Source organism: Thyridium curvatum (assembly GCF_004353045.1).
Source record: "Thyridium curvatum strain D216 chromosome Unknown NODE_85_length_178865_cov_78.098177, whole genome shotgun sequence".
NCBI classification, from domain to species: domain Eukaryota; kingdom Fungi; phylum Ascomycota; class Sordariomycetes; order Thyridiales; family Thyridiaceae; genus Thyridium; species Thyridium curvatum.
In genome coordinates, this window is record NW_022156840.1 from 1 (window position 1) to 134396 (window position 134396).

At 51.5% G+C, this 134396-nt stretch overlaps 39 protein-coding genes across 39 annotated transcripts in view; 21 read left to right on the plus strand and 18 right to left on the minus strand.

Moving 5' to 3' along the window:
* Nucleotides 1-3023, minus strand: E0L32_010473 (uncharacterized protein; the record flags this gene model as incomplete). Its single annotated transcript, XM_031133094.1, has 4 exons — nt 53-215; nt 379-465; nt 672-2618; nt 2688-3023. Coding segments are annotated over 4 exons (2533 nt in total), but the record flags the coding sequence as incomplete, so codon positions are not given.
* A 1553-nt stretch (nt 3024-4576) lies between these two features.
* Nucleotides 4577-4961, minus strand: E0L32_010474 (uncharacterized protein; the record flags this gene model as incomplete). Its single annotated transcript, XM_031133097.1, has 2 exons — nt 4577-4682; nt 4780-4961. The coding sequence occupies 2 exons, from the start codon at nt 4959-4961 to the stop codon at nt 4577-4579; spliced, it is 288 nt and encodes a 95-aa protein (XP_030989498.1).
* Nucleotides 4962-5487: 526 nt separating this feature from the next.
* E0L32_010475 (uncharacterized protein) lies at nt 5488-6393 on the minus strand (the record flags this gene model as incomplete). Its single annotated transcript, XM_031133098.1, has 1 exon — nt 5488-6393. One exon carries the CDS (start codon nt 6391-6393, stop codon nt 5488-5490), a length of 906 nt encoding a protein of 301 aa, XP_030989499.1.
* A 537-nt stretch (nt 6394-6930) lies between these two features.
* Nucleotides 6931-7499, plus strand: E0L32_010476 (uncharacterized protein; the record flags this gene model as incomplete). The annotated part of the gene is made up of 2 exons (XM_031133099.1): nt 6931-7189; nt 7321-7499. 2 exons carry the CDS (start codon nt 6931-6933, stop codon nt 7497-7499), a joined length of 438 nt encoding a protein of 145 aa, XP_030989500.1.
* A 385-nt stretch (nt 7500-7884) lies between these two features.
* On the minus strand, nt 7885-9105 carry E0L32_010477 (uncharacterized protein; the record flags this gene model as incomplete). The annotated part of the gene is made up of 1 exon (XM_031133100.1): nt 7885-9105. The coding sequence occupies one exon, from the start codon at nt 9103-9105 to the stop codon at nt 7885-7887; it is 1221 nt and encodes a 406-aa protein (XP_030989501.1).
* A 791-nt stretch (nt 9106-9896) lies between these two features.
* Nucleotides 9897-14012, plus strand: E0L32_010478 (uncharacterized protein; the record flags this gene model as incomplete). The annotated part of the gene is made up of 1 exon (XM_031133101.1): nt 9897-14012. The coding sequence occupies one exon, from the start codon at nt 9897-9899 to the stop codon at nt 14010-14012; it is 4116 nt and encodes a 1371-aa protein (XP_030989502.1).
* Nucleotides 14013-14747: 735 nt separating this feature from the next.
* E0L32_010479 (uncharacterized protein) lies at nt 14748-15356 on the minus strand (the record flags this gene model as incomplete). Its single annotated transcript, XM_031133102.1, has 2 exons — nt 14748-14998; nt 15224-15356. 2 exons carry the CDS (start codon nt 15354-15356, stop codon nt 14748-14750), a joined length of 384 nt encoding a protein of 127 aa, XP_030989503.1.
* Nucleotides 15357-16668: 1312 nt separating this feature from the next.
* On the minus strand, nt 16669-17338 carry E0L32_010480 (uncharacterized protein; the record flags this gene model as incomplete). The annotated part of the gene is made up of 3 exons (XM_031133103.1): nt 16669-16761; nt 16817-17171; nt 17265-17338. 3 exons carry the CDS (start codon nt 17336-17338, stop codon nt 16669-16671), a joined length of 522 nt encoding a protein of 173 aa, XP_030989504.1.
* A 6034-nt stretch (nt 17339-23372) lies between these two features.
* E0L32_010481 (uncharacterized protein) lies at nt 23373-24104 on the plus strand (the record flags this gene model as incomplete). Its single annotated transcript, XM_031133104.1, has 2 exons — nt 23373-23645; nt 23808-24104. The coding sequence occupies 2 exons, from the start codon at nt 23373-23375 to the stop codon at nt 24102-24104; spliced, it is 570 nt and encodes a 189-aa protein (XP_030989505.1).
* A 3543-nt stretch (nt 24105-27647) lies between these two features.
* On the plus strand, nt 27648-28808 carry E0L32_010482 (uncharacterized protein; the record flags this gene model as incomplete). Its single annotated transcript, XM_031133105.1, has 2 exons — nt 27648-27773; nt 27912-28808. 2 exons carry the CDS (start codon nt 27648-27650, stop codon nt 28806-28808), a joined length of 1023 nt encoding a protein of 340 aa, XP_030989506.1.
* Nucleotides 28809-29192: 384 nt separating this feature from the next.
* On the minus strand, nt 29193-30401 carry E0L32_010483 (uncharacterized protein; the record flags this gene model as incomplete). Its single annotated transcript, XM_031133106.1, has 3 exons — nt 29193-29863; nt 29940-30149; nt 30242-30401. 3 exons carry the CDS (start codon nt 30399-30401, stop codon nt 29193-29195), a joined length of 1041 nt encoding a protein of 346 aa, XP_030989507.1.
* Nucleotides 30402-31123: 722 nt separating this feature from the next.
* E0L32_010484 (uncharacterized protein) lies at nt 31124-33546 on the plus strand (the record flags this gene model as incomplete). The annotated part of the gene is made up of 5 exons (XM_031133108.1): nt 31124-31286; nt 31514-31721; nt 31902-32686; nt 32757-32803; nt 32875-33546. 5 exons carry the CDS (start codon nt 31124-31126, stop codon nt 33544-33546), a joined length of 1875 nt encoding a protein of 624 aa, XP_030989508.1.
* Nucleotides 33547-34794: 1248 nt separating this feature from the next.
* E0L32_010485 (uncharacterized protein) lies at nt 34795-37664 on the plus strand (the record flags this gene model as incomplete). Its single annotated transcript, XM_031133109.1, has 2 exons — nt 34795-35868; nt 36051-37664. 2 exons carry the CDS (start codon nt 34795-34797, stop codon nt 37662-37664), a joined length of 2688 nt encoding a protein of 895 aa, XP_030989509.1.
* Nucleotides 37665-39459: 1795 nt separating this feature from the next.
* On the plus strand, nt 39460-43144 carry E0L32_010486 (uncharacterized protein; the record flags this gene model as incomplete). The annotated part of the gene is made up of 6 exons (XM_031133110.1): nt 39460-39493; nt 39713-39794; nt 39896-41237; nt 41304-41514; nt 41585-42789; nt 42908-43144. 6 exons carry the CDS (start codon nt 39460-39462, stop codon nt 43142-43144), a joined length of 3111 nt encoding a protein of 1036 aa, XP_030989510.1.
* Nucleotides 43145-43518: 374 nt separating this feature from the next.
* On the minus strand, nt 43519-44415 carry E0L32_010487 (uncharacterized protein; the record flags this gene model as incomplete). The annotated part of the gene is made up of 1 exon (XM_031133111.1): nt 43519-44415. The coding sequence occupies one exon, from the start codon at nt 44413-44415 to the stop codon at nt 43519-43521; it is 897 nt and encodes a 298-aa protein (XP_030989511.1).
* Nucleotides 44416-44909: 494 nt separating this feature from the next.
* On the plus strand, nt 44910-49380 carry E0L32_010488 (uncharacterized protein; the record flags this gene model as incomplete). Its single annotated transcript, XM_031133112.1, has 4 exons — nt 44910-45039; nt 45112-47074; nt 47606-48044; nt 48124-49380. 4 exons carry the CDS (start codon nt 44910-44912, stop codon nt 49378-49380), a joined length of 3789 nt encoding a protein of 1262 aa, XP_030989512.1.
* A 122-nt stretch (nt 49381-49502) lies between these two features.
* Nucleotides 49503-50651, minus strand: E0L32_010489 (uncharacterized protein; the record flags this gene model as incomplete). The annotated part of the gene is made up of 3 exons (XM_031133113.1): nt 49503-49903; nt 49975-50414; nt 50464-50651. 3 exons carry the CDS (start codon nt 50649-50651, stop codon nt 49503-49505), a joined length of 1029 nt encoding a protein of 342 aa, XP_030989513.1.
* Nucleotides 50652-52209: 1558 nt separating this feature from the next.
* Nucleotides 52210-54752, plus strand: E0L32_010490 (uncharacterized protein; the record flags this gene model as incomplete). The annotated part of the gene is made up of 3 exons (XM_031133114.1): nt 52210-53209; nt 53266-53314; nt 53372-54752. The coding sequence occupies 3 exons, from the start codon at nt 52210-52212 to the stop codon at nt 54750-54752; spliced, it is 2430 nt and encodes an 809-aa protein (XP_030989514.1).
* Nucleotides 54753-55562: 810 nt separating this feature from the next.
* On the minus strand, nt 55563-56537 carry E0L32_010491 (uncharacterized protein; the record flags this gene model as incomplete). Its single annotated transcript, XM_031133115.1, has 2 exons — nt 55563-56283; nt 56341-56537. The coding sequence occupies 2 exons, from the start codon at nt 56535-56537 to the stop codon at nt 55563-55565; spliced, it is 918 nt and encodes a 305-aa protein (XP_030989515.1).
* Nucleotides 56538-57215: 678 nt separating this feature from the next.
* Nucleotides 57216-60486, minus strand: E0L32_010492 (uncharacterized protein; the record flags this gene model as incomplete). The annotated part of the gene is made up of 8 exons (XM_031133116.1): nt 57216-57398; nt 57496-57565; nt 57621-57668; nt 57731-57916; nt 57978-59129; nt 59194-59493; nt 59543-59650; nt 59702-60486. 8 exons carry the CDS (start codon nt 60484-60486, stop codon nt 57216-57218), a joined length of 2832 nt encoding a protein of 943 aa, XP_030989516.1.
* A 3728-nt stretch (nt 60487-64214) lies between these two features.
* On the plus strand, nt 64215-64652 carry E0L32_010493 (uncharacterized protein; the record flags this gene model as incomplete). Its single annotated transcript, XM_031133117.1, has 1 exon — nt 64215-64652. The coding sequence occupies one exon, from the start codon at nt 64215-64217 to the stop codon at nt 64650-64652; it is 438 nt and encodes a 145-aa protein (XP_030989517.1).
* A 1516-nt stretch (nt 64653-66168) lies between these two features.
* Nucleotides 66169-66597, plus strand: E0L32_010494 (uncharacterized protein; the record flags this gene model as incomplete). The annotated part of the gene is made up of 1 exon (XM_031133119.1): nt 66169-66597. One exon carries the CDS (start codon nt 66169-66171, stop codon nt 66595-66597), a length of 429 nt encoding a protein of 142 aa, XP_030989518.1.
* A 286-nt stretch (nt 66598-66883) lies between these two features.
* On the minus strand, nt 66884-67768 carry E0L32_010495 (uncharacterized protein; the record flags this gene model as incomplete). Its single annotated transcript, XM_031133120.1, has 1 exon — nt 66884-67768. One exon carries the CDS (start codon nt 67766-67768, stop codon nt 66884-66886), a length of 885 nt encoding a protein of 294 aa, XP_030989519.1.
* A 1814-nt stretch (nt 67769-69582) lies between these two features.
* E0L32_010496 (uncharacterized protein) lies at nt 69583-71089 on the plus strand (the record flags this gene model as incomplete). The annotated part of the gene is made up of 3 exons (XM_031133121.1): nt 69583-70494; nt 70549-70696; nt 70776-71089. 3 exons carry the CDS (start codon nt 69583-69585, stop codon nt 71087-71089), a joined length of 1374 nt encoding a protein of 457 aa, XP_030989520.1.
* Nucleotides 71090-73552: 2463 nt separating this feature from the next.
* Nucleotides 73553-75095, plus strand: E0L32_010497 (uncharacterized protein; the record flags this gene model as incomplete). The annotated part of the gene is made up of 4 exons (XM_031133122.1): nt 73553-73658; nt 73749-74338; nt 74402-74515; nt 74577-75095. The coding sequence occupies 4 exons, from the start codon at nt 73553-73555 to the stop codon at nt 75093-75095; spliced, it is 1329 nt and encodes a 442-aa protein (XP_030989521.1).
* A 2288-nt stretch (nt 75096-77383) lies between these two features.
* On the minus strand, nt 77384-78035 carry E0L32_010498 (uncharacterized protein; the record flags this gene model as incomplete). The annotated part of the gene is made up of 2 exons (XM_031133123.1): nt 77384-77692; nt 77859-78035. The coding sequence occupies 2 exons, from the start codon at nt 78033-78035 to the stop codon at nt 77384-77386; spliced, it is 486 nt and encodes a 161-aa protein (XP_030989522.1).
* A 2485-nt stretch (nt 78036-80520) lies between these two features.
* Nucleotides 80521-82468, plus strand: E0L32_010499 (uncharacterized protein; the record flags this gene model as incomplete). Its single annotated transcript, XM_031133124.1, has 4 exons — nt 80521-81140; nt 81197-81734; nt 81791-81892; nt 81959-82468. The coding sequence occupies 4 exons, from the start codon at nt 80521-80523 to the stop codon at nt 82466-82468; spliced, it is 1770 nt and encodes a 589-aa protein (XP_030989523.1).
* A 1142-nt stretch (nt 82469-83610) lies between these two features.
* On the minus strand, nt 83611-85421 carry E0L32_010500 (uncharacterized protein; the record flags this gene model as incomplete). Its single annotated transcript, XM_031133125.1, has 2 exons — nt 83611-83708; nt 83768-85421. The coding sequence occupies 2 exons, from the start codon at nt 85419-85421 to the stop codon at nt 83611-83613; spliced, it is 1752 nt and encodes a 583-aa protein (XP_030989524.1).
* A 902-nt stretch (nt 85422-86323) lies between these two features.
* Nucleotides 86324-87291, plus strand: E0L32_010501 (uncharacterized protein; the record flags this gene model as incomplete). The annotated part of the gene is made up of 2 exons (XM_031133126.1): nt 86324-86344; nt 86479-87291. The coding sequence occupies 2 exons, from the start codon at nt 86324-86326 to the stop codon at nt 87289-87291; spliced, it is 834 nt and encodes a 277-aa protein (XP_030989525.1).
* A 732-nt stretch (nt 87292-88023) lies between these two features.
* E0L32_010502 (uncharacterized protein) lies at nt 88024-89494 on the plus strand (the record flags this gene model as incomplete). The annotated part of the gene is made up of 3 exons (XM_031133127.1): nt 88024-88134; nt 88425-88857; nt 88929-89494. 3 exons carry the CDS (start codon nt 88024-88026, stop codon nt 89492-89494), a joined length of 1110 nt encoding a protein of 369 aa, XP_030989526.1.
* Nucleotides 89495-89677: 183 nt separating this feature from the next.
* Nucleotides 89678-90436, minus strand: E0L32_010503 (uncharacterized protein; the record flags this gene model as incomplete). Its single annotated transcript, XM_031133128.1, has 1 exon — nt 89678-90436. The coding sequence occupies one exon, from the start codon at nt 90434-90436 to the stop codon at nt 89678-89680; it is 759 nt and encodes a 252-aa protein (XP_030989527.1).
* Nucleotides 90437-90875: 439 nt separating this feature from the next.
* E0L32_010504 (uncharacterized protein) lies at nt 90876-94112 on the minus strand (the record flags this gene model as incomplete). The annotated part of the gene is made up of 4 exons (XM_031133130.1): nt 90876-90922; nt 91103-91549; nt 91860-92100; nt 92154-94112. The coding sequence occupies 4 exons, from the start codon at nt 94110-94112 to the stop codon at nt 90876-90878; spliced, it is 2694 nt and encodes an 897-aa protein (XP_030989528.1).
* Nucleotides 94113-94841: 729 nt separating this feature from the next.
* E0L32_010505 (uncharacterized protein) lies at nt 94842-95812 on the plus strand (the record flags this gene model as incomplete). Its single annotated transcript, XM_031133131.1, has 4 exons — nt 94842-94952; nt 95060-95289; nt 95349-95464; nt 95550-95812. The coding sequence occupies 4 exons, from the start codon at nt 94842-94844 to the stop codon at nt 95810-95812; spliced, it is 720 nt and encodes a 239-aa protein (XP_030989529.1).
* A 1066-nt stretch (nt 95813-96878) lies between these two features.
* On the minus strand, nt 96879-98456 carry E0L32_010506 (uncharacterized protein; the record flags this gene model as incomplete). Its single annotated transcript, XM_031133132.1, has 7 exons — nt 96879-97074; nt 97130-97219; nt 97276-97366; nt 97444-97789; nt 97856-97996; nt 98058-98166; nt 98224-98456. 7 exons carry the CDS (start codon nt 98454-98456, stop codon nt 96879-96881), a joined length of 1206 nt encoding a protein of 401 aa, XP_030989530.1.
* Nucleotides 98457-99944: 1488 nt separating this feature from the next.
* E0L32_010507 (uncharacterized protein) lies at nt 99945-100709 on the plus strand (the record flags this gene model as incomplete). Its single annotated transcript, XM_031133133.1, has 2 exons — nt 99945-100185; nt 100258-100709. 2 exons carry the CDS (start codon nt 99945-99947, stop codon nt 100707-100709), a joined length of 693 nt encoding a protein of 230 aa, XP_030989531.1.
* Nucleotides 100710-100930: 221 nt separating this feature from the next.
* On the minus strand, nt 100931-102289 carry E0L32_010508 (uncharacterized protein; the record flags this gene model as incomplete). Its single annotated transcript, XM_031133134.1, has 4 exons — nt 100931-101337; nt 101412-101756; nt 101821-102178; nt 102233-102289. 4 exons carry the CDS (start codon nt 102287-102289, stop codon nt 100931-100933), a joined length of 1167 nt encoding a protein of 388 aa, XP_030989532.1.
* Nucleotides 102290-103093: 804 nt separating this feature from the next.
* E0L32_010509 (uncharacterized protein) lies at nt 103094-106882 on the plus strand (the record flags this gene model as incomplete). Its single annotated transcript, XM_031133135.1, has 7 exons — nt 103094-103548; nt 103616-103701; nt 103766-104075; nt 104130-104167; nt 104232-104284; nt 104338-104883; nt 105629-106882. 7 exons carry the CDS (start codon nt 103094-103096, stop codon nt 106880-106882), a joined length of 2742 nt encoding a protein of 913 aa, XP_030989533.1.
* A 2229-nt stretch (nt 106883-109111) lies between these two features.
* Nucleotides 109112-111358, plus strand: E0L32_010510 (uncharacterized protein; the record flags this gene model as incomplete). The annotated part of the gene is made up of 1 exon (XM_031133136.1): nt 109112-111358. One exon carries the CDS (start codon nt 109112-109114, stop codon nt 111356-111358), a length of 2247 nt encoding a protein of 748 aa, XP_030989534.1.
* Nucleotides 111359-132768: 21410 nt separating this feature from the next.
* The window catches only part of E0L32_010511 (uncharacterized protein), a gene marked incomplete at both ends in the record, with an annotated part of 2437 nt that continues 809 nt past the window's right edge, over nt 132769-134396 (plus strand). Inside the window, 5 exons of the mRNA XM_031133137.1 lie at nt 132769-132816; nt 132913-133000; nt 133060-133130; nt 133201-133433; nt 133507-134396. The exon at nt 133507-134396 is cut by the window's right edge and continues 809 nt beyond it. Coding sequence (XP_030989535.1) covers nt 132769-132816; nt 132913-133000; nt 133060-133130; nt 133201-133433; nt 133507-134396 — 1330 coding nt within the window. The remainder of the gene's footprint in view (nt 132817-132912; nt 133001-133059; nt 133131-133200; nt 133434-133506) is intronic.

The window sequence follows — 134396 nt, forward strand, 5'->3', positions numbered from 1 at the left end:
AGCAGAGAGGAGGAGAGAGAAGAAAGAGGGAGGGAGGAGGGGGGGGACTAACCGTTCACGAGGTGCCTCTGCTTGTTGAGCCACGACTTGGGCATGTCCTGCCGCCGCTGTAGCACGACGTGGTTGCTCTGCAGCCGGCTCGTCAGGTCGTACCAGGCCGTGGCGATCATGGCGTTCTCCCGCTGCAGGTTCTTGATGATCTGGTCGCTGGCCGCCTGTTACGAGAGTGTGTTCACGTCAGTCTTAGATTTCTCGCAGATTATAGATAGGCGAACACATTCCGAGGGAGGGGACCGGGGATGTAGTCATAGCTGGTAATACACCAGAACTTTGCAATGTATATATATAAAAAGGGAAACCAAGGGAATGGGAACGGACCTTTTGTGCCGCCGCGCTTCCGGCATGTTCTGCCGCCTTGAGACGTCGCTGAAGATCGTACTTTTCTTGCTCGGCCTTCTCGAGTTGCTGGAGACGACGAGGGGGGCAGCAATTAGCAAACACTCGCTTTTCTACACGATTGCCTTGCCAAAGAGACGGGAAAAGAGACTACCCGACCTTCTCTCCTCAGGGAGGTGGGACGAGGGCATGTGGGGAGGACACCAAGCGTTGACGGATAGAGGCCGCCGCCGCCCACGAGCACGACTGCCTGCCGGCTCGACCCCGGCCAAGACCGAGTCGAGACCAGGCTCGTCGCCTCGCAGGCTGACGGCGCGCCGCGGCCTGATGGGCGGAGGGGAGCTGGGAGGCGTGAGGGGCAGAGCAGGACGACTCACCTCCTTGAGCTGCTTGGCTCTCGTGCCGACCTTCTCGAGCTTCTCGTCCTTCCTGCGAAGGGCCTCCTCCAGGCCGGCCGGGTCCCTGCCGGCGGCGCCGGCAGCAACCTCGTCGGGCTTGGGAGAGGCGACACGGGGCTCCCTGGTCGCGTCGTCGAGCTTCGTGCGGAGCTTCTCGTTGGTCAGCAGCGAGTCAAAGAGCTGCTTCTGCTGCGTGTCACTGGAGAGCTTCAGCTCGTCGAGCTGCTTGCGCAGAACCTCGACCTCGTCCTTGAGTGAGCCGGAGACCAGCTCGTCAGTAGCTTTGAGTTCCTGCAGGGCGTCGACGGAGCCCTTCTCGACCGCGCTGACTGTAGTGAGGAGCGCGTCATGGTCAGAACCGGCCAGCACCTTGTCTCGGGCAATGTGGTAGAGCAACATACGGTCAGTCCTGAGCGTCAAGAGCTCACGATCGCGGTCTGCGACCTGCCGCTCGAGCTTCTGTAGGTTCGAGTTCTTCTCCTCGAGCTCAAAGGTCCGGTCCTTGAGCAGGCTGGAGATTTTGCGGTAGATCTCGCTCCTGGACAGCTCCTTTGTGAGTACGTTGAGCGGGCCAATCGCGAGGGCGGCATCAATGCCGTTCACTAACCCTTCATCTGTGCTGTTGCTCATCAGAGCATTGATCTGGTCCTGCGCAAGAGCAAACTTCTTCAAGATATCCAGATTCTCACCCTGCAGTATCTTCTGCTGCTGTCGCGAGGTTTCCAACTCGCTGTGTAAGCGCTTGTTGTCGCCCGATGCAATATTGTGCTTCAAAAGATTGTTCTCGGCTCTCAGTCGAGAGATCTCGAGCTTCATTGCTGTGGAAGGGTCATTGCTGTGTTCCAGCTCCTCCTCCAGGTTGAAGTTCGTCTTGCTGCCGTCGGGTGTCATGCCTCCAGCAACGCCTCCGACCCCGTGAAGTACCTGCTCCTCCAGTTCGAGAATCCGCCTCTCGTCCATCAGCTTCTGCTCCCTTATTCTTTCCAATTGCGCCTGGACAGCATAGATCTCCTCCTCGAGAGCCAGCTTCTTTATGCGACTGTCCTCGAGCTGTTGCTCGAGAGCGGCAACCATATCCCTAAAGCGTGTAATGCTCGTTGCTTGCTGTTCGCACTGATCCTTCAGCCTATCGTACTCTCTCAGGTTGTCTCTTGCCGTGTCCAGCTCGTAGAGTGCGTTCTTCAGGTCAGTTTCCATGCCGCGCTGGCTCTCCAGCTTCTGCCGGTACCGCTCAGCTGTGTTGGCCTTCTTTGCGAGTTCTTCCTTCTCATGTTTGAGCTCCTGAACCTCGTCCTGCAGCCTCTGAAAGAGCTCGGCCTTTTGGTTCAGCTGGTTGTTCTCGTGCGTCAACCGTGTCTTGGTTTGCCGGTCATCCTCAATCTGGGCTTCCTGGGTCTCGATGATCTCTTCTTGTTCGCGATTTCTCCGCTGGAGCGAGAGGATTGTCTGCGACTCGTTGTCGCCATGCTTTTGCTGCTCGAGCTCCAAGTTGTCCTGTGCCCGTTGCAGCTCATCCTTGACTTCCTCATAGGCGATCTGCAAGTGCTCGAGGCGCGTATTGCTGTCGGCCAGTTTCTTCGTCAGAGTGTCGTATTCGGAAGCCAGTCTGGCAAGCTCAGCCTCGGTCTCCAGGCCGGCGTCCAGGGCGGGGGTTGCGCCGGTCGACTCCTCGGCCTTGGCAGCCTTCTCCATCTCTTTCTGCTTCTCTTCTAGTATCCCGGCGATGCTAGCTAGCTCGTCCTGCGAGAGGTTCTGGTACATGATGGGGATGTACTTTTCGTTCTTTTCGCCCATGAGGGTAGCCGCGGCAAACACGCATAGTAACTAGCAAAATCGCAAAGACGTTAGCAGAGGGTCAAGATCAAGGGAGCGGTGGACAGGGACAGGCCATACCTGAGAGATTCCCTCGGCGTCGAGGTCGTCTGACAATGACCGGAAGTCGACAGTCCTGGGCAAATACACTATCTTGTCGGACGTGTCGCGCTGGACGATGTACTTGGTGAGGGCCTTGAAGACGGACTGTATGTTGCGCTTCTTGGTCAGCCAGGTCGAAGAGCCGACGTTGAGCTCCAGCTCGGACGGGTCATATTCCGGGTCGAGGTCCTGGAGCATCTGGGAGAAGACTCGTCCATCGGAAAGGTCCTCGAGTCTCTCGACTTTGCGGTCTAGAGGGAAGGTGTTGACCCAGGTCAGGAGGGCGGCCTGCGCCGGCGGCTTCATCCCGGGCATGGCTACGGCGCCTCCGGAGCGGAGGGCGGATGGTCAGGCTATTGGATCGGAGCTCGCAGGTCGGGCGGTAGTTCGCCTGCAGAGTTGGCTGACACTGACAAGGCTAAGCTGGGTAAGTCGTCTGGAGAAAAGGCGTCGCTGCTACAATGTTTCAGAGGCAACGCGTAGGTGATGTTGCGAGTTGAGGAAGAAGGAAGTGACGGTCACTTGGAGCAAGAGGGAGACACGCTCGCAGCCTTTTCTGGTGTATGATTAGAAAGAAATGAGGGTTTGAGGTTGATCAGGAAGATGCTTGGAGATCCATTGTCGACAGCAGGCTAGAGCTTCTGGATCAAAAAACGCCACAGAGCAGTGAAAGACATTGTTCATGCCAAAGGGCTTTGTCCTGGGAGCTATCGCATTGCCCATTCCTTTGGGCGACGGCAGCCCCCGTGAAATGGAGCTCCTTGTTAGTGTGGGTTTGGCACGATTCCCGTATCTGCTAAGCTGGAGGTGACGTGGGTCCAGACAGGGGTGTCCCTGAAACCCCTAGACTTCTTCTGCCCATGCATGTCCCGCCGAAAGAAGAGGCAGAGGGCGGTCTGTCCAATTGATCCATCACTTCTTTGCTCTTTGTGCGTGCCTGGTGGTGCATTGCCGATCAAGTTGTCGTAAAGGTAGAAGGCATAAAAAACGCCCTCAGCCCTTTGTTTCAGCGCGCGCGCCGTTAGGCAGAACATGCTCTGACACTTGCAAGCGGCATGTCTGCATGCACTTGAATACACATACATATATCTTGTTGTTGCACCTCTTCTCAAAAGTCCTCAGCAACCACACCATTCTATGTAAATATTCTCCCTCGCAATCCTTCTGCAACCCAAGGTTGGATATGGGTATTCCGGGACTAGACTGGTCCAAGTGTTTCACATTGTTCCTGTTGCGACAATACAAGTACAAGATACGATCCCCATGTCAAGTCGCTCCACACAATGCGCATTGACCACGAGAACAAAGACGACAGGGAAACGAGATGAAGGGACCGCCTGGAAGGTCTGGTGCGTCTTGAAGTACTTGTACCTGCCTACTGCAAGAGTCAAAACACACCGACGATCCCGCCCATCTTTGGTCTGATCCCAAACAGAGATGATGGGATGGGTCTGACCATGAATACTTGTACTTTACGCAGACATATCATTTACACAGCCGACTCCATTCCCAACTTACACCGTAGATATGTTTGTCTGTAGTGAATGTGTTCGAATGATTAGACATCCGTACAAGAGTTTGCCCAGTCCTTTGTGGCTAGATTGCACGTTCCTGGAGACCCCAGATGCACAAGGAGAACATTGAGAAGGACCGCATCAATTCAAGCCTAACGAGTGGTGGTCTTTGCCAGCCGGATATCATCTACCACGCCCGTAATCCCATCTCCAGATGCCGTCGCATTACCAAAAAAGCGCCTATAAACATATTTCATCAAGCAAAGTGGTGACTTCTTGCAGCCAAGGTCCTCACGCAACCGGATACCCCACGTGGCTGGCACATGTGTCGTAATCCACCGTCTTCCCCATCGCTCACGAGCTCGAGACAACTTGGTCCTCCTCGATCAGGGCGTTGTATTGGCTTCCCATCGTCTGCACAGTGTCGAGGACCTTCTCTCCAGCCTTGACCGCGAAACCCCTGGAGCACCCAGGTTAGCATTGTGCAAAGATGGGCTTGATGCGGATTGTCACGCGCATCGTCGCTCGCGCCTATGACTCCGTATGACTCGACTTACTTGATCAATTTGTACTCGTGCAAGATAACACCGCCAGCGTCCAGGATAGCCCCCTTTGCCTCGTCGAGCACATGGTTGGGCGTGTTCTCGGGATAAGTGATGATGACCTGCTTCTGCACATCCACCGCCAGAGCAGCGGAGAAGACAGACAGGAAGGCGAGGAGGAAGGCGATCAGCTTCATTTTCGACGGTAAAAGTGACAGCAGAGCGGTTTAGAGTTGCTGAGTGTTCGAAATGGCACCGTGGAGGCGATGATCGATGTTGCGCAAACAGATGCAGTTGAGGTGGTGGAAGGTGGCAGAGTCGGGGGGACTTATGATGGTTGGGTGCCGCCTTGATTAGGAAGCTGGATGACTGGCAGCGGGTGGTGTGTCGACTGCCCAGCGCATGACATGCGGTGGCGTCGGTACTCCCTTTGAGTAACCCCGCCCCATCCGAACATTGCCCGCTTCGGTCATCTCCGCGCTAAATGCATGACCCCGGTTTTCGAGCCACATGGCCGATATGTCTTGACGAAACATCATGAACCAAATTTGGATCTCCATACAAACGGTGGTAGAAAGCTACTACCAGATATCATGAAACATAATGTTCGACTCTAGTAATTGACCTGTAGCTAAGGATATCGTAAACAATGCCACCAGCTTGTACAGCCCCCATTGAACGCCTAGCAATGCAATCAGTCTCCATCTTCGCGTGCCCAGTGCTTTATGTCTTCACACTGCTCGGCACGCTCTCGTTGTCTCCCCATATGTCTTTGCTCTCCTGCTCAACGGCTCTCATGGCAACGGCAACCTCCTCGAGTTTGGCCACAACGTCCAACACGCCCTGATTCACCCGCGAGAAATAACGGTCGTTGGCTTCTCTCCGCTTTCTTGCTAGCAGAATGTCCACCTCCGTTTCCTCTCCCATCTTCGCACCGAGCTTGTCAGCATCGTGACCGGCCACGCTGCTCCCGGGACGAGCACTACCGCCAGCCGTGCTGCCTCCCTCGGTCCTTCCTGCGCCGGTATCCCCACCGGCCGTGTCTTTGCCTCCGGACACTGTGGACTTGAGTTTCCTGGCCTCTGCCTCGGCCGCAGACAAGTTGGTCTCGATGGCCTCATCAGCCTCGCTTCGCGCCCAGGCCTGAGCCAGCGCGATCTGCGCCTGTCTCAGCTCCGCGAGCTTGTGGTCGTGATCGGGTCCGAAGACCCTGGTTCCGCCCGACGCGGACAGCTCGACCTCCTCCAGCGTCGCTTGCATCTCGGCCCACAGCGCGTCCGTCCTATCGGTAGTGCGCGTCGACTCCTGGCGCAGCGGATGCGGCATGGAGAAGGCCGCCCCGAGGTTGCCCAGCCCCGAGGGCCGCAAGAAGTTGGCACCGGGCCTCCGGGCCTCGGGCTGACTTGAGGGTGGCGCGCCTACATCTTGGCGCAGCAGGGAGCTAGTGCGGGACAGAGGAGGTGCCCCCGAGGAAGTCATGCCGGCAGCTGAGGTGCTCGTCGAGCCTAGGCCACCGGGAGGTGCCAGGATTCCGGGGAGGGAGACATGAGAGGCAGCGGGGGACGGATGAAGAAACAGGGTCGGAGGGGGGTCCCTTTGCTTGCCTTTGCCTTTATTAGCTTGAGACATGGCTACATTCTGGCCCGCACTCTGAGGGTGTCGACGATGATCTACAGCGAGGCTCCTGGTTGGCTCGAGTGCTGGTCTCGGAATGGGATGCAATTAAGCGGGAGTTTTGACTTAGCGCGCCTGGCCCGAATGACATAGAGATAAAGATAGATAAGGCGCACCGGCCGATGCTGATAAGGGAACTTTATTCTCGCGTCCTCCGTCTCCACTGCAATTTTAGTCTAGTCCCAGTCTGGTCGGGCGGGGCTCAAAGGACTAGCGCGAAAAGTGCTGAGAGAAAAACTCGTGACCAGCTAGGGCGAGAAAACCCTACCAAAAAAATCGCCTGCCGAGTGGTGCGAGAAAGTTGCCAATTCCAGCCCCAACCTTCAAGCACATCCAGAAGAACCCCATCACAGCGATCAATTCATAAGTCGGTACGTTTACTCTCCAGCAAGATCCCGGAGGAGAATAGGAAGGGAGTCATCACACTCGCTTCTTTCTTTGTCTTCTCACTCGACGTCGACTTGCTAACGTGCCGCCTCCCCGACAGCAATCATGGGTGCCGGAAAGCCTCGTGGTCTCAACGCCGCGCGCAAGCTGCGCAACAACCGTCGCGAGCAGCGATGGGCCGATCTCCAGTACAAGAAGCGTGCCCTGGGTACCGCCTTCAAGTCCTCTCCCTTCGGCGGTTCCTCCCACGCCAAGGGCATCGTCCTTGAGAAGGTCGGTGTCGAGGCCAAGCAGCCCAACTCCGCCATTCGAAAGTGTGTCAGGGTTCAGTTGATCAAGAACGGCAAGAAGGTCACCGCTTTCGGTACGAATTCCCCCACGATCTCTCCCGTCTGCAGCAAGAAATACACGATTGTGTTGGAAGCAGGAAATATTTCGAGGGCAGCAATGCTAGGATGATCAGACGGTTTGGCTAACAGCAGAATTTTTCTCTAGTCCCCAACGACGGTTGCCTCAACTTCGTCGACGAGAACGACGAGGTCCTCCTGGCCGGTTTCGGTCGCAAGGGCAAGGCCAAGGGTGATATCCCCGGTGTTCGGTTCAAGGTCGTCAAGGTCTCTGGTGTCGGTCTGCTCGCCCTGTGGAAGGAGAAGAAGGAGAAGCCCAGGTCTTAAGCGTGTGGAGGATATCATGGAAAAAATACGGAACGGTATCGGCATGCGGAGTCATCTTTGCTTGTTTGCATTGGGATCATTATAGGTTAAAGGGAGACCTGAAGATTCCCCGGTAGACATGATCAGTACCGAAATTCAGGATCATTGATCACCAAATCCTCTGGTTCCTTCGCCGTTTGACATGACTGATGGATTGTATGTGTTTTTGTGATCAGCTGAGCCAGGAGACCCAGGGCAATGCATAATTATGCGACATGCTGAGTGGGACAGCTTCAGTTCAAAATTATCGTACGGGGGTATTGCTTTCAGACCCTTCGGTGCCGGCGATATGGTTACATTTTTTTTAACAGATTGATTACAGAGTAGAGTACAGGTATTAGAGCGGCTACGCCTCCTCCTTTTTTCCCTTGCCCTCGTCGAGGTAGCGAATAGCATAGTCCGCCCCAAGGCCCAGACTGATGACGCCACCGGTGATCCAACATCCGTTGACGAACCACCACCAGCAGTCCTTGACGCTCTTGAGGTTCACACGCTTGATCATGATGCCCAGGGTCACCAGGGCTCCGCCACAGCTACCAATAAAGAACGCCGGGCCGGCTCCTGCGGCCATGCCGGCCCCAGCCAGAAGGCCGATCTGCACTACGGCCAGGCCGGTCAGAACCTTCTTCGTGTCGGCGTCGTGCTTCAGCGCAATGCTCTTGATGCCGGCCTTGGCGTCGTCCTTGATGTCCATGTGCGCGTAGATCATGTCGTACAGGACGGTCCACGCGATGTTGGACGTGTACAGCAGCGACGCCGCCGTCAGGGCGGCCTGGTTGGAGAGCAGGTCGACGCCCAGGGCCGGGAAGCCCATCATGGCGCCCCAGGAGAAGGTCAGGCCGAGCACGAACTGCGGGTAGTACGTGACGCGCTTGGCCAGCGGGTAGGAGGCCACGAAGAGCAGGCTCGGGACGGCGTAGTAGAGGCACGCCGTCGGGAACTGGAGGAGGATGGCGAGGCCGGCGAGCAGCTGGGCGCCGGTGAAGACGACGCCCCGGAAGGGGGTGATGGCCCCCCTGGCGATGGGCCGCAGGCGCGTGCGGGCGACGTGCGGGTCGAGGTTGCGGTCCCAGAGGTCGTTGATGGTGCACCCGGCGCCGCGCATGACGAGGGCGCCCGAGAAGAAGAGGAGGGAGTAGCCGGCGGCCGAGAGCGGGGAGGCCATGGGCACGGCCATGGGCGCGGCCATGAGCGTGGAGAAGAGGCAGGGGAAGAAGAGGTAGTAGGTGCCCGTGGGCTTGTCGAGGCGGATGAGCTCCGCGTACGGGACCCACGATGGCGGCAGCATGGAGAGGAGGCCGGTCTGGGGAGGGGAGTAAGGTGCTGGTGCCGAGGGGGCGGCAGGACCCGGGACGACGCCGGCCCCGTCTGGCTGGAGCGAGCCGGCGGCTGAGCTTGGCGAGCGCAGGGCTGCTGTGGCATGGTAGGCGATACGCGCTTGCAAGTGAGGCGTGCAGGGCCGGTGTAAACTGCCACGGTTCGGAAGACTGATCTGGCCTGCTGCGGATACCGCACTCCTCGGCACCCTGAGGAGCCGATGTCCCGGCTTCCGGAGTAGGATAGACATGGTTTCTTCTCTACGAGATTGTCTTGTTTGAAAGGAGTAGGGCTACTCAAGAGAAGTTAGTCTCCGTACATCTGCATATTTTCTCGTCAAAGACAGCCATGGAAGAGCTATAATGGGCCGCAGAGACCTCCCTTGTGAGACGTCTTTCGTGGAGAATTCTCGAGGGTGGATGGAAATGAAATTCACCTTAGTTGCTCTCGTTCACATGTCAACTACACTGAGCCAATTCAGCAGCTTGGACCAGAGACCGGGTGTCTGGTGCTTTTCCCATATGGCTTGTCACGAGTGGCCACGGCAATGACCCTCAAAGATGGATCATCTCCCATCAATCGGAGCTGGTCTCAGGTCAAGGTATTCAACCGTTGTTCAGCCTTGCAGCTGAGATCCGGGATTGCCTCCAGCAAAAGTGGGGCTGCCCCAGTCAAGCTGTGGTGCGCCAAACTTGGCTAGCCTCTGATTGGCACCACTACCACCACCGTCGCTCCTCCGCCCACCCTACCCAGGTACTGTACATACTTGTAGTAGATAGCCAGCCTTCCCTGATAATCAATCGCAATCGCGTTGATGTGCCTAACTTCCCCCTCACTTACCCTTGAAATCTTCAAACCTTTCGACCACAAGTTTCGTGGAAGGTATTTGGCGTACAGAGCCGTCTTCATCTTCTTGAGAGTCTGAAGGCGCTAGCTTGCAAGCATGCGTTTCAACGGAGACCCGTGATACTTCCTTCACTTGACTGAGCATCTCGAGCATCGCTTTCGCAGTCCCGGGGACTGCACCCGATCTCCGACACAATGCCGACCTCACTCCACCCGCAGGCCAAGTTCGACCCGATTCCGCCGGATCTCGACCTCAGCGCTCTGGTTGACTCAACCCCCAACTTCGAATGGGCCCTGCGCATCGGCGCAGAACATATCAAGGGTCTGTCGCCACTCGAGCTAGAGCGACTCATCAACATTCAGATCCTCCAGCGCGGTAAACCCTTGGTCATAGAGAGGTGGAATTCGGAGCTCGATTCTTCGCTGTTCAGTGCAGAATGGCTCGAGCAGACCTACGACAAGCAGCAAGAGTTTGTTCGCGACATCCCGGCCGAGACCAACATCAAATTCACCATGGGCCACTATCTGCGATCGATGAAAGCCCTGGCCAACCAATACACGCCCACCAACTTCCGTGACGAGATTAGACAGCGTCTGTACCTCAAGGATATTGATTGCCCTCCCGAGTGGCACGAGCGCTTGCAGAACGTCTTGCCGCGAAACTTCTTCTATCTAAATGACAAGATCGACACGAAACGTGCAGTACCAGCCGGTGATCTGATGAGTAGCCTGCCGGAAGAGATGAGAGCTCAGAATCTTATGTGCTACATTGGACACGAGGGCACCTACACCCCCGCGCACCGAGAGATGTGTGGAAGTTTGGGTCAGAATATCATGGTTGAGGTGTCGGGAAATGATGGTCAAGAGAAGCCAGGGACGTCCATCTGGTTCATGACGGAAACAAAAGACCGCGAGGTTGTCAGAGAGTACTTTTTGTCCATGCTCGGCCATGACGTTGAGATCGAGAAGCACTTTGCCCAGATCAACGCCTGGAAGAAGGCCACATTTCCGGTCTACATCGTGGAACAGAAGCTCGGGGACCTCATCCTTATTCCTCCCTTGGCTACTCACCAAGTGTGGAACCGCGGCACGAGGACCATGAAAGTCGCATGGAACCGGACCACTTGCGACACGCTCGAGTTGGCACTGCACGAGGCCCTGCCCAAAGCCCGGCTGGTGTGCCGTGATGAGCAATACAAGAACAAAGCCATCATATACTACACCCTGCGCAAGTATTACGACCTCCTACGTTATAACGATAAGTTCGACGGCCTAGGTCTGCTCGGTATCGAGCGCGGTGAGAGCCCGGAGAAAGACCGGCTCAAGACCGACTTCCGGAAACTTTTCAGCCTCTACACCGAGATACTCACTGACGAGATGTTCGGCCAAAAAGAACAGAACGTCGAGTTCATCGAGTTTGACTCCAACATTACTTGCGCCTACTGCAGAGCCAACATCTTCAACAGGTTCCTCACTTGCAAACACTGCGTCAGACAGCTCCTCGACGACAACAAGAACGTGATTGAAGATACATACGATATCTGCATGGAATGCTACGCGATGGGCCGCTCGTGTCTGTGCATCTCTGGCCTATCATGGTGTGAGCAGTGGGAGTGGTCTGAGCTGGTCAATACCTACGACGAGTGGCGGACGATGGTCACCGAGAACGACGGCTTCATCGACCTCGAATTGACCCCTCTTCCGCTTGAGATAGCTCGAAAGAAATCCGGAAAGAAGTCTGTTGCACAAATATGCCAAGAGCAGCTGCGGCGGCGTCCTTTCCGTGACATCACCAAGCCGGAAGAGAAGGAGGTTCTCGAACCATCAGAGCCTGAGGTCGACGAGAACGGCCTGGTGGTTAAGAAGAAGAAGAAGAAGAAGAAGGAGAAGAAGGGCGATGTCTATCGATGTCATGTCTGCTGTCGCAAAGATTTCACATACAGACTGGCCTTCTGCTCCACGCCAGGTTGCACGGAGGCCTACTGCTATGGAAATCTTTATCGGGGCTTTGACATGATGCCCCAGGACGTCATGCAGGAGGAGAGGTGGCAGTGTCCAAAGTGCAGGGGGATATGCAACTGCGGCGCTTGCCGGCGAGCGGGCAACACTACTCCCTATGTTCCAAAGAACACTCTACTCGGCCACGATACGCGGAGCATAGCTGACGATCGCAGTGTCGATGCTCTGGTCGACTTCCGATTGCACAACCTGCGCTGGCTTAGCAAGGTCGGAGAGGAGGGTCATAGTCAGGACACTGGTCGCATGCAACGCCTCAGACAGCAGGCAGACGCAGAGAAGGCGAAGGAGGGACATATGGGAGATGTAGTCGGTGCGGCGCTCGCTATTGCCGAAAGCCAACAATCTGCGTCGCAGGCCATGGGCGGAGACTCGCAGCCAGTCACTGATGGGCAAGCGCCGATGGCCGATATGTCCCCGGCTGACGCAATTGACCCAGCGTTGTATAACGAGCCTGCCGCCTATCCAGATCCATCAGCCTTTGGAGCAGAGCGAATGCTTGGCTTGGGCTACTATCAACAAGATGACAGCCCCGACAAGATTCTCTTCGACCCATACCAGGAACCAGCGGCCGACGAAATGGTTCTGGACGAAGAATCTGAATATGCCAAGAAGGCCCTGCGGGCCGCAAAGAGACGTGCGAAATTGGAGAAGCATGACGATCCCGACTTCATGGCGCCAAAGTCACATAAGAAGAAGATCAGGATCGAGAAGGAGGTCGACGTTGACGAGGCTATGGACGTTGACCCGGCTCTGCTCAGCGGGGAGGCAACAATCCCTAGTGAATCTCAGCAACCGGAAGGAGCAGCAGCGGATGGCGACACGGGCGAACGTGACGAAGCCAACGGCGAAGACGAATCCGAGCAGGAGGTGACTGGCCTCTTGCCATACGAGGCTAACATCCCGTCCCTGCGCCATGCCAAACCCAAAGTGTCGTATGCCGAGGCAGACGACGGCATCGAGGAGTTCAACGAGATCCTGGAGAAGAGACGGCCCAAGCCTCCTCCTACCGCGGAGCCTTCCGAGCCGCGCAGCAACGATCCTCTGGACCTAGCCTCGGAGGCGATTCGTGCGATTACCGGCCAGGCACGTAAGGCGACTGCCGCGGCCCAGAAGCGAGCGCCTGCGCCGAGCGCGGCGGGCCCGAAGAAACAGGTGTCCACGCCGAGTACGGGCCCGAAGAAGCGAGGACGGCCGCGCAAGTCCGACGTCGGACCGTCTACCGATACTGGACGCGAGAAGCCAGCCACGCCGCCGTTGAGCGAGCCGCCCAAGAAACGCGGCCGGCCCCGGAAATCGATGCTGGCCGGAGTTGAGTCGGGCCAGTCCTCGGTGACGGTGACGGAGGAAACACCTGGCACGGGAGTCGGTCGGCCCGAACTCGAGGATGATGACGATGATAGTATGATCGGAGCCCTCGAGGCACAGCTTGCCGCCGAGCTCGCAGAAGAGGACAGTCGCCCAGCTCATAATGAAAGGCAAGAGCCGGGAGCAGTGGATTTCCCACCTGCTGCTCCCGCTCCCAAGCGGAGGGGACGGCCCCCGAAGAACCCCGCGGCGGTGGCGGCGGCGGCGGCAGCTGCCAGCTCGGCCAGGGCTGCCTCGCCTGCCGACATGAGCGGCTTGACTATGGCTCAACGCGTCGCTCGGCGAGGAGGCAAGTTCAAGATGGTCGGGCGCAAGTCGCGCGGAGGCGCCAGGAGCGGAGAGAGCACGCCGAGGGCGTCGGGCGCCAACACGCCCCAGGTGGAAGAGACGCCCGCTGCACCTGCAGCAGCTGCAGCTCGGCCATCGCCCAGCCCCGCGGCAGAGCCTCCGAGTGCTGCTCCCGCCGAGGAGGTGGAGGATCCGTTCGTCGATTCGCCGATGCCGGATGCCGTCGACGGACCGGAGGCGCTCGAGGTCGTCTCGCCCGAATCGGCCGCGAGTGAGCGGTCCCCATCACCGCCACCGCCTGCGCCGCCGCCGGCTGCGGCTGCTCGCGCTGGGCCCACGGTTGTCCGCTTGGGCTCGTCCGACGAGGAGGACGGGTTGGACGGGGGCTACGGCGGGGGCTACGGCGGGGGCTACGGCGGGGGCTACGGCAGGGGCAGTGTCTCCGCGTCGGACGACGAGTCGGACTCGGACTCGGACTCGGACGACGAGGATATCCCGGCGAGGGTGCCAGGCGCTGCTGCCGCCGCTGCCGAGGGCGTGACGCGGGGCACTGCTATCCGGGGTCGGGGGACGATGGTGCGCAGTCGCGGGCGGGGACGGGGACGGGGACGGGGGAGGGGTCGTGGCCGAGGGGCGTAGGGGGTAGGTAGGATTGTGATGGCGCATGGGACCTTGGTTCTCCGGGACTTTGCCGGGGGGATGAGTAGTGCTATTACTTGGCATGCACTGGGCCTGCTAGGCTGATTTGAAAGTCTTTGCTTCTTTCTTTAGATACCCATTGTTCAACGGGGTAATTAGCATGCCTGAAGATTGGCCTGTGCCGGGTGTTGGTGCAGGAGAGAACGAACTAGGTAGTACGAAGATGATGTTCCAACAAACAAGAAGAGTTGAATGCCCCTCCCTCTACACGGTATATGGGCTGGTTCTGCTGACTAGCCATTTCAACGTGCGGTGGCATAGGTTGGTTTCGGTAGTTTGTGTGTTGCGGAGAGACTTGGGGAGTTGAGCATATCGGTCAGCACGCCCAAGCAGAATAGAGAAGGAAAGTTTTTCTGTGAATGCCAATATGCAATGATTTGACGCCAAAGACGTATGGGCACTACTTCGACGCCTTGAATGCGAACGTTTACCTTCCAACCTATTGATACAAGCGGTTCACACCAACACAACCTCCCAAGTGAGCCTCACTTGCCCGACTCTCTCTGAGTGATCTACTTCCGGGTTCCTCAGTAACTCTGCTTCCTTGCTCTCGCGGAGGATATTCCCACTCGTCGAGATATCTCATGTCCTCACGGTGTTCGCCTCATAGCTTCTTCTTCTTCTTCTTCTCCTTCTCCTTCTTTCCACACACACACTCTCCCTCTTCACTCTCTTTCACAGACCGTCCCGCATGCTGGTGCCGGCCTTGGACGTCTCCTCGGCGGCCTTCTTGGTGCGCTCCTGCAGCTTCTTCATGGCCTCGGCCGGGCTGCTGCTCGCGCCGCCGCCGTCCGTCTCGGCGCGGTCCGCCTTGACGGCCTCCTCGCTGTCCGAGGCGAGCTCGGGCTTCCAGTGGGCCTGGCCGTCCTTGTGCTTCTTGAGCAGGTCGCCCTTGTGCTTGTCCACCTCGTGCGAGTCCGGGTTATCTGGTGTGGGGGCAGCAGTGAGTGTCAGCGCTGGCGATCCATGCATATGTATATATTATATGTGCATTCGTGTGTCTCCGTGCAGTGTAGTTGTGATGTGTAAAGGCGGGGCGGGGGGGTGGGTTTGGATAGCAACTCAAATTGGCTGTCTCTCTCTCTGAGGTGTGGTTTTACAAAGGGGAAGAGATTGTAGATGCGGGTGAGCCGAAGGAGGAAAACACTCACGGCTTGCACTCTCCTTGTGCCTCAAGCTGGCGGTGCTGGCGATGCTTCTCCGCAGGAGCACCTGGCTGCCGGCGACGGTGGTCGGGCGTGCGGCGGCGGCAACCGCATTGGCGATGGCGATGCGAGCAGGCATGGTATCCGGATCTGGGATCTAGGGACGAAAGATGGGGGGAAGCCTTTTTGGAAGAAGCGGAGGGAGGAAGTTTTGTATATTAACTTGAGTGAAGATGGGGAGGAGGGAGGGCTCAATTCTCGATATGAGAGAAGAAGGATAATGCTGCCAGAGAAGGAGGGGGGGAAACACCAATTGAGAGTATGGCAATGGGTGGATAGCAGCTTTGTGATTCGTCTACCGAGCAAATGCGAGATATAGGAAAACAACAGGGGGGAACAGAGCTTCCTTATGGGAGGACAAGGCAGCTCTTTGCTGGGAAGCTTGCTCGGCTTGCATCGAGATGTTTCTGTGACGTCACCATGATTTTTTTGGGACTCTCCTCTTATCCACAGATTCCAGCAGCAAGAAGCAGCGCGCCCGGCAGGGCAAAAAGGAACTAGCTTCAAAGAATCGCAAGGATACAATGATCATCTACCGGGCTACCTAAGGTAGATACTTGACTAAGGCGCTCCCCCCCCCATCAATTGAATCCCGATCAGCGTGACGGAAGGCGCCTTTTTTCAACCGCGTTGCTCCGACGTGCCGGGGCCTGGTGCGTAACCGGGATCCTCTGATTCGTCATCGCGGCCTGGCAAGCATCTCGGACAGACAGTGTAGTTTGTGGCCGTCATCGTCGAACGACAGGCCTGTTGCATCGGGTAAGCATAGCCTCGGTCGGTTCAACCTATCCTTGACAACTGCAGCGGGTGTTGATGGTGTTTTGCCCTTCAGAACCAGTGTGCCTCGTTCCTCCAGATCAGGCCGGGCAGATCTCGCAGTCTCGCTCTTTTTGTATACAGTCCGGTCGGTGCACGTCACCACAGCTCGAGAATCGTAACAATTAAAATTTATCTGTAATCGTACTACCGATAGAGAAGAACCCAACGCTGCCTTGATTGACCCCTCGAGTGCGGTAGTAGCAGCAATGCTAGTAAAACGAGTGTCGAGTTCCCCCTATCCATCATGAGTCGCGGCTTCGGTGCCACAACGTAATCTCAGTCGAGCACCTTGTTATACATCGAATAACTGACTTGGTATGCAGTGAGGCGGTATACGGCGGGCAAATGCTGTGTTTTGAGTTCGTTTTTCCCCTACAGGGTGGACCCGACAACTCCCCCCTTTCCCCCTTTTCCCCCCCCTGAACGCCGTAGTTTTTTGCACAAAAGTACACCGACCGGGTGACTTTTCGAAAGAGCAGAGATGTATGAGTGAAAAAAATGCTAGTGCTGGATATGTACCGAGTGAAAACCGCTTGAAGCCGTATAAAACACGAGTATAATACAGGGAAAACTCAGGTGTGAACGAGTCGAGAGTTGTCTAAGCCGGGGCGGGTGCCGTCGAAGGAGCCGTAGGGACCTGTATTACCAACAACAGTGTCAGTGTTCTGCCAATGTACGTAGCTCGGGCCTGAAAGAAAAAGAAAGGGGGAGTCTGCTTACCTCCAGTTTCGTCGCGCCCGCCATCATCTTCTGGAAACCGATGCCGACGCCCTCGATGACGGCCAGCAGCACCGCGCAGCCGATGGCGCCGTTCCTCGCCGCCTTGTAGCCGCCCCGTATGGCGAGCGCGCCGCCGGTGAAGAAGCCGGCCGTGATGGCGTTCCAGGGGTCCTCCTTCTTGCGGATGCCCTTGACGGCGCAGTCGAAGGTCGAGAACAGGCCGCCCCAGACGCCAAAGTTGCCGCCCAGCACGGGGGCGCGCATCTTGATCGCCGTCAGCGCGCCTATCCGCCGCTCGCCGTACGGTGAGTTCCGGAACCCCTTGATGCCGTGCCAGATCGTGCCGCCGATAGCGCTGCATTTTGATAGGGGAGTTAGTCTCTACAGGGAAAAGCTGTCGCACGCAGCGGGTTTCACGATCGGGATCAGGGAAGAGGAAAAAACATACCCCATCGAGAACGCTCCGCCAAAGTCGTTCAGGATGACCCAAGGGCAGGGGTCGCGGCTGTGGTCGAGAGCCATGATGTCTGGTCGTGAGGAGGAGGCTGATGTGGTGGTTGATGGCGAACTGGAAGAATTTTGATTTGGGCCGGGCAAAGATTTGGCAGCTAAAACATCCAGCCAAAAAGGTCGCGGCCTCTGCCGAATGGCCCGTGCATGAGCCGGGGGACGTGGCATCACGTGATACATAGAATGAGTGCCAGCACTCTCCTCAGAGAGCCAGAAACCGAGACCTTCTGGAAAAGTGGCAGACAACTGAAGTGTGGAAAATTATGTCTAGTTATTGTCGTTCTCTGGTTATGCTGTTTGCATATCAGGATGTGTTTGTGGCAAGAGGGCCCAGTTCCAAAGCTACTGCCCTCCAGCCAGAGAGTTGCTAAGGACTAAGACGTGGATTAACGAGCCACGAAAATGACCTTGAAAGTCAGTACGTGTGAGCCTTGCTTAATATAAAGGTTTCCTGTTCGTTTATGTAGAGACAGAATATTGAGAAATCAATTGAATCTCAGACGACCAAGAATGGTACGATTTAGCATATGTTCAAGCCTATCTATCAACGAGATGCCAACATATCTTGTTCCTATTGACCACAGCACGGAGATTTCCTTGGGCTTGCCAAAGAACCATTGCCTATTCACTTTGTTGCGGACCTTTCTTATGATGACCAGGTTGTATCCAGATTGTTGAGAGAGAAATCTCATGCATACAAACTTAAGAAATGGTGGACCATGGGGCCGAAGCCTATTAGTCGACCGAGGATCCAGGTAGATACCTGGTGTTCTAGCAAATAAATATGCGAACAAGAGAACGAGAATGCACACTTCGAGCACCACCCTCCCACTACCGGGAGGCCCACGCAGTCCGCGAGGGCCACTCGGAGCATGGAGCAGGCAGGCAGGCAGGCAGGCAGGCAGGTGTCCGTTCGGGTGCCGCCGCGGGGGAGGCGGAGTCGGAGTCGGACGAGGCACAGCCCACTCGGCGACTCCCGAGCCCGGCACCACGAGCTTGCACCAAGAAGGACGTGCGGCCCGGTTTCGCATTGGGGGGGGCACTGCCAGGGCATTGGGCGACGCAGGTGGTGTGCCATTCCAGTTTCTTTTTTTACGGTCAGTCCAGCAGCAGCACGGGGGCCATGCATGCATGTATCAAAGCCCCGAAGGAGAGAAGTGCCTGCAGATGGATGTGATGGCGGCACAGTCACGGCATTGCTTGCAGCTGGCCTTGGGTAGGTAGTCAACCTCCGCCAGCCATTCATCCTGTACACACCTCACTGTTCCCGCTGGCTGTAGTGCAGCATGCATGAGAGAAAACGCATCGTCCAGTCACAGGAACTTGCGCTTGGCACATAAGTCCCCCCATATGTGGACCGGGTCGAGCCCCGAAACGGGGCTAGGTGAGTCTGCTCTAGCGCTTCTCCGAATGCCCATGAAAGAGCGGTGTGGGCGTGAAAGCTGTCACAGGACGAGAAGCAAGGGCAGGCACGATGTGTGTGTGTGTGTGTGTGGGGTGCAGCAAAGTGAAGAAGAGCACAACATGGTAAAGGTTTGACTGGTCCCTTGGTGAAAGAATGGCTGGAGGCAATGGCATCTAACCTAGACTGAGATCGGGGGTTTCAAGGAAGAGGTGCCAGGGGACAAGGGTATCGCCAACCTCGCGAGACGAACACACTAAGAATGCGAGAGCATTGGTGGCGGGGTGCCAATGAAGAGCGATGCCTGGCTTCTATTTCCAATACGGAAAGATCGCAATGATAGTGGCAGTAGAGAGACTTGAGAGACCGCAGGTTGGACATGTAGCTTTGGAATGAGGGCAGCAGGCCAGGGGACCGGACCCTGATCTCTGTGGTTCTGACATTTGGACACCAGGAACAGGGCAGGGCCGTTATCAGATTCACAGGGACCAGATCATCAGGGAGATACACACTCCGCCCCTCAATTCCAAGGCAAGATACGGCCCGTCAGCGTCGAATACTTGGAACTCGGCCTTGGACCTAATTGACGGATTGGTTAGAGATAGACTGCGTTGCAGACAAGATTGGCAGATTGGCGCAGTAGGACCCCGGATCTGCGATACTCGGCCAACCAACGACGGGCGACTCGAGCCAGGCTAAAAACGGGCAAGATAAATGATGCCATTGTCGACTGGAGCAAGTGATGGCATTTCTTGCTCCTTCCGTCACCCCTCCCCCCCCCCCGCCGGCTCCATATCAGGGCGAAGATGGGTGGTGGGGGCGCTCACAGGGCGGTTCGACGATAGACAGCGAGGCACAAGGTGGGCTGGTAGAGGGAGAGGAGAGGGGGTGGTCAGCAGCGTAAAGCGACGGGAAACCCTTCTGCGTCTCAGGAAGCTGGTATTGGGCCGCCGGTGGGAGGAGTTATTGGCGGGCTGATCAATATGGGACCCTTTATTAAAGTGAAGAGAGAGAGACAATGGGGGGTGTTGTGGGTGGTGTACTGGCTCAGAGTCTGGCCACTCTCGACGGTAGGACAATGCATTGTGACCCCCGAAAATCCGTCCGGCCATGCAGGCCGGGAGGAGGGTGTACAAGGCGCCTTCTGGAGCAGTCCATCGGCCATTGGTGGCCAGTGATCAGCGCTGCCAGAATGGGGAGACGGGGCAAGGTCGGGTTTCTTGATACAGTTCCATTCATGGTCAGCAAGAGGCGCACCTCGAGGACCTTTCGTGCATCATGCATTGATATGGGATGCGCCTGCGACTCTGGCAAGCTCAAGTGCTCAAGTGCTCTGTTGCTTCTCACTTCTGCCTCCGGGCTCCGAGTGGCACCGTCTGTGGTCATTGTGCAGGCAGGCCAACAGGCCATTTGTCGACGCCCATTTGCCGGCGGTTCCTATCGTCACTTATCGAGCACCACACGCTTATCGGTGGCAAAACCCATGCATGCCACTCGAGTGAAACAAGAAGTTGCGCTTCGAAACTTGGGAAGCTTGCCTGGCTTCTTGGCGGGATCTGCAAAATGCGCCCTCTATTTTCGATGATGGAATCTGCACATAATTGAAGGGTCCAGCTCCTGGGCAGGGCAGGGCAGTGCAACCTAGATTCCTGCTGCCAGCCCATGGGTCTGTCTCGGAGGAGGAGGAGGGGGATGATAGCCCGCCGTTGAGTTGACGCCTACTTGTAGTATCCCAAGTTCAATTACAGCTGAGGCTGGGGAAGACCACTTGCTAGGGAGCGATACCGCAAACACTTGGGCAGGACTCAGGAGGTACTTTGTGCGTCACTGTGCGCACCGTGCCAGAACCAGGACACCATACTTGTACTTGTACTCTTCAAGGTTGTTCTCTACTGTTCTCTTCCCCAACCGCCACGTTTCTTCTGGTGCCTGTCAGCGGGGCCACCCTGCACTGCAGTCCCTGGGGCCCGCCTTGACCACCAGCCAGAGATGGAGGGAGACTGTGCTGCTGCGCTGGAGTACTTCCTCCGTCGCCCAACCGGCGGGCAGGTACTTTGCAACCCTGGCCTCCCTGGGTCACCAACTCCGATGCACACGACTCCCATCTGGGTTTGAAGGCCCGCCAGATGTTGCAGGGCTCCCCAGTCCGAGCGTCCCTGCTGACGAGGGTGTGCCTGTTATTCGGGCGGGTCCATTCGCCATTGTCGCCTGCGAAAATGCCAATGGCGGCTTTGCGCCCCCTAAAATGGGGTCAGAGTCTATTGCTTCCAAGGGCCGCCAGCGGACCCGTGCGCTAAACACTGACTGACCACTGCCTCGTTCTTGTTCATGCGTCTCTCTCCTCTCTCCAGCCGCCTGCATCAAACTTGGGTACTGTGTGCGCGCCGCTGCTTGTCGGCTGCGCAATCAAAGGGAAGGGCGAGACACTCTGCTACCTACGGCAGGCCTGTTTCATGGCTCCAAAGGAGGCGCCACAGACTGGTAGACACGTAGGTACTCCGTACCTTGATGGCACACCTCAGCAAGCACTGGCCCACTCCTGTACAGGTCTGAATTGCCAAACATGCAGCAAGCAAGCAGGCCAATTCGGGTTCGTCAATACCAAGGGCATGAGAAATGCGGTTTGTTTTTGTCTCTCCTGCCAACACTGCTCCTCGAGTCACAGGTGTCTCTCAGCTCCTGTGGGGCCCGGGTAGACCCTGTGGAATGTTTGAGCGCAGGCAGAAGAAGAAGACGACGACAGCGAAGGGGCAAGACAAGAGTCAGAGCAAAGGGTCACGAGGACACTGAATACCTACCTAGTACTCACTACTCCTCACTGTGTGGCCGGCGGCGGAGATCTGCCTCTGCTGGAATCGGCTTGAGCTTTCTGGGCTGGGGTGACACTAAAATCTTAGCCGGCACAGTGGCTGTTTGCCCAGGCGTTCCAGAGTAGTACCTTGCTTGTTAAGCTTGTAACGGTATCGGGCCACCTCGGATGAAAATGACGGTCTGATGGCACAACTCGCACAGTTTGACGATGCAGAGAACCGGTGCAGTACTTGTAAAGTCGGGTACGAGCGGAGACAGTTGGGCATTGCATGACTGACTGAATTACTCCTGTCGCAGGCCCGCTGACGGCAGTCACCCCACAGAACATGAGTTTTGTTGGTTTGTGAACTCACCACACGTATCTAGTTCGTCTGCAGCCGTCGGTTTAGTGGGCGAGAGAGGAAAGGCAAAAGAGGTCAGTTTGTCTCTTCGTTCGTCTGGGCGAGAGACGCACTAGGTACCATACCTACGTTCATGATCTATTCTCGTTACAAGGTGGCCCTTGTCTCACAATTGTTGGCTGTGTAATACCTAGGTAGACAAGTGCATTTACCTGCATATTCTCCTTTAATTCCCATGCCGCGGGTCTCATCTTGAGCGAGCCACATCAATGTCGCTTGGACTGCTATTCGCCGCCAGCAAAGTACAGACCCCTAGGTACTTCGTAGACCTTACAAGTACGGGAGGTGCAGTGCAGGAGAGGCACGAGAGAGGCAAGAGGGTGGTGGGCGGTAGTGGCTCACTGACTCCAGGGCCTCTCTGATCGGCACTGTCTGGGCCGGGGACCGCCAGCAGCGCCATGGCCAAAATTACAACAGCACGCTTGGCCGGGAGGGGGATGGCTAGCGGCTGGCCGTTGGGCCAATGGAAACGAAGGTGGCAAAGGTCGGATATCATTCCTGTGGGGGCTTCTCCACAGTTTATGACGCTGCTGATACTGTGGGCTCCAGGGCTGCCACTGGCGGTTCCAGACTAGCGCGGGCCCCGTCTGCCGCTATAATTGGTCCTGGCCGGGTCCACCGGGCTGGGAGACAAGCCACCTGGACAGGCTCGACAGGTCCCCCCCCCTGGGCCCAGCCCAGTCTCTTTTGTCTCTCGAACCAGCCTTGACTCACTGTGCTCTCGTGGTACACTGTGCCGAGCTACTTGTACAGTGCGGTAGGTACCTGCAGTCCCCAACCTAGTTATGCGTCCAGTGCACTATCTCGCTGTTCCTTCAAGAGCACACACCACACACACAACTCTCTCTTTTCCAGGCCCGCCTAAAGATGTCGTCCATCCAATGGCCACCTGCCTAGGCCAGCCCACTCCTAGCCCCTGCCCACCCAATCCAAACCCCTTCTGTCCTCGCCTCTGAAGTCTCTCGGTTCCCCCCTCCCTCCCCCAACCTGCACCATCCAACAAAAACCTTCGCCTTCTCCGACCGCTGCGCTTGTCCCTCCTTCCGACTCTCTTCCTACTTCTACCACACACCCTATCACCATCCGTCCCTCCTCGCTCCGACACAACTTGCTCTTCACTCTGATTGATCTCTTGCGCGCTCGAATATAAACCAACCCGCGATTATTCCTCTTCTAATTCTCTCTCAACTGTACCACGCAAGGCGACATCCTCCCTCACGCACCCCTATTTGTTGACATTTGTGGTCCTGCTTTGTTGTTGTTCCATCGGAAATAATAGCGCAAAGCTCGGTTCAAACGGCAATCCCACACACTCCACATCCACCAAACGCTCGCCATTTCAACACCACCACACACCTGTACCTGTGTACTCTCTCGCCAACCTTCAAGACGGCTCAACCTGTATAGACAGACGACAAAACGCTAAGAGACTATGTCTTCATACTACCACTACAACGCTCAGCAACACCACACCTCGGCGACGGCGCAACCCGTCGGTCACAGTCACCATGGCGGCCGCAACCGCAGGGCGCCCAGGTTATCCGTCTCGCAAAACTCGCACAAGCAGTTTCGGGGTGTGCGTAGCATGAAGGAACTGACAGAGACTGCGTCTCTGACCAACTTCCGCATGAAGTTCGAGGCTGGCCGCTCCTTCGACCTCGAGGACGACATGGAGTTCTGCCCTGGACTGCTGACCGAGAGCGATGTGAGTCTCAATGCGCAGCTGCCCACCGCGAATGGACCTCAGTCATCAACGACAACAACATGGCGGGCTCTGTGCTAGTCAATTGCTGGATGATGTGGCCACGACGGGTCTTGTCTTGCATGCGTGCGTACATTTACTGACATGCTTCTTCTCTCTGCGCAGCTCGTCTCCATCCACAGCGCCTCTTCGGAACGTTCATCCCTAGCCAGCAACTCGCCGGAACACTCTCCCTCCCAACCGGTGCAGGTTGCTCCGGCCTTCTCTCTCAACTCGACCTCTCCCGCCTTCCAGCCTGCCTACCAGGCTCAGCAGTCGACCTTGAAGCTTCACCAGCCCTCTGCCACCCGCGCCCGCAACGCCATCCCCATCATCAACCCCGTCACCGGCATCACCATGTCGAGCCCTCCTCCGCCTTCGCCCGTCTCGAGACTTCAGCCTGGCTTCGGTCGTCGCTGGTAAGTGGTTGACCAGCCCGCTTCTGTAACCAGGGAGACCGGGCTGGGCAGCCACCGCCGTCGTCATCGTTTGCTCGTGGAGCTGCAGGACTGCTGCACACTTTCCTCCAATCCAGCTGTTCATCTTGGGCGGGCGCCAAACTCAACAAGGCAGGCATCGATTATTCTCTCATCCTTCCCCGGCAGGCAGGGTATACTTCAAAAGTCGACTGGCTCTTCGACTTCTCGGCGATCCATGTGCACTGGCACTGGATCCACACCTCCCTGTACAAACACCTTTCTCGACATACACTTCTGCTTGGCGCACGAAAATTCGACATTTTCGACTGGCACGATACGAAGATAATCGATACCTCCTTGCTAATTTGTCCTCTTCATCCCTCCCGACCTCGAAAGATGGGAGCTGTCTCGATTGCGGCGGAACCGGCGTTTGATCGCCGGGATTTTTTGCATCTCCACTACAACAATAATCCTTTTTCTTTTTGCATCGATGTCTCACGACGGGAGTTTTTTGCTTGTTCGGCTTCGTCCATTTTCATACAGAAGCGGCGTCTTCCACATGATAAAATGGTTTCATCATCACGGGTCTACGATTTCGTCACCAAAAAAAAAAAAAGAATCTCCGACATATAGAATGAGTGATGGGTTTATCGTTTTTGGTGCGCGTACCACAAGCGAAGGGGGTCTTGATTATCCTACGGGTGTTTTGATCTTTTGCGGGCTTTTATATGGGACATCAACGGCGGGGGCGGGCAAAGACCATTGCGTGGTTCTCATTTTTATTTGTTGCAAATCTCAGCACAATGCAAAGCAACGGGGCAATCGGGCGGGGAGTTGGCTCATATCCAGGGTTTTGATATCATTTTTTTTCTTGGCTTTTTCTTTTACATATATGCGCAAAGCCAGATCCAGGTCGTTGGGGGGTATGGCGGTTGTTTCTATTCCCCCTTTGTTTTTTCTCACAAGTTGTACCATTGGCAGGCGGTCTTGATATCCTTTACCAGCCCTCTTTTACCTACGTCATGTCTTGGTCCCTTTGAAGGACGTTCTTGTCATAACGGAAATTGCATCTTTTGGGGGCGGGCCTGCGAGGGTTTTGGTCGCCGGGGTTTATCGGGGGCATGGGACACATCTCCCACACACACACACACCCTGGGGATTGCGAACGGAGAGAAAGCATTGTTTTGGGCTGTTTTGGGCAAGCGTGTGTTGGCGAAGCGCAGGAGCGGGTTTATACATATCTTTTTGTGTGTGTTTGAAGACTCATATTTCTTCCGTCCTCCTGCTGCGAAACGGCGCGCGCGGCTTGTGTATGCAAAGATACAAAGAGACAAACCTCCAGTTTTGTCTGGTCCTCTGGAAATAAAAAACTGCGACCGAGATCGCTGCTGCTTTGATCTAATTATCCTGGTTGCGTCCTGTTGCCCCTTTTTCGTGATCGTGACACTGTGTGTGCGACTTTGATACATGAGGCTGGAGATCAGGGGCGAGAATGGCCTAGTTGGACATGATTCGTCTCCTCGACTGTCGAACACCCCCGTTGCTGGTCTCTTTTCGTTTTCAGGAGATGGAGTCCGGGAGGCCATCGCTGACAGATCTGCTTGCCCGCAGTCGGTGAGGTGTTTGCCTCGTTGGGTTTTCCTCGTCAGACAAGCAAGAAACCGAACCCTGAAAGAGGGATTCGACCGTGGACAACCAGTCACCACACTCAGCTAGGATGACTATACTATGAAAGACTTGTAGTGCCAATGTTGTGACTCGACTTGGTACTATTAGTCATAACCATGGTGTACTCGAGTGTGCTGTCGACTGTAGATGGCAATGTGTAGTTTCCTCGGCTGCCTTCCCTTTACTGATTGAAGGAGGTGCAGGTCGAGAGAGGTCGGCACTTGGGCAGTTCGGACCATATCACAAGAACTAACAGTGTCATATGGTAGCATACCGGGGTCGAATTATCCTCTTGCCTAACGTCCTGTGACACTATGGGTTGCACAGGTGAAATAGCTCGGGCGTCTCGGATTTATGTGAGTCGTGGGATCCGATATGTTCGTTCATTCCTCGTGGATGACCTCAGGTGTTCCTCGTATTGTCAAGATGTCCGACGAGGATCACCGAACCATCAGGTCTCCTACGGTCTTGGCTTAGAATTACCAGCAGCTGACCGCGTCGACTCGTTGTTCGTGCGGGTGTTGAGACGAGTCAAGCATGTAGCGTCTTGCTGATGGGGGTTGGCAGCTTGGTACTCCTTGAACGAGCATGCGTGCTCTGACGCTGTCAAGGGGAGGAATTCTGCGTGTGAATTCGAGCCACTTGATATTTCTTTTTTCAGCCTTGACACTGGATTCAAAGGTGCCTGGATCCGAGACGATATATCAGTGGTTTTATATGATTAGAGTAGAGTTAAGAATGAATGCCCTTTGTGTTTTAATTTGGTTGTTAGCTTTGCAATTTGTATTCGACAAACACTACAAGATATTCCTACGTCTTGTAAGAAAGAGATCTTCCTCGAGTGACGAAGTACGTCCAAGAATGGCAACGAATCGAATAAGTTGTCACCATACCTCGTTGGGTCATCCCATCACCACGAGGTCCAACGTATCCGTACATTATTGGTTCAGTTGCGTCGGGGATTGACGGGGAGAAATTGACACGGGCTCAACTATGATCCGGGGTTCGGCCGTTGATCTGGGGGGGGACTCACGGCGGCGCCACCTCCACACGGAAAGGCCGCTTTTTCTTGTCGCGGGCTGGTCTCCCCGGCCGCATTCAACCTCTGCAACAGAGGCACACCCTTTGCCTAATGCAGCACCTGGTGTGAGGTTCCCCCGGGACCACAACTGAGGACCGAACCAGACAGAGAGGTCGATCCCTCAGCTCGAGGCAACGCTGGAGCCAGGTCTTGATTACAATTCCGGAATATGGGATATGTGCAATCCCCGGGGAGTTCCTGAGGGAAGCGGATAAATCAGCCGAATCGAACAAGGAGAAAGTCCGTGTTCCCCAAGATTGAGCACCCAATGAGCCTCGATGGATCATCCTGTCACATCGGCCACCAGTCTCATCCATCCCTCCCCCTCCCCGCAAAAATGAGAAGCCCACCCCGCCGTCTCCCTTGCGAAGGCCTGGGGGAAACCGCTACTACACCCCCGTCGGCAATTGCAGTGTGGGTTTACAAGACTGCACCTAGGAGTGTGATGGAATTGCCGACGGAGCACTGCGGAGCTTTTGTATCGAGCAGACCGGCCTGGAGACGTACGTTCATCGACAAGTATAAGAGGGGGGGGGGGGGGGGGGGGGGGGGGTGCTATCTATATCACGACCTCCCCTTCACCCCCCTCCCTTCTCGAGAAAGGGTTGTCTTGTCTTTCTGTATCATAACTAGCCAAATTATAAACTGCATATTCTTTCTTTTGAAACGAACCGGGTTGTCGGGTCCCTCTTCACAAGAACGTGCTTTGCGCTTCTCACTACCTTTGACCCTTATCGTCACAACCCTCTTCTTTTCCACAACGGTGTCGTTGCCCTGACCTCACTCACCACCATCAAGATGGCCGAGTTCAAGACGTTCAGGGTCAAGGAGTTGCACCCGACCTTCGCCGCCGAGATCGAGGGCGTCAACTGGGACAACCTGACCGAGGAAGGACTCGACGAGATCAAGGCCGCCATGGCCAAGGTACGAACGCCAACGGCTTTTTCCTTTCTTCGCTATATGCTAGATGCTATGCTGGGATTCAGTGATGCTGATGATATATATAAATACACAAAAACACAAAATACATAATGGATGCCAGCTAACCAACCCCCTCTACAGTACGGCGTCTGCGTCTTCCGCAAGACGGGCCTCACCGACGACGCGCACGTCAAGTTCTCGTACCGCCTCGGCGACCTCGACACCATCACGCGCTACCTCGCCGCGGGCCGCAAGCTGCGCTACGACCACGTCGAGCTCTTCGACGCGGGCAACCTCGACCAGGACAACAACATCGTGGCCCCGGACTCGCCGCGGGCGCACCAGAACCGCGGCAACGGCCTCTTCCACGTCGACTCGTCCTTCAACCCGCGCCGCGCGTCCTACTCGCTGCTGCGCGCCGTCGAGATCCCGCCCCCCGAGGCGGGCGGCAACACCGACTTTGCCGACTCGCGCGCCGCCTTCGACGCGCTGCCCGCGGACCTGCGGCGCGAGCTGCTCGAGAAGAACTACGTCGGCGCGCACAGCATGGCCGCCTCGCGCAAGAAGGGCAGCCCGGACTTCTTCCGGGACGTGGACCCCGGCGCGGGCCCCATGAGCTACCACCGCGTCTGCCAGCGGCACGAGCCCTCGGGCCGCATGAACCTGTACGTCGGGGCGCACCTGCACCACATCGAGGGGCTCGGCCGCGGCGAGTCGGACGCGCTGATCGCGCGGCTCAACGAGCACGTCGCGCGCGAGGGGAACCGCGCCAGCGTGGCGTGGACGTCGCCCGGCGACATGGTCATCTGGGACAACCGGTGCGTGCTGCACCGGGCCGGGCCGGGCGACTTTGAGGGCAGGTACAAGCGCGACCTGCGGAGGACGACGGTGCACGACGACAGCCCCACGGCGTGGGGGCTCAACCGCGAGGGCACGGCCATGCCCGGCGGCGGGGCGTGGCAGGCGGCTATGGACAAGGGGCGTGCGAAGCAGGCGGGCGGTGCTGCTGCTTCGTCGGCGCCGGCTATCAAGGCGTGAAACGTCTTGGGGGGGGGGATGCCTTTTTTTCTTGTGTGTCGGGGGGGCTTGCATTGATGCAGCGCAGGATGTGTGTGTGTGGCGGGTTTCAACAACAGCATGCTATATGCTCCTGCGCAGGCTTCTGTATGAGTTGTAGATGTCCAGATATCCCTCGTGTGTGCCCGATAGGTGGTGTTTCCCTTTTCAACAATGGGACTATGCCTCTGTCGGCGGCACGCTGCTGTAAATTGGTCCACGCAAAAAAAAAAAAGGAGACTGTTGTGTCGGAATAGCTAAGCCTTCTTCACCTCCTTGCGCCCTTTCCCTGTCGTTCTGTGTATGTGAGACAATCGCGCGTTGCTGTTCTGTTGTTGTGCCATATGGAGTTCTACTATCCCGATTTCACTTGTCAAGACCCCTCGCCTTGATGAACCGGTTGATCTGCTCCCTCGTGTTCTTGTCGTTGTACTGCTCGTGGCACTCGTAAAAGGCAATGAGCTCCTGCGTGCAGTCGACCATGGCCTCGACGTCGACGTTGCTCTCCGCCAGCCAGATGGCGAAGCGCTGCACCTTACTGCGGCTGTCCTTGGCGCTGCCGTCGCCCGTCGGCGAGCTCAGCGACTGCGACCCCGTGGGCGTGGTCGAGCCCGACCCTCCTCCGTTGCCACCACCACCGCCGCCGCCCAAGATGCCGCCGCCCTGGAGGGCTGCTCTGGCCTGGGCCTGCGCGAGCGCCGCGCTGGCTGCCGAGAGGCCCATGCTGCCTTGGCTGCCGCTGTTGCCGCCTCCCTGGGCCCCGCTGCTGCCGCCGGGAACGCCCGGGCGGAGGACGAGGGCCAGGAGGATGGCCGTGAGGGCGACGGTGTGCGGGGGGTAGAGCAGGGGCAGGTCGGTCATGTAGTGGTCGTTGATGACGGACCAGGCCAGCGAGATCTCGTCCTGGGACAGGGAGAGGTCGCCCTGCAGGGCGCCGAGGGTGCGGTAGGGCGAGTGGATGATGAGGTGGGAGCTCATCTCGGAGATGAGGAAGAACTCGCACTCGCCGAGCTTGGAGGTGTCGAGGCAGTGGAACTCTGGTTGTTGAGAGGCTTGTCAGCTCTTTGCACCACTCAAGGGGGAAGGTAAAAGGTGAATCAGAAAGTCACATACCAGGCCATAACGATCTAGCTTCTCCTATAACCAGTCGAATATGCTGTGGCGTCTCCTCCATCTTACAGGCCAGATACAGTGCCGTGGCCATGAGAAGATATGGATTCGTCCGCCGGATCTCGACCTTGGTGTAGAACCGCTTCATGTAGACCTGGGCCGTGGCCGTTGGCTGCTGCCGGACACCAAGACGTTTGGCGAGCCTGTTGATCTCTAGAGAGGGGGGATTGGAACATGTAAGCAGCCTGCACACAAGCCAAGACAGGTAACGGCACAAGCTCCATTCTGAGAGAAGCAACACTTACGCTGGTTGAACCAGATGTTGAGATGTCTCAGCTGGGGCAGCGGGAACATCTGCACGAGGCTCGGGTCATCGTCCTCGAGTTTCTGGCGCATCGAGGCCAGCTGCGTCTTTGTGAATTGCCAGTGGCGCCGCTGCGTCGAGTCCCAGTAGTTGGCGGCCATGTTGACAGCCTGGGCTCAAGAGCACGTTTGAGCATGACAACCAGGAAAGGGACACTCTTAAGGGGGGTGTCTCGTCGTGCGACTGGGCACCCTGTTCATCTGATGGTGTCGCGTGGGCCTGCGGGCGGTCAGTTGCAGTTATTCTGGGAGTTGCAGTTACTCAGAGCCCGCCCAGCAGCCCCGCCCGCGCTTTAGCCTCGCCTAGCAGCCTGTCTCAGCGCCTCACCCACCCAGCTACCTTAGTTACTCCGTAGAGATTGCAGTGTTGCACCCCCAGTGAGCCTTCTGATTGAATTGAATTAGTGCCGTGGGTAACGTGCCTAATCGGCCACCGCTGATTAGCGGTTCGGATGGCCCAGACGGCATTTCAAGGCTTTCCAGGTTATTGCAATTGACACAAAGGGATGCTACATTAACTAGCAAGGGTGGGGCGTGATTTTTTGGAGCCATATCATCATAGTCCCGAACTCTTGTCCACCTTTTCCCAAGCTCCTCCTCACGTCCCGCTCGGCAGCTCCCGGCCTTTATAGAAAAATCCTCAAAGCTGCGCGCCGCCCACCCCCCAGACTGCCTCGACAGCACCAATTTCCGCAGCTGCCCAAGATCCTCGTCTCTCTACGATGCCGCACTCATAGCGACCGGCTTCTCAATCGACCAGTCACGGCACAGGACGGGACTCGTCGACTCTATTTCGCGCGTTCCCCTTGCGATGATAGGTGACCATGGGGATCACGCAAGTGGTCAAGGGGCTCGAACTGGGGATGGAGGAGTCGCAGAACCAGCGAGATAAGCGGGTAGAGGAGCTGTGGAGGAAGCTCGATCCCCATGCGACCGGAGAGCTCGACCTCAAGGGTTTACAGACCGGACTGAAGAAGATGGATCACCGTGAGCTCAGCCTTGGATCACCTTTTGCAACCTGGCCATGCGTCGCCAGAACACCACTCGCTGACCTGGGGGCACTCTAGCCATGAAAAATGCCGACGACCTGCTCAAGGACATCATCAAGGCTGTCGACACGAATGGCGACGGCAAGATCCAATATGAGGGCGAGTAGAGCCGTGGCTGTGTTAGTGATGGTCCGGACCTCAAGCTAACGCTCTGAGCCCGATTAGAATTCAGGGTGTTTGTTGAGACCGCTGAGAAGCAGCTACTCCTGCTCTTCCGGTCTATAGACACAGACAAGGACGGGCGACTGGACAAGAAAGAGCTGTGCAAAGCTTTCCAGAAGGCCGGTATGACCGTGCCCTCTCGACGACTGAGCGGCTTCTTTGACGAGATCGATATGAACCGTGACGGCTTCATCAGCTTTGATGAGTGGCGGTAAGTCCACCCCGACAACCTGCTCATCTGCTTACTGTCCTTGGTTCACACACACACATTCAATTCCTGTCCCGGTTTCTTCTTTGTGGGCGAGGGACACATTGAAGTCCAACAACATTGTCTTTTAGTCTGCCATAATTGCACTTCAAAGTTTGCATCGCTGATCATCCGAGGTGAAAGTGATTTCCTGCTCTTCACACCCGCCGTCCACGATAGTGACTCGCCCCTGGAGGCTGCACTGTCTTTCTACTCATCCATCGTCACCCTCGGACCGGAGGGTGATTCTATGGTCAGCGAGGAAACCCTTGAAGGTCTAGGTACGACTGGCTTTCTTCTTCAAGCCCTATTTGGTTCCATATTGAAGCTTGCCCAACCTCCCACTCCACCTCCTGAGCAAGTACCTCGACAGACTTCCCCACCGTCGCGGAAGACTTCGAGGTCCGGACCTCAGCCCACTGAATCCTACGCATCCTTCGACCAAGCGCCTGCAGAGGCAGTTTCACAATCAGCAGGAGCCAAGCCAGACATGGCATCTAGGGCCTTTGCGCACAACACCACCGGCCAAGCTGGCAGCTCAGCCGTCGTCGAGGCTGCCGAGAAGGCCATTTCGGGCCTGCGTGCCCACCTCGGCGAGGAACAGAGCCTGGAGGAGCAGGCCTCATCTTCTCATTCCGTCCTCTCCCAAAAGGCATGTGAGACGAAGAAAACCAAACTGACCCAGTACCTGCCTGAACCAGGTTATTTCCTCGCTGGAGCTGTTGCCGGTGGTGTCTCGCGTACTGCAACCGCCCCCCTCGACCGGCTGAAGGTGTATCTGCTGGTCAACACAAAGACTAGCGGCGAGGCCACGGTGAGCGCGGCCAAGTCGGGCAAGCCCATCTCGGCGCTGAAGCGGGCTACCCACCCGATCGGCGAGGCGATAGCCAGCCTCTACAGGTCGGGTGGGCTCCGCACATTCTTTGCGGGTAGGTGGCGCAGTGCAGTACTGTCTGTCCTTGGCAGAGCTTGTTGCAAAATGCTGACAGGCTTGACTAGGCAATGGCTTGAATGTGGTCAAGATCATGCCCGAGACGGCGATCAAAGTGAGTCTCGATGTCCCTCCTGTCATGTTCATTGAGTGAGCTGGATAGGACTAGGGACTGACAACTAGTAGTTTGGTTCATACGAAGCAGCGAAACGGACTCTCGCGACCTTTGAAGGCCACGGAGACTCCACTCAGATCCAATCGACGTCCAAGTTCATCGCCGGAGGCCTGGCTGGTATGACTGCCCAGTTCTGCGTGTATCCTTTGGACACTTTGAAGTTTCGCCTGCAATGCGAGACAGTCGAGGGAGGACTCAGGGGCAATGCGCTCTTGTTGCAGACAGCCAAGAAGATGTACGCTAGCGGCGGCATTCCGGCCTGCTACAGAGGCGTCACCATGGGCCTTATCGGCATGTTCCCGTACAGCGCTATCGACATGGGCACGTTTGAGCTGCTCAAGAAGACTTTAACATCGTACAAGTCTCGATACTACGGCATTCACGAGGAGGATGCCGCCCCGGGCAACTTTGCGACCGGAATCATCGGCGCTACGTCTGGCGCTTTCGGCGCGACCGTGGTCTACCCGCTGAACGTGCTCCGAACCCGACTCCAGACTCAAGGCACGGTCATGCACCCGCCGACCTACACTGGCATATGGGACGTTGCGCACAAGACTATCCGCAACGAGGGAGTCCGTGGACTGTACAAGGGTTTGACGCCCAACATCTTGAAGGTGGCTCCGGCGTTGAGCATCACCTGGATTGTATATGAGAACTCTAAGAGGGTTCTGGGCCTGCACTGAGCGGGCGCCGTTGTTGTGGTGGATATGGCATTTGGGGCTCCCCCCCCCCCCCCCCCCCTATTGTGGCTCAGAATTTAGAGCGAGCAAAGCGGCATCATGATGAAGCATCTACCGGCGTTTGTTTTATAAAGAGAGGGAGATATCTCGACACCCTGACACAGGTTTGTTGTAGAGAAAGGGGGCACATACTCGATTTCTATACGGCGTTTTCAAGGAAAGAGGATATCCGACCAGGGCGATACCAACGGAAGCACGAGGATCCTTTTTGTAGAGCAGGCGGCTTTGTAACTGTAGCTCAAGAACTGCGATGATATATGTTGATTGTCTCGAGAGCAGCTTAATGGAATCCGTTCGACCATGAGAGGGACAGGTCCCGATATTGATGACGTCTCCCCAGGACCTGCACACCTGCACTTATCGCGACGGACACCAAGTGCGCAATCGTCATCCAGCACGCGTTCCACATGCCAGACCTGCAGGTCGTCGCCATGGGACTCGTAATCTCTGGTGCAAGTGTTTCCTGCTAGGTACGCTGCCCACCCCGCTCCATGCAGCAGAGCCTTGTAAGTCAGACCAGCTTCCTAATGTGGTCTAAGTAGCCTCTGTTCTGTGCCGCATGTTCTTTGGGGATCGGCCAGCCCGCCCAATGAACTGAGCCCTCGACCTCCTCCCTGCCGCCCGACTGCCTGGACAAGCTTCGCCATCAGCTCCTCATTCCGGCTGAAATCTTCGATCCGTCGCCTCTCTCTCACACCTGTGTGCTATCGGTGCGATCGCCGGCCGTGCTGACGCGGGGAGGTGACCCCGCAGGTCCATGTCCCATTGCATGATTCTGTGACTCTTGTTGATTGTGCGAGCGAGCCCTATCAGTCAACTTGCCCTTTGAAGGATTGACCGTCGTCCCATCTCCGTTGTGCGGCGACCATCTTTTCTTCTGGATCGTCCTTCCTAAACTTGCAATTGTGATTCCTATCTCTTTTCGTACCGAGCTTCATCATCGTTCCTAACTTTGTTGCCCGTAGTCGTGTACAATTCCTCTAAAGGGCTTGTGTGCTCAATCTAATACCCTTGTCGAGAACCGAGGGAAGAGACGGTGCTGAAACACGCATCCAAAACGCAAACAACTTTCTGATATGCAGATCTGGCGATAGTTTCATCAGCAAGCCCCCCCCGCCAAGACCTATCTTCAAACAAAAAACGAGAGGGGCGTGGTACTTTAAACGCCACGCCATGCCGTACAGCGACAACATGTACTCGTACCCGGCCGACGACGACGACGCCTCGGACGCCGTCGTCGAGCCAGGCACCTACGACAATGACAACGAGGGTCATGACGAGGACACAACCCACCTGTCTCCCACCGATGGGTACTTCCGCGCGTCGTCTGAAACGGCGACGTCTGGTACCTGGGACAGCGAGGCTTACCGGCCCTCGGACCATGTACCGTCGTCTCCCTCGAGGGACGTCGACGCCGGCTTCGCTGGGTACACGCCCCATGTACCCGACGTCTGGGTGCAAGACCCATCCCTGGTACGGCAGCAAGAAGGCGGCGGCTCCTCCACGGCCGCCGATAAGGCCAGGGAGGCGGAGGAGGAGAGATCTGCCAATGCACCGTCAGGAGCTTTAAATAGCTCTACTACCTCAGGGAGCACCCCGGCACGATCTGCTACCGGCTTCTACCACGGACGGCATCAGCACCTACAGCAACAGCTCCCCTCCGCCGCCCGAGATAACCTCGCGCTGGCGTACGACTCTCCTACAGCTACATATAACACGTCACCCCCGAGCAGCCGCTACGCCCCGAGCTCGAGGGCGGACACAGGTGGTCACTCGCAGTACACGCCGTCCACGTCGAGCAGCGGGCGGTTCTATCCCCATCATCACTACCACCACCATCATCATCAGCATAGTAACAGCGGCGCCAGCAGCGTAGGCGCAGGGAGCTCCTCCGGCCGCGCCTTCTCCGAGCGATCTTCTCTGCTCCCGTCCGAGGCGCCGCCGGCTTACACGCCCAGCGCGACGACGACGGCCAGCAACAGCGGCGACCCGCCTACGTCGCCGACGGCACGGGCCGCGGGCAGCACGCACGCATATAGCACATTCCTGAGGTCGCCTGCCATGGGGAGGAGGGACGAGGCGCGCGGCCTGCTGGCCGGCCACCCGCCCGAGAGCATGGGCGGGGACCCCGATGACGTCTCTGGGGGTGACGTGGAGATGGCGTGGAGGGAGAGGGTGCGGAGGCGCGTGCCCTTTGTCAATGGGAGGAACTGCCGTATGGTTGGGCTGGCGCTGGTGTTGCTGCTCATGACGGTCGGGTTCTTGGTTAGTACGATTCAGGGGGTGAGGCATGATAAGGTGAGCCGGGTGTTCCTTTTATTTCAAGAGTCGTCTCGTTCACTTTGTCGTGACTGTTTTTTTTTGTTTTTTTTGTGCCTTCACTTACCCGAGGGACACCACCTCCGGCAAATCAGAAGATGACGACGAATGCTGACTTTGAGAAGCAGACTGTGCCAGGCGTCCCCAACGATAGGGTCACCAGGCCGCCCAGCGACGGCCCGGTGTCCAGTCCAGACGCTCCTCCTTCCGGGAACTACCCGGCCTTCGACGGCGGGCTGGACCTCTTCAAGAGCTGCACGGCGGCCAAATACGAATACCCGCTGAAGCAGTTCGGCGTCGACTTCTCGTCCACGCGGGACCTGAGGATCGAGCAAAAGATCGACGAGACCGACGACCACGGCACCCGGACGCGCTACATCCGGACGAGCGGCGACGTGGTGTTCCGCAGGACCACGACGGCCAGCAGCGACCCGTCCATCACGCTCGAGATGGTGTCGAGCAGCGACGCCATCGTGGTGGGGATCGACTACTCGGAGGACCGGCAGGCGCTCGTCATCACGACGCCGCGCGCCGTCGCCTGGGACGACACGGACCGCGAGTGGCCCTGCCTCAACGTCCGGGTCACGGTCTGGGTGCCCGGGGACGGCGGCGGCAGCAGCCTCAACAGGCTCCAGGTCGACGTGGTGCACCTGGGCGTCAAGCTGCTGGACAACCTCGCGCTGCGGGTCGGCGACTACACGCGCCTGGGGACCACGGTGGGGCCCGTGGCGGCGGCCGTGTCGGGCTCGGAGGACGAGGAGCGGCTCGCGCGCAGCGGGCCGCCGGCGTCCTTCGCGTTCGACTCGCGCTTCATCGAGGTCAAGACCACGTCGGCGCGCATCTACGGCTCCTGGCCGCTGTACGACTACCTCGTGCTCGAGAGCATGTCGGGCAACGTCCGGGCCGGGGTCGTGCCGAAGCCGGCGCTCGCGGAGAGGCCGCTGCCGGCCAAGCTGCGCGTCAAGACCGTCTCGGGCAACGCCGAGGTCTGGGAGCCCGTGGGCCGCGCGGCCGAGGTCCTGGCGGAGCGGCGGCGGCAGGAGCGCAGCGGGCGCATGGTCGCGGTGGACGCGAGGCCCGAGGACGTGATCCCGCCGCGGGACTACGCGGTCGAGGTCAGCTCGACGTCGGGGGACATGTCGGGCGCGCTGGCGTTTGGCGGCGCGGGCGGCGCGGGCGGCGCGACGTTCCACTCGACCTCGGGCAAGCTGAGCGTGGACCTGCTGCCCGTGCTCCCCGCCGCGCTGGCCCAGCAGCAGCTGCGGGGCCAGCGCAAGCAGGTCGGGCTCGAGACGTCGACGACGAGCGGCAACGCGGCGGTGCGGGTGCTGGAGCCGCTGTGGACGGGCGAGGATGGCGACGGCAACGCGGCGTTTGTGCCCGGGCCGGTGCCCATCGGCGACCGGGATCCCTACGATGTCCTCCGGCCGGAGGAGGAGGAGGAGGAGGCGGCTGCGGCCAAGGCGGCGCTGCGCGTGCTGCAGGCGCGGCACACGAGCACGTCGGCCAACCTGGTGGTGCGGTACCCCAAGTCGTGGGAGGGGTGGATCACGGGCCAGTCGATGAGCGGGACGATCACGCTGCGCGGGGAGGGGATCACGGTGGTGCGGGAGGGCAAGGACTGGCCCGGGGTGTACAAGAAGGTGGTGGCGCGCAAGGGGAGCGTGGGCGAGGGCGAGGCCTCGTCCGTGGAGGTCAAGAGCACGAGTGGGGATTTGACTGTTGCGATTGGGACGGAGTGATGCTGACACTGATGAGAGGAGAGGAGGAGAGCAACACGCATTCATTCATTCGTTCATTCGTTCATCTGGGAGGGAGGAGTTCTTGTGGAGTTTTTACGTCGTTTTGTGGGTTGGATGGATGGACAATCATTGAGCAATCATCGAGGGGGTTTGGTTGACTTGTGCTCTGGTGTTTTGCTTCTTTTTTCGTAGGCAACAGAGATACACACACACACACATCTGGGTAGCAATACTCTTTTTTCGAGAGAACACATTGGTAGTTATTTGAAGATATCACTAGATGATGAAAGGGCTGATCATGGTGTCTGGCTAATGCCGCTGATCTTGTGTGTTCTCGTTCTAGCGCTGTACCAGACGAGAGAGTCCAGGTGAGAGACAGCCATCCACACACCAACAATGACATGATGCAGGGCTCTCTTCCCTGGCACACACTACAGCAGCAGGAGGAGCAAAAGGCGGGGAAAGCTACGGGGGTGTGGCTGTCTTCGACGCTCTGCATCATGCCTCTGCCATGTGCTCTTCTAGCCTGATCCTTGTCTCGCTCTGCCCGCTAGGCCCGTGTCTGAGCCCAGTTCACGCCAGTCTACAATAGTCTGGCCTGGCCAGCCTGGAACTGTGCGCCGCTTTTCCGTTGAGGTACTTGTAGTTACCTTGAGAATGGGGGACGCACTGGGGCGAAGAATGCAGTGTCAGACCGCCGCCAACTTGGCTGTCCTCTTTGAGAGAGAGAGAGGGAGAGAGAGAGAGAGAGAGAGAGTGCTTCACTTCTTCCACCCCCTCTTCCTCTTCTGCTCTCTCGATTGTGTGGTGTGCGTGACTTGTGACTTGGTATTTTACCGTTTCTTGTCTCTCGGAACTTGGCAGGGGACAGGTGAAAAAGATGCCCCTCGCTAATGAAGCTTGGCTAGGATTCTGGGAGGGAGCCAAGAAGCTTGCACACTGGTGCTTGGCTGGTCGCCAGACTTGCCCAACAAAGCTGTGTCTGTTGGTTCGGGTTGGCCGTGGAGAGAGAGAGAGAGAGAAGGTCTAGGAACTGGGAATCGTGCAGTCCGTTGGCTGTCTCCATCAAAGATAACTAACACTCCCTGCCATCCAATGCGCTCGCTCTCTGCTCGTGTGAACCCTGGATGGCATCGTGAACTTGTACAAGAACAATAAGATTAAGATTAAGAAAGAAGACCCTGCAGCGATTGTGATTGCTTGCATACCCTCCCGTGCTCCCCTGGGTTATAACACCCCGAGTCTGATTTGCCCGCACAGTCTCTTATGATCTCTGGCGGCTGCGTGTGGTGCGCGTGGCGTGGTCCATGCTTTGTGGGGTTGGCTATTAGTGGTGTTGTAGGGGCTGTCAGTACCTAGTTACCTACCTACTTCCAGTACTGATCCGTCCAGCTGGGGGAGCTGGTTCCCTTGGCCTCCATTGGGACCATCGAGGCGGCGGAGGATTGCCTAGATGGACGGGGGTTTAGAGCGCATCCCCGGCCTTTACACTTGAAGAGGCGGCCTCGACCTTCCTTGACCTGGCCCTCGATCCATTACTTCTCTCCGGTCTGCGCTTGTCAAGGTGCCCTTCTACTTTAATACCCGAGCCAAGCATCCTCTCGGTTCCCCGGACCCCGACACTCTTGCCGTTCCCTTGGCGAACCATCCCATCCATCCACTTGTCGCTTACCACTCTCGCTCCTCTATCCTCCCTCCCGCCAGACAGACACGGATACCAGCTTGATTGCCACGATTCTGCTGTGCGCACCACCGCCCTCCTGCGCATGACCGTCCTGCCCAGCTCTCGCCAGCTATGGCCAAGAAGGCGCGTCAAAGAATAAGCTACGGTTCGTCTCTTCCCTCTCCCGCTGCCCTTGGCTTGCACCCGGGGAAACCCCGCAACAGCGCAGCAGCCTTTCTGCAGGCGTGTGACCAGCCCCGAGTGCGACTTTCTCGGCGGCGGTGCTGTCTGAAAGGAAAAGACAAGGCGTCCCTGCAGTGGTGTCATGTATCCTGTCTACCCATATGCATTGCAGCTTGCTAATGTCGTGCCTGTGTGCGTGCAGTGCTCCCGCTTGTCGGAAACCAATCGGGCGGACACAGGCTCGGTGTCAATGGTCTCGCCATCGACCGCGACAATGCCATTCTGTAAGCTACACTACTCAATTGCCTTGCCGGTCTCGCTCCTGGCTGTCTGGTTTGCGGTAATTGCGGGAGAGCAGACAACTAATAGCCGGCTTGTGCGACAGGTACTCCGGAGGCCGCGACGGCGTCGTATGCGCCTGGGACCTGAACCTCGACCTCAAGAACCCCGAATCCCAGGCCGCTGCTTCCAATGCCACGGCCAACGGCGCGGCGGCCAAATCCAAGTCCACAACCACCTTTCGAGCCCAGACCCAGGCGCACACGCACTGGATCAACGACCTCGCCCTCGCCCAGAACCACACGGCCCTCATCTCCGCCTCGTCGGACCTGACAGTCAAGGTCTGGCGCCCCCACGGCAATGCTCGTGCCGAGCCCGTCACCATCGGGCAGCACGCCGACTATGTCAAGTCGGTCGTCGCCCCGGACCAGCAGTCGGACTGGGTGGCCTCGGGCGGCCTCGACCGCAAGATCTACCTGTGGGACCTCAACGGCAAGGGCGAGAAGCTGCATATCGACGTCAGCGGCGAGGAGATCACGGAGAAGGGATCCGTCTACGCCTTGGCCGCCACGCACAACATGCTGGCCAGCGGCGGGCCCGAGTCGGTCGTGCGCCTCTGGGACCCCCGCACCGGCAAGAACATCACCAAGTTCGTCGGCCACACCGACAACGTCCGCGCCATCCTCGTCAACGAGCCCGGCGACATGATCCTGACGGCCAGCTCCGACCAGACGGTCAAGGTCTGGAGCGTCACCGCCGGCCGGTGCATGCACACCCTGACCATGCACAACGACAGCGTCTGGACCCTCTTCTCCGACCAGCCCGACCTGGGCATCTTCTACAGCGGCGACCGCTCCGGCCTCGTCGTCAAGACGGACGTGCGCGGCACCCTCGACGAGATGGACGACGGCATCTCGCTGGCCGTCGCCCAGGAGCAGGAGAGCGTCAGCAAGGTGGTCGCCTGCGGCGGCCACATCTGGACCACCACCTCGAGCTCGTCGATCAACCGGTGGGAGGACGTCGACACGGGCGCCGACATCGCCCTGCCCGAGGCGCTCAGGCAGCACCGCGCATCCATCTCGACGCAGGTCAGCGCGTCGCGGCCGAGGGAAGCATCGCCTCCGGCGGCGGCGGCGGCGGCGGCTAACGGAGCTCCGGCCAAGAAGGAGATCCCCGCCAAGGCTGTCCTGCGCATCTCCAACACGGCCCGCTTCCCGGCGCCGCTGTTGGCCTCCGAGGCGAGCGTTGTCGCTGGTTCGGGCATCACCCGGAAGGGCTCCGAGGTCTTGCAGGACGCCTCCTCGAGCGAGATCGTGCCGATTCACCATCTCCCCGAGGAGACGATCGAGGGCCAGTTCGGTCTGGTCAAGCACAGGCTGTTGAACGACAGGCGGCGTGTTCTCACCTTGGATACGGCTGGTGAGGTGTTGCTGTGGGATTTGATACAGGTACGGTGTTCCCCCTCCTACGACGTGGCTATTGTGTGTGAATCTGGCTGACCCGTGTCTTCGTAGTGTAAACCAATCCAGAACTTTGGCAAGAAGCATCTCGAGGACGTCGAGCCCGAAGTCAACACTCTGGAGGCCGTTGCGCCCTGGTGCTCTGTCGACACGAGCTCTGGCAGCTTGACGGTTGTGCTTGAGCCCTATAATTGCTTCGACGCCGAGATGTATGCCGACGAGCTTGTTTTGGACGAACCTGTAGAATTTAGAGAGGACCAGAGAAGTATGCCTCCCCCTGGTTTATTTCTTCTTCCTGCGTGCTTTTCCGATCCATCTTGACTGACAATCTGCAGTAAACCTCGGGAAATGGATCTTGCGATATCTCTTCGCGAAGCTGATTGACGAGGAGATCAAGCGGGACGAGGCGCACAGGGCCAAGATCAACGAGGGCGTCGAGGCGCGGATAGCAGCTGCCGCTGCGAACCCCCCTCCGCCGATAACCATACCGCCGCCCAACATGGACGGCTGGGACCAAGGGGATGGGTCGGCGACCACCCCGCGAGCCAACGGTGCATCGTATCCACCGACAACTCCGGGCATGGGCATCGGTGTGGTGACGCCAGGCGCGCCGCCACCCGGCACGCCCGGCACGCCCCTGGAGAGGAGGCAATCCCATCTCAGCCGGCCCTCTACCGACAAGGACGACTACTTCTCGTCAAACGCCATCTCCTCGGCGGAGCAGGCCAAGCCCGCCGTCACCCCGGCCGAGACGGCTGCCTCGACCGACAAGGAGGGCAAGACGTCCATGGAGAACGGCAAGGACAAGGAGAAAGAAAAGGAGAAGGAGAAGGAAAAGGACAACGGCAAGACGGCGAGCACGCCCTTTGGCAAGAAGTTCCGCATGGGCATGGGCATGTCCTTTGGCTCCAAGAAGCTCGGCCGGTCGGCTTCGTCGACGGCGCCCGAGAAGCCGGCCGTCGTGGACGAGAAGACGGAGGAGCGGTCCGAGTCGTCGTCGAACCACGAGAAGGAGGTCGACGACTCCTTCCTGGGCACCATCCAGAAGATCCACAACGAGTACGACAAGCTGGTCCTCGAGGCGCCCGACAAGCCCGTCGAGACGCGCGTGGTGCCCAGCCTCGCCAGCGAGACGCCCGTGCTCAAGCTGCCGCCGGCCACCAAGGTCATCATCCAGGAGGAGACGTCGGGAGGCAGCGCCGAGCTGTACCGCGGCACCGTCGAGACGGTGGGGCTCGACGCCGACGTCATCGAGCACAAGGGCCCCATGTGGCTCGGCGAGGTGCTGCTGACCAACAGCGTGCCGCCCAAGGAGCCCGTCAAGGTCTCGTTCATCCTGCACCCCTGGCAGGACGCGCTGCCGAGCCTGTCGGTCACGGACGGCAACAACCGGCTCAACGCCAACCGCATGCTGCGGGTCAAGAAGATCCTGTCGTACATCGCCGAGAGGATCGAGCCTGCGCCGCCCGCCGGCGGCGGCGGCGATGACCCGGACGCGCTCAAGCCCGAGGAGTATCTGGAGCTGTACTGCAACGAGCAGGTGAGTTTTGTGTTATATATAAAAGTTTCCGGCTTTTCTTCGAAACCCACCGCACCACCGTTGGGGGTTTTTTTTTTTGGTAAAGGAGTGTTGCTAACACATGTCGTTTCTCCCTTAGTTGCTGCCGATCACGATGAGCCTGGCCACGCTCCGGGCGCACGTGTGGAAGGGAGGTAATGATATTGTATTGTATTACAAGGCCAACGGCCGGAAGGAGATCCCCAACCCTCCCCCACCCATCGAGCCTGCGGTCCCCGAGGAGCCCGAGCAGGAGGCCGAGGCCGAGGCTGAGGCAGCGGCAGCGGCGGCATCATCAGCCCCGCCCGCCCAGGCTGCGGCACCCGTGACTGCTTGATTCAGGGGCGGTGTGCGGTGCGGCCCGCCCCCCTGTCCTGAGTCTAATATAAATTTCTCTCTCTCTCTGTGTCCTCCGCCTGTCTATACCGTTGAAGGTCTTCTATCTAGTAGTGTACATAACCAAAAAAGTGTTTGATGGCCCCGGGCTTGTGAGAAGCCTGTGGGTTTAATATACATGGCGGAATGCATCGTACATGGAACAAGAGAGCTCAGCTCCGCGTGGCTAGCTCTCCCGAGATGTGTGTCAGCTCTATGCGACACTACTCTCCCTCATGCTGCCGACATTGGTTGGCTTGCTCGCCCTCGTGATATGGGCGAGATGTTCCGGTTATCCTTTATTGTCTCGTGCATGGCATGCATGGCATGCATGCATCATATCCCACTCCGCCCCTGGAGCGTGTTGACAGCCCACTGGTAGCTGCCGAGGAAGATGGCGCCGCCGGCGCTGATCCACATGACCCGCGGCCCGATGCCCGCGAAGAAGGGCCGCACGCCGTGCTCGCGCAAAATGTCCCTGACGACCGACGCGGCGCTGCGCTTCTCGGCGCTCAGCATGACGCGCGTCTTGAGCACGTCGAGCGGCGTCGTCAGCCCCGCCGCGACGCCGCCCGACACGCTGCCGTACAGGGCGCTCTCGGCGGCGCCCACGTCGCCCCCCCCTCCCTTCTGCCCGTGCGGCCCTTGTTGCTGCCGGCGGCGGCGGCGGCCCCAGGCCTTGAGCCCCTCCCAGAGCGGGAACTGGATCACGGTGAAGGGCACCTCGCGCACGACGGTGATGCCCCACCCGCGGTACAGCTCGCGGAACATGCCGGCGAGCCCCAGGGCGTGGCGGGATTGTAAGATGGAGGTCAGGGCCGCGGCGGAGGAGGGGAACTGGCCCGCCTGCGCGCGCTGCTTTACGACTTCCGTGGGCACGCGGACGGCGCAGGCGGCGACTTCGCCCAGGGAGGCGGCGAGCATGTGCGTGCCCGGGCCGGCGGAGGAGGTGCCGGAGGAGATGTTGGAGGAGCTGGAGGACAGGACGGACTTTGTGGCCTCGTAGGTGCAGAAGAAGAAGGCCGCTCCCGGGGCGGAGCCGACGAGCGCGGAGCCGACGCCGCGGTAGATGCCGCGGAAGCCGCCCGTCGCGAAGAACCCGGCCGACGACTGCAGGCGGGTCTTGAGGGTGTCCAGCGGGAAGAGGGTCATGTCGACGGTCGTGCCGGCGAGACCGCCTGCTAGCAGGGCGGTCGCGAAGGAGGGGTTCGCTGGGACGGTGGAGGAGGACATCGCAGGCGGTTGGAGAGGGAGGACTGACCGAGGTGGGAGGTTGAGCGAGGAGAGAGGTCTGTCGCTGAGATGCGGGAGGTCCAATTGGTAATGAGCGTGGTCGTATTTGTGTCACCTGCGAGGATGCCGAGCTGCCATTGTCGAGCTGTGGACTTGGGCTGGGTTGGGCTGAGGTTGAAGGAGTGTAGAGAGAGAGAGAGCTTTGCAGTCGAGTCGTAGATGCGGTTGTCTCCGAGCTCGGATTGCGGCCGAGGTGAAGTCATTTCTGGGTTCTTTTTTTTTCTTTCTTAGCGCTCTTGTCCAGGGGTCTTGCCGCTAAATTTTGCCCCACCAAATTGGGAGCTTGGTCTGACCTCACACCCTCATTGCGGCGATCATTGACATCTGAAGCTCTCATTTCATTCCCCGCCATTTCATTTCATTTTGCCTTTATGCTGTGAAGGGCCGACTGCCTTTCAGGACTGTACATCTTTGGTGGAGATGTACCGCATAGCATGAGCACTCTACCGCAGGTGCTTCATACGGCCGCCCGGCCCATTGGACGCCATGAGTTTCTCGACGCGCTGCGGGCGACCTGCCCACCGCGGATGCCTCATGCCCGCGGGTCGATGCATAGGCCGGTCGGTGAGTACATAGACAACGTCTCTTTGAAAAGAAAAAAAAAAAACACTGTCTGAGTGCTGACACGACCAACAGCCCTGGCCATCAGCGGCGGAGTGGACTCAATGGCCCTCGCCTTTCTCTGCGCCCGCGCCCGCCGAGATGACCCCTGGCTCAAGATAGCGGACCACCCCGTGCACAGCTTCCACGCTCTCGTCATAGACCACAGGCTACGAGAGGGCAGCTCCCAGGAGGCGCGCGCCGTGGCCAGGGCGCTCGAGCGGGTAGGCGCCCGGCCCCAGGTCATCCCGCTGAACTGGGCCAGCGAGCTGGGCCGGGACGCCGACCCCACGGCCCTGCCCAACCTGGAGAGCGTGGCCCGCCGCATGCGCTACCAGGCGCTCGGCAAGAGGGCGGCCCTCAACAGGTACGCCTCGATGCTGTTCGCGCACCACGAGGACGACCAGTACGAGACGGTCATGATGCGCCTGCTGGCCGGGCACGGCAGCAGGGGGCTTCGGGGCATCCGTGCGGCGAACGACATCCCCGAGTGCCAGGGGATCCACGGCGCGGACAGGAGCGGCTTCATCGACGACCAGAGGCTGAAACATCCCTACTTCAATCTCCTCCCCTCGCGAGCCGAGAGGAGACACATGCGCCGCGCGCTGCGAAACGACATTGACCCGTCCGAGTTTATGAGGGACCTGGCGGCTGGTCTATACTCCGACACGATCGATCCTTTCTCCCTCGACGACGGCCTGTTTGACGTCCGAGGCAAGTCTAGGAAGGCGCCGCCCCTGGTGCCGCTTGATATCGAAGACCTTGGCGTCATGATTTATCGACCGCTGCTCGAGTTCGCGAAGGACCGCTTAGTCGCGACGTGCGAACAGAACAACGTCCCGTGGTTCGAGGACCATACGAACCAAGACCCGACACTGACGACGCGGAATGCCCTGCGGTATATCGCTCGGCACCACAAGCTGCCTGCCGCTCTGCAGAAGCCGGCCATCTTGCAGCTGGCGAGACGATGCGACCAGCGAGCCAGGATGGAGGAGGCAGAAGCGCAGAGACTTCTGGATCAGACAGTCGTGCGCGACTTCCAGACAAACGTAGGGACCGTCGTTATCAGACTTCCTACCCTACGACCGCGCGCGCGACGGAAGCATTCTATCTACTCTGAGGCCTCGTATGCCAAAAGCACGGAGCACTACCGGACTATTGCTGCCATCTTGGTGCAAAGATTATTAGGTATCGTCACACCCGAAACGCAGGTCACACCTGCTACTGGTTTGCAGAATGTTGTGTCGAGGTTGTTTCCCTCTCTGAGCGAGCGTGGAGGAACCCCTGCGGACCAAGAGGTCCCCAAGGCGTTCACTATCTGCGGCGTGCAGTTCACACCCGTTCACAACAGGGCAGACGGGGGTGCTCTGTACTGGTATCTCTCCCGCGAGCCGCACGTATCGCCAGCGCACTCACCGCTGCCGACATGCGTCATCCCGGCCCTGAAATTCAGGATGCGGTGGCGCCGCCGACCCGAGGAGTGGATCTGGCCGCGCTGGAGCCACTGGCACCTCTACGACGGCCGCTTCTGGATCCGCCTGTCGCACCGGTTCCCCTTCGAGGTGCGCGTGGCGCCCTTCGACAAGTCCCACGCCAAGGGGTTCCGGGAGTCGCTGCTCGACGCCACGGCGCGGGACGCCCTCGCGGCGCAGCTCAAGAAGTACGCCCCCGGCAAGGTGCGCTACACGCTGCCCGCGCTCTACACGGTCGACGACATCGACTGGGCGCTGTCGGGCAAGCAGTACTGGCTCAAGCACAGCGAGCGGCCGCTGGAGCCCCTCCCGCCGCCGGGCGACGATGAGGAGCCTGACAGCCACGATAAGGACGCCGGCGGCAGGTCGCTCGCGGCGGAGACGCCGGAGCAGGAGGAGGAGAGGAAGAGGCAGTGGCGCTGGGAGTTTGACCGGCGCGGCGCGGCGCGGCAGTACCGCCTGCTGGCGCTGCCGACGCTCGGGGTCAGGCTGCCGGGCACGGAGCACTGGATCCAGTGGGAGGTGCGGTACCGGCGCGTCGACGGCCGGCTCTTGGCCGGCGGCAGCGGCCGGGGCAGGCCTCGGGTCTTTAGCAGGGCGGGGCGGCGGCGACATGGGCTGCCGCCGAGGAAGGAGGACAGAGATGAGGCTGTCGGGATGCATAATATGCAGGGTCCTGTGCCTCACCGGCGGAGGAGATGGGAGGGTTGATGATGATGATGATGGAGCGATTGTATTTGTAAATTACTTGTACCCAGAGATATCCACTACAGTTTTGATCTACAGTACTTTTCTGTGCATGCTTCCACAACGCGGGGGCGAATGAACCATGATAGAACCATGATAACTGAACATTTCAGTCTCATATGGGGAGTGTTATGGTGTCTTAAATCAAGTATCTGGCTCAGGTGTCGTGATCAATGAGAAGGTTAAACTTGAGCTCGGACCCACCAACAACCACATCTCCGACGTGAACCTCGTGTTGACATCGGCCACTTAGTTGAGCCAGTCCAATGTGGGACGGGCTTGATCATTACACTTACTTTCAGACTCCCTAGGCATACCTTCATGAATGCGCTCGGGTTCCTAAACCGGCCCATCGCCGGCTCGATCTGGGCGACGCGGGCGCTGCTCATCGCCAGCCTGCTCGTCTTCATCCCGTTCATCGTCCAGGCGCAGACGAGGGAGATGCTCTCCGACTTTGCGACCTCCGTCACCGCAGCGCTGTTCCTCAGAACGGGCGCCGATGCATCTCCTGCCGCTCCGGGTAGTACCGATGGGGCCGCCGCCCTGCGGCGGTGGTACCCGCCGCGCCAGACCCGGCTCAACAACCTGACCAACGTGGTCGGCGACTCGGGCGTGTACGGCTTCATCTTCGACTCGTCGGCCACGCCCGACGACCAGTACGGCAGGTACAACTGGTGCAACATGCCGCACGTCCGGCGGCGGGAGTACGTCGTGCCGGGCGAGGAGTACGAGCTGCGGTACGTCGAGCTTGTAAGTCTTATGCGCCCTCCCTGCCGTGTCATCAACCTCAAAAGTGAGCTACCTGCCTGACCCTGACACCGTTTCCAAGATCCACCGCCACCACAAGCGCACGCCCTACGCCTCAAACGCCTTCCCCGTAGAACCCTACCCCTGGGACTGCGACGACCAAGGCCTATTCTACTACGCCCGGCCGCAGTCGCCCACGGCCCACGGCGGCGACGCCGATGCGGCGGGTACGTACTGGCGCGGGTACGCCTCGCCCGCCAACCCCTTCGCGCCGAGGGGGTGGCGGGGCACGTGCCGGTTCCCGCAGATCACGGCCGAGGGGCTGGACGACGCCTGGGTCCACGGGGACGACCTGTACGGCGTGTACGGCGACCTGCTCGGCTTCCTGCCGTCCCGCGAGGAGGAAAACGCGTGGAGAGACAGCGTGGCGTACCGGGTGACCAACAACGTCATCACCAGCCACGTCGCCGGCGTGGTCGTGCACGGCATGTGGCGGACCACCGGCGACGTGCCGCTCGCCGTGCAGGCCGGGCAGGTGGACAGCCTCGAGCCGCGGTACGCCTGCGGTGCTGCGGACAAGGCGATGAAGAAGATCAGGAAGGGCAGGGCGTGGAGGGCGCACCTCCGCGCCGCGAGGCCGTTGTTTAAAAGGCTGGACGCGGTCTCTGGCGTGGAGGGGCGCGACGAGGGGTTCCACGAGTCGCTGGATCATTACTATGATAATCTGTCTGCCCGGCAGTGCCATGGGAAGCCGTTGCCTTGTTCTTCTCCGGGTGGTGGTGGCGGGGGCGGGAAGGAGCAGGGGGTGTGCGTGACGCAGGAGATGGCGGATGAGGCGTACAGGTTCGGGCAGTGGGAGTACAGCAGGCTGTATCGCGACGACGAGAAGTCGCTGGCGGCGAGCGTGGGAGCCTGGGGTGTCTGGGTGGCCGAGCTGGCTGCGCATCTGAGGGATGCTATGCGTGAGGACGGTGGCGCCGATGCTGGGAAGAAGAGGACGCTGTGGTATCACAATATCGCGCACGACGGGAGCGTGAGCAGGCTTCTGTCCATCCTGCAGGTGGACGAGATGGTCTGGCCTGGCATGGGTGCCGAGGTCGTCTTTGAGCTGTGGAGGAAGATGAATACTAGTGGAGCCCAGCCTGGCGAGGGCAAGGCCAGTGCAAGCGGTTTCTACATCAGGGTGCTGTTTGGCGGCCAGGTACTCCAGTCCTCGAGCCCTGTACTGGGCACCATGGACATGCTGCCCATCGAGACATTGCTAGAATATGTTGACGGGCTGGTAGGCGTAGATGCGAGCTTGATCTTGGGCAAGTGCAATGGCTCGATTCCTCTGTAACGCCTTGATATACAACAGGAGGATAGATATATGACGCAGTGCAATGCTAACTGGTACAAAGGCAAGAAAACAACCATGAGTGCCATAGATATGTCTTCCGAAGAAGTATCCTCGTTCGCGAGTTACAGGCCTGAACTCTCTCGTGCCGACTTTCTCAACATCATCTCAAAGTCGTCCCATCGCCCTTTGCGCATGGGGTCCAGTTTCTGCAACCTCTGCAGCCACTCCCAGTACTCGTCCAATTCGTCTGGCTGGGGCATCAGCCCCGTCAGGTTCCAGAGATCTACGCTGTACTCAAGAAGCGCATCGTAGAGCCATTTGATATCGTCATAATCTTCGAGGAGATCTTTGATAAAGTCGATCTCACGACACACGTATTCTTCCCTCTCACTTTCCGAGAGATTCGGTGTGATTGTGGGCCGTCCGGTGTAGTCTGTTATCTCCCGCATGAGAAAGCCGTGGTAGAACCAGAGCGATTGATCCTCTGGCCCAACGTTCAAAGCTTCTCTCACTAGGTTGAGCTCTGCAACGCATTGTCAGCAACATGCACATATGGAGAACCAACTTCGATATCATCAGTGAATATTGGCATACCGGTTTCAAGGAAGTCCTTGCGAGCTGCAGCATCCGCTCCCCGCTCATCCAGGAGTCGGGGAATGAGCTTGCTCCGATTATGCCAGGCAGAGAAATTGGACAGGTCAACTCCAATCATCTTGTAGGTATACTCAAACTCGGGCTCCACCATGCTCTTGCCATCGAGCTCCGCGCTCTCGAGCTTGGCGACGACCTTGCGCCGATAGCCCCAGGCATGAAAGTTGCGCTTGTCCTTGGTCAGCATCTTGGAGGCGAGTCCCAGCTCTTCCTCCCAGACCCGCCTAGCCATTTGCACATCCAGGCGCTCTATCGTCTCCTGCAGGAGCCAGAGGCGGTACTTCCATATCCAATAGCACTTGGGCGATTCGAGCAGCAGGGGTATCGTAAAGCCGAGTTCTGACCTCAGCACGTCTGCATCGTTCTGCTGATCCACCGCTCTCCTGCTCTCGTCATCTGCTGCAGAACTGGTGTCTACATCAGCTGTAGTACCAGTCCGCCCAGTTGTCTGGGGGTTCGGGCCGGGCGGGGTCGCGGTCGATGAAGAGGAAGATAAGGCGGCGGAAGAGGGTGTGGTAGTGGCGGTCGGAGAAGAAGTCGGCGACGCCCTCGAGGGCGAGGACCCAGCCGATGGTTTTGATAATAATCCAGAGATTAGCGAACGCCTGCGGACGTTCCATATCGTGTAATACTCGGGGTTGAGGCGCAGGAGCTTCGAGGTCAGCTGAAAGAGCTCGGGTCCCAGATTTCCCTGCGCGACCTGGTGGACCGTTTGCGCTGTTTGTTAGCGGACGGCAAGATGCATGATGCGCGCATGTATCGAGAACCGACATACGTTTGTGCGCACTTGGTCCTCGAGGTCGCGGTACTTTTTGATCCTCTCCAAGTCTTCTAATCGTTGTTCCTCAGTGCGCTTTCGAATAGCCCGGGCGACGCCGTGCTGTGCAGACACGAGACAGTTAGCCACGTTCGCCCTTGCGATTCATGATTGCCACAGATGAGAATGGAATCCAGAGTTTTACATACACTCGCCATATCGATATCACAACAGAGGGGGATGTGAGTGCCAAGAAGGTCAAGGTCCGAAGGAAGAGATCAACCCCCCGCGACATGCAACTATGGTCAAACTGGGGAACAGCTCCGGTCGGGACATGCACAACCTGGAAGTCTTATCTAATCGTTGCTCTGGGAGCTCCCCCCCCGCTAGAATGAAACGCTAATGCGCACGGGGCTTAGTGGAGATGGCTTGACATTCGGAGCTGGGAGCTCCTCCACTACTTCCCCGAAATAGCTGAGCCTCATCTTGACTTCTCTCCTACCATCACGCTGAAGCATATTGCACAAAAAGAAAAGAACACGGTAACAGTCTTGATCTCATCGAGCCAATGACTTGAAGAGATATTCAAGAAAATTCCTCAAGTCATCGCTTTTCTCTGAAGGGATTGCTAAGAGTCCTACCAGACCCCAAGGCTCCCTGCTGCACTCATCCCTTCCATGTCTTTTCTCTATCCAGATAGATGATGCTGGAAGCAAAAGTCGCATCAATGGCCTAGTGGTCGTTTAGGGAGTGATAATTCTATTCGTACATGTCGTGAATAATCCATTCTTCGTCCTTTTACCAAGGTAGGGTAGTACTACCTGACCTTGAATAGCTAGGTACCTAGCCCTCAGAGTCACAGGGCCATGGTCATCTGGGCATCTACCCTTCGCCCTTGCCTCCTTCTCCTGCTCAAGTTCAAGAGCTATTGTGTTTGCTATTGCAATTCAGGCAGACCTTCCATCCTTTCTTTCCCTCTCTTCCATGTTCCAGATCGGCCTATTGACACCTTATTCTCACTTTTGTCTCGCCGTCCATCTCTGACTCTCCCTCTCCTATTGCTCACCCGCCGGTATCTCTTATTGTCAGTCCAGCATCTCCATTCAGGTACAACTATTGTCGACAGCCAGATGAAGGGATCGCTGCCGCAACTTCTCGTCGGAAATTCTATATAAGGAGGACTTGTCCCCGCCCCTTATCCCCTCCGACTCTTCTCTTCCCCATCAGTCAAGACATTCCTTCACCTTCTGACCGGTTGAGCCAAGTCGCCAACATCCAAGACAACCACAACGATTAGACACTCGGGTTGTTCATGGAGCTCAACTGCACTCATTCTTGCCTTTAAGATCTTTCGCTTACGCCTTTCTCTATCACCCAAGACAAACTTCCTCACGATAGCTCAACATCCAACACCAACCAACATGCCCGTCACACCCCCGCCGAGCCCTCGGCGCAAGGCCCTCAGCGAGGGCGACAAATCGCCGCCTTACCCGGACTCTGGCTATGGCTCTAGCATCGTCACTCCCCTAACAAGTATCTCGTCTCTTTGTGGCTCTCATGAGTCTTATCATATCGGCCTGTTCGATGGAAACGACTCTGCCGACTTTGAAGTCGCGCTCTCCGATGACGAGTCTCGCACCCCGGAGACTCACACAGACACCTTGTTCTCGAGGAGGTCTCGCACTCTTCCGCGCCTCTCCCAGGCCTTCCGCGAGGCCCTCAACATCGGCGCCTCCCCCGAGGCACTCAAGCCAACTCGGCGAGGCTCGGATGTTGGACCTGTCCGCGCTTCTGGAGTCCTGTTTCGCGCTCCCGACCGTTTCCTCCCCTCCAGGGATGCTACTACGTCCCTGAACGAGAAGTTTCGACTCACCCGCCGCCCCGAAGACCTCACTGAGGCTGAGCGTCTCCTTCGCCACAGCCGTGCTTCTCCCGATGCGTTCTGCTACCCTGATCGTCGAGTGGCCCCGGAAGCCGCCACCCAGCGATCCATTTCCCGCTCGGACACTTTGGCGATGTTACCTAGGACCCGAGCTAGAACCGTCCTAGGTCCTGTCCAGATGAACTACCAGACCTACGCCAACCGCGCCCCCAGCGCCGGCTCCGTTTGGACCGTCGGAGGCGTTGCTCCCCACGGTGCGGTCATCCATGATGGCCATGGAAATCTCGTCCAGAGTGGCACGAACGCTACCATGTATGTGTCGGATTTCTCCAAGACCAAAGCCGACCTGGACCTGGATCAGAGCAAGCACGAGGGTCGTCTGGCAGCAGCTCTTGGCATCGACCTCGCGTCCAAGACTCTTGGATCCAACGTTGCCGACAACAACACCGGCATCTCCAAGAATGCGTCCCAGCACGACTATGCTTCGCCCAAGTCGGTCTGGGACGGTACCGTCTGGGTCAAGGATTGCAATGCTCATCGTATGTTCAATCTCGACGCGACAAGATATTTACCTACCTAAGCTGACCCGATACAGATCCTGCAAAAGCTGAAAAGCCCAGAAACTTGGCTGTGGCTCCTTTCCGGTAAGTCTCGTCAGTCTCGTTCTCCGCTCGCGGAGCAGTCTTGCTAATTCGACACAGTGTGCTTGATGCACCGCATCTTCGCGACGATTTCTACTGCTCGATTCTCGCATACTCGCCCACATCCCACACTCTGGCCGTGGGATTGAACAACGCTCTTTACAGCTGGTCCGAGACCGATGGAGTCAAGGTTTTGAACAAGGGTTCGGACGATGATCGAGTCTGGCTCACTGCCATTGCATTCTCCTCGACGGAGGGAGCCAAGAGCATCCTTGCATTTGGCCGCACCAACCGAATCTTGGAGTTCATGTCTCTCCACGAGTGCGGCCTTCCTCGGCTGACCGTCAAAGAGAACGAGCCGGTCTCCGCTCTGAGCTGGAAGCCTAGGCGCACACCCCGGTTCTCCAAGAACCCACGCAACTCTAGGTCCACCCAAGTTGACACTGAGACCTTGCTGGTTGGAGATGAGTCCGGAAACATTTCCTACTATGCGATCGAGTGGCCTGAAAAGTGGGAGGTGGCCAGAGACAACTGGAAGGGCGAGGTCACCCTCATGGCTCGCATCACAATCCATCAACAGCAGATCTGCGGACTGTCCTGGTCGACCAACGGCGAATACTTCGCGTCTGGTGGAAACGATAACCTCTGCTGCTTGTTCGATGCGAAGAGGGTTCTGAAGAACTACCACGGCTCCGACAAGGGTCTTGCCTACGAGCCTGCCAACGAAGTCGAGGGCCTTGATCTCACCGTGAGCCGGCGAAGCGAGCTCATTGGGGTCACTTCCGAGGGCGCAGAGATCCGTCGCACGCCTGACGCTCGATACCTCGTCAATTTCCTCGGTCAGGAGGCTGCCAAGCACCGCTGGTTCCACGGCGCCGCTGTCAAGGCCATCGCTTTCTGCCCCTGGCAAGAGGACCTCGTTGCTACCGGTGGTGGCTCGAACGACAAATGCATTCACTTCTTCCACGCCATGTCTGGCTCGGCTCTGGCTACAATCTCTGTCTCGGCGCAGGTCACCAGCCTCATCTGGAGCACTACCAAGCGCGAGATTGCCGCCACCTTCGGCTATGCCATTCCGGAGCACCCCGTTCGCGTTGCCGTCTTCTCCTGGCCGGATTGCAAACAGGTCGCAGCCATCAAATGGGACGGTAAGCACCGGGCCCTGTATGCTGTCCCCTACCCCAGGATCCCGCTTCGCACCCAGGACGAGATGGATGCCGATTTGGCGGACCGACGCGGCCAGCGCGATCGCTCGTCGTCTGGACTCCAGCAGGACGCCAGCGGCTGTGTCGTGATCGCCGCGAGCGATGAGAGCATCAAGTTCCACGAGATCTGGCCGGCGGCCCCGAAGCTGACTGTCGGCGGCATAGGCATGCTTGGCGGCAGCGAGATTCTCGAGGGCCTGTCCGGCATCGACCGCGAGGGCGACATCATTCGATAAAGTGTTGATTCACTTTGTCTCTCTTTTTGCCTTCCTTCTGCAAAAAAAGGCTCTGCGAGCCATTTGAAGTTTGGGTTGGGCATCTTCTGATCATCATTTGGGACCGGGTTCTTTCTTTCTTTCTTTTCTTTATTACGAGTTTTGACGACACTTTTCTCTCTCCTCTTTTGCGCAGACAAAATCCGGGTTCGTCTTGCGATGATTGGGTTGTTGCCTGGGTAGTACGGTAAGTTTTGCGCTTTTGCGACGATCCAGGCTAAAGGAATCTGATATCTGGGTTCTGGGAGAGAGCAAGGGGAGGAGAAAAAGACGCAGCGATGAGGATTCATGATTAACACTTTTCCTATTTCTTTACTTTCATGCCTGGTTGCAATGGAATCGATGGGATCGCTCCGTCACACCAGAAAACTAAATGGTAGATGCGACGATAGACTCAAGTTGATATTGGCGTTCTCGGTCCTTCACTGACATCCTCTTCACTCACGTTGTGAGAATTGTCCCGTGACTTGTGATCGTAGAGAGGTATCGTGAAGTGTTCGAGATTGTGTACTGGATCTATTGATATTGCACGACTTTGCCTTCGTAGGTTTGAGGCGACGCGAGACAGGGTAAAAACACGAAAAGAGAACTAGCTACCGATATTCGAAAGTTGCCACAACGCCAGCCCAATGCAAGAACGCCTGCTGTTGCCCGTATAATTATCCGCTTCCTCTTTTTGGTATATGTGCCCTGTTTCTGCACATAGGCTTGTCAACGCCCCCAAGAGAGAGAGGCCCTTCCACGTCTGAACTCTCGTGACACACGGGAGTTCTACTTCAGAACCGCAATCAGCAGCACGAGGATGATGATGAGCGCGATGATGGCGACCATCTGCTTGCTCTCGCCCGCCGTCCGGGCGATCTTGCCAACCTGCCGGCGCGCGCGGTCGAGCCGGCCCTGGTGCCGGTCGACGAGGCGCTCCCCTTCCTCGAGCATGGCGACCTGGTCCTCGAGCTCGTCGCCGATCTGCATGCTCAGCTCGCGCTGGCGGCTGATGGACTCGCCCAGCGCGTCGAGCTGCTCGTCCTGCTGCGCGAGGATGCGGCTGTGGTAGGCGTGGATCTGGGCGTTGTCCTGCATGCCCTCGGCCTCGTCGCGGTAGCCCTCGCCCTCGCGCGCCGCGACGGCGGCCGGGTCGTCGCGGTAGCGGGAGAAGAGGGCGTCGGCGGAGGGGTCTTCGGCATCGTGGTTGTCTTGGAACCGGACGGATTTGGAGCCGGGGGCGACGGAGCCCGTGGAGGATGACGTGCGGAGGGAGCCCTTGGCTGGGGCCTGCGCGGCTGCTGAGGAGGAGGAGGAGGAGTGGTGGGCGGGGACGGTGGTGGCGTGGGCGAAGTCCTCGGCGAGGGACGGGTCGTTGGGGTGTGTCGTCGTCGCCGACGTGGACGGGTTGGAGAAGCCGTGGAACTGCGAGGTGAGGTCGTCGTACTGCTTCTGCAGGGAGGGCAGGGCGTCGGCGATGTTGAGGGCTTTCCTGTTTTGGTTGGGGAGTCTGTTAGTATTGTCATACATCTGCATAGAGTTGGGTGAGCGAGAGCATTGGGCTTACCTCTCCTCGCCGGCCTCCTCGAGCCGCTGCCTCTCCTTCTCCAGGGCCTCGAGGCCGTCGCGGAACTGGTCTAATGAGCGCGAGATGTGGCCATCCTGGGAGTCGCTCTCGAGGTCCAGCGCCTTTGCCCGCTGCCGCTCGAGGAGCGACAGCTTGACGTGGTCGGCGAGCAGGTAGAGGGCGTTTGCGCTCGACATCTTCTCTTGGATAGATGGGAGTCTGAGCAAGCCCGCCCGTGTCTGACCTGTGCGGAGGTGGGTTGAAGGCCGATTGCTATGCTGCGGCAGGTGTAGGATCCTTGTACGGTGGACAACGCAGCCTCCAGAATAGCCGACGGGAGATCGTAAAGTGTAGATGGAAATGTATGAGCGAATGAGGACTGGCCTAATTGATGCGGGTGGTTGAAGCCAGAGGCAGAAGAGAGCAGATCTATCTGACACGGGCCAAGAAGCTGGGGATGGGACTGAGACGCATTACGTTGGCGTTCCGGATTTGGGGTGTCTGATAGGCTGCGTCACTAGGCAGTTGGATAAGGGTTAGGGTTGTACGAGAACTTCACCAACGCGGGCAAACTTGTGTGATGCCGAAAGGAAATATCGTTGAGTGTCCTGGCTGGGACATAGGTTGGTTGCAGAGAACTACTTATGAATCCATCAGATGCATCAACTATAGCTATTGGGGTAACCCATCGTGTATTCAGGGATGATATGCATTCTTAGCGTTGAGGAAATACAAGTCAGCCTCTATGAATGTTCCATCGAAAGTTACCTCAAGAGTCAAGACATTGGTCGCCTCTCAAGGCACTGTGAATCTATCTTGCCCCAACTGGTTCTCTCAAGCAGGCCAGCCCCACAGGTTGTAGGATTCATCTCAGATCAAAGATCGAAGCCACTGGAATTATCGTTAGCAGATAATTCATCATTTGTGAGCATTGTGAGGATAGTGTCGGGACCAACCTCTAGCGGCTTGCGGGTGGGATCTGATCCCTCTTCTCCCGGGCCCTTATTTAGCAGCATTGCTGCAAGATCGCGTTTGGACTCTTGTACTTGTCGCACACGCTGAAGACACGGTCAGCCTCATCAGATCTCTCAAAAGGATTCGGGGTTATGCGGTATTGCTTGCCTCCTCGAAAGAGTCCTTTATGAAAAGTCTCACTGTCGTGACTTCCCGCTTCTGGCCCATTCTGTGAATTCTTGCCAGTGCCTGATCTTCCAATGTTGGGTTCCTGATATTCTCTTAACATAGTTCGGTACATAGTTGACTGCAATTGTAATACGTACCAGTGAGGCTCCATAAGATATGCCCGAGAGGCGGCGGTGAGTGTGAGACTACCAGTGCAATGTCAGTAGGCGCCGCCGTACTTTCAGTTCACAACAGTATGGTGACATACCCTACAGCACCACAAGACAATGTCAGAAGTAACACCTTGACTTCTGGATCAGATCTGAACTGGTCAATAACGGCTTGTCGTTCTTTCTGAGGGACTTTGCCATCGAATCGAAGGCATTTGATTGACGCTCGATTGAGACCTAACTCAATCATATCCAAAGTCATTCTCCACGTCGAAAAAACGACACTAGTAACGATTAGTGAGTTTACTGCTAGATGATGCTGTGCTTCCGAGAACTAGGGTATACCTTTTAACGTCTTCAGGCTGTCGCTGCAAGTCGCTCACTAGAGCAGAAATCTTCGTCGGCAGTTGTTGAGTTGCGAATGCCAAATTCAATTCTCTCCTACTCAAGTCTGCAATCAAAGGTTCTTCAAGCCCGGAAGGACCCATGACCACTTTCGCTACGGGGCAAGGTGTAGCATGCCCGCAATTCCGTGAACTGTGAGCTCGGTTCGAGCAAGTAGGGCAGATAAAGGCCAGGCAACGGAAGAAGAGAGCAGATTGTGCGTGATCCTGGTCATCGAAGATGGCATCGGCTGTGTTGATCGTGGAGGAACAGATCTGGCACACCATCCGCGCCATCCCGCGACGAACATCAAAAGCTGCCTGGGCATCCGCCTCCCAATTGCCTGCCATTCTACTCCGCGTAGTAAGGTCGTGTCGAGAGTGATAAAAGAGACCAAGGTTGCACACCATGCGCATGGCTTCAATCTGCTGGAGCACATTGACAAAGCTTGCGTTCCTAGCCATGTCTGGCTGGGACATCGTGTGTTCAATGTTGGCAATTGTCTTCGTTCTGACTTCTTCATACAGCTTTCTCTCCGCTGGTGTAAGATCGATTGACCACTGGAAGTCCGTCCGCGTGGGGAGTTCAATAGTAGTCTGTGGGCGGCGGAGGAGGAGACATCCAGATAGCCTCTTCAGACGCTTCAGTGCCTCCTCGTCGTTCCCGCTTTTCCACAAGTTGGATATGTGGGCGTCGAAGATTTGCTTCTCCGAATAGGGATAGACCTTGAGAAATTTGAGCAGCGTCGCAAGATCTCCCAGGCGATTCTGGATAGGCGATCCTGTCACGGCCCACCTCGATGCAGAGTTCAATGCGCAAATGGCTTTGGCCATCTGGGAATCGCCATTGCGTATGAAATGAGCTGTAAGGGTTATGGTTAACACTACTACGTGTAGAGAGACAGGAGTGGGCGCCAGACCTTCGTCGAGGATAATCCGTCTCCAACATGTTTGGAAAAGAACAGAATCTTCGCTTCCAGCGCCGTTTCGCCACTCTGCAGATACAGTATGATAGGTGGTCAAAACGAGCATGTTGCTCTCCGACTCCTCTTGGCTGGTCAACCTGGACTTTGCGTGATGTCTGAAGAATGGCATACATCCGGGCACAACATGGCTGAAGGGGAAAAGGATTCAATGTCAGTTCAGTGCTCACAACTATGAAGAGATTGGAAACGCACTCGCGAAGCTGTTCTTCCCAGGTACCCAATACTGGCATTGACTTGTTAGGGTAAATCTCCAGAGTCTTCAGGGAGTTGTTGTACGCACAAGGTGGTGGCACTATGACTAGTGTGCTTCCAGATGATCTCGGGTGAGGTGAATCATGATCGAATCGGGTTTCAGGGTTGCTGTGGATATCTGAGGCGATCAGGGCAATCATTGAAAGTGTTTTCCCCAAGCCCATGGGGTCGGCTATGATTCCTCCTTGGAATTGGGGTGGCTCTTCGACTTGACGTAGATCGGAGACTCGGTTAACATAGCTTGGAAATATTAGCGGCTTCGACACAGTTACAACTACGCAATGCCTACAAGATATTGTCCTCCTGTTCAATGACCTCCCAGATATCGGGAGAGCCTCCTTCGAAAGCCCAACCTTGCTCCCTCCGTAGCATGAATGTCAATGCCTGTAATTGATGTCTAATTGAATGTGTCAGTCTGACTCTCTTGGAGAATTCCCACGACTCATACCTCGCTAGTTGCGTTCGAATTGAAGGGGACTGAGGGGTTAGGGGAAGATCTTCCTGGCTGTCCAAAATTTCGAGCAGCTCAGGCCGTGATGCAAAATCGGCAATCTCGAAGGCTACCGGGACGGGTCTGAACTCAAGGTCAGATGTCCAGGGAAATAAACCGCAATCGAGTGAAGGTAGGCGATGAGGATTGCAATACAAGACATTGCGGTTACAGCCTTTAGGGTCTTGAATAAAGAATCCGTGTTCCTCGAAGAAGGTGCCGATGTCGTTGTAGAGCTCAATTGGCCCGTAAAGTATGATCTGAAGACAGCAAGGCACAGAGAGATATTTCCGTGGTCTTTTAGCTTGACAATCGCTCTGTTGGACCATGCAAGTGACTTGCAAATTGATTCTTGTTTCATCTTGGAGACTTTGAACAATATGAACAAAGCTCGTCTCAACTTTCCCACTCAAGGAGCTGTCATCTATCCCCGCGAAGGTCTCTGGGGATCGAAAAAACACGGGGAACTCGAGATTAGTCTCCGATACTGCGCTCTGGCAGGTGCCCTGGACGTCGACGATCTTGCTGTAATTAGTGCCAAGACAGTGCCTGCGTCTCTGGAAGCAGCTCACCATGCCGAAACAAACATCATCAGGCTGGGATAGTGAAGTTTCAATAACATGCTCCACGATAGAATTATTGGAGCTCCGGTCAAAAAGCTGTTGATCGCTTGAACCAAATCTATGAAGTACTTGCTTGTAAAGGTCTGTCGTGCCAGGAAGAGTCGCAGAGTCATTAATCATGGTGGAGCTTGAGATATCAAGCTTCTGATAGTTGGCTTGTACCCACTGGTCATTCTGTAAGGTGAAATTGAAGTTCCAATCATTTCCTTCCTCTAATCATTGACGCTTATTTGGATGGCATGAGTTGTCTATGACTGGAGTGATGATAAGCAATTGATTCCTGTAGGAAATAATTTTGCAAACTTGGCTTGGGAATAAGTCAAGGAAGAATAAAAGGGCTCTCCGGTCGGCGTGTCAATCCTGAATGCCTTGCACACATGGCGGTGGCTGCGCATGCATGCAAGGTGTGGTGTCAACGAATCACCAAATTTTGCCCACCAGTCAGCCTGACCAGATGAAACCTGATGATTTCTCGCCCACTCTCTTAAAGCCTGATGTATCCTCTGGAAATTGCATACCCCTCTCCTCCTCTCCTTCTCTCCTCCTTTCATTCACCCTATTACCATCTCTAGCAGGAAGCCCTACGGCGCATATCTTTTCCACCGCATTCGAGATGTCATTAAGGAATTGAGTATCGCAGCCGGCGCTGCGAGCCATCCGTGAAGCATTCGAGGACCTTGAGAAGAACGTTTCTGCAGGTGACCGATCAGCATGCTCTGGAGCTACATTGGACAGTGTGTGCTAAGCAGCTCATAAAATAGAGGATCAGCTTGCGGCATGGCAATCCCTTCGCAATATGCATCGTCTGATGCCATTATTCGAAGGGTTACAGTACTACTCGAGATCTATTGAGGTACTCTGTAACGGCACACCTTTCTTGCCTTGGATCTGGGCCCTGATGAAAGTCATTCTCAAGGTTGAAACCTATGTGTCGTTTGATATCACCTCCTTCATGCTGACCGTGGCACAGATTGCGTCGGATCATGTTGGTGCCTTTGATCAGATAATAAAAGCATACAGCCGCATCGGAGAATGCTTACTGAGATTCAAAATACTGAACGCAGCTTGCTCCCAAAATGTCGAGTTCCAGCAGGTGCTTGCCGTTTTTTATGTCGATATCCTCAGTTTTCATAAAGAGGCATATAAGTTTGTCAAGAGAAATAGTATGCTAAAAGAAACGCCATGTTTAATAGTATCATCGCTGACACGCTGCTAGGCTGGTAAATTTTCTTCATGACTTCTTGGGGCCGCTTCTAAAGGAGATTTGAGGGCATCATCAACGACCTGAAAGCACACGAGGAATTGGTCGACAAAACAGCCACTGCCTTCAATGCATCAGAAACTTCACGGATACGCGCAGATATCCACGCCCTGAGGCAACAGCAGATAGAAAAGCTTGCACGAGAGGAAGAGGAGCTCACTGCGAACCAATATCGAGCAGTCCTTGAATGGCTTAAGATGGACGATTTAGACCAGTTGAAAATATATGACACCATATCTAGTGCCGCCACTCAACACTTGGGCACTAGTCACTGGGTTCTTAAACAACCAAAACTATCGGTATGGATGCGCAATACGCGAGAAGCGACATTTGTCGTGCTTCATGGGCACCCTGGGACCGGGAAAAGTGTGCTGACAACAGAAATTGCAACATTTCTCAGAGCTGCCAATGTGTCAACTCTCATAACACATTTCTGCACCGATACTTATGCAACATCTAGGCGGTATGATTAGATTCTACGAGCTTTGCTCACCCAGGTCATACGACCTAATCCTGACCTTATCGCTCATATATACGAGACCCTCATCCTCAAGAAGAAGTCCCCATCAAATGCTGCTTTAGAACAGCTTCTGCGGGAAACAGTGGCTGCAACATCTTTCCAGCCGTCGCAAGTAAGCTACACCCATTTGGTTCTTGACGGACTTGATGAGTGCGACAAGGAGACATAAGTCAAGACCACAAAACTTCTTGAGCGCCTAGTCAGGGTTGCCTTTGACTCTGAGCGGGCAAGTCTAAAGGTGCTGGTGTTGGTGAGAACTTCCTCAACTATTACGACAATGTTGAAATGGAAGTAATTGGTGTCACTGGCTGAAGAGAAAACAAATGTCAACTGGGCGATCAGAGTATACTTGAGGAACCGTTTGAGGGCCATCCTGGAAAAGCTGGCTCAAATAGGGCTTTCAAATTCTGATATTTCAAACGTTGAAGCCTGTATTGCCCAGAAGGCTGATGGTAGGTCTTCAGTCCGCGAGATTCTCTTTCAAATTGAGGCTAACCTTTGGGAAGGAATGTTCCTTTGGGCGCGACTTGTGATGGATTATCTTGCGATGAACATATTCTATAAACGCGAGGAGGTTCTTGGTGCTCTCGAGATACTGCCTAGAGAGCTCAGTGAATTGTAAGATCATGTTGGTGTCTCTGTTATTGATTGACTTTCTAATATGTCCTGACCTCAGTTACCAATAAATTCTCACCCAATTGATTTCGGGATTTGATAGCCGCTCAAAGGACAGGATTCGTTTGATATTCAGCTGGATTGCGTTTGCTCAAAGACCCCTTCGGAAAGTCGAGCTCCGTTCGGCCCTGGCATTCAGCACTGGGCAGACCGATGACGTGGAATTGATACCGGACTACGTTTTTGAACTCTGTACACTATTCATCGAGCAACACCCAGATAATACTTACACATTCATTCATTCGTCCATTAAAGAGTAAGTAGAGGGTACCTTTAAAGTATTATATAGCTGACCTGGGTACAAGATTTCTCCAAAGCTCTGGGAGTGGCCACATGCTTGACGAGCCCACGGCCTACTACGAACATGGAGTGGCAACGTCTGCTTGTCTGATAGCCGGACTGCGTAGCTTTAGTGACCAGGTCGAACAAAGTACACATCCTCGAGTTCTGACTGGCTCTTATGCTTTGCTCGTCTATGCCACTCAATACTGGATCGAGTATCATTTGGCTATCGCCAAATGTACTAACTGCATAGATACACAGTCCAAATTCCACTCTTTATCCATTGAGTTGTGCAAGCGCCTAGGCATCTCGAAGCAAGCCTCGTATGGCTCAACTTTTTTCGAAGGAGGCGGAGATCTAGGACTGGACTCTAGACTATGTCTCCTGCGGCCCTACACTGACCTGTACCTGATAGTCCGGTGCATTCTACTGGAAAGGGCGAATAAGTTTCTGGAAGATGAGGGTGGGTCACAGGGTAAGTCTCAAAGCCAAGTTCATAAAGATCTATGCATTGACAACCTCCGAGCCTGTGCGGATAATCAGCCAGGAGCGATGCTTCGAAGTAGCTTGACCGCCTATCAGTCCTCTATCCAGAAGATTCTTCATATGCGCAATTTCCCGGGAGTCGACCTTCCGAAATTGGAACGCTTCAAGCAAGACCACAGATGGGCGGCATTTACATGTCGAATGTGGCCGTGCCCTTTGGCCAGTCAAGGTTTTGAAACCAGTGAGCAGCGGGCTGAGCACGAGATACGCCACACAAAACCTATCTTTTGCCCTGAGTCAGGGTGCCAATACCCTCCTTTTGCAAATACCAAAACATTGCAGTCTCATCAAGCAAGGGTTCATGGTAGCCGGCGAACAGGGACGGGGCAGGCAGATACAAGAACACCACGTTCAACTATCGCAACCCTCCTGGATCGCACACCTACCGTACAGGCACATGCTGACCGGTTAGACGAACTTAAAATATCCGGAGCCCCTTTTAATTTTTCCTTATCGCCAAGTCTAGTTCCTGCTGATCATCAACCCCTATTTCGAGAGCCGGAGACGAGACGCAGCAACCCCTTTGTTGGCCGCGCGGTTTCCCCACCATCTAGTTCCCAACAGATGTTCTCACCATCACAAGGTGACTCCTCTCCTTCGCTTCTTGGCCGCCCACCTCGTAATCAACAGCAATTCCCACAATATGGCAACGACTACTACGACACCCACGAGCAGGGCCACCTTGACTGGGTCACCGATCTCACATCGTCGCCACCCAGGCTGGGCCAGGAGCTGCCGCCTATGAAGCGCTCCAAAACGGTGTACCGACCCCATTCTAACCTGTCGACGTCAAGCCGGCTTACACTGCCTGGAGGCGACGGCGGAGGATATCCTATGATGGAGCGCTCCGAGTCAAACACAAGCATCCGGTATCGCCAGGCACAGAAGCGGGGCGCTAAGGAGGTTCTCTTGCGACAGAACAAGAACGCCACGCGTGCGCTGCTCATCCAGCCCAGACCCGTCAACGGCAGAAGCAGCAGTAGTAGCAGCGGACGAAGCTAGCTTCAACTCTGCCCCTTCTGAGCTGACCCTCGAGAAGCCGCTATCAGAGCTTCTTGGTGGTTTGACTGGCCCCTCATAATATAGCGATGCCACATATCGCGTCCACTCTCCGATCTACACATTTTCTCATTCCATGGCCAACCGATACATACCTCTAGAGCCTGAAGTCTATGGGCTCTTCGCTCCCAAGCAGCAGGCACCTCCCATCGCCTGGTAGTCCGTGACTCAACAGCCACCCTCCAACCTCCCAGTGCCCAGATCTCCCGAGTATCTTCAAAAGGTGAAGATACTCGAAAGAACAAGGAGGCACAGACCCCTGTAGACTTCGATTTCGACAGGTGGCTCAGGGGAAAGTCTCCGTTAACAGAACCCGACGCCTTCGAAGGACCCCTTGAGATATCCGGGGAGACACAGAGAGGAACCTCCAGCGATCTTCTGCCATGGCAGATGTGTCCAGCACCACGTGGCAGTGGCAGGGCTTCACTGATACCGGGTATGATAATGGTTGAAAGAGGTTATGGAAGGGTACAGTGGTTCGGGAGGCGAAATAACTTATCAGTGGCATCCCCTTTGAGAAGAAACATGACTAAGGAACGATGGTTATTGAGGCTAGCATGACCGAGGTCATGTCACTGTGCGTAATGTCTGAGGACAGGTGTAGTCTGAAGACATTTTGAACCGTGTCTCTCGACATAAATCAGCTTCAACAAAATTTCAATGGGCGGATGGCCAATAGCGGCGCAGACTCGATCCGGTTAGCTAAGAAAGAAGCAAGAAAACTGGCTTCATGACAATGACATACCATATTCTTTCTGTTCTCGTGAAAATGAGTGAAGTCAAGGAAATGTTCAGTCCAGGGCCTTCAGTTCCGTTAGTTCGCTTATCTGCGGCCCGGACAGTGACATAATGTATCTAACGGATAACGGGACTTAGCTGCAAGCTAATATGAAGTAAGCTCCAGTCATATGTGCGCAACGCGTGCAGTCCGTCCTGCATGTCTGGTTAACTTAAAAGCGCAGTGTGGGGCTTGGCATCCGTACCATCATCTCCCAATTTCCTACACCGGCTCTCACTCCACTCCCTGTTCCCCTACCAAGAGATCTTTTGATATTCGATGGCGGATGACATCTAATTTCAAAGTCACAAATGTTCAACTACCCTCAGCTGGCTCTGGAATATTTAGGCCAAAGATACGGAGCCCAAGTGTGGCTCGATCGCCAACATCGCGGGGTCGAGCGAGCTGAGGAGGGGGAATCCGAAAGAGCTCTTGCACGTGCATCTCGAAACGCTCCGGACCCTGCTGCACAAGCACGCAGCTAGAGCAGGCCAAAGCAGGCCAAGGACTACGTCACATCACCTTGGAACTCCCGAGAGGAAACGGCCAGCGACTTGCGCGGTACAGAACAGTTTTTTGGGACCTTCAATACCGAGAAACACACACATTCCATCCATCCGCCCATATTTCCCGGCCTTGCCGGCGGGCCACAACCCCCCTGTCCGCCCTGGCCCCGGCAAAATGTGCCGCATGATGGTCTTCGCCGGGACCTGCACCACCTGCGGCCAGTTCTTCGAGTGGGCCGACCTGGCCCAGCGGCTGTCCTGCCTCGAGGCCAAGAACGCGGGCCTCTTCGGCCAGTGCCACCGCGGCGTGCAGGTCGAGGAACTCGCCTTCGACCAGGAGTGCGACACGTGCGCCGAGGAGGACGAGGGCATCGGCGTCGAGGAGGGCGCTGCCTCTGCTGCTACTGCTGACTTTGGCCTGGATGGCGACGGAGGCAAGGTCGCTGTCAAGGAGGACAAGCCGCCGCCGGCGAAGGACGACCAAGCGTCTGCGGCTGGTGCTTCGGCGGGCAGCAGGAGAAAGAGGGACAACGATGCGGCCAGGCGGCAGAGCGTCGAGGTGGCGAGGGATAGCGAGAGGGGTAAACGGCACAAGGCGTCATGATCTTGGGAGCTCGCTTGGGTATGAGCTGTCTAGTATCAGGGATAGGCAGAGTTTGATATTGTGATGGGAAACAGGGCAAGATCCGTAAGGCCCCATGGCGCTAGCGGTCTACGAGGATCAAAAGTTTGGCATTCAACGGCGTTATGGCGGACTCTCAAGGAATGGAACGATTAGACGACTGTATTATGGAATCAATTCTATATGTGTGTGTGTACATGTACACCTGAGCAACAAGGCGCCTTTTACCCGCTCAATGTCTGACTCTGTCTTCGCTCGACCGTCCACCTTAATTCGCCAGCTCGCCCTCCCACGTCTCCCTCACGATGCGCCAGTACCTCTCAGGGTCCGCCCTCGCGTGCGCGACGTGCGGCGTGCCCAGAAACTCCTCGAGTCGGACGGTGAACCCGGCCGCCCGCGCCTCCCGCGCGTTCTCCTCGACATGCCGCCACGACACCAGCTTGTCCTCTTTACTGAAGACGTAGGCGCGCCGCACCTCGTTCGCGTTGCCGCCGGCCCTGTCGTTGTGCGCCCTGGCGGGCCTGGCCAAGGGGTCGGCCCGCCGCAGGACCCTGAGCGCGAACCAGTGCGCCGTGGCGAAGAGGTGCGCGAGGGGCAGCGCGAGCCAGGGCTGGCCCGCCGTGAGCGCCGTGATGGTGCTCCGGTACTCGAACTGGCCCGGCGCCGAGTCCAAGATGGTCGAGTGCGGCGGCAGGGCCTCGCCGTAGACCTTGTACAGGTGCCAGAGCATGGCGGAGCCGCCGTTGGAGAAGCTGTGGACGAGCATCTCCTGCTTCTGCTGGCTTCTGCTACTGCTACCGCCGTCGGACAGGGCTGCGCGCACCGCCGTCGCGGCCGGCTTGATCTGCGACAGGGCGGTGCTGGGGAAGAGCATGTGCGCCATCGTGCACCGGATGAGGAGGATCTGCGCCGAAGGGTAGAGCGCCTGGTGCTGGGCAATGTACTTTGCGAGGTGCGCGTCGCGGGCGCCCATCCAGCCGCAGAAGACGATGAGCTTGGGCGGCGTCGGCGTCGGCGTCGGAGAGGACCCCGAGGCCGCCGGGGCGGACGCGGCGTTAGATTCGGGCCGGTAGTGGAGGACGCAGGGCGAGAGTTTGGCGAAGCCGGCGAGCGGACGCCCCTGGCTGGGTGTCACGGCTGCGTTGGACGCCATCGCTGCACGGCACCCGTCTATTCGAGATCTTTGAGCTACCTCGCTGTCCGTGAAGGGTAATTGAGATGGCACAAGGTAGTTTGTTAGCGTGGGTGAGACAACTTTCTTGTAGTTCCACAGCCGAAGACGACGGGGCTCGAAGACAGGCGCTTGTTGCTGACGCCGAGGTCGAAGGATTCAGCAAGGGTCCGTCTCGTTTCGAAGATGACGCGCGGATGCCTTTCTTTTTTAGGTAAACAATTAGAAAGTAGACTTTATTAGCTGCTAGTGATATGGGAAGATATTTCGAATTCAGTTTTAGTAAAAAAAACAATGAGAAAAAGGCTCCCTGTAGAGAAGTTGTGCTGGTGACGCTGGCCGGGACATGTTGAAGCTCCCGTGGAGAGCACGATTGCGCCGAAGCCGTTGAGCACACCAGAAACCCTCCGCCCCACTTCTCCATGGCAAGACATCCCTTGTCTTTCAAAATCGCTTCTCGAAACATCTTTGTAGCTTCCGTACTTCTCAATGGAGCTTCGACTTGGCCGTGCCTGAATCTACCTGGCTCCATCAAGGGCGCGGTGGCTCATAGGCCCGATATGTCTCTGTCTGTCCACGAAGAGCAGCTCGGCGGACAGATCCAATGGTGCCTTGTTTGTTCATCGTGCGCCCGGAGGATTTTCAACGGTTGCCGGCAGGCCCCATTGTGTCATGTTGACGACGAAAACGAGCGTACGGCTCGGCGACGATAGCCAATCCAACCGCATCTCGCAAGTGAGAAACACCAGTTGATGCATGCGATTCTCACCGACCTCCCGCAATCGGGCCTGCCCTGCTTGAGTGTTTCCGTGCCTCGTGCTTGGCATGTACCAGTCGACATCTTGGTTCCAATCCGCTAGGTATGCCCTCACAGCACCTGCCTAACGTCTCGACTAGGACGACTTCTCGAAGGGACGATCCCGGCTGCATGCATCGATTCGCCTCGGCGTGTGACACGTGCATGCAGGTACCGGCGATCGAAGCCAACCGGGGCAGGATCTTACATAATGTTGCCCAACTGCGAGTGTCCGAGGCGCCCTGTGGATCGAAAGCCCGCCCCGAGTGCTTCCAAATACCTGCAAGGCAACACAGGATCTTGTTTGTGCCATATGGTATCACGGAGCCCTGAGCACAATGGAGATTTGACAGCTCCTCTCAATGCTGGGTTCGAAGCTGTGGTCTTTCCGGACTCGCACAACAGCTACATGAGTACCTAGGTAAGGTAGCTTCTCTTGCACCTTCCCACAGCTGCAGCGTCCAGTCGCACCTGCTCTGGTTTGCTACGGGAAGCTGCCGAGGACCTGCATCTACTTCCAGATACACACCGGGTATGAATCTCAGGCATGGTACAAGGCAGAAGAAGCAACAGATCTCGCCATGAAGTGACATCAAATTGATGTCGACCGGTCTCCGGCATGCAGTCGGCACATTCTGTTCCGAGTTTGCTTGGTCGCACTGCCTCATCTTGCCGTAATTGGCTTTGCCTCTTTCTCTCAGAGACGCATACACGAAGTGACGCTCGGAGCCGTCGATCTGTGCCGTTGGAGTGCCACGGCCTGGCATGGCACCCGTCGTTGCTGCCTTCGCCTGCTCTGTTCGAGTTCTGGACAGCTGCTGTGTTCCGAATGGTATCCCACGTCTCGGCTGTCTTCTTGATCAGACCTTGTTATACTAAAGTCATGCCCTCTTGTGTTTAAAACACCACATGAGCCTCCCGTCTGCCATTCGCTTTACTGCCACTCTTTTCGCAACATCCTCCCATCCATCCACTCTCGTTGACACTCGCAATCACTACAATGCACTTCATCCAGTCTTTGGTCTCGTTGGCACTGGCTTGCGCCACTGCCATCCCGCTCATTGAGGCCCGGCCCAGTGGCCATGAGTCTCGCTCCGATCCTCTATCTCTTATTTCCCCGATACGAGGCTTCTCCTTCGAGCGGATGGCGGCGACTCGGGAACCCTGTGAGCTCAAGCCAACCCGCAACTTCCAGCGCATGAAGGGTATCAGTCGGAAGGGTGCTGCGTCGAGGACTGCCCCTGTCAGGATTGGGGCATATCAGAGACAGGCAACGCCCAACGACGGGGCTTATCAGAACATAACCACGACTGATGCTCGCGGTGTTGCGTACGCCGTGGAAGTCGATATCAATGGTGTGTCGGTCAATCTCATTGTCGATACGGGAAGCTCGGACACCTGGTCTGTTCAGAGCAACTACACCTGCACGGACTACATGGGCTCGATGCTGCAGCAGGGCGCTTGTGCATTCGGACACACCAAGCCGCAGACTTTCCAGTACGGACCTGTTCCTGACGTCCACCTCTTCGTTCAGTACGGCGATGGCGAGATGGTCTCTGGCCCAATGGGCTTGTCGGATGTCACTCTCGCCAATATCACGGTCGAGAAGCAACAGATTGCGCTCGTCAACGAGTCCTACTGGATAGGGGACAACTACACTACCGGCATACTTGGTCTGGGGTATCCGTCCATCACCGACGCTTTCTACGGTGAGCCCTACGATCACGAACAGTATCAGTCGGCACCGTATTCGCCCGTCTTCACCCGTATGGTACAGCAGGGTCTGGTCGACCCAGTCTTCAGCCTTGCCATCAGCAGGAACTCGACCGGTGGGCTTCTTGGCTGGGGCGGCATTCCAGACATTATCAATGGCCTGGATAGCTCGACCTATGGGTACGCCGACATCATCATCGTAAGTTTTTCTCGCCTCCTCTCGAGCTGAAGTTGCGCTTACACGTGATGTAAGGCCAATATTGTCGGTGATCCGCACACGGCTTGGGCCTATTCTTTTTACACCATCATCCCCGACGGTTTTCAGTTTGGCATGTCGACGAACGAGGACAAATACCCCTTCATCATTGACAGTGGAACTACTGTCAACTACTTGCCTCTCAGTACGTACAGAGTCGTTCCCAACAATGGCAAAGGCCATCATGCTACAAGGTTAGGCGCTGACATTGTGACAAAAAACAGTTCTCGCAGATGCCATCAACGCTGCTTTCGATCCGCCAGCCAAGTACCTCTACTCATATGGTGCTTATTTTACCTCGTGTGATGCCGTTGCGCCTCCGTTTTCGGTCGTCATTGGAGGCACAGCGTTTCTGATCAACCCCAAGGACATGATCTTGCGCAACCAGAAGGACCCGCTGACAGGTCTCTGTATGACTACAGTCAGCACTGGCGGCACTGGGCCTTTCATCCTGGGTGATGCTTTCCTACAGAACGTTCTGGCTGTTTTTGACATTGGATCTGCTCAGATGCGCTTTTATGGACGTCCTTATTACTGAAGTAGGCTCATTTATGTTGTTGAGATGTTGGGCCATCAAAGGAGACGTGAGGAGACGAAAAGGGGGAAAGGAAGATTTTTGGTGCAATATGTTTGTTGTTGAACCAGCAGCATTTCGTCAAGTTTAGAGAATGGAGACAATGACATATCTGACTAGAGGTTCAGCTTCATGCCTGCCTGCAGTGCGGTCTTGTTTGTGTGTTGCTGCTTGATGCATGTTGATTGCCTGCCTGTGATACGGACCTTGTGCGTTTGGAGCGCAAACCAACCAATCTTCTGTCCACTGATTTTACTCCCCAGACACACACAAACTGGCATGCTTTCGGTCATGTTTGATTTGACACACAAACTGAACTGATAACAAAGCTTTGTCTGCTTATCTTGCTTATCGTCGGTCACTCTCGTCGCACCTGTGTGTTCAAGCATCTGTCTGGGCGGTCGCCATAATGCGTGCTTTCCCAACACTAAATTGGGGAGATTGCCCTCTCTCGCATACCACTCGGTGCAAATGAGAGACCACCTGGATATCTCTTCATTTATTCCCCAGAAGATCTTTGCTTTCAGCCCATCCTGCTTGGCGACCTCCTCTTTTCGAACCTGAACACCAGGTCTGTTATCTGGACTTAGCAAGGCAAGTAAACGAAGGGACCCCCACAGCGATACCCCCCCGCGCGCCGCCTCATCTGCTGACATGGGGCTCGCCAGCTCAGATCTCTTTCCAACGATGCGGTCAGGAATCCTTGCCGGTGGCCCTGTGCCTACCGATCCTCGCCTCAATATCTACTCTATCGCCAAGGTACGAACAATATATAATAATTCTTCTGCAATCACATTCCTTTCGAGTCACATCTGGAATTACATGTTCTCGGGCTGTTTTTATCACTGTGGGCTGTGGAAAGGGACAATGGAAGTTCAGCGTTCCAGTGGCCCTGTGGCTGTAGTGGCCCCTCCTCGGCAGTGTCCATTTTTTTGGTCACGCAGATCGCCCCAGCTCAGCACCGGCTGGCTATCCCGCGCCAAGTTGGCACGAGCGAGTCCCAGGGAACGGCGGCGGCATGATGCTGGCCAGGGCGGTGAGAAGCCCGTTGCACTTGCCGCTAGCTTTACGTTTTTGCGGTCTGGGCACTCCCACATTTCGGTTTGAAGGGAGTGGGAGAATGCCATCCCATGGCTGCCGCCGACCCGCCTCTTTCGTTGTTCGTAATGCCAACACATCCCAGCTCCACTTGCTGGCCTTATTATGAAGGGGGGCGAGAGATGCCGACGATGTACGTACGTGGGATTGCAACGAGGGCCCGGGTTTAGTGCCTCGGGGGGGCCAGCTTTCCTAGGTCTGGTGATGGTGCAGAGTTTGCAGAGAATCGCCAGAGCGAAGATGGAATGTCGTGCGTCTTATCTTTTGCTCTTGCTGTGGACGTCGTAGGCCCGCCGCTGTGCGACGCTGGCCTGCCATCTACCGTTGAGGACACCGAGTGGTATGATGGCCATGTAGCTCTTGCATGTTAGGCGCATCTTGTTCGTCTACTGCGGCTCTGCTTGACCCGGCGCGGTCTGGTCAGTGGTCACCAGCGTACATACATGCGCGGCCCTGGCCTAGACCGCTGGCACCTTTTTTGGGACCCCGCAATTGCAGTGGTGTAGTGGTCGTTGACCGACAAAGCTTGGGTTTTGTTACAGGGCAAACCTACCTATTCTTGGGAGTTTGCTTGTGTCGTATACGAATAGTGCGAGTGACTGGCGTCAAGCGAACCGGTTCTATTTTGGTTGGTGCGCGTGTACCTTTTTTTCAATGACTCGGGCGGAATGACATCGACATTGACGCTGTCGAATGCCAAAGTGAAATGGGATATGCATCTTTCAAGCTGGAAGCGGTCACCCACGCAGGTCGCTGAAGCCTTTGCATGAACCCCACCAGGCAAGGTTGAGAGTGGTCATCTGGGACGTTGAAGTTCTCCCTGGCACGATTCTTATTCCCCAGGAAACAAACGTGGGCAGATTCACCAGTCACAAAAGCACGACCGTCCCCCTTGTCCGAAGCATCTGATGTAATGCGGGGTGGTTCCGGCCGGGTCTTTTTTCAGCGATTCAGGTCCCAAGACTACCCTACCTAGGCCGACGCGCGGGACCAATACCGGGCTCCCCTCGGGTCAAGTACCTGCTTTTCAACCTGGCCCCCCAGTGGCACCTCGTGGAGAAGCTCTTCCCTGAGATTTCCGAGCGGGACAGGGATTCTCAGTCTAGGCGACCCGAGACTGCTTCCGCTGCTCCATCCCGTCAACTTCCAGAAAAACTGCCAAAACCACTATAACATCGTCATCTACTCTGGAATCACGACACGCGACCTCGGTTTTTCGTCACCTGTCGAGTGACGAACCCTTCTCTCTTCCCTGACCCTCTTTTTCACCCTTTCTTCTCTTTCTCCTCTTGCGGCTTTCGCATTCTTCCACCACAACCAAACTCGGTCATGCCGCGGCTCACTAACGGCCTCGGGGTCCAGGTCGAGGACACCCACATCTGCGTGGTGATGGTGGGGCTGCCTGCTCGAGGCAAGAGCTACATTGCGCAAAAAGGTATGGTCTCGTCGCTTGCTCGGTGAACATGTCTACAGGATGGCAAGGCCACTTTTTGTCTTGTTGTTGCAAATTCTGACGGCTCTCCAGCCCAGCGCTACCTCCAATGGCTCTCCGTCCCGGCTGCGACCTTCAATGTGGGCAATTATCGTCGGAAAGACGCGGCCCAGCCCACCGCCGACTTTTTTGACACGAACAATGCCGCGGGCGAGCGTACGCGGCGCGCGGCCGCAGAGGCTGCCGTCGCCGACATGATGAAGTGGTTCAAGTCTGGTGGTGTCGTCGGTATTCTCGATGCGACCAATTCTACTAAGGAGCGCCGGAGATGGGTGCTGGAGACGTGCCAGAAGGAGGGCATCGAGACCATCTTTGTCGAGTCAAAATGCGACGACGAAGAGCTGATCATGGCCAACATCCGAGACGTCAAGACGACGAGCCCAGACTACCAGGGACAGGACCCCGAGGAGGCTGCGCAGGACTTCAGGAATCGCATCCGCAACTACGAGAAGATCTACGTCTCGATTGACGAGGACGGCGACGAGAGCGAGATGACGTACCTCAAGATGATGAACGTCGGGCGACAGGTCATCATCAATCGCATTCAAGACTACCTCGAGAGCCGCATCGTCTACTACCTCATGAACCTGCATATCCGCCCGCGCTCCGTCTGGCTCTCCCGTGTAAGTTTTTCTGCAACCCCGCCTCATGGTCTTGCCGGCCGCCAAGACTGACGTAAAGCTTAGCATGGCGAATCGATGTACAATCTCGACGGCAGGATTGGAGGCGACGCGCAACTTTCGCCGCGCGGCGAGCAATACGCCCTGAAATTGCCCGAGCTGGTGCGCAAGTCTGTGGGCGTAAGTTGAACATCATCATGCATATTTCTCTCCCAACTGATTGGTGCTAACATTGGAGCAGGATGACCGCCCGCTGACCGTCTGGACCTCGACTCTCAAGCGGACGATCGCCACTGCGCGCCATCTGCCCAAGCACTACAACCAGCTCCAGTGGAAGGCACTCGACGAGCTCGACTCGGGCGTCTGCGACGGCATGACCTACCAAGAGATCAAGGACTACTACCCCGATGATTTCCGTGCCCGCGACGAGGACAAGTACAACTACCGCTACCGCGGCGGCGAGTCGTACCGCGACGTCGTGATCCGTCTCGAGCCCATCATCATGGAGCTGGAGCGCTCCGAGGACATCCTCATCGTCACGCACCAGGCCGTGCTGCGCTGCATCTATGCCTATTTCATGAAAAAGGATCAGGAAAAGAGCCCTTGGATGCATGTTCCGCTGCACACGCTGATCAAGCTCACCCCCCGCGCCTACGGCACCGAGGAGGTGCGCTACCCGGCCGGTATTGACGCCGTCAGCACCTGGCGCGGCAAGGGATCGACGGCCAAGCACGAGGATCCCGTCCCGGAGGTGATCTGAAGAACCGAAGGGGGTAGTTGTTGGCGAACTGTACGATAGGCTGCTTACGTCAGGACGGCCTTTGCTTTTTTCTTCCTCTCGTCTTTTGAAGTTCGGCACAACCAAAACGATGATTCAAACATGGAGTTTCTAGGTATTGCGCTATTGCATCATGAGGCAGGCATGTCAACGCACATGGCATGCTTCACTGGCGGACTGTACTTTTTTTTCACATCATCGAAGAGTTCTACTGGCATTAAGGGATGGATATGCGAAAACGCCATCCGCAGCTGTTGTTGTGTTTGCGGAAATGGCATAAAGATCATGGACATGTCTTCTGAGTCGGGAGACTACATAGGTATGAGGGCAAAAAGAAAAGGGGGGGAAATATTGTGGCTGTCCGAGGAAGGGAAATGATGTTTATGATACCATGGCTTAGAATTAGGTACCCGGCATCCGTGTGAGATGTACATTGGGGAAACATACAGAATCGCGATGAATTGAATCTTCTTGTCTCTGATGAGCGTATCTCTAGTGCATCTCCAGTGACTGTCCTCTTGTGGGGGTGATTTGATTACCTACTTCCGTTGTGCTTTGCCGTGGTGGCTAGCTTGTGCTCGAGGTGTGGCACTAATATAATTCCTGGATGGGTTGCTGGCGTGGTTGTCACGGCGAATTGCTCCTCAGGGAGTCCTTATCTAGGTCTTCGTGATGAGAGACCCGTTGCCTGTGGTGGTCGGAGTAACAAGCTCGACCGAGGCCGTCGCGATGATGTACGTTTGAGCAATAGACCTGCCCTGAGTGGTGGTGGTACCCTATGCGTCGTCCCTTGGGCTGGGTTCTCTTGCTATCTTTGATACGTCTTGATACCCTTATTTCTGCCTTGGGCCTGAGGCTCAATTTCAGATGAGCCTCGCTCGACCTGCGCAAGACCCTTTATAGGTTCGGTCAAGTGCGTACCACTTCCAAGTCCAATGGTGTGTCAGTCGGTCCGGGCCGACTGGTGCAGCGGTCCAGGGGCCGTTGGGTTAGCATGACAGTCCGTCTCGACGGGGAAGGACTTGACTAACCCCCTTGGCGGGGAGGTGTTCCGTGCACGAAACTGCTAGCCCTGCGCGGCCCTCTTGTCAGCGAGACGTAGATGCGGATGAGATCCGGGGTGGTTCCCGGTTCGATGCCACATCGAACTCCTTAGTTTTGCTTTTTTGCCCCGAGGGGGGATATATTTTTTTGATTCTTGTTTTGGTTCGAATCTGTGCTGTTTCCTTTTGGTATTCCATTTGGTGGTGTGGTATTGTGGGAAGGTGTTGTTGGTGGTGCTTGGTGATGCTGGTTCGTGGTGTTGAGGGATAGGGGGGCGCGATCACTTTATGTTCAGGACGAGGCCATCATCAAGTCCTGGTGAATTTGCAAATACATTTCATAATTGAAGTATCCTAGTCGGCCTTGATGATATTTGGTCTACAGATCCGGACTTTTTTGGAATTCGAGTTCGACGCTTACCCCTGAGCCCCTGAACCCCTGAATCAGCCACATCAATGCGGAACTTGTAAGCCACCACCAATCGTATTGCACTGAATTGAATGATGTTGGCTGTTCTTCTGCATTATACCTCTTCCATTAAATACTCTTTTGTGCACTCTCCGCCGGCCGTGCCTCGCTGTCAATCCATATGACATATTTCATGCTGCAAGTACCTTTCCCTCTTGCCGCTCTTCCCCGTCCTCTCAGCAGAAAATGGATATTTATACAGCACCTGTTACATCTTAGTGCTTTATAGTCAAGAGGTGTTGCCACCGGATAGTAGAGACAACATTGAAGACGCCAAGGCTTACAGCTTGCGACTCTGTGCCTTTCCAGGACATCGGAACATGGGCCCGTTCTCCGGACGAGACGTAGGCCGGCAGTCAACATGGATAAGGTGGTAGTGCTTCTCACTTTCTGAAGCGTTCAGCTTATTAAACAGTCATCGTTCATCGCAAAGTTGTCAATTAGTTCCTTGGTGACTTGAACAATCTGCCTGCCTTGGGCCTCCGATGTCGCTCACTCCTCAACCAAACCATCTTGTTACGTAGGATCTTCCTTGGGCTCGCACACTGTTTCAAAGAGCTCAAAATTCTACTGAGGTCTTTCACATCACGTACAACTTGTTCAAATAGTTCTACCAAGCGAGCGTACGAAGTGAATGATCATCAGGAAGCGTACATAGCGCGACGAAACAACCACAACAACATCAAATCCAAAAGCGCACTAATCACCCCCACCATCCTTCCTTCCCTCTTCCTCTCCCTCTCCCTTCATTTCCGCATTCAGCAGATGTCATTATAATTAGGCAGTCCCTGCCCAGACTGCACAAAGCCGGCGCTCCACTGCGGCGCCGAGTCGCCGACGACGGTGCCCGCCTGCCCGCCCGCGACGCAGAGGGCCTCGGCGCTCGACAGCTGGTTGGCGATGAAGTCGGTCGACGTGGCCATGGTCTGGCACAGCGCGCAGAAGAAGCCCGTGCAGGTGCCCGCCGAGTAGGTCACGCACGAGTTGTCGGCGATGAGCAGGTTGCCGTTGGAGGCGAGCACGTTGTTGACGACGGTCTGGCAGTCGGCGTCCGAGGGGGCGGGGCCCTGTTTGTGATGGCGGAGTGTGTAAGTATGGGGACTTCCAGGGTTGCTCTCCCTTCACGGGGAGAGCAAGAGGGAAAGGTAGAGAAAGGCCGAGGAACGGGTATGGGGGTTGTAAGGGAGAGTGCGGGGGTAGCTATGGGGGATGGGGATTGAAATAGAGACATACACTGGAGCACTCAAAAAAGTCACGAGCCTTGATCTCAGAGCGAGTCGCGGCACGGAAAGCAGCGCGAGGGCTAAGGGGCTGAGCGCCGGCGTTGATATCGCGCTTCTCGACCTCGACGGCAGTGCCAAGAGCAGTGCCGAGGGAGGCAAGGAAGGTGAGAACGAAGAAGGGCTTCATGATGGGAAGATGAATGACACAATGTCAAGTGACAACAAGTGCGAGTGTATTGCTGAGCAGGATCTGCAAGATGAAAGTCTGGTTCTCTGGATGTCAGGCATGAACTGTTCCATGCAGAGGGGAAACTCGGTGCCCTTTTATACCATTATCAGGTTCGCTATTCCAGCAGCAATCCTATTTGACCAGACCCAAGCCCGAGATCGCCATGCCGTACCCAAGAGCTGAGGATGCAACCTGCAAGACACCATCATCCATCCATGATCGGACGACAGAGCTGCGGTCGCGTTGCACCACCATCCTCTTCTGGCAGGAGAACTATCGTCGAGATTGCATCCTTGGTCTAGACATTGCGGGTAGAGATTGGAAGGGCCTCGCTGACATCTTGCCTCTGATCGTCCCTCAAGAGTCCCCTCACGTAAAGAAGCAGGGTCGCCCCCGCGTCACCGCCCAGATGGCGCCAATCAGACGAGGGTCGTGATGCTGCAATGCGACCTCTCTCGGCCTGAGCCGTGTCTTGCGCCCCCGGATGCCTGTCATGGGCGGCGAATTCCAAGAAAGGAGGAAGCCAGGGTCTGGAGGGGCGAGAGTGCTCGCCGATGAGGCCCTGCAAGGACATCATGGCCCAGTCAGACCATTCATCGTGGATAGGTTGCACACAGAGGACGCCCTGCTTCCCCGGAGAGGTGGTTACCCCATGATGCTACCGTGAGACCGAACCCCGGAGCTGAGGGTTTGGATTAGGAAGTTGCAACGCATGTCATCTAGTGTGCGCAAGGACCGCTCCTTGGGAGCTTCCCAAAATATGACGTTTAATATCGAACGAGTGAGGCTTGAGCGAGCTTGCCGCGGTGCACACATAAGGCACAGTAGGACCTGGAAGATGACCAGAAGCCGCTCGGGTCCAAGCAGCGCGAAGGACACTTGTACTAGCCTGCAGACTCTCGACTTCTTATACAGGCCCGAAGTCGCCGCAAAAGATCTTTGAACCCCTTGAGCTCTCTTTTTGCCTGAAATCTACGATCTTCGTCACCGAAACCCGGGAAACCAGACCAAAGCCTGCACTTGCATCTTCGCCCCGACCCTTAATTGATGCTTCCAGGACGTCGGAACAGCCCGCGCAATCGGATTGATTAAATTGGGGGACGGCAATATATGACAGGCAGCCGCAGCAGCGGTCCTTCGAAATAAACAAGGGGAAATCGAAAGGGTAGCTGGGGGCGCTTTTGGGATGTCATACACGCCCAGGCTCGCAGGCGCTCATTGCTCGACGGCGTCGCATTTGGACATTATCCGCAATTTATCCATCATCAGTGCCCACCGAGCAACCGAACGAGTGCGCACAAGCGAGTCTCGTCCCAGCAGTCAATCGACAAGTCAGAAAATGTCCGCGGTATTGAGTCGCAGTAATGTCTCGCCTGCGGTAGTAGCTACCGCACAAAGCTGGGGCTAAGCCTTCTCGAGAGCGATTGACGTTCAGCATCTGCCGATCCCCGAACGTCGCGATGGACAAACAGCCTGCCAAATCACCCTTCCTCACTTGAGAAACAGGTTGACGCACACACGGATGCCGCGGCTGGATATGGAAAAAGCTGGTAGGGGATGCTACTGGCATGGCCCGTATCAAGTGACGTCTGCGCCAGGATAGGACCGGGTTTGTGCAGGATGCTGATGGTGTCCACAAGACGGCAGAGGCGGGACACGGACACGAGGATGGCGAGCCAGGGAAAAACCTGGAGAGCAGGACTGCTGAGAGTTGACGCACGGATAGCAGCTAAGCGAACCATTCGAGAGCCCTCAGCATTGTGCAGCGATAGAAAACACAAGAACCCGAGGCCCGAGGGACGTGGACAATGAAGGACACGGCAGGTGCGGCGTCGAGGTTCAATACTGCTTGCAAGCCTGCCTGCTCAGCAGCAGATGGCCGATCTCGGCGAGTCGTCAGTGAAAGACTCCTCTTTTTCTGATGACAGAAGGAGATTGTACACCGGCCATTGAGTCCCCCCGTGCTCTCAGATCATGGTCTCGAGGACCAATGGATGCCGCGAAAGGACCTCAAAGTTGGCATGGTCAGCTTGAATTCGTTGAGCTGCCACGGCCACTACAGCCTAGCCAGCTCGACAGTTTAGGTCTCGTAGCCTGCTTCTGCCTTATGGAATCGACGGGCTTCGAACTAGAGACAGAGATGTTCTCAACGATGAGCGTATTGAGCTGGCAATGAGCAACTCGTAGTGCTACCATTTGGTGGTCAGTCTTGGTCAACATTTAGCCCAGCATTGGATGAGCCCAAGCTGCCTCAATGCTGTGACAGGTAGTCCGGGAAAAATAGTGGCACCGCTAAGAGCTTATCGGCTTATCGCCCCGACGACCCCACCCAGACTTTTTTTTCTGCAGATTGCGATAAGGCCCAGAGAAAATTCCCAAGCGACCGCCAACACTTCGATTCTCAGTGTACCAGCACCAGCATCCCGCACCGCAGCAATCGATCATGGCTTCCGACCACAGCAAAAAGCGGAAACTTAAGGACGCCAATGGCGTCAAGTCGTCCGACAAGCATGTCGACGGCGTCCGACACAAGAAGGCCAAGAAGTCGAAGCCCGTCGAGGAAGTTGTCGAGGAAGTCCCCGAGCAAGAGGTAGCGGAGAACCAGTCGAACGACAATGACGAGTCTGATGAGGTCGCTGACGAGGTTGAAAACGCCAACGACGAATCCGACAACGATGACGATGAGGCCGAAGGTGAAGACCTGGCTGAGGCCAACCCTGACGACGAGAAAGATCTCTCCCTCCCAATCGAGACTGGCACCAATGCCCAGTCGTTCGCCGAGCTGAACCTGTCTGAGAAGACCATGAACGCCATCAAGGATATGGGATTTGAGACAATGACTGAGATCCAGAGGAGAGGTATCCCGCCCCTTCTCGCTGGCAAGGATGTACTCGGTGCGGCCAAGACTGGATCCGGCAAAACCCTCGCCTTCTTGATTCCCGCCGTTGAGATGCTCCGATCGCTCAAGTTCAAGCCGAGAAACGGCACTGGTGTTATCGTTGTCTCCCCAACGAGAGAGCTGGCTCTTCAGATCTGGAGTGTCGCCAAGGATCTCATGAAGTAGTAAGTGACATGTTGCCAGAAATCGTCTCGGATCCAACCGCTGACAACACGACCAGCCACACGCAGACCCACGGTATCGTCATCGGAGGAGCAAACAGGCGAGCGGAGGCGGACAAGCTCTCAAAGGGTGTCAACCTCCTGATTGCCACTCCCGGTCGACTTCTCGACCACCTGCAAAACACACCATTTGTCTTTAAGAACCTGCGATCTCTCATCATCGACGAAGCCGACCGAATTCTCGAGATTGGTTTCGAGGATGAGATGAGGCAGATTATCAAGATCCTGCCCAAGGACGAGCGACAGACCATGCTATTCTCTGCAACACAGACGACCAAGGTCGAGGATCTGGCCAGGATATCTCTGCGCCCCGGCCCGCTCTACGTCAACGTCGATGAAGAGAAGAAGTTTAGCACTGTGGAGGGCCTGGAGCAGGGCTATGTCATCTGCGAAGCCGATAAGCGGTTCCTGCTGCTGTTCTCCTTCCTCAAGAAGATGCAGAAGAAGAAGGTCATTGTCTTCTTCAGCAGCTGCAACTCGGTCAAGTACTATGCCGAGCTGCTCAACTACATTGATCTGCAGGTTCTCGATCTTCATGTAAGTACCAGCAGGCTATCACCAGCCAACCATTCATTTTCTAACAGGTTCCTCAGGGCAAGCAAAAGCAGCAGAAGCGGACAAACACCTTTTTCGAGTTCTGCAATGCCGAGCAGGGCACCCTGATTTGCACTGACGTTGCTGCCCGTGGTCTCGATGTAAGTCTATACTTGTCACCGATGATGCACATAGTCTCGAATACTAATGCCTCCACCCTTTCGCAGATCCCCTCGGTAGACTGGATCGTCCAGTTCGACCCCCCAGACGACCCGCGCGACTACATCCACCGCGTGGGCCGCACAGCCCGCGGCTCCAACACAAAGGGCCGCTCGCTCATGTTCCTGCTGCCCTCCGAGGTCGGCTTTCTGACCTACCTGAAGCAGGCGCGCGTGCCCGTCGTCGAGTTCGACTTCCCCGCGAAAAAGGTCATCAACGTGCAGTCGCAGCTCGAGAAGCTCATCGGCCAGAACTACTACCTCCACCAGTCGGCCAAGGACGGGTACCGCTCCTACCTGCACGCCTACGCGAGCCACAGCCTGCGCAGCGTCTTCGACATCCACAAGCTCGACCTGGCCAAGGTGGCCAAGAGCTTCGGGTTCGCGACCCCGCCGCGCGTCGACATCACGCTCGCGGCGAGCATGAGCAGGGACAAGAAGACGCAGGGCCGGAGGGCGTACGGGAGCCAGCCTCGGCAGGGAGGGGGTGGTGGTGGCGGTGGCAAGTTTAGGAAGTGATTTGGGGGGGTCGCATTGCATTCTGTGTTCGAGGATCACTTTGCCTCTTTTTTCTTCATCAGACATGTTTGTTTGTATGGCACATTAGGGGACTACTGCGAGGCGTTAGGCATTAAAAGTTGAGTTTTTGTCCAGATATCTATAAATGGAAGTAAAAAGGCACTTTACAGTGTGCAAACGGATCAACGGCAGTAGTGACACAGGCAGTAAGCCCGGAACGTAGATGTTGTAAACACAGCAGTTGATTCCATGCAGTGCGGTGGTAATATCAGAAAATGCAGGACAGAACAGCAGTGGACAGAAGAATATTAAACAGACTTCAGAGAATCAAAAGCAAAACAGAAATCATAACTGAATCAAGAGACAGCTTCATTTTTTGTACTTTTCCATGATCCCTAAAACCATCCATGCTTCTCCTTATGCACTCCCCTCCATCCTGTTTCATCATCTCATTCATGGTACCGTACTTGAAAGCCCCCTTTCCATCAGTAGTCGTCAGCACACCGACGACCATCATTGCCATGTATGTATGTACTGGCCGTCACGGCTGAGCCCAGGGGCCTTTTTCCACGGAGGCATGTCAAAATGCCATGCTTTACTCCTCAACAGCACAGTCATCGATCGACGAGTTTCGCTGGCCCATATGCATATGTGCAGAAACGCTCAGCTCAGGTCACCGAAAGGGCCATCCACGGGGCCCCTGAGCAAGCTCCATGGATGACGAGAGTGGCAAAAGAGAAAATCCTGCCCAGCAAAAGTCCACTCTGAAACGCCTATACCGAGTGTCGCAAACCGAAAAGTTGGCGACACAACCGCAAAGAAGAGAAGAACTTTGGGGTATCTGGTCCAAAATATGATAGGGCCGCCTCGCAGAGAAAGGTAAAAAATGATGCGGCAACTCGAAAATGGAATGGTCGTACTGTACAATACAAATATAGCTGAGCTGAGCATTTGCTGCTGGGAAGCAAGCCACCTCATCCGGACGTCCAAGAGATTTGATCAGTCATCGCTTCCCTTCGTGCAAGTCGAAGGATGCCCAACAAGTCTCTCCGGTCAAGTCAAGCATCATGGAATCCATGTGGTCAATCAAGAGACAGTCGTTGTCGTTTCAGTCATGCAAGCGGGTCGTGCACCATCGTCCTTCACGCGGTTCCGGGAGGCTTGCCGGCATCACCGCCCTGAGCTTGTTGCTGTTGGGCATAAGCATACCAGAGGGCCAGGTAGGCTTGATAGCCGCCATCTAAAAGAATGTTAGTAAAGGATACTCCAATCAATAATATGGGGAAGGAGAATACATACAAGCTGCATATGGGTCAGCGCCGTCTCCGGAACCACCAGCAGGTGGCTGAGCGGCGGGAGCCTGGCTCGGTGCCTGGTGGCTAGGCTGGCCGTAGCTGGGGTTGTCGTAGTCGCGAGGGGGTCGGCCGCGGCCTCCTCCCGGGTGGCTGCCCTTCTGTCGAACTGCGTCGACCTTGTCCTCGATGGCCTGCTTCGCCAGGCTGATGGCCTCGCGGGTGCCGACGAGGCCAATCTCTCGCTCCGTCTCGTTGGGTCCAGAAGGCTGGGAGACATTGATCTTGCAGCCCGTGGAGCTCTGCATCTCACGGATGGTCTCGCCTCCCTTGCCGATGATCATACCGACTGCCTCGGAGGGAACATAGATGGAGTCGTTGATCTTGTCATGACCACCGTGGCTACCGTGGCCACCTGCACCACCATCATGGGCGTTGCGGGCGTTGCGAGGGGGGCCGCTTCCGCCGGCGTTGGTGTTTCTGCTGTCGCTGTCGACAATTTCCATGATCAAGTCCTTGGCTACAATGGCAGCCTGACGGGGGCCAATCAAGTTGACAGGGCGCAGTCCGTTGACGCTCTTGGACTCACCAACGATGTTCACGTGGCATCCGCTCCGCTCTTGAAGATCACGGATAGTCTCTCCACCGCGGCCAATGATGAGGCCCACTGTTCTATCGGGGACCATGATCTGCAGGCAGTCCTCTCCCTCCTTAAGAGGAGGCTGGGTGTTAGCACCGGACGGGCCTGCACCGCGGCCGGCATCACGTCCTCCACGGTCAAGTCCGGCTCTAGCAATGGCTCCCATGCCGCTGTCCTCGATGATGCGGTTGATGGCCGCCTTGGCCTCGGCTCGGCGAGCACGAGGGCCGGTGATCTTACATTGGCGCTGATCGGCACTGGGGGAGCTGGCGGGCAGGAACTGAACGCGGCACTGGCTGTCGCCCTCTACGCGACGGAGATTCTCACCCTGGCGTCCGATGATCAAGCCGACCAGGCTGGCCTCCACCTCAATGACCTCAGAGTTATCGTCACCACCGTCACGGCCAGAAGCATGTCCGCCACGAGGGGAAAAGGCTCCCGAATTCCGGTCATGGCCACGGGGGGAGAAAGAACGGTCACGTCCATATCCACCGCGGTCCTCACGACGCTCATCTCTATAGGGATTGTGGTTGTCGCGGAAGGCGTCACGGCGCGCGGGGGGCGAGCGAGAGCGCGAACCACGGTAGCGCTCGCCATCGCGTGGTGGCGGGTTGTAGTTGGCGGGTCGCTCGTAGGGCGTGACGCCGTTGCGAGCCGCATGTGCCTTGGCGCGGGCGATGGCCTCGTCGATGCTGACGGAGCCCGACTGGGTGGGCTGGACGGAGCTCAGGTCGAGGTTCCCGCTGGAGGTAGGCTGGGGGTAGGAGTATGCCGGAGGTGGCGCGCCGTAGCCGGGAGCGCTTGGGGGTTGTGCTTGGTACGGTGCTTGGGGCAGCGGGTAGCCTGCGCCGCCAGCTGGGGGAGGTGGTAGACCTGGCTGTCCCTGGGGGGGCGTCGAGGTTGGCGCTTTCTGGGCGGCTGAGGAACTGGTCAGTGGTGATCGCGGGCTCGCAGCCGAATCACGGATGGGCTTACCTAGGGCAGCCAGAATGGACTCGAGGTTCCGAGTCGGGTCGGCCATGGTGTTCCAGGTAACAATGGCAAACAAGTGAGAATACTGCAGTAGCGGATGCTGGCGTTCAGTAAAAACCCTCGATGCGCAAGTAGGTATTCCTGCCTGTGCAGCGAGTTCACTTGACCTGTCCACTCCAAGAATGCGAAAGCAGATCCGGTCCAGAGGCTGGCTGGCTTTGCTCTTGTACGAGGTGCTGGTAGCCTGGATCGTTCAAGACAAAGAGTAGGTGCGACAACAGCAGGCGAGAGAAACAATCTACACGTCAGACAAAGCAGGACGAACGATTCTTCTGCGCGTCGCGGCGCTCACACACAAAAGGTGGTGGTGGTGGGTGGACTTGTCTGGAGAATCAGAAGAGAGAAGAATGAATAAGGCAGCAGATGCAGGCGACAATAGAAGTGATTGCGCAACAATAGTCTGCGGTGAGAGGCCCCAGGGTGCATTCAGAATTCCAGAGATCAAGGCGACGGGTGAGTGCACAATCAATTGAGGCAGCAGTTCAGCTTCAGCAGGCGGTCACTCAGTAGTAGTGCGCAGGGTCATCAGCAATGCAGGAAGCAGCTCAGATTGCGAATGACTGTTGTATGACAATCCTCTGGTCTTGATGGCGACGTCGACGTGAAAGTGATGTGTCCAAGAACCCGACCTCCTGCTCTGAAAACGTGGTGAATCGGCGAAGGAAGGGATGGAGAGAGCGAGAAGTGAAAAAAAGGTGGCGGTGGATGAAACTGGATTTTTGGAGGGCGTGGTAATCAAGGTTTCAGTGGCCGCTTTGGGCCAGAAAAAATTAATTTTGCCGCCATCACCCACCACCCACATCGCCCGCCCGCCCACCGCCTAGTGACGCTCCGTGTAATATTCCGCCACCTGAGCTCACCGCACCGCACCGACTGTGCTGGAGTCTCAATATGTGGTGGGGCTTGCCTAATGTGGGAAAGTACAAGTAAAGAAGATGGAAGAAAAGCCAAGCTCAACTGATCACTGACCAAGCGTCGCACGGACCTCACAACATACTTGTACTTGTAGACACAAGAGGTTCCGAAGCTCCTGACTCTCCCCAAAGCGTATCAAAGATGGCCATCCTTACTTTCATGACCTGCGCCAATTGACCTGGGCCGAGGAACGGCTCCTGTCGGAATCCCTCGGCGAGTATGGCAAGCCCAACGAAGCTGAGAAGATCGACCTCCGTGATCTTGCCCGGGATTGGGCTGCGCCTCTTGGCAGTTACATGGGGACCGACTGGGGCGACTTGTACGCGAGAGCTTTGACCGAGCCCAGGACACTGAGTGATGCCGAGCGAAGACTCGTGCTGGGATGGCCATCCGCCGAGGTCGAGGAGGCGAACGTGCGCCAGGCGACAGCCCATCTAGAGTCCGGACCGCTCAGCGCGACCGAGCTCATAGCCAGGACAGCCGACTGGGATGGCTGGAGAACGCTGGCCCTAGAACTTGCTGGTCTCATCGCCAATGAGTTCAATCTTTGTAGTAACAAGGAAGAGCCTGTCGTTCGACACGTCCCAACGCTTGTTTCGTATGACATAGAAAGCACCCGCACGCAACAAGAGAGATGGGCATGGAACGCCGCTGCATGCGTTTGGCAAGACCTTGCTGCGGGAAAACCCAGTATCTATCTAGAGGAACGCCACTGGGTCGTTGAGGATGGTGGAGAATGGGAGGACTTGAAGCCCGTAGGCCGTGATAGTCAACAGCGCCTCAATGATATGAATCGTCTGGCCCTCGAATATCCTGGCCTAGGCGACTGGGAGCGAGGACACATCTTGGATCAAGAGCCATTTGGCATGGTATTGTATGTTTCCAAAGAATTACGACAGGCCTATACTCGATTCCTTGAAGACAACCCCTCTTTCTGGGATTAGAATTACCCAGAATATGCAGACCCTTTCTGGAATCACTTCCACCGCGCCATCTTCCGAGACGCCGTGATTGCATCCGTGGGGCGATTGTGGCAACATAGAAGGTGCCAGGACTTGTTCGACCTCATGGGATATCAGAGAGGGAAGGGGGGATTCGAAGAATCCGATATTGATAGTTTCAGACGGCAAGTCACTTGCCTTACTTCATATGTAAAAGTCCGCCAAATATTAACACTCTTTTTCATAGAGATTTCCGCGAGTTGCGTCAAACTTCCCAGCTGAACAAGGGCATTTCAACAAGGTACTTCGCTATCTTACCCCAGGAGTTAGGTTCCTATAAAGCCATGTTCTAGTGGCCTCGCTCAGAGCAGGACGAGTTTGACCCTTGGTTTTAGCTGTGCGATGCGGCTCTTCCTTTGGTAGATTCAGATGGGGTACCTAGGGCCAATGTGGGCAGTGTCAAGGTGAATCTCACTTCGTTATATACCTGGGGATTCTCGAAAGTCGAGGATGAGAAATCTAATCTGTCAGATTTCCAAGAGCCAGAATCGGAGGACGAATGTGACAAATGTGGCGAATGTGCAAAGTTGCCATTATGGAACGCTTGAGTCAGCACAAACAATATTGAACTCAATATCCACTCAAGAGGCATGCACATAATCAGACGTCAGTTTAAAAGAGGCCAACTGGACTGGGTCAAATCTATTTTGCAGTCTCTCCCAAGACCTTACTAGAATGAACCAAATCGAAAGCGAGAAGGTCCTCCACCTGCGGCCGCATGCTCTGCACACCAAACTTTCAGGTCCTATTCCTATGATTTCAAGAATCTGCATGTCACTCTCACAGGTACAGCTGTACATTTTCTGGCCAACCCCTCCTCCTCTTCCCTGCCTGCCGGAAATGTATTTCCCATCAACAAGACCGCGTCTGGGAATTTCGTCAATTTATTCACGAACTGCAAACCTGGGAAAGAATAGATTCCGTCAAAGGGCCATCATCGCTCGAGACGCCCATTATTTCTATTGACGTCTTCTCATTCCAAAGACTCACCTAAGATGATGGGAGCAGCCCAATGGGACCCAGTTAGCCAGCTTCACTGCCCTGATGTCTCGGATAGGTACTTACGGCTCTTCTAGTCGCAAAAGAAGGTGGTGGTGAATGAGATCCTCATTCCCACGCCTGCGGAAGGGCAGTTCTTGATCAAGATGGCGTCAGCCAGCTTATGCCATTCAGACCTCATGTCCATCGCTATCCGCGACCGCAAAGACCCCGTCACTCTGGGGCACGAGGGGGCCGGATACATTCACGCTATGCACCCGTCGACTCAGGACAAAGGGTTCAAGATCGGCGACGCAGTGGGTTTCCTCTACGTCCAGGACGGATGTTTCGAGTGCGCGGGGTGCCTGGTCCACAACTGCCACTGTCTCGTCAGCCAGTCGCACACAAACGGCTTCGAGATTCCCGGCTTCTTCGCCGAGTACGCGCTGGTGGACTGGGAGAACTGCATCGTGTTGCCCGAGAGCATGGACGTGAGGGAGGCATCGCCCATGTTCTGTGCTGGGCTGGCAGGTAACTAACTACCTTTGCCCTGCTCCATCCTAGCTGCGAGGGACTAGTGGTGACTAATACGCCATGGCCAGCCTTTCACTGCGTCGACTCCTGCGAGCTGGAGCCCAACGACTGGGTTGTTATCGTAGGTTGCGGGGGCTTAGGCCAGTTCGCCATCCAGTTCTCCAAGGCGATGGGCGCCCGCGTCATCGGCGTCGACATCAACGACGAGACACTGGCCAATGCTAAGGCTCAGGGGGCCGACCTCATATTCAACTCTCGCACCGATTCCCATACCCGCGATGAGATCTTACGTGTCACCAACGGCGGCGGCAAGGCCGTCATTGTTTTCAGTGCGGCAGAGGCCGCCTACGAGAGCGCGATCCCTCTGATCCGCGTCGGCGGGATCCTAATGGTAGCCGGACTACCCGCAAATGGGATCCGGTTGGACGCGTTGGCCATTGCGACCAAGCGGTTCATCGTAAAGGGGGACTCTACGTCCACTCCGCAACGGATGAAGAAGGGTATCGAGTTTGCGGCGAAGCACGGTGTCAAGCCCGTGATTCAGACATTTGACAGCTTGGATGCCGTACCAAAGATGGTAGATCTAATGCAGCAGGGGAAGAGCACGGCGAGAATGGTGGTTCAATTTGCATAATCGAGCAGATCAACAAAGCTGAGGTCAACGGAAGTAATTAGATATAGTGAATTTCTGGACAGATACAATTTGGGCGACACGCCAGGAACTTAATTACGCACTTAATAGGTCAGCAGTCTTCTCCTCCTACCCAAACCTTCATCGGGCCTTATCTTCATTCATGCATGGCCCGCAGTGGACATCTCAACAGCACCAGCCTCCGTCAATGTGATGAACGGCCCCAGTGATGAACTTTGACTCGTCACATAGGAGCCACGCAACTAGGCTTGCTACCTCCTGCGGTGTGCCCCGCCTCTGGATCTGGTGCTTCCAGGTAATCTCGCCGCCCCTGGTTGCCTTCGCCGCCGCTTGCATGGGTGTGTCGATAATGCCAGGCGCCACGCAGTTGATCCGGATCTCCCTGTGCCCGACCTCTTTGCAGGCCGCACGGCTGAGACCAATGACACCCGTCTTGGAGGCCGTGTAAGCCGCGTTCTTGGGGAATCCGGTTACGCCCGCGATGGACGCCGCATTGACGATACTCCCCTGGTCCTTCATAACGCCCAGCTGCGCTCGCATGCAGTGAAAGGTGCCCGTGAGGTTCACATCGAGGACGAACTTCCAGTCCGGAGTGTTGTGGTGCTCGACGTCCTCGATGTTGATGACCTTGGGCACGACGCCGGCCATGTTGACGGCGCCGTCGAGCTTGCCAAACTTGGCCACCGTCTTCTCGATCCACGAGTTCACCTGGTCCTCCTCGCGGACGTCCACAACGGTCGCCATGACGCTGTAACCCGCTGAGGACAACCTGTCCGCAGCTTCATTCAGGGCTTTCTCCGTGAGGTCTGCCATGGAGACGTGGACGCCCTGTGATGCGAGGAGCTCCGCCACTGCCAGACCGATCCCTGAGGCGGCGCCGGTGACAGCGATGACCTTGTCTTTTATATCCCAGTTGACGGGCATCGTTGATCAAGATTCTATCGTAACTGCAGGATGTTCAATGGATCAGGAGTAGTAAGAGGATCTCTTGGAGTTTGGACCCTTGATTCACATGCAATAAAGGTAATGCGGGGTGGACGGCAGTTGAGGATGAGACATGATCGTTTAAGTACCTTCCAATACAAGCTTCCGGGGAAGAAAATACCGGCCTTCGCATGTTCAGATGCATAAACCTTTGAGAGTTTAGGATTGGTAGGGGCTGTTGAAATCTGACCCCGCCATCGCGGAACCGACATATCCGGTGACAAGCTATGTTGGGCAATGTATGCATTTCTATCCTTCTCCACAAAGGTGGGCGAGATATACCCGTTTGGACAAGACTCAATGAAGGAGAGAGTGTGACTGCAAAACGATTCTAATATAACACGTTCTCGTGATCCTACCCTCCTGGCATTGCCCGACTTTAGAGAGGACTCTTTGACAGACGATAGTTTCCCAATCTCAGTTCCTCTGGAGACCATTTATTCAGTAGAGTTGAGCATGATATGTGCTGATACTGCAAGATCGAGCCGGGATAGTTTGGCTCTTTTTCTTCGTAAAGTACTACGGGTAGTCCTAATTCACTCAGAATACTTTTGTTAGCAGGTGCCAAGTGAAGGAAGCCTGGAAATACACTGGCGAATCGCCTACCTCTGGTGGAAGGGGTGATCAAGTCCCAAGGGGATGATCTGGCTCTGAAAGACGATCCGCTTCCGAACGCCGACTTATTTGTGAACGCCACAGCAAAAGCGTCCTCTACCTTGACATGTCCTGGACTGTTTTTCTTATTCGAATTTGATGACGCTGGGGCAATTCCTTTAGGGCCTTGAGGAGCTGTGGCCAAACTCGGGGCAGGACTCTCTCCACTTGCTGCTTTGTGGTAGTCGTTGGTGGCCTGTGCCCATCGAGACTTGAGTGACTCTTTCGAACCTAATGAGCCGAAGAGCCCCGAGAACCCCGCTGAGCCTGACTTAGGAGCAGCAGGAACTGGTGTGATACCCTGTCCAAGTGAAGACCTTGGGCTTGAACCAGCATTTGAGCTGGGTTTCGGATAAGGTGGAATGAAAAGCCGATCGCTTGGCTCCGGCGTTACCGTCTCTGTGGTCAGGTCAGATACAGTCGTCGAGCTCGCTTTTGCTTGCGGGGTCCTAATTGGAAGTCTTTTTGATTCGGGTGACTTTTCTAGGTGCGGCTGTCAGTGTCTTTCGTTGCCTGATCAGAAGTTCATTGGAGACGAGATTAGCTCACCAGCAGGGTCAGGAGCGGAAACCTGTCTCTCGTGCACTTCAGTAGACCCTGAAATACGACTTGATGACTGCAGCCAATAAGCTAGAGGGAAGATTTGAGTTAGAGCAAGGAAGTAACACCATTGCATCAGTTCCCGGTCCTTCTCAGAACTCAGACTTACGTGCCGGTTCATGGGTTCGGTGTCGTTTGCAGGTACGCAGGCCTTCTGTCAACATCCGAACGTCTCTTTCAAGTTGGCTGCGTTCCTGGCTGACTTGCGGTGATTCTGCTGCTAAGCTCGACAACATATCCTCGCCCATCTCGTGGACCATGGACGATGTCAACATGGACGGTAGCTCAGATATCAAACAGTTCTCCGCTGCAAGGATCATGACGTTCTCCGTAAAAGTCCGCAAAGACATCTAACAGGCATGCCTCAGTACATATGTCCAAGCTGAAGGATACGGTGTCCTACCTCGTAGTATACCATAGCCATGTCAACAACCTTCTCCAGGCCAAAAGGGCTGGTCTCGCTCCCAAGCGACTTGAGCACAATGTCTTCCATCATGCTCTCCGATATGCTCAGAATCTGCGAGCTCCCAAATATCGCTAGATGTCTAGTGGCTGAAATATCCTCCACCTGTTTAGCCACACGCCGTTTCTCCCTGAGTGAGAGCTCACGGATGAACATGGCTTCGCGGGTGATGGCTTCCCCGTGAGTATAGTGTTTCAGAAGCTCTTCCAATTTCTGTTCAAGACAGAGAGAACGTTGTTCAAAGAAAGGGTCGACGTATTCTCGGAACAGGGAATTCCGTGTTTCTTCGTCACCAGCTGTGATGTGTCCCAGTGCCAGTTCGACGAAAACCTTGGCTGAGTTCATCACAAGGTCGAGATACATTTTTGCAATGCTCTTCCACCGTCGGGACTGGTCGCGGAAATGGTCCAGAGCGAGCCTGTCATTTGGTGACCCAGGAAAGTTGGTGCTTTGATTGACCAATGCTTGAGTCTCCAGCTCATCCTTGAGCTTGGTCCATGAAACCTCTTCTGGGTCATCCACGGCATATAAATCCATGTAGAGTGCTAATGCAGGCGAACTCTCTTCCCCTTCTTGACGAGCTTGGAGCTCGGGATCGCCGTCGTTCCATCGAAGCTGTCTTCTAATTCCTTTGGAACTAATCACCCTGTCGAACGCATAACTAAGATTCCTGAAGACAGCACGTAGCCTGCGACCATCGCTTTTGTAATGAGGACCACTCGGATAGTCGAGCTCAGAGGGATCCCCGAAGAACTTGTCATCATAGGTGCCCCGGACAGCAAGGCGAGCAAGGTCACGGTATCTTTCTGCGATGCCAAGGAGGTATTGACGTAGTTCAGCCGGAGTCGTTCGAGGTTGCCCCATACGAGTTAGAGCCTCGCGTCTAGCCTCAAGCGTCTTCTCAATGTCTTGAATGACCCCTGGGAGGCTTAGCTGAATATGCTTTGTAAGGACCTTGCTCAGCCTCTCTCGGAGGCTCCTGATGCCTTTGACGTTTTGGGATAATGGCTCCCAAGTGCCCTGGGAGAAAAACTGCTCTTCGGCCTCGTCTCTACTCTTGTCAGAAGTTCGCGACTGTCCTTGGCCTTGCTCGTCATTGGCATCAGGCCCCCGGTTGCGCAGAACATGCCATCCGTGCTTGAGCGTATGAAGAGGCTCTTGATTTCGAATTAGACGGATGTACTTGCTCTCCTCCGTTGAGTTCGGCGCCAGTCTGTCGGGGTTGGTGATGACCCCCATAGTTCGCTCCCGGTTCGGGTCATGCTGCTTGGCCTCTGTGAGAATCCCTTGGTTCGAAAAGTCGTAACTAGCGTTCACGACAGCCAGTATGATGCTGTTCTTCTGCGCCATATACTTCTCGACCAGCTTCCAGACAATCCCCATCCCTTCGCGAGACTGATCTGCTGTTGGATTTCGGTATATGCCAGGTAAATCAACCAGCGTTAGTGACGGCAAGTCTGGGCCAGACACTTCGATGTGCAGGGCATCCTGTGTAAAGCCATTGGCGTCGTTTTGAACCCCCATCTCGATCTTGGCGCGCTCAATAAGATCGGGCAACGCACTAAGGTCGAGCGTGCTCTCGCCGAACACCAACTGCTCGTCGGCAGAGTCGGCATCACTCTTCAGGACCTTGACCAGGACCTTTTCGAGGGGAGAAGACCTGACTACTAACTCGGTCGCAAAACGAGTGCATATCCCGCCTTTGATGGGGAAGCGAACGCGGGATATCGCTTCAAGAACAGAGGATTTCCCAGACGACTGATCACCGACGACGATGATCTGGGGCAGATGAACAATCTCGCCAACGCCTTGACTTCGAAGTCTGTCGACTGTATCTAGTAGTGTCTTTTGTTCTCGATTCAGCTGACTGAACGCTTCGGCATCTAGATTTTGGGCCATGATGGGTCAAAACAATTCTTGAGGAGAAGTGTATGATAAGTCCTCGCAATTAATGGAGAGAAAGTAGTTGAAAGCAATGCAAATGAACAAAACGCCTCTTCATCTCCCCCTCTAGAGTATCAGAGCCGCCCATTCTTTCAGCTCATGCAGGCATACAGGGGACATCGGAACCAACAACCATATCTGTGGACCAATGAAATCGCTAAGCGCCCAGAGCTGAGACGCTCAAAGGCACGGGGGACGGATGCCTAGAACGGCTTCTGGAGGCAAATATGGTGAAATATCGGAAGATTATCACGAATGCCTCATATCTTCTCGCGAATGGAGGTGTGCATGCTGTTGGTTAGCTGCACTTGCTTGGAGCACGCAGGAGGAGAACTGGCAGATCCACACGACAGAAAACATTGAGCTACACACTAAACGTTTGATCATACTATTTGGGCAGGCCTTCTTCTCGTCCTCGTATGGTCTATTCAAGACTTTGTGTCTGGTTGCCTTTTTCCTATTTTCGTTCTTTTGGAGTCCAGGAACAACCAAACAACTCTACTGTGAACTCAAATGCAGAGCCAACTCCTGCTACCAATCAGGAACAGTTGCTCCGGACCTAATGCCGCGGTTGACTACCTCCACAAACCTTATCCGGTTCCCCTCCAGTGTTACGTTATGACCCTTGCAACTTCCACAAACGTGACATAACGAATCATACGAATCATAGGCGCTTGTCACGAAATGACTACTGCTGATTCGGATTCGCAGCAAGGCTTGCTGACTCAATTGTTCGAAAAGGCCGAAGCCGAATTCCCTCCACGGTTTCGCGAGCATGGATGGTATCTGACCGTGGTGAGTGACGTCGATTGCAATCTTCATCGCCGCACACCTGTTTCCATATCCGACCCAAGGACTATGGCCTACAAATCCGCCACAAAATTGACACGAGGCGTCGGTAGATCGCATCGCTGATCGGCAGTGGGCAACAAAAGCTCGTCGGTCGGCTGTACGAGCATCTAGTCGCCCAGCCCCAGTACCAAACCTCGGCTGCTCGACAGGCACTGGTCCGCCGTATGAGGGAGGCGATGGTCAAGTGTATCATCATCAATGGGATACCGTCTGTCATTGAGGCGGTCACGTCTGTTGCAGATGTGGAGAAGCCCGAGGATTGTGACTATTCTTGCTCAAGGTGAGTTGACATGTAGTTCACTTGATCACGGTCCAGATCGGGCTCTCAACATCATATAGAGAGGATTGGCAGGTCGGTCCAGAGACATCGGAACGCGCTGCAAACGTCCTCAAGGTGCTTTACAAGAGCGAGAAAGGCGGTCATGTCAAGACTCTGCAGTCCCATCGTGATATTCGTGAGTCCTGCTCGATCTACAGCTTACCCCGTAGCGAACACCCTTTGTCCAACATTCGCTGACTACTTGCAACCCTCGATGACAGCCTGGATCTCAGTAAACATCTCTTACGGCCTGTTTCTGTCAGATCATCGAATTCTCAATATCCAGGAGACCGAGCTGGTTGTCCTTCCCGCCATCATGGCCCAGAACCTCCGTGCCCCAACATACTGGCATCTCAGAGCTTGTCTCAGAGTGGGAATCGAAGCAGAAGAGGTCGAAGCTGTGCAAAAGATCATCGAGGCCATAGCAGCGCACGGCGGCAGGACCCTGGACGTTCAACGTGTTCGAGATGTGACAGATGCTTGAGGAAACGGCAGGTTTGTCAAGATGCATCTAAGCAGAGTAGATTACAAATCAAGGCAGAAAAGACAATTGACAGCACTGGCCTTATATGCAGTCCACCAAGTGATGTTAAGCCCTTGAAGAGGATATGACCCGATGTGAATGCCAAGAGATGCTGATGCACCCAGCAAGGTGTGAGAGGGGAGGCCCCTCATTCGTTCGCTCGGAAACTCAAGAAAGGTACATCGCAAGATGCCTCCAGCAGTCAAAAGATTATCAGCCATACTGCATACCATACACGAGTAAATCGCTTTTGGCAGGTAACATGGACCATGCAACTGAATACCCACTCGAAGAGGCGAGGTAACATGCCGGCGGCCCTTTCTGCCATCACTGGATTGTATCATACGTTGCGACCGGATATCAGGTGCGGTCTCCAACAGAAAAGGCATATTTAAACCGACTTGTCTTCTCCTTCAAGATTGATGGCCCTCTTCGCCCCAGTTGCAAAAAGAACATCCCCACCAAAGACACGACCAACGACCAACAAACAAAAAGCCTTGTCGGGAACCATGTATCTTCTGAAACACGTCGCAGCCTGGAGCGTCTTCTTAGGGCTCTCTGTAGCAGCTCCTTCTAACATGGGGGCCGCCCTCATCAACAGTCAAAGGTATGATCGGCGCTACATTAAACTTTCTGATTAATACTGAGCTGTTGAATCAAGGGATACTTGCGTTGAGAAGAATTATCCATCCAGAGCGGCATGTGTAGCCGAATGCTTGGGCAACTGTGTATGGACTGGATCTGATAGCGGGGGGCACTATTGCTATTGTTAGGGTTGGAGAGACCTGAGTCTTTTGCGATTGAGTCTAGTAACCTGAACATTGCGGAGTTATAGCTGCTTGACGCAGTCAATAAATGAGGGATATTATATTTGGCTATCTGGCGATCGAACCTTGGAGTACAAGCCTTGGCGACTGAAGTGCGGCAAAACCTTGTTCAACGTGTTCATAGACTATCTAGACCACGGTCCACAGTGGTGTCTTTATGACAATGGCCCTCGCAATAGAGCGTGACAGGCACTGCTCCTTCAGAGGTAAAAGTAACAAAAGGGACCCGATGTGGTATCCATAACCTCCCCAATGGTGATGGAAGGAGCGGCGTAACCCATGTCGATCACGTCACTTAGACTCGTCTCTCGGGAAGGCGGGTCGTTTGCCCAGGTGATATGGCCGTAATTGCCAGCCTTGATCTCCGCTTTCCTTGTGGCCGGGTCCAGCGCTTGCCTATTAGGTTACTGTCAGCCACCGCTTCTCTCTATGAATCACAATCGGACCCTACCAGTATGTCCACATCCGGTCCATTTGGCCGTGATGTACCCAAAATGCAGGATCTGCCGGCGAGGTGAAGAGGTCTCCTCCAGGGTCGCCGCTAGCAAGTATCAGTCAGACAATGAGAGCGTCATCTGGAAAGGCTCTCACTCTTACCCAATAGTATAGTGGATGCCTCCATGCGGGCCAATCTCGGCCGTGTAGGGAACTCCCTCGGACACATGGCGGTATGCATCGAAGTCGGGTGCTGAAAGAAGGTCTAGCCACAAGGTTACCATCCCGCTCACTGACTGTCCGGCCATCTTGTCAGTCTTTCCAACTCACTGTTCATTGTTGTCCAGTTGGCATATCGCATGTTCATCGCTCCTCCCAGGTCCCGCTTCAGTCTTCTTGGGTTGTACCCAAGGCCCCCGTCTGGGCCAGGCTCGACGCCTAGTAAACCACCCACTGGGCCAAGGTTGACCGTCATGTTGGCGAATGCGCCAGTGGTCACGAAACTACCACCTACCCCGGCGGGAAGCTGAATATCACCACCGCCGACTCCTGGAGGAGGACTAATGACGGGTCCCTTGTGCGGGATGTAGTCCCCGTTACCCCCAAGACTCGTATCGCTCCCGTCGAAGAGCGGCGAATCCTGGGGCGCCTCCGCGTATCGTGCCCAGTCCCAATACTTCGGTCGTGGTTAATAAGTTCAGACCTAGACTGCATGCTGAACAGGCTGGACTCGTGGACTTACTGGTTGGTATCCGGTGTAGTTGCATTCCTCTCGCAGCGCATTCTCGTACGACCACACAAACCATCGGTGCCACGGCATGAAGTTGCCAGTGTAGTGGATGGTCATGGTCTGCTGGATATGAGTGACGACGAAATCATCGAACTAGGCGCAATTTTAGTCGGGTTCTATCCACGCTACATCGCACGAAGCAGATACGACTGACCCGAGATTTGGCTCCTGACGAGACATTGGCCGGAGTGCGTGCCGGCAATGATTGCAGACATTTGACCGCGTTGATGTAGTCGAGCTTCTCCTGCCTGGAGAGTGTACCACTGTTGTACTATTAGTGCTTCGTTCTGTAGGCAGATTGCGTAGCGATCAATACATACTATTCCCGGCGAGTGACAAGTTTATCCGGTGTGCAAGCTGGTTCCTGTCCCCGCTTGCGCAGCTCAATCGTCCTTTCACGGAGTTCGTCCGCGAATGCCGATTTGATCTCGGTGACGAGTGCTTCGGCTTGCTTTTGCGCCTCAAACAGAGCGCTACTGAGAACCCTATCTGCGACGGCTCCCGACGCCATCACGGCGGCTACAGACGTAACCAGCAAGGTCGTGGTCTTCATGATGCTTACAGGCGTCTCGCCTAGCGCGCATTGTTGGAAATTGACGATCAAAGAGATAGATGTGGCTGCTTATTCGTCCACACGATGCGGTGAAGACAGCGGGGACATATATGTGCCAGCATTTCTTACTCCATATAATTTTCATGGCTAGGAATGCCAATTTGCTCGGCATGTCACAATTACTACCCTCCAATTCTGCATCTGGAGGACGGCGGGGCAGAGGAAGTAGTATGGCCATCGATAATGCGGGATGATTTCGGCGTCGAGTGCTGAAGGTCTTATCCAGTCCCCAGCACTGGCTGCGTCACCGCCAATTGGCTTTTGTGTGTTTCTCGTGTAACGCACCCGTGTTGAGTTGATTCTCTTCCTTGAACAAACGGTCACTCGGCTCTAGAACTCTCCCCTTTGAGACATATAGTCACTGTCCAGTAATTTCGATCATGAGCCCTTCAAGCAAGGTCTCAATAGCTCTCATATCATGGATCAGTGGCAAGTTCCCCCGTACAAAGTGATCGAGCAGGACGCCTCGGAGACCGCTCATGCCCATAAGCGCCAGTTCCCAAGAGACTCTGGGAATTTGTACAAGCTGGGGTCTTCACACAGCTACTGAACAGAGCACCTTTCGGCAGGGGCTCGTCTCGGTGCGTGGCACGAGAAAAGTGTGAAGGCAAGCAGTATCGCGGTTTCAGGTCGCAACCAAAGCTACATGTAAGTGCCACTGTGGATTCATAAGCAATACGAGAAACTAGAATCTGAGACGAATAGATGCGCATGCCTATATACCTCCATATCAGAGCATTATGCTTTCTCGAGGACCCTTCATCAGCCCAACGTACAGCCACGCTTCGTAGGCCTGCCGCTGTCAGTATTGGCAGTCTGCAGGCGAACCCCGGTTGGGACGGCATCTCCCTCGGAAAGGCATGGCGCGAGAGACCGCACCCATTTATACGAAAGTGCAGGGGCTTCGTGAGTGGCCGGGTAAAGTAGAGTAAGCACTGACGTTACATTGCGTCCGTGCCACAAAGCGAGATGATGACTCTCATGCCGTCTCAGCACTCTGGTAGCACCCAACGCCCGCGCGCTCTCGCTTCTGATAGGCGCCCGGCCCAGCAGGGCTGATCTCCGTGTAACCTCAGACTCGTCAAAACTCAGAGAACCAACAACCGCAACTCCTTATGACCCCCCTTCGAGAGCTGTCGAGGGACTTATTTGGGCGCGCTAACGGCTGACGCCTGCATTGACACCCCTGGCTCTCCTTAGTCCCGTGAATGCAGCCCGACGATGTGATACGTCTAGGCCCCCAATGCCCAGCCAAGCCTTTGCCCTGCTCGGTCGTGAGTCAAAGCTCGATTATTGCCTGATTGTCTGCCGTTGCCGTCGACCCCTTTTCTACTTATACTTCCCACATCCCCGGGTTACACATAGCACCAGAAAGTGACACACATCAAATTTGTCCAGAAGCCAGTCTCGCGACAACAAATCGACAAAATGCGCTTCAGCATAGCTGCTACAACCGCTCTCTCGCTGCTGGCGAGGTGTGTCCTTGCGGCGACTGCCGACCCGAACTTTGACCTGGTGACCAAGCCCGAGAAGGACGAGAAGATCGACGCTGGCTCGACCTACACTCTTGTGTGGAAGGTCCCGGAGGGCGCGTCAAAGGGACCGATCACCATTGCGCTCCTCGCAGGCCCCAATCGTGATTTACTCCAGCCCGTGGGTATTGTAGCGAGTAAGTCGAACTGCAGAAAAATTGCGCCTGAGAAAGAGAACAACGCATCTTAACATCACTGCGTCTCGCCAGAGGGCATCGCGAATAGCCTCGAGAAGTACGACTGGGCCGTCAACGACACGCTCGGCAGCGCGCCCCTGTACGGCCTGACCTTCACTCTCGAGGAGGCGCCGGAGCACTTCCAGTTCTCGAACCAGTTCCACATCGTCGCCAAGGCGGGCGCGGGCGGCTCCAGCAGCGGCAGCGAGTCTTCGAAGACGGGCGACACCACGGCGACGACGACCAAGACCACTGCCACGGGCGCGACCACCACCGAGACCAGCACGACTGGCGGTCCTACAACAACTTCTCAGACCTCGGGAAGCACCGGTGTTACCACAAGCCGCACTACTAGCGGGCCTTCGGGGGCCACGAACGGCACTTCTACGTCCTCACCTACTCGGGCGCCGACTGGAGGAGCCGCGGCCATGGGCGTGCCACTAGTTGCTGCTGGCGCGTACGCTCTTGGAGCGCTTCTTCTGTGAAGCATGCCGAGCAGGCTTGTGATCGTTGTTGTTTTTTTCTTTTCATCTTCACAATGTAACAATCTTGTCCAGTTAACAGCGATTTCGGAATCGTCACGACCGAAGCGACATTGTTCTCTCATCTAATGGCTTGTTCAGGCACATACCGAAGCTCCAAAGCCTTTGATGCTCATACATATGTTAATTCAATATCTGCTAATACAACATCATTTTTGTTTCTTTTACTTCAAAAGCATATCGTACGTCCAGTCCTCCTCTGGGACGTCTTGATACTTGATTGCCGTGGGGTGCTTCTTGCGCGCAGGCAGCACACGCTTGATGTAGAGCTTGCCGACGTTGATGGTCTCGTACTTCCTGTCGGGGTCGCTCTTGTCCTTGAATTGGTCCAGCACCGCCAGGTCTGCCTCGGGGCCGGGACCCAGGAAGAAAGGCAGGGAGTAGCGTGCCTGTCCGGTCTTGTTCCGGACGCGGTGGACGGTGGCGGGGAAGAAGCCGTTGGTTTGGTGCTCGAGGAACGAGCCTACGTTGCACACAAACGTGCCTGGGATGGGAGGAGCGTCGATCCAGATACCATCTTGGTTCAGGACCTCCAGGGCTGGTACCTTGTCTTGTCCAACCAGTGTGATCCCTAGATAAAGCCAAATATGATTAGTGGAAACGATCTTTCCAAAAAAATGAATTTCCCATGGCAGCAAAACATACAAGAGAAGTCAGCATGGGCTCCAAGGCCAACACTGGCCGAGTCCTTGTCTACTGGAGTGGGAGGATAGTAGAGTGCCCTCATTCCCGTGATGGGGAACTCAAAATCCTTGTCAAAGTGGTGCTCGTCCAGGTCGAACGCGAGGGCGAATATCCGAACCAGCTTCGCCGCCAGCGGCATGAGATGCTGGTAGTACCTGTACATGCCCTCACGCCACCACGGAGCCTTGCTGGGCCAGATGTTCTGAGGCCTGGTGATGTGAGGTGGGGGCTGGTGGCCGGTCCTGCCGACGTAATTCTGCTCGGGCTCGATTGCACAGTCACCCATGCTGAAAGCCTCCTTGATGTCTGCTCTCATCGTAACATCGGTCAGAAGCCTCGCGTATACCGCTTCCGAGAATACTGCACTTACCGCCCTTTGTCCGTGGGTCATTCTGTGTCTCCAGCATAGGCTCATAGCCCCTGATAGCCGGGTTCTTGTGCAAGTGGGCGTCCATCTTGGTCTCGAGATCCAGGGCAAAGAACCGTTTCAATACCTCAAAGGTCTCACCGATCAACTCATCAGGCACGCCATGGTTCTTGATGTAGAAGAAACCGCAGTCGTGGCACGCATTGTAGATCTCCTTTGCGATCTTCTTCCGTGCCTCGAGCGAGCCGTCGATCTCACTGATGTCGATGGTGGGTATGCTGGTGAATCCGGTGGGCTTCTCAGAGACCTTGCGGTAGGTCGCCTTGGAGCCAGAGGCAAAGTAGACATATTTGCCATCGGCCTAGGCATTCTGCATGAGCACATGTGACTTTGACACCGGGCAGAGTGATCCTACCTCGGGGACCTGGCTGTTTGGCAGGTTGCTCGCCGTGGGCAATACTTCCGCCGTCATGATGTTCACGATGTTGCTTTTTGCCTTGACTCGCTTCTGTCTAGCTGCAGGGGTGATCTGTGTATTGGACTGGCACTGGGACTGGGGGAGAGGGATGAGCGGTGGGCGGGCAGCGATAAGAATAAGCCGACCGGCGTTTTGTCCCTCCTACTATCTTTGCTGCGACCATGTCTCGCTTCCGTTTTCGCTCAACTCCCCGCCAGTGCATGCCTACCTACCCCAGCTTTTGCCCCAGAACGGAAGCGATCGCCTTCCGTTATCCACCCGAGTGCCCTCTAGCGTGGTGCCGAGTGCTGGTGTCGGCTCCGGGGCCGACATCCAGGAAGATTACAACCGGAGCCGATCTCGCCCACCCTTGATAATCTGGCTGGTCCCTTTGGCTGTGCCATTCCACTCGCTTGGGACTTGCAGCACTAACAGATTGCAACGGCGACGGTTATCGCGACTGGGGCAAGCCATATCTCGGGGGGCGATACTCCAATCTCTCTCACCAGGATCAAAGCTGATCAACTCCACCATCGCCTTGCAAATGCTGAGATTAGCGCGTATCTGTGCCCACTCACACTGGATAACACAAGTCCTCCTGGCTCACCAAGCGCAGGGCGTTGGCATTGCATCCATTCGAGAGAGGGACAGTTGCCGAAGCCGGTAGGAGGCCGGCATTGCAAATAAAACCCCGGTGTCTGGAAGAGAGGTGCCCACATCTTTCCCTCTTCAGCAGCTCCTGTTTTTTTTGTCCTTGTCTTCGCGACTCTGACTCCCTCTCGAGAGAGCACGCGACCTCCCGAGGTCCATACCGCAGCCATGTCTGTCATAAGAGACATTCGAAACATCTTTTCCTCTTCGTACGGCGCCCACCGGCCCGACTTCTTCTTCTGGTACCCGAAGAACACACCGATCAGCGAGAAGAAGCTCCTCTTCAAGATCGACTTCTTCATCCTGACATACGGATGTCTCTCCTACCTGGCAAAATGGCTGGACCAGTCTGCCCTGAGCAATGCCTTTGTCAGCGGCATGCGCGAGGACCTCGAGATGTTCGGGACCGAGTTCAACACGGCGCAGACCATGTTCCTGGTCGGCCAGATCATCGGCCCCATCCCGTCCAACATCTTCTTGACCTGGTTCCCTCCGCGATACTACCTTCCTGGCATGGAGTTCATGTGGGGTGTGTTGACCATCGCGTCCTACAGCATAAAGAACATCCCGACTCTTTATGCTCTCCGTTTTCTGACCGGCCTCTGCACCGGAAGTAGCTTTGTGTGAGTCTTGGCGTTGATCGAGATATTGGGACGACGATGGACCCTGAATGCTGACGGAGTGACATAGTGGCATTCAGTATATTCTGGGATCGTGGTACAAGCGAACAGAGCTGGGCAAGAGAACGGCCATCTTTGCATGTGCTGCATATGTCGGTATGTGCCTTATGGTTGTTGAAGCGACATCATGTTGTCAAACTCTCAGCTAATTGTCGGTCAGGCACTATGTTCAGTGGATACATCCAGTCGGGTGTCTTGAAGAGCCTGAACGGCAGAAACGGCCTCCAAGCCTGGAGATGGGTGTTCATCATTGACGGCCTCATCACGGTTGTCATCGCCGCTTACGGAGTCATCTTCTTCCCAGACACGCCGCACAAGACCAAGGCCTTCTATTTCTCTGATGAGGAAAAGCGCCGTTGTGTCGAGCGTCTGCAGGAGGACAACCGAGAGGAGACGAGCAAATTCGACTGGAGTTTATTTCCTCGAACGCTCAAGACTTGGCATCTCTACGTCTTTGTCGTTCTATTCATGTAAGTTGCAACTGATGATACCGCAGCTTCGACCCAGCTAACCGATTCAAACAGGCTTTGGCAATCGACTCCTGGAATCGTAGGAAATAATGGTATGTTGTGTTCTTTGGAACCAACTTTGGGGACACCCGCACTGACTAATTATATCATGTATAGTCTTCCAACTGTACCTGAAAAACGACCCCAACCGGAAATGGAGCGTTTATGATGTGAGTAATTTCAAGCGGACTTCACAGCAACTTCCTTTGCTCATACGAATTAGGTGAACAACATCCCCACGTCAATCAACGGCATGAACATCATCATGTTGCTGGCACTGAACACATATGTCGACGCCACCGGCCGCCGCATGGTAGCCGTGGCGATCAACCTATGCGTCCAGATCTTTGGCACCATCTGCCTCATCATCTGGGATATTCCCTTTGGTCTGCACGTCTTTGCCTACATGACCGCCGCGTGTGACGGGCCCTTGTCGCCGATCTACTTTTCGTGGGCCAACATCTTGACCGCCGGAGACACCCAGGTCCGCGCCGTCACTCTGGCCTGCATGAACGCCTTCGGTTCCGCGATGGGCGCGATCATCCAGCAGTTCGCCTATCCGGTCACGACCGCCCCCAAGTTCCACAAGGGTTTCTGCGTCAGCCTGGGTACTCTGGCGTTCGCGTTCTTCTGGACGTCCATGATTCGTGTCCTGGAGATGCGCGAGGTTCGGAAGCAGGACCAGGAGCTGGCGATGATCACGGACGCTGCTGCTGCTGATAAGGTAGCTGACGACAAAGATCCCGTGGACGTGACTGCTGACCAGAAGGTTTGAGCCTAAGCAACTCAGGGATTACTATTTAGTCATAGATGAGAACAGCTGAGTGGTCTAGCTGAGAAGAGGCTACAGTTCCTGGGGAAGAGGAGGCGCTTGAAGGGAGTAAGCAGTCATTGAAAGGGAGAGCTGTGCCACCGTCCAATAACACCGAAGTTTCTTGCTTCCCCTCACCAGCTCGGATGCAGTAGTAGCGTGGTATACGTACAAGTACTTGTAGAAGTGCATGCCAATTCGTGAGCGCCAAGTCGGGACCTCCCCGTATTGCCCTACCCCAGAGTGGATTCTGGTCTGGTCGGACCCAGGTCGGGGCGATAATTGCTGGAATAGGCAATTCCATGCGGCGGAGAGATCCCGACTTCGGCTTCAGCCAACCCCTCCTGAGCATTTGTTTGACACATACATACAAATGCTTTGGGGTAGAAAGCATGTAATCACTGGCCTTGCAGAGGATTCTCTCCATATCCGACAAGCCGGTTCACCACTAAGGCGATCGCGGACCTTAGAAAGCATCATTGACGGAGATATTCATCCAGCAACCACTAGGAGGGGTCATCTCCCCGCAGACCTGCAAGCCATAATCAGACGACGAAACTGCACAGCGGACCTGCTAGCGATACCGGTATCTCAGCCCGATACGAGTCTCGTCCAAGTGATACGCCTATCGGCTTCCCTTCCAGATATGCAGATAACCCTGGCACCCCTACCGTTAGTCGGTCGATAACACAGTCCTTCCAAGTCCACGCTCCCTGGCACGGACACAAGCGCAATTAGACTTCATATTCGACCACTCGAGGACCCTAATCTCACCGCCACTACCGTCCTGACATCGACTGGACCCCCAGCAGCAGCCCCATTAGCCATGTCGGTGACGCAGACAACGGCGGCCCCACAGGTCACGCAGCTCCGCCTGTCCTCGGGGAACGGCCCCGTGTTCCGCACGGTCCTCAAGACCCCGCTCCGGGACGCGGACCCCTCAGAGATCCCCGTCATCGACGTCTCGGGCATCTTCAGCGACCGGCTCGAGGACCGGCTCGCCGTCGCGCGCGCCGTGCACGACGCCGCCGCCAACATCGGCTTCTTCTACATCAAGAACCACGGCGTGCCGGCGGACGTGACCGACGCCGCCCACGCGGCCTCGCTCGACTTCTTCCGGCAGCCGGCCGAGGCCAAGCTGCGCGCCGATTCGGAGCTCTCGCGCTTCATCAACGGGTACAAGGGCCCGCGGACGCAGCGTATCAACCCGACCGAGTCCGTGGACGTGCGCGAGACCTTCTCGTGGCGGTACGACCCGTCGCTCGACCCGGCGGCGGCCGACGCGGCCGCCATCCCGCCCGAGATCGCGGCGCATCTGAAGTACGAGGACTTCCCCTGGCGGGCGACGGACAACCTGCCGCACTTCCGGGAGGCGCTGGTCCGGTACTGGCAGGCGTGCCTGGGCTTGGGGCGGGCGCTGGTGCGCACGTTCGCGCTGTCGCTGTCGCTGCCCGAGGACGCGTGGGACGCCAAGTTCTCGCACCCGGACGCGGCGTTCGCGATCAACTACTACCCGCCCATCGACGTGCCTCCCGCGGACAAGGAGGGAGAGGACGGCACGCAGGAGGTGTCGATAGGGTCTCACACGGATTTCCAATTGTTTACTGTGCTGTGGCAGGACATGAACGGCGGGCTGCAGGTGCTGAACAAGCAGGGGCAGTGGATTCGGGCGACGCCGATCCCGGGGACGTTCGTGGTCAACATCGCCGACTACCTGCAGCGGATCACGAACGACAAGTACGTGAGCACGGTGCACAGGGTGCAGAACAGGAGCGGCAAGGAGCGGATCAGTATGCCGTTCTTCTTCGGCTTCAATCTCAACGAGAGCTGCGGCGTGCTCGACAGCTGCGTGGGCGAGGGCGAGGTCAAGAAGTACGAGGAGATCAGCTGCCAGGACTGGGTGCAGAAGCGGGCGGAGGAGATGCACAAGACGGATGGAGAGGGCCAGAAAAGTTAAATGAGCCAAAATGATGGCGTTATCGAGGAGCGAAATGTTTCGAAATTTCATTTGCATGAAGCTGCTACAGAGTCTCCCCGGCGTCGAGCGTGCAAGAAAGTAGTCAGCCGCAAAGCACGGGATCAGCCGTCCTCGATCCAGCCCGCGGCTAGCCTGCTTCCAACACGGTTACGCGGTAGACCAGACCTTTGCATGGTGTCTATTTCCTGCTCGGGCGCTTGAAGATGAGATGTCAGCCAGGTGTTTCAAGTGTTGGGCCTGAGGTCATCTCAGTGGTCGTCTAGCTAAGCGCCCATCCGTTTAAGATTTAAGGTGTTGCGCCGCCTGAGACGAGCCAGCCCAAACCACCGGCCAGCAGCAAGCAACGGTCAGGGCCGCAGAGCCAATCAATTTCAGTCAGCTTTCCATACCTGGGACAACCCTCATCCCTTCACGTATGATTGACCGCGCAGGGCAAAAGATGTCGGAACATGTTCATACGGACCCGAAAAATGCAACGAACCTTTGGCTTATCCCATATGGGCCTTTTTGCACAGAACACATCCGTCATACTGGTCAACCAAAGTTTTTCCCCAACGAGCTGGGACGAAGTCCATTTCCCTGCATACCGTTCTGCACCCCCAAAAACCGGTTTGGATGTGGCTTGATGAATCGCCAGAAATGGAAATGAACGTCACTGGTGGCAAACTTTTGGCTGCTGGCGGCGCGAGACGGAGGCCTAATTCAGCGGAGCAGGCCGTTTTTCAGTGCCTATTGGCCGTTGCGCCAGGACCCTGGGCCAGGCTAAAAACGCTAGAGTCGGGGTGCCCTGGCGGAACGACCCTCCCACCGTCTCCATCATCCACTGACAACATGGCAAACTGGGTCTCGCGTTCTTGTTTTGACCACGCCAGAGCATCTCTCGTCCAGTCATCCACGATTTCTCCCCCAAACCACCGTGACCAGCTGCAGGCCTCTCTCGAATCGGGCACAGAAAGGTCAATCACATGGCCATCTCAAAATCTCTAAACGATGTGCCTGCAGCAGGACCCTGAGGCTAATCCGCACAGCCACCATGGCCACCAGAGAGGAGGTCCTGTCTAGTGGTGCGCCATGTCTCTCTTTTGCCATTTGCGGCCTGACGACCCTGGCAACAATGTCGTCAGAGTGCATCGCGAAGCATTCTCGAACGCTTCGCACGCTATCTTGATGGATAAATGCCTGCCAGTTCTCGCCTCCTCGCGCGGGTGAACCTTTGGAAAAGATGGGCACCATTCACCTCGCCGCTCCGAGGTGTCCCCTTGCATTCCCAGTAGAACACACACGATCAAGCCAGCCGAGTCGTATATCTTTGGTCGACGTCGCTCCCTTTAGTGGGCACGCGGTGCGGCCTCTGCTGTACGACGACTGCATCCCCCAAGTTCGAACTGTGCGTGCAAGTCCACGATAGGAGCGAGTCACCACCACAGGCCTCACCCTCTTTGCCTGTGAGCAGGGCAGTCACCTGCTCCTTTGCGCAAGAGTCACAAGGCCTGTAAAGGGCTTTCTCTCACTCACTCAAAATAGCCCTACGACAAAGGGCGTGTTTTCGGCGCCATATACGGTCAAAGAGAGTGAGCGAGGGGACCGTCTGCCAAGAAACGGGCGACTGGCTACGGTTTGTCGAGAGTGTCCAAGCCCACACGGCCACCGGCGGCAAGCGACAAAGAACTACCCAACGCCGTTGCTTTGTCGCTTGACGCTGAAACAGAGTGGGATCCCATTTTCAATTGACTCTTACGAGCCAGCCGCTGGGGTTGGCCTCTTTTTGCTAGGCTTGAAACCGCCTTCGCGCGGTGGCTGTCCGGTGTAAGTGACAATAGCCGTTTTTACTCACCACGACTCTTATTGAGGCGACTCACCCACACCACACCCAACCTATTGTCTGCCTTTCACTCTATTGTTCCCGACACCACTCTTCACCATTTTTTCCCTATTGAAACCATGCATTCACGATAGACAGTCTTTTCATTGTTTCTCTCTGGCTCCTGTTGGCATACCCTTTTTCCTCTGTCGCCTTGGGTCGTTTTCCGTTGCTTTCCCCTTCTCTTCTCTCAGTAATCATCATACACATACATACATTTCCAACCATGCAAACGCTCTCCAGCTTCTAGAGTTGATCTCTTTTTTTCATTATCACGACTTCTCGAGATACCCAGAAACCGAAATACATAATACAGCTGTGCTGAAAACAACCACCACCAGGTCAAGATGTTTCCTTCCAAGGAAAAGTCGGCTCACGACTACCCGGACGTGCCAGCGTCCCTCAACCACGACTCCTTCGAGTTGCAAGATGCCAAACGCAACCAGCTAGCACCCCCGCCTCCGGATACTGCGGGAGGCATCACGCCCTATCTCGGCCTCCGGGCCAGGCTCTCGCAGATCTGGATCAACCGATGGACGGTGCTACTCATCCTCGTCCTCGTGCGCGTCCTCATTCTTCTTGCCGGTCTCAACGATGACATCGGAGATGCAAAGATCAAGGCGCTGTCCGCGTGTACCAAGGTGGAGGACATTGGTAGTGCCATGGCCTCCATGCCTCATTACCTGTCGGTCGGCGTCAACTCCCTTGCCGCCGAGGGCATCACCACGGCTGTCAACGCCATGGTCACCGTCCTCATGATGATCCTCACTGCCGTTGAGCAGCTCATCATGTTCGTCATCCAGATGTACATCGGTACCTACGTCTGCCTGACTGGAGCCGTCATCCACGGCACGTTCGACATTGGCATCGGCGCCGCGGATGCTGCTACGAAAGCCATGAATGCGGTCATCACCGACGTCACCAATGGCCTCAACGACGATGTCAAGAAAGTCCAGGATGTGATTAACGACACCTTCGGAAAGATTGCCAACAGCGTTAGCGGCCTCTTTGGCGGAAAGCTAGACCCCCCGAAGCTCGACATCAGCGGCCGTGTCAACGACCTGCGCAACATCAAGATCGACGACACCGACTTCGTCAAGACCCTCAAGACCCTCAACTCGACCATTCCGACATACGACGAGGCCAAGAAGGCGACCGAGGATGCCATCGCGATTCCCTTCAACATGCTCAAGACCCTTGTCAATGGCACCTACGGCGGATATGCATTCGACAAGAAGGTCTTCCCCGTCGCGCAGAAGGAGGCGCTGTCTTTCTGCTCCTCCAACTCCAAGCTCAACGACTTCTTCGAGAGCCTGTACAAACTCGCCGCCAAAGCCAAGATTGCGTTCATTGTCGTCATCCTTGTGCTCGCCATCCTCGCCTGCGTCGTCATGGCGTGGTGGGAGATCAAGCGGTACCGCCGCCAGCAGCGCCACGCCAAGGTCTTTACCGAGCACGGCTACGACCCCATGGACGTCGTCTACATTGCCGGGCGACCCGTCACGGCGACCGCAGGCATCAAGATTGCTTCACGCTTCAAGGGCAAGCGCCAGCTGCTGGTCCGCTGGGCCGTCGCCTACGGCACCTCCCTGCCGGCCATCTTTGTCCTCTCCCTCGCCATCGCCGGCTTCTTCTCCTGCCTGTGCCAGTTCATCCTGCTCCGCAGCATCCAGAAGGAGGCACCCGTGCTCGCCAACCAGGTCGGCGACTTTGCCGGCTCGGTCGTCACGACGCTCGAGGACGCCTCGATGAAGTGGGCCGTCGACGCCAACGGCGTCATCACCAAGTTCAACACCGAGGTCAACGACGACCTGTTCGGGTGGGTGACCAACGCCACGACGGCCGTCAACAACACGCTCAACACGTTCACCACCGAGATCAATGACGGCATCACCAAGGTCTTTGGCGGCACGGTGCTCGAGAACACGGTGCGCGGCGTCGTCCGCTGCCTCATCGGCCTCAAGGTCGAGGCCGTCGAGAAGGGCCTGACGTGGGTGCACGACCACGCGCACGTGTCCTTCCCGCTCTTCCCCAACGACACCTTCTCCATGGGCGCCAAGGAGTCCGTCAGCGGCGACTCGCAGCTCACGTCCTTCCTGTCGAGCCCGTCGAGCGTGACGACCGACGAGATCACGGGCGCCGTCGACCGCGTCATCAACCACATGCACGCCAACCTCGTCAAGGAGGCGCTCATCTCGACGGGCCTGCTGCTCGTGTACGTCATCGTCGTCCTGATCGGCGTCGTCCGCAGCGCGGTCGGCATGATGACGCCCGACCGGACGCGCGGCGAGGGCGGGCAGCGGTACTACCTCACGGGCGACGGGCGGCCGCCGATGAGCCCCCGCGGCGCTGCTGCGGCCGACAACGACAGCAACAACGCGCGGTTCCCGCAGTTCGGCGAGAGCAGCGGCAGCTCGGACCTCGTGGCGGGCGCGTCGTCCTCGTCGTCGGCGGCGGCGGCGAGGGCGAGGAGCGACGAGAAGTTCGCGCAGGAGTACTGGAGCAAGAACTCGGTGCCCGGCGGCAAGGGGCTCAAGAGCCCCGGCCACTGGCGCAAGAGCAGCTACGGGCACGTCGAGGACGCGGGCAGGTGATCTGAGAGGACCCTGTTGTTCGGGGCTGGCTACCTGATACCTCTCAGTCGCCTTTGCGTAATGGGGGACGATTTGGCATTGCTCTTCTCTTTTTTGGCATAGACAGGGAGCGGGACGAGGGCGGGCGTTTTCTTTGTTTTGGTCTTGGAAAGGGGTGTTTTCGTCTGCTCCTTTTGTGCATTTTTGCTTGCGTTGTTTCTTTGTGTCTTCTACTGCTTCGCTGGCCAAGACTGTGTTGTCTATTCCTGATCCAGGGTTGGATGATGCGAGGGAAGCATAGGAGGTACAAGGGACTACAACGACAACATCACCACGATACCTTTTCATTTCGAGTCAGTCCTTAGATGAGCGTTACGCTACCACTCGGCATCGCGAGATGTCTTATTATTACCCTTATTACTTTCGACAACGTCATCCGATGTAGTCAGATACCTAGTTAGCTGTGGCAGAACGAATACAGCTAACCATGGTAGAACAATACAAAAATCCAGATTGATTTGAACCTGCCTCCCCAGTGCTGCAATCTCTACGCTACGTGTGAGATGCCATAGTTCAAGAAAAGTCGACCGGATTGGACACGTAGGCCAGTCCCTGTCAACGCAGCTGACTCACCGCCTTTTCAATGATGAAAGTGTTTGGTGAAAGATCACCAAAGACAATGGGAAATGTCGGAGGCCGGCTGACGGGCAGGAATTCATCTTAGGAAAGTGTCAACTAAGGGTCGGATCAATCGAATTCTATTCATTGAGGTGTCTAATTCTAAGGGAGAAAAGGGGAAGGCCGCCAGGGGGGCCGCCGGCCCTTTAGGGTGGCCCTAAAGGGCGGTGTGGTTAGGCAGAGACAGCTCTACATACTAAATTTACCCTAGGGTTATCCTTAGTGGACTAGCCCCTTCTGATACACCTTCTTAGATCTCTAGAATCTGAGATTCTAGGAGATCTAAAGCTATTTCTATATCCTAAATAGGAAATTAATAATTTTATTTAATATTAAAGACTAATTAGTTACTTCTAGTCTTTTTAACTATATATTAGATATTAGTATAAATATATACTAGATAGGAGGTTCTATAAAGACTATCCCTTCTTATTATTGACTCTTATATCTTTCTTATATATTTTAGTATATTCTATATAGCTTTAAATAACTCCTACTCTTTCTAATAACTAATCTAATAGTCTAGTAGTTATAATATCTATCTTTTAAGATAGAAGACTTAGGTTTAAATCTTAGTTAGATCTATTTAATTAATAAAAATATTAGCTTACTATATCTTTATAAACTTAGGCTAAGTCTTAGCTAGGATGTTTCTTAGGTTTATTAGCTTCTTATTTAGATTAATTAGACTAGAAGATTCTATAGGTTTAATCTCTATAGAGGATATTAATCTTTTTATCCTTCTCTTAAATAATAATAGAAAGAGATATATAGAAAATAATAGTATAGTACTTTCTATAAGTAGTTCTAGTAATTTAGTAGTAGAATACCTATCTTTTTTAGTAGAAGGCCTAGATTTAACTTCTAATTAAATTCTTTAATAAAGTTCTTAATATCTTTAGGTTTAAGAAGTTTATTGTTTTTTATTTAGTATAACTAGAGACTACTAGTCTTTTTACTAATTCTAATTATCCTTTAAGATAGTAATAAGATAGAAGTAAAGATCTAACTACTTAATAAACTTTTAATACTTATTAATTAAAAGAATCTTAATTAGCCTATTAACTAGTATTTAATTAGTAATTAGATATTCTATCTCTACTATTTTCTTTTAAACCTCTTACTAGATCTAATAGTAATAGATATTAATATATCTTAAAGCTATCTTAAGCTATAGGTTCTTACTTTTAACTAGATAAATAGTTTAATAATTATTATAGTAGATAATAAACTAGCCTAGTAGTTATAATATTATCTTCTTAAAGAACTATATAATAGTAATAGTCTCTTAAAGAGAGCTTATAAGAATAAGTAACTCTACTTTAGTAAATAAGATAGTAATAATATTTTACTTAACTGCTTTCTAATTAATAATACTTTTAAATAATATTATAAGATATCCTTAAAAGAACTTCTAGTTCTTTAGATTATCTTTAAATAAAGTATTAGTATAGACTTTAAGTAAGAGATCTAGATTATTTCTATTAAATAGAATATCTAGCTTCTTTATTCTTAGAAGATAGTAGATAACTCTATCTATCTTCTTTATTACTTTAAATAGAGGGTTTATAAGAAAGTAGGTAAGACTAGTAACTACTTTAATAATATCTAGCCTTATAATAATATTAAGATAGATTAGAGATCCTATCTTTTATTAATAGATATAAATCTCTAATAAGATTACTTACTTATCTAGCTTTATAATCTCTTTAACTAATATAAGAGTAGCTAGCCCTCTAGCTATATTATTAAGCTTATATCTAATAGTAAGATTAGTAATCTTATCTTCTTATAAGATCTAGATCTAGTTCTAATTAGCACTTTAAATAACTCTTATTTCTAAGAACTACTTAATATCCTCTAGGTCTTTTATTTTAAATTAGTAGGTTAAGATCTCTTTAAAGGCCTCTTCTTTAGCTTTATCCTTCTTATAATAGAGATAGATAATATTATTAATATAGAAGAATACTAGAATGAAGTTATTATAGAAGAGGTATAGCTCTTTAGTTAATTAGATGAATTCTATTTTAATAAGGACTATTAAGAGAAGCTTCTACTATAGTAGTAATAATATCTATAGGCTGTATAGTACTCTGATTAAATAAGTGATCTTACTGGTTTATTTAAAGTATAATATAAGTTCTATAAATATCTTCTTATTAAGATAGATATTAATAAAGATATTGATTATATCTAACTGCTTTATCTTAAGCCTAAATCTTATAGTAGTAGCTATAAGAATTTAAAAAGACCTTTCTATTAATATAGTAATATAGATATTCTGATTGTTTAATAGCTATTAGTCTTCTTAAATATAGATCCTAGTCTTAAATCTCTTAATATACCCTTTACTATTAAACTTATAGGTAAATACCTACTTTAATAATATAATTATCTAGCTTTTAGCTTTATAATAGTCTATAATCTCTAACATTCTATTATCTTAAATATTCTTAATCTCCTTCTATATAGCCTTAAGCCAGTATTAGCTATAAAGACTATTAATAGCCTTCTTAATATTTCTTAGCTCTAGTAGTAGGTTATTTTAGTATAGTTAAAATAGCTATTAAGGCTCTTATTTAATAGGGATTACTTTAGCTTAGAAGCTAGTATAGACTATATTAATACTATAGTAGTTTCTTAGAATCATCCTATTAACTACTTACTATTACCTTCTAAAGAGCTTCTCTTACTCTCTTAACTACTATATATAGTCTATTAGCTTATAATTTTAAGCTAATTGCCTAATTAGTATAGAACTTAAGAAATCTTTCTGAAAATTTTCTAACATCTTTAGAATACTATTCTCTCCCTCTAATAAAGTTTCTAGAGTTATTAAACTAGAGGTCAAGCCCTCTATTAGTCCTATTATAACTAGTTCTTAGACCGGCTCTTTATTTTAGTAAGAAGTTAGATAGGTAATAATAATCTCTTTAAGCCTCTCTTATATTAGACCAGCCTTTTTAATTGCTTTAGCCTATTAGAACTAATCTCTCTCTCTAGTAGCTTTAAACAGTCTATCTATTAGACTAGAGAGGCTGGTGATCTTATTGTTAGTCTCTTTAGGCTCTAGCTCTCTCTCTACTAATTTTAGTAGCTTATAGACCTCTACTAATAGTATAAATATAGCTAATCTCTCTCTAGATCTATTATAATTCTTCTTTTTAAAGAAGAACCCTTCTTTAAAGGTTATATCCCTTAATAGGACAACCTTCCTCTTTTTAGGGATCTAGATCTACTAAATGTTTATATCTTTATAGCTAATAAGATATTTAATCTTAATATAAGATTGATATTTAGCCTTAGTTGATATTATAGTATTATAGTATTTATCTTTAAGGTAATATGCCTTTAAACTATACTCTTTAATATAGCTAAGATCTAGCTGGTTTAAGCTGTCTAGGATTTAGTACTTATTCTTCTAATACTACTATCTAATAGTCTCTTCTAGTAACTTCTAGCTATTAGCTTAATAAGAAGATCTATTGTCATAAAATTAAGGTATAGTACCATAAGGCAGGTGATCTAGACGGTTAGAACCAGCAGAATAGATAAGATAAGCAATCACACTCAATTAGTGATTCTTACTGATTATAAGTAATCCATCACTCTAGCTTAGTGATCTAGAATGATCCAGCAGTCTATATATACAGACACATATCTACCCTTAGATACCTACCCTAGATAGCTCTCTAGTATTCAAAGTATCTCATTTAATAAAGTACCTTTAAGTAAAGCTATCTTAGCTATAATTAAGTCAATTACTATTACTTAGCAGCACCTATTACTTACTGCTTATATAAACCTACATACCTCTAGTCCTATAAAGTAGTCTTACCTCTTAGGATTAAGGATTGTTATATATTAAATACTCTTATTTAGTTAGTAGACCATACCCTAAACAATACTTATAGAAACTATATTAGAATCTTAATCTACTAATAACATATCCTTATTTATAATAGAACAAGCTAGTACTAAAATCTAATAACTTTCCGCTTTAATACAGGCCTTATAGGCAGAAGGTACCTAGAGTATAAAGTATAAAGTTCTACTAATATATAGAGGAAGTAAGAAAGGTCTCTAAGGATTTCTTACTTAATATAGAGGATATCTTATAAAGTATAAACCTAACTTTCTATACCTAGATAATTAGATACTCTTTACAATAACTTAGCTTAAAGAAGAAGCTCTCATCTAGTTTAAACCTATATAGAGGAATTACTTAGAATATCTAAAGAATAATAGAGACCTTAAGACTTAAGCTATCTTTATAGGAGGCTTTACTATATTTAAGAAAGCTATTAAGACAGCTTTTAGAGATTTAGATAAAGAATAAATAGCTAAATAACAGCTAATAATACTTTAATAGATAGGATCTATATCTAGCTATATTATTAGATTTAAATAGGTTTTAAGTTCTCTTAAATAGAAAGATAAACCTCTAATAATTATGTTTTATACTAGGCTAAAGGTAGAAGTTAAGAACAAACTTACTAAAATAAACCGACCTAAGGAATTTATATAGTATGTTATAATTACAGTCTAGATTGATGACTAACTTTATAAGTAATAGATAGAATATAAGGGATAGTAATAATAGGTATATCACCTAAGGATCTCTAATCAAGAAAGAAAAATAATATAAGTAAAAGGCACTATAGCCTAGAGATCTATACAGCATATAGAACCTATAGAACTTAATACTATAAAATAGAATGATAATAAGATCTATTATAACTATAGTAAGAAGAGACACTTTACCTATAACTACTAATAGAAAAAGTAAGAGAAAGTACCTAAGCCTATATAATAAGTAAATATAGCTTAGAAGATTAATCATAACAGTAAGTATTAGACAATATATTATAATAATACTTATCTAGTATATATCTAAGGTAAGAAGGCCTTAGGATAGTTCTTAAAAGCTATAGAACAGCTAAGAGTTATTACTATAGGAAAAAGAAGGTCATCTAGAAAGGAACTACTCAGGCTAAAGAAATAGAATGATATTCTACTAGGAATAAATAGGATTAGATCTAGAGATAACTTAAATAAAGGACCTGAATTTATATAGGATAAAGATATATACTTAATAGCTATAGAAGATAATAATAAGTAAATATAGGCATAGCTTAAAGAGAAAGAAGACTAGGAGGAAAATCTATTTACTCCTTTACTAGAAAGTAATAATAAGAAATATAGATAAATAATAGCTACTTAATAATAACTAGCTCTAAGTAGAGAATAGATAGTTATTATACTTCTAGGAATAACTTCTTATTAAGTAATAGTAGGAGGAAGAAGAGAGGTTGTATAAGATTAGGAGGATCTATAACTATATTATAAAGATAAATAATATAATTAGATTTTATAGTCTATATATATATTTAATAAATACTTAAGATATCTAGTAAAGAAGCTAAAGCACTAATTTATATCTAGATAATAGAAAGAATTCCTACTATATATATATTTAGAAGAAGATTTAGAGTATTAGAAGATTTTCTACTAAGATATAGTAAAGAGGTATACTGTCCTATAAATAAGATTTAACTATCTAGTTGACTATATACTTAGATAGAGAGTAATAATTAATTATATTATAGTAATATATAAAATTTACTGACTTAGAAAACTAAAGTTATAGTATTAATAGTAGGAATTATAAGAAGAAGCTAGAAAAGAGTAAGTATACCTCTAATATAGTTAGGTATAGTAATAGATATAGAGGGTAAGAGAAAGCACCTCTAATACCCTAATACTTACTTAGAGCAAGATATTCATCCTAGAGGAATAAATAAAGATAAAATAACTAGTATATATAGAGTATGTAAAGCAACCCTATAAAGAAGCTACTAGCCAGTCTATACTAAAAAATAATAAGTACTATTATTAAGAAGCTAAATAAATAGTAAAAAGATAAAGAACCTAAGAGCAACCTTTAATCTATTACTATTTATAGTGAAAATATAGCTTAGAGGATATAAGATTACTATACTAATAGATAGTAGAGTTTAGAAAAACTTTATATTATTATAGATAGTAAATAAACTTAATATACTATAGGCTTATAAGAAAGACTCTTATAAATTATATATAGTAGAAGGAAAATCGGTTTAGTATAATAGAGGAATTATTAACTAAGAGATATTATAAATCTCTATTATAGTTAACTCTAAGGAAATACTAATCACTTTAGATATTACTAATATAATAAGACATAATATAATATTAGGATTACTATAGCTATAGAAATATAATCCTATTATTAATTGGTTTACTAGCCAGTTAATTTAGATAATAAGATCTAGTTAGAAATAATTAAAGAAGAACTTAACCTCTATAGCTTCTTAGAAATAGGATGTATATAAGTTATATATCTATAGAGTATTATTATACCTAAAATAGGATATATCTAGAGAGATTATAATAATACTAAAAGAATATTACTAGTATAATAAACTATTCTAAAAAGAACTAGAGATAGGATTACCACTATATTTATACTATAACTATAAGATACCTCTTAAACTAGAGATATAGCTAAAATTTTAGAAAATCTATAGACTAAATGAATTACAGCTAAGTAAGCTAAAGAAGTACCTTAAGAAGAATCTTAGAAAGAGATATATTTAACTATTATAATTACTAGTAGGATATCCTATTCTTTAGATATCTAAAAAGAATAGTAAATAAAGAATATATATTAACTATTAATAACTTAATAATATTATAATTAAGAATAGATATCTATTACTATTAATTACTAAACTCTATAATAGGTTATATAGTATTAATTAGTTTATTATACTAGATCTACTAGGTGCCTATAACCTTATATATATTAAGAAGAGAGATAAGTAGAAAACAGCCTTTTATACCTATTTAGGATATTATAAGTATCTTATAATACTCTTTAGTCTTATAAATATACCTGTCTTATTCTAAAATATAATTAATAATATATTATAGAAGTACTTAAATAACTTTATTATTATCTATCTTAATAATATCCTAATCTACTCTAAAACCCTAGAGCAGTATTAGAAGTATATCTACTAGATGCTATAAGCCCTATAGGATGTAAATCTATTAGTTAATCTAGATAAGAGTCAGTTTTATATCTAGGAGGTGGTTTACCTTAGATACTTAATTAAATCTAAATAAGTCTAAATAGACCTAGTGAAACTAAAGGCAGTTAAGGACTAGCCTATATTAATAAATATTAAGAAAGTATAATCTTTCCTTAGATTTACTAATTATTACTAGAGGTATCTAAAGGGTTATAGAGGGTTGATAATCCTCTTAACCAATCTTATAAAGAAAGATATTAAGTTTAAATAGATATCTAAGTGCTAAGCAGCTTTTAATTAGGTTAAAAAGAATATACTTAAAGAATTAGTTATATAAATAGCCGACCTAGACTAACTATATAAATTAGAAACTAATATATCTAACTACATCCTAGGAGGATAACTTAAATAGTATAATAATAATAGAAAGCTCTATCTAGTAGTATACTTCTTAAAGAAACTATATAGACTAGAACTTAATTATTAGATCTATAATAAGAAGCTTATAGTAATTATTAAGTGTTTTAAAGAATAGAGACTATACCTAAGTAATATATAACATCCTATTATAATATTTACTGACTATAAGAATTTAATATACTTTACTATATTAAAAGAACTTAATAAAAGATAGATATAATAGGCTGAATTCCTCTTAGAATTTAACTTTAAAATTATATACTATAAAGGATCTAAAAATAATAGAGTAGATATACTTAGTTAAAGACTAGACTATAAACAGAAGATACCTATAGAAATATAAGTCATCCTATAGATATAAACTAATAGAAGTATAGGAGATATTTCTTAATAGATTATATTTATTAAACTTATTATATCACTAGATATAATAAAAGAATAAGAAATCTATTAGTATTATAATAATAATCTTTATATTAAGGAAAAACTACCTAAGAGATCACTAATTAGATATAATAGATAATTATATCTATCTTTAACCTTAAGAGAGAAATATATATAAGAAATACATAAGGCTAAAGCTTATAGGTATAAAGAAATTATATAGATTAAGATAAGAGTCTAAGAAATATATGACTTCTCTAGACTTAATAGGATAGTCAGAAAGGTATAGAAATCATACTATAAATATAATAGTAATAAGATATTAAGATATCTACTTTATAGAAAACTATAGCCTATTCCTATCCTAGAATAATCTTAGTATTTAGTGGCTATAGACTTTATTATTAAACTATTAAAGTTTAAAGATCTAACTATAGGAATAGAGTATAATAGTATTTTAGTAATATTAGAGTAACTTACTAAGTATATATATTTCCTTCTATTTAATAAGTTATATATAGTAGAACAACTTATATTTATATTCCTATAAATAATAATGGCTAATTATAGAATACTATATAAGATTATTATAGATTAAGGACTAATATATATATTAAAATTCTATATATTCTTAATAGAATAACTTAAAGCTAATAAAAAACTGTCTATAGCCTATTACCTATAAACTAATAGATAGATAAAATGATTAAATTAGATATTAGAAGTATATCTATATAATTATATTAACTATAATTAAAATAATTAGATAGAGCTATTACTACTTATATAGTTTATATATAATAATATCCCTACTAAAATAATAAAGGTTTTATTATTCTTTACTAACTATAACTAAAATCTAAAAGTATACTGATAACTATAAGATAAGATTAATATAAAATCTATAATTCTTAAGGCAGAATATCTTAAGAAACTATATATATCCTTAAAAATAGAGCTTAAGTTTATCTAAGAATAAGTCTATTACTATTATAATAAAAAAAGGATAAAGGGATCATCCTTCTTAAAGAGAGATATAATCTACCTATATTACTATAAAGTAATCTAATAATAAATTAGACTATAAGAAACTAGAACTCTTTAAAATTAAATAGAAAATTTTAATATCTAACTACAGGCTATTATTACTAAAGATAATATAAATTCATCTAATTTTTTATATTTTCCTACTAGAACCAGCCTCTCTAGAAGTATGGCTAGAGGAACTAATAGAAGTAGAAGTAGAAGAAGAAGAGTATGAAGTTAAATAAATACTAGAATAGTAGGTATTAGACAGTAAGTACCTAGTTAAGTAGAAAGGCTATAATATTATAGAAAACACCTAGAAACCTATTAGAAACCTAATATATTACTAATAGAAGCTTTAATAATTCTACTAATAAAATTAAGACTAGTTAGTAACTAACCACTACCTAAACTAATAGTACTCTAGTTGATTATATTAAAACTACTATTAGCCTATACCTCTAGAACTGCAGAAGACTTCTATATAGCAGCTTCAGACTCCTTTTACTTTATTTCCTCTAGCTTATCTAAATTTTATAAACCATACTGTACTATCTATACCCCCTTCTTATAGAGAGAATGATGTTATTTACATAAATAAATTAAGCAAGCAGACATCTTATTAATCTATTTCTAGAGTTCTAGGAATTTTTCTTCCTTATCTATCTCCTCTTGCTCTAATTACTTAGCTTTAGTAGTTATATAGAATACTTTATAGTTAGCATACTATCTTCTTAGTTAATAGGGCAATAATATATATAGATATCTATAAGAATACCTATCCTATTATACAATCAACCTAAACCTATATATATTTAGCATCTTTTTATTCTTTTAATTATCTTATAGACTAAGTTGTAGTTAAAGTAGTATAAGTATAGCATCACTTTAAAACCGTCTTAGAGGATTTTATTTAATAAAGCATTATGGTTGTATGATAGCTAAGATTTCTATTTCTTAATACAGCCTAAAGACATGATTATTAGAAGGGTGTAGGAAGAATTAAGAGGAGAGTTTAGCACCTATAATAGAAGTTAGAACCTAATAATAGGGGTCTTAAGAAGCGGCTAGGGTTGTTAGGACGTCAACCTAGAGGAGAGATATTATATTATAAAATTAAGGTATAGTACTATAGGGTAGGTGATCTAGGTGGTTAGGACTAGTAGAATAGATAAGATAAGTAATTATACTTAATTAGTAATCCTTACTAATTATAAGTGATCTATCACTCTAGCTTAATAATCTAGAATGATCTAGTAGTCTATATATATAGACATATATCTATCCTTAGATATCTACCCTAGATAGCTCTCTAGTATTTAAAGTATCTTATTTAATAAAGTACCTTTAAGTAAAGCTATCTTAGTTACAATCAAGTCAACTACTATTGCTTAGCAGTGCCTATCACTTACTACTTATATAAACCTATATACCTCTAGTTCTATAAAGTAGTCTTACCTCTTAGGATTAAGAATCATTATATCTATTATAAAGGTAGGTTGCTACTTTATAGGTCTTACTAGCTAGATTAGTTGATAGACTAGTATTAAATAGTATTATATTAGCCTTTATTTATATTACCTCTCTAGATTACTTAGTATAGCTATTAGGTTGATATATATATATTAGTAATAGTTTCTATATAATTTCTTTATGTTATTTCTACTTCTTAATAGTATTAGTATTAAGAGCTGGTTTATTATTACTATAATCTTATTAGATCTAGAGACCCTATTACCAGTCTACTAGACTGTAGTAATTATAAAGAGTTTTAAGAAGAGTGTACTTCTTCTTGTCTAGTAGAGGGTATGTGACTTTTAAGCCTGAGAATTCATCTTTAATGATTAGGGCTACTGTTAAACCATTAAGATAGTTTAGTATTATAAAGAGGTCTAGGTGGATTTAACTAAATAGGTATTCTACTAGTCGACTACTTAGCCTTCTTAAGACTTATTGTTTTATCTTAGCTTTAATATATACTTAGTAAGGCTGATTAGACTTACTAGCAATTGTAACTCCTTTAATATTAGTAGATAAGTAGCCTAGGGCTTTATTATTAAGATGTCTTATTCTTCTGTACTAGGTATTATATCTTATCTTGCTTTCTAGGCTAGGCTTTTATAATAAGACTATATTAATAGCTTTATCTAATTACTATTTATTAGCCTATTCTTAACTTTAATAAAAGTCTATTATAGTATAGCCTTTAATTTATTTAGTTAAAAAGACTATTAGTTCTGATATAGAACTCTTAGTGATACTATAGTTATTATTATTCTATTAGTATCCTGCCTCTCTTATTACTCTATAGAAGACTAGATTAATATAGAAGTCTTTAGTAATAATAATATTCTTTAGCTTAAAGAGAGCTAGGCTAATAGAGATATTAACCTCTATTATCACTTCTTCTATACTATAACGATCCTTAATCCTAAGAGATATAACTACTTTATTAGGACCAGAGGTATATAGGTTTATATAAGCAGTAGATGATAGGCACTGCTAAGTACTGGTGGTTAATCATAGCTAAGATAGCTTTACTTAAAGGTACTTTATTAAATAAAATACTTTAAATACTAAAGAGCTATCTAGAGTAGGTATCTAAGGGTAGGCATATATCTATATATATAGACAATAGATTATAATAGATTATAGAGTGATCCTTAGTAAGTCTAATAGTGATCTATACCTAGATTATAGTATGATCTATTATAATCCCTTATAATAGATCATCATACTCTAGGGTGATCTAACAGTCTATGTGTTTCTGTCTATCTTATTATGCTGACCGCCCTTAAGGCAGTGTCCTACAGTAATATCGGTTGATTCTATGATATAATATCCTCCTTCTAGATTGATGTCCTGATGATCTAAGGCTGTTCTTAAGATCTATTTACCTAGAACTAGAACTTCTACTATAGGTGTCAAACTCTCCTCTTAATTCTTCTAATATCCTTCTAATAATATATCCTTAGGCTATATTAAGAAGTAGAAGTCTAAGAAAACAATTTAGTATGTGTCTCTAGTTGCTTTAATTAAATCATATAGTATAGAAGTAAAAGAGTATTCTTTTTATGCCTATTATAAGTTGAAGTATATTATAATAGAAGGGAATTTATAATATAATTATTATATTTATTATAATTAGTCCTATAATAACATGCCTTTAAATCCCTCTAGTAAGCTGTCTAAGGTGGTTTATCTTTTTCTTATTTATACTAATCCTTTCTCTTAGCTTCCTAGCTTCTTTTAGAAAAACAGTACCTTAAGGCTATAGAGAAAACTACTAAAGCTAAGTTATTAGAAGTATAGCACTTACTTAATAAGAAGCTAGTCTATTTAATATAACTTTATATACAGAAAGAGTCCTTAATAAGTTATAGAAAAGAGATAGTCTATTAAGATTTAAAAGATCTAGATACTTTAGATAAAGTAGAATGTTAAGAGTCTAATATAGTACTAGAGGTGTAGTTTAGTGGTGGTTTTAATATAATTAACTAGGGTACTATTAGTTTAGGTGGTGATTAGTTACTGACTAGTCTTGACTTTACTAGTAAAACTATTAAAGCTTCTATTAGTAATATATTAGGTTTCTAATAGGTTTCTAGATGTTCTCTATAGTATTATAGCCTTCCTACTTAACTAGGTACTTTCTATCTAATATTCTCTACTTAAGTATTTATTTAACTTTATACTCTTCTTCTTCTACTTCTACTTCTACTGATTTCTTTAACTATACTTCTAGAGAGACTGGTTCTAATAGAGAAATATAAAAAATTAGATAAATTTATATTATCTTTAATAATAATAACCTATAGTTAGATATTAAAATTCTTTATTTAATTTTAAAGGATCCTAGTTTCTTATAGTCTAATTTATTATTAAATTACTTTATAGTAATGTTTTTCTATAGTAGGTAGACTATATCTTTCTTTAAGAAGGATAGTCTCTTTATCCTTTTTCTATTATAGTAATAGCAGACTTATTCTTAGATAAACTTAAGTTCTATTTTTAAGGATATATATAGCTTCTTAAGATATTCTATCTTAAGAATAGTAGATTCTATATTAATCTTATCTTATAGTTATTAATATGCTTTTAGGTTTTAGCTATAGTTAGTAAAGAATAATAAAACCTTTATTATTTTAGTAGAGGTATTATTATATATAAACTATATAAGTAGTAATAGCTCTATCTAATTATCTTGATTATAGTTAATATAGTTATATAGATATACTTCTAATACCTAATTTAAATATTCTGTCTATCTATTAGTTTATAGGTAATAGGCTATAGATAGTTTCTTATTAGCTTTAAGTTATCCTATTAAGAATATATAGAATTTTAATATATATATTAGTTCTTAATCTATAATAATCTTATATAGTATCCTATAATTAGCTATTACTATTTATAGGAATATAAATATAAGTTATTCTACTATATATAACTTATTAAACAGAAGGAAATATATATACTTAGTAAGTTACTTTAATATTACTAAAATACTATTATACTCTATTTTAGTAGTTAGGTCTTTAGACTTTAGTAGTTTAATAATAAATTCTATAGCTATTAAATACTAGGATTATTCTGATATAAGGATAGGTTGTAGTTCCCTATAAGATAGATATCTTAATATCTTATTACTATTATATTTATAGTATGATTTCTACATCTTTCTGACTATCTTATTAAGTCTAGAGAAGTTATATATTTCTTAGACTCTTATCTTAGTCTATATGATTTCTTTATACCTATAAGCTTTAGCCTTATATATTTCTTATATATATTTCTCTCTTAAGGTTAGAGGTAGGTATAATTATCTATTATATCTAATTAGTAATCCTTTAGATGGTTTTTTCTTAATATAAGAATTATTATTATACTGTTAATAGATTTCTTATTCTCTTATTATATCTAGTAGTATAATAAGTTTAGTAAGTATAATCTATTAAGGAATATCTTTTATACTTCTATTAGTTTATATCTATAGGATAGCTTATATTTCTATAGGTATCTTCTATTTATAGTCTAGCCTTTAGCTAAGTATATCTACTCTACTATTTTTAGATTCTTTATAGTATATAATTTTAAAGTTAAATTCTAAAAGGAATTCAGTCTATTATATCTATCTTTTATTAAGTTCTTTTAATATAATAAAGTATATTAAATTCTTATAATTAGTAAATATTATAATTAAGTGTTATATGTTACTTAAGTATAGTCTCTATTCTTTAAAATACTTAATAATTATTATAAGTTCCTTATTATAGATTTAGTAGTTAAGTTCTAATCTATATAGTTTCTTTAAGAAGTATACTACTAGATAGAGCTTTTTATTATTATCATACTGTCTAAGTTGTCCTCTAAGGGTATAGTTAGATATATCTATTTCTAGCTTATATAGTTGATTAGGGTCGACTATTTATATAACTAGTTCCTTAAGTATATTTCTTTTAACTTAATTAAATACTGTCTAGTACTTAGATATCTATTTAAACTTAGTATCTTTCTTTATAAGATTAGTTAAGAGGATTATTAGCCCTCTATAACCCTTTAGATACCTCTAATAATAATTAGTAAATCTAAGAAAAGATTATACTTTCTTGATATTTATTAGTACAGACTAGTCCTTAACTGCCTTTAGTTTTATTAGGTCTATTTAGACTTATCTAAGTTTAATTAAATATCTAAGATAAACCACCTTCTAAATATAAAACTAACTCTTATTTAGGTTGATTAATAGATTTATATTCTATAGAGCTTATAGTACCTAGTAGATATACTTCTAATACTACTCTAGGGTTTTAGAGTAGATTAGAATATTATTAAGATAGATAATTATAAAGTTATCTAGATACTTCTATAATATATTATTAATTATATTTTAGAATAAGATAGGTATATTTATAAGGCTAAAGAGTATTATAAGATACTTATAATATCTTAGATAGGTATAAAAGGCTGTTTTCTACTTATCTCTCTTCTTAATATATATAAGATTATAGGTATTTAATAGATTTAATATAATAAACTAATTAGCACTATATAACCTATTATAGAGTTTAGTAATTAATAATAATAGATACCTATTCTTAATTATAATATTATTAAGTTATTAATAGTTAATATACATTCTCTATTTATTATTCTTCTTAGATATCTAGAGGATAGGATATTCTATTAATAATTATAATAGTTAAATATATCTCTTTCTAAGATTCTTCTTAAGATACTTTTTTAGCTTACTTAGCTATAATTTATTTAGTTTATAGATTTTCTAAAATTTCAACTATATCCCTAATTTAAGAGATATCTTATAGTTATAGTATGAATATAACAGTAGTTCTATTTCTAATTCCTTCTAGAATAGTTTGTTATACTAATAGTACTCTTCTAATATTATTATAATCTCTTTAAATATATCCTTCTTTAGATATAATAATACTCTATAGGTATATAACTTATATATATTCTATTTTTAAAAAGCTATAGAGGCTGAGTTCTTCTCTAATTATTTCTAATTAGATCTTATTATCTAGATTAGCTGGTTAATAAACTAATTAATAGTAGGATTATACTTCTATAGCTATAGTAGTCCTAATATTATATTATATCCTATTATATTAGTAATATTTAAAGTAATTGATATTTTCTTAGAGTTGATTATAATAGAGATTTATAATATCTCTTAGTTAATAATTCCTCTATTATACTAAACTGATTTCTCTTCTACTATATATAATTTATAAGGATCTTTCTTATAAGCCTATAGTATATTAAGTTTATTTACTATCTATAGTAATATAAAGTTTTTCTAAGCTCTGCTATCTATTAGTATAGTAGTCTTATATCCTCTAAGCTATATTTTCACTATAAATAGTAATAGGTTAAAGATTACTTATAGATCTTTTGCCTTTCTATTATTCATTTAACTTTCTAATAATAATACTTATTGTTTTTTAGTACTGATTGACTAATAGCTTCTTTATAGAGTTATTTTACATACTCTATATATCTTACTAGTTGTCCTATATTTAATTATTCTTCTAAGGTAAGTATAGTAGCTTTAAGCACTTAGTTGTAGTGTCTTATCTATTATACTAGCGCTTTATACTATTGCTTATAGGCTAAGTTGAGGCTGACCTATAGGTTTTAGTCAGCTTCCTTCTTAGCTTGTTCTATTATAAGCTAGATTCTTTATATTCTTTTTTCTAAGACTTTAGGGTCTAGAATAGGCTTATTCTCTAATAATTCATCTAAGCTAGATATTAGGGTAGTAGAGGCACCCTCTCTTACCCTTTATATTTATTTCTATATTAGATTATATTAAAGGTATACTCTCTTCTTCCTGATTTCTTCTTATTCTTCTTATTGTTAATATTATAATTCTAGTTTTTCTAAATAGTAGATCTTATATATTATTATAATATAACTACTTATTAGTTATTCTAGGATATAGTTAATAGAGTAGTCGCCTCTTATTTATAAAGTGGCATACCCTTATATTATATTCTAGTGGTAGATCTTCTAATACTCTAAATCTTCCTCTAGATAAGTATATAATAGATGCTCTTTCTATTATTAAGGTATAAATTAATACTTCAACTTCTTTATTAGATGCCTTAAATACTTATTAAATATATAGATAGCCTATAAGACCTCTTAGTACTACTTATTTTAATAGTATAGTTATAGGTCTTTCTGTTCTTATATAGTTTCTTTTCTCTTCCTTATTACTACTTATTAGAGGGTTATTCTAAGAAGTATGATGACTATCTATTTTCCTATTAATATTAGTTATTATAAGATAGTTATAAGTTGCTTATTTTTTTCCTCTTTACTCTTTAGGATTAGGGTAAATAGGTTTTCTTCTCTTTCTTCTTATGCTTTAAGCTATACTTATATTTACTTACTATTATCTTCTATAGTTACTAAATAGTTATTATAACTTAGAAGGAATTTATTTCTACTATCTAAGTTATCTTCTAAGCCTACTTATACTATTTCTAGTAGAGTAGGCTTCTACTTCTAAGCACTAAGTATATATCATTCTCTAACTATAATAACCCTTAGCTACCTAGTAATCTTTAGAAACCATCCTAAGATTTCTTTATCTTATAGGTATACTAGATAGGAATTATTATAATATATAGTCTAATACTTACTATTATATATATTTCTTTAAGCTATATTTACTTATTATATTAGCTTAGGTATTCTTTCTTACTTTCTCTATTAGTAGTTATAGGTAAAATATCTCTTCTTACTATAGTTATAGTATATCTTATTATTATTATATTTTATAGTATTAAGTTCTATTAGTCTAATATATTAAATACTCCTCTAAGTAATAGTTTCTTTTTATTAATAGACCTTTCTTCTCTAGTTTAGGGTGTATACTATTCTTTATAGTAGTTATTAGTTTTTCTTTTTACTATATCTTTTCTAGAGCTAGTTATTAATTCTTATAGTAAGTGCTATATAACTTATAAAGTCTCTAGGCCTTTCTATCTTAGTAAGTTTATCTTTTATAGCATCCTTTAGTCTATTATAGAAGGCTACTATAAGTAGTTCTACATCCTATTCTAGGTAACTTATTACTTATTAGAACTTTATTAAATATTAGGTTACTAATCTAGTTTATTATAGGTTTTAGAGCTGTCTTTCTATAGCTTATTCTTTATTAGGGTCTCTAAACACTTCTTTTAGTCTGGCTATAAACTTCTTAAACCCTCTATTAAATATAGTGATAGTTTTTATATTATAATCCTTACTGTCATACTTTAGATAGTCTTATAGGATTAGTTTAAACTAAGTAAGTACTTCTTCTTCTAGATAATTTGCTATAAAGAGCACTTTATCTACTATAAGCTTATAGTCACCTAAATAATACTTAAGGTAGGTCTTTATTTAGATAAGCCATCCTTAGAGGTCCTCTTTCTTTCTACTAAACTTCCTAGATTTCTTATACTTCAGTCCTCCTTTTATAGCTTGACTTCCTTAGAGGCTGTTGACTTAGTTCCTAAGTTAAAGGATTTTATTATATGCTTATTCTATAGTAAAGGTAGGCCTAGTATTAGTAGAAGATACTTTTCCTAATATAGTTTCTGTAAATATTACTTAGAGTATAGTCTACTTACTAAATAAGAGTATTTAATATATAACAATCCTTAATTCTAAAAGATATGACTACTTTATTAGAACTAGAGATATATAGGTTTATATAAGTAGTAGGTAATAGATGTTACTAAGTATTAGTAGTTAATTATAGCTAAGATAGCTTTACTTAAAGGTACTTTATTAAATAAGATACTTTAAATATTAGAGAGCTATTTAGAGTAGGTATCTAAAGGTAGGCATATATCTATATATATAGATAATAGATTATAATAGATCATAGAGTGATCCTTAGTAAGTCTAACAGTGATCTATACCTAGATTACAGTATGATCTATCACAATCCCTTATAATAGATCACTATACTCTAGAATGATCTAATAGTCTATATGTTTCTGCCTATCTTATTATACTGACCACTCTTAGAGCAGTATTCTGTAGTAATATTAGTTGATTTTGTAATATATACTATAATATAGTATTATAGTATTACCTATATTAATAATACTAGTTACTAATTAATATATACTCTTAATAAGCTTCTCCTTTAAGTTAATAATATAATAGATAGTATTAGTATTATAGATAAAGTTGTCCTTTAATAGGTATGCTATAGTAATAAAGAAGCTTATTATAATATTTAAGAAGACTCTCTAAGAGGTCTTCTTAACTAAAATTATCTAGATATAGGCACTTCTAATTTATCTAGCCTTATTAGATCTCTAATCAGCTAGTAATAGCTTTACTAGCAACTTCTTAATCACTTTAATTAAGTTCTAATATTACTTCTATAGCTAATCTATCTCTATAATCTTCTGTAATATTCTTTCTAGCTTTCTCTAGATAAAGGGTAGTATATAGGCTGGCTTCTTCTCTAGATAGAGGGCCTAATACTGGTTCTTATTATACTTTATTCTATAAGAGTAGGTAGGTCTCTTATTATTAGAAGTCTTATCTTAAAGTATTAATTACTCTATTAATCTTTAGATAGGCTTTATTACTATATTAAATAATCTCTTAGCTAATCTCTTAACTATTACTATTATTATAAGTTATTATTAAAGCTAGTAAGTAAGTATATAGCTATCTAGAATCAACTCTTTTTAATTAAGAGTGTTTATATAGGTTTAGATAAAGATACTACTAACTTTATTAATGCTATTAATAGTAATAAGAAAGTCCTCTATAGGTTAATTATCTTAAATATTACTAATATTAATATTCTTAATATATTATAAGATCTATTTCTACTATTTAATCTATACTAATAGACTAGTAGATCTAGATAGTTATCTAACTTATTAGTATTAAGCTTAAGCTTATACTCTTATTTTAAAGCCTAATAACTTAAGATATTTCTTTAATACTATTAGTCTTACCTATATTAATCTAACTCTTAGTAATTACTTAATTACTTCTATTCTATTAGAGATCTATATAATCACTTATTATTATTCTTCTAATAACTTATTAAATAGAGCTATATACTACTTAGTTATTTAATAGATAAACTTATTTATCTTAATTAGCTTTTTATTCTTCTTCTTATATACTATATTTAGAATCTTTTATTTATCTAACTTTATATTAAAAAAGTCCTTTCTTATCTTAAACTCTAGATATATTATTATTAGTTATTCCTCTTAAAGTATTATTAAGAGAATAAAAAGAGATCTTAGATAATCTCTAAAAGACTCTAAAGTCTAATCTCTATCTAGATTAATATACTTTTAGATTTTATTATCTATAGCTTTAAGATAGATATATAAATACTATATATTCTAGTCTACTTTATTAGTAAGAATTACTATCTAGTTATTATCTAAATCCTTCTTAGCTATAATATTATAGTTAAATAATTAAAAAGATTAATTAAGTAATACTCTAGCTTAAGTAGAAGATTAATTAGATTATTATTATATTTTAAAGGGTTCTAGCCACTTCTTACTAAATTTAGCTATAGGAATCTATAACTCTATAGTCTAAATCTTATAATAATTACTCTAAACAGATAGACCTACTCTAATCTACTCAATCAGATATTAATCAAACTTATAACTATCAACTAAAGGTTAGATCAATTAAATTCTATTCATTAAGGTGTCTAATTCTAAGGGAGAAAAGGGGAAGGCTGCCAGGGGGGCCGCCGGCCCTTTAGAGTGGCCCTAAAGGGCGGTGTGGTTGGGCAGAGACAGCTCCACATACTAAATTTGCCCTGGGGTTGTCCTTAGTGGACCAGCCCCTTCTGACAGAAAGGGTTTGGTGATAAATCACCAAATACGGCGCTAAGAGGGATTGTGTTAGCAGCGGATTTGGTGATTTATCACCAAATGGATTGGTCCGTGCTAGCGCCCCCAGCCCGGCAGACGCTCTCATTGAGCCGCACAGATTGCATTAGACCTCGATTTGGTGATAAATCACCAAATGCTTTCAATCTGGGGAGGTGGGCGGCTCCACATTTGGGGCTATCAGAGTCTTTATCGGCCACACGGTAGAGTGGCGGAGGGGCAGCGCCCGCAGCAGACGTCGATGATTCCATTCCGTATTCCGTGGGGTCGGAACAGTTTCCCCCAAAAATTGTGTTGACTCACGACCAAGAGCACAATCGACGCCGGGTATATAACTGCTGCTTCGCAACCTCTGTTCCTCCTGGCCTGCCTTCTCTGGCTGTTCGATATTCCATTGCAACCCCTCGAGTCTTCAATTGATACCCCAGACTTCACCATGGAGGCTCTCAAGAAGACGTTCCAGCAGTGCAAGGCCGAGAAGCGGGTATGTGAACTCTTTCGTCTTTCTGCCCGCCATTATGGTGGCGACGGATGATTCTGGGAAGGCATGGCATTGCTAACCACGTATTTGTCGCAACAGTCAGCTCTCGTCACCTATGTCACGGCTGGCTACCCCAAGGCCGAGGATACGGTCGGCATCATGTTGGCCATGGAGCAGGGCGGCGCCGGTAGGTTGGGTCTCGTTGCCGGGATCGGAGAGGCCCTTTGCTAAGCATTGCTGAAACAGACATCATCGAGCTCGGTGTACCCTTCACCGACCCTATTGCGGACGGTCCGACCATCCAGACCGCCAACACGGTATGCCGATACTCGCAACCTGCCCTATCGTGCAGACCAGGCTAACAAGTTTTCTCTTCTCGTCTGCTAGATCGCCCTAGAGAATGGCGTCACCATCGCCACGACCCTCCAGATGATCCGCGATGCGCGGAAACAAGGTCTCCGGGCCCCGGTCCTGCTCATGGGCTACTACAACCCCATGCGCGCATACGGAGAGGAGAAGCTCATGCAAGACTGCAAGGAGGCCGGCGTCAACGGCTTCATCCTGGTCGACCTGCCGCCTGAGGAGGCCGTCACCTTCAGGAAACTCTGCGGCAGCGCAGCGTATGTTCTCACTGACCCTATTATCCTATTGTCACGAAACATATGCTAATTGGTTCTCCTTGTCGGGCAACAGTCTCTCCTACGTTCCCCTCATCGCTCCCGCCACCACCGACGCCCGCATGAAACTTCTCTGCCAGCTCGCCGACTCCTTCATCTACGTCGTCTCCCGCCAGGGCGTCACTGGCGCCCTCGGCACCATCAACGCCAACCTCCCCGACCTCGTCTCGCGTGTCAAGAAATACAGCGGCAACAAGCCCGCGGCCGTCGGCTTCGGCGTGTCGACCAGGGAGCACTTCCAGAGCGTGTCCCAGGTCGCCGACGGCGTCGTCGTAGGCAGCCAGATCATCACGACGCTGCGCACGGCCGAGGGCGACAAGTTCCAGGCCGTCAAAGACTATTGCAGCTACCTCGGCGGCCGCATCCCCGAGACGACGCGCGAGGTTGGCGTCATCGAGACCCTGGCCGCCGCCCAGGAGCCCATCGGCGAGGTCCACGTGGACGGCGTCGTCACCGGCGACGCCAGCAGCCGCGACAGCGACCTCGTCGCCCAGCTCGCCGCGATGCACGGCAAGATCCCCGACCGCTTCGGCGAGTTCGGCGGCCAGTACGTGCCCGAGTCGCTCATGGACTGCCTGTCGCAGCTCGAGGACGGCTTCAACAAGATCAAGGACGACCCTGAGTTCTGGAAGGAGTACCGGTCGTACTACGACTACATCGGCCGCCCGGGCCACCTGCACCTCGCCGATCGCTTGACGGAGCACGCCGGCGGCGCCAACATCTGGCTCAAGCGCGAGGACCTGAACCACACGGGCAGCCACAAGGTCAACAACGCCCTGGGCCAGGTCCTCCTGGCGCGGAAGCTCGGCAAGACCAAGATCATCGCCGAGACGGGCGCCGGCCAGCACGGCGTCGCCACCGCGACCCTCTGCGCCAAGTTTGGCATGCCCTGCACCGTCTTCATGG